The sequence below is a fragment of the Haliotis asinina genome, chromosome 3 (assembly GCF_037392515.1).
Source record: "Haliotis asinina isolate JCU_RB_2024 chromosome 3, JCU_Hal_asi_v2, whole genome shotgun sequence".
Taxonomy (NCBI): domain Eukaryota; kingdom Metazoa; phylum Mollusca; class Gastropoda; order Lepetellida; family Haliotidae; genus Haliotis; species Haliotis asinina.
In genome coordinates, this window is record NC_090282.1 from 86,789,611 (window position 1) to 86,933,789 (window position 144,179).

At 42.3% G+C, this 144,179-nt stretch overlaps 7 protein-coding genes across 9 annotated transcripts; 4 read left to right on the forward strand and 3 right to left on the reverse strand.

The window, feature by feature from the left end:
- Positions 1-10,206: 10,206 nt before the first annotated feature.
- LOC137278677 (N(4)-(beta-N-acetylglucosaminyl)-L-asparaginase-like) lies at positions 10,207-15,468 on the reverse strand. Its single transcript, XM_067811183.1, has 8 exons — positions 15,217-15,468; positions 13,979-14,117; positions 13,389-13,518; positions 12,625-12,709; positions 12,084-12,164; positions 11,627-11,718; positions 11,161-11,265; positions 10,207-10,565 (listed from the first exon to the last, which is right to left on the reverse strand). Exons 1-8 carry the CDS (start codon positions 15,353-15,355, stop codon positions 10,413-10,415), a joined length of 924 nt encoding a protein of 307 aa, XP_067667284.1. The 5' UTR covers positions 15,356-15,468; the 3' UTR covers positions 10,207-10,412.
- A 1,594-nt stretch (positions 15,469-17,062) lies between these two features.
- On the forward strand, positions 17,063-50,934 carry LOC137278680 (peptidyl-glycine alpha-amidating monooxygenase B-like). Its single transcript, XM_067811185.1, has 23 exons — positions 17,063-17,206; positions 21,435-21,725; positions 26,295-26,358; positions 26,594-26,684; positions 26,815-26,903; positions 32,717-32,794; positions 33,488-33,539; positions 33,829-33,896; positions 34,350-34,433; positions 35,590-35,663; positions 37,262-37,312; positions 39,373-39,425; positions 39,768-40,003; positions 45,498-45,645; positions 45,797-45,904; positions 46,088-46,160; positions 46,409-46,548; positions 47,205-47,287; positions 47,460-47,657; positions 48,166-48,281; positions 48,515-48,641; positions 49,567-49,797; positions 50,445-50,934. The coding sequence occupies exons 2-23, from the start codon at positions 21,525-21,527 to the stop codon at positions 50,621-50,623; spliced, it is 2,544 nt and encodes an 847-aa protein (XP_067667286.1). The 5' UTR covers positions 17,063-17,206; positions 21,435-21,524; the 3' UTR covers positions 50,624-50,934.
- A 5,824-nt stretch (positions 50,935-56,758) lies between these two features.
- Positions 56,759-70,502, forward strand: LOC137277174 (peptidyl-glycine alpha-amidating monooxygenase A-like). Of its 2 annotated transcripts, none has more exons than XM_067808848.1 (22): positions 56,759-57,042; positions 58,478-58,544; positions 58,735-58,825; positions 59,561-59,649; positions 59,942-60,019; positions 60,573-60,624; positions 61,134-61,201; positions 61,708-61,791; positions 61,958-62,031; positions 62,193-62,243; positions 62,473-62,525; positions 64,699-64,931; positions 65,609-65,756; positions 65,910-66,017; positions 66,275-66,347; positions 67,204-67,343; positions 68,184-68,281; positions 68,841-69,035; positions 69,419-69,534; positions 69,715-69,829; positions 69,980-70,084; positions 70,358-70,502. In XM_067808848.1, the coding sequence occupies exons 1-22, from the start codon at positions 56,890-56,892 to the stop codon at positions 70,465-70,467; spliced, it is 2,301 nt and encodes a 766-aa protein (XP_067664949.1). In that variant the 5' UTR covers positions 56,759-56,889; the 3' UTR covers positions 70,468-70,502. The 2 variants fall into 2 exon arrangements, with proteins under 2 accessions (XP_067664949.1, XP_067664948.1); XM_067808847.1 differs by having other exon boundaries at positions 56,885-57,042; positions 69,983-70,084.
- A 12,683-nt stretch (positions 70,503-83,185) lies between these two features.
- Positions 83,186-91,882, forward strand: LOC137277175 (calcium-activated chloride channel regulator 3A-1-like). The gene is made up of 14 exons (XM_067808849.1): positions 83,186-83,375; positions 83,730-83,966; positions 84,276-84,570; positions 85,263-85,528; positions 86,072-86,356; positions 86,622-86,852; positions 86,981-87,164; positions 87,303-87,412; positions 87,784-87,906; positions 88,020-88,124; positions 88,212-88,485; positions 89,832-89,996; positions 90,132-90,341; positions 91,030-91,882. Exons 2-14 carry the CDS (start codon positions 83,769-83,771, stop codon positions 91,569-91,571), a joined length of 2,988 nt encoding a protein of 995 aa, XP_067664950.1. The 5' UTR covers positions 83,186-83,375; positions 83,730-83,768; the 3' UTR covers positions 91,572-91,882.
- A 9,001-nt stretch (positions 91,883-100,883) lies between these two features.
- On the forward strand, positions 100,884-131,300 carry LOC137278681 (calcium-activated chloride channel regulator 3A-1-like). The gene is made up of 15 exons (XM_067811186.1): positions 100,884-100,962; positions 104,589-104,742; positions 106,796-106,953; positions 107,822-108,119; positions 108,372-108,640; positions 108,785-109,069; positions 109,250-109,480; positions 109,612-109,792; positions 110,498-110,607; positions 111,802-111,921; positions 121,512-121,616; positions 122,427-122,703; positions 123,524-123,685; positions 130,237-130,446; positions 130,639-131,300. The coding sequence occupies exons 3-15, from the start codon at positions 106,807-106,809 to the stop codon at positions 131,211-131,213; spliced, it is 2,970 nt and encodes a 989-aa protein (XP_067667287.1). The 5' UTR covers positions 100,884-100,962; positions 104,589-104,742; positions 106,796-106,806; the 3' UTR covers positions 131,214-131,300.
- Positions 131,301-132,244: 944 nt separating this feature from the next.
- On the reverse strand, positions 132,245-133,242 carry LOC137279113 (golgin subfamily A member 6-like protein 25). Its single transcript, XM_067811589.1, has 2 exons — positions 133,121-133,242; positions 132,245-132,929 (listed from the first exon to the last, which is right to left on the reverse strand). Exons 1-2 carry the CDS (start codon positions 133,240-133,242, stop codon positions 132,245-132,247), a joined length of 807 nt encoding a protein of 268 aa, XP_067667690.1.
- A 161-nt stretch (positions 133,243-133,403) lies between these two features.
- Positions 133,404-140,023, reverse strand: LOC137277177 (uncharacterized). 2 transcript variants are annotated; one of them, XM_067808851.1, is made up of 4 exons: positions 139,826-140,023; positions 136,697-137,082; positions 134,214-134,321; positions 133,404-133,782 (listed from the first exon to the last, which is right to left on the reverse strand). In XM_067808851.1, the coding sequence occupies exons 1-4, from the start codon at positions 139,826-139,828 to the stop codon at positions 133,602-133,604; spliced, it is 678 nt and encodes a 225-aa protein (XP_067664952.1). In that variant the 5' UTR covers positions 139,829-140,023; the 3' UTR covers positions 133,404-133,601. The 2 variants fall into 2 exon arrangements, with proteins under 2 accessions (XP_067664952.1, XP_067664951.1); XM_067808850.1 differs by lacking the exon at positions 139,826-140,023 and having other exon boundaries at positions 133,508-133,782; positions 136,697-137,165.
- Positions 140,024-144,179: the final 4,156 nt, after the last annotated feature.

Genomic DNA, 144,179 nt, shown 5'->3' on the forward strand with positions numbered 1-144,179 from the left:
GAGATTGATATTTGATGCGCTCTGTCGACAAAACCTGGTTTGGAATCATCTACAACACGCTAGTGTTATTAGCTTTGCTCTAATATTATATACTGCCTCTGTGATTGACATGACATGGTATGTCATACTTCAAGTCTTTTGTGTACTGGTATTGTAATTGTTTTACGTATGTCTGGGTTAACTTGTTTCAGTGTTTCTGTGATGTGTAACATCTGTCTTGACGTACGTACATGTAGGAGGTGAAACTCGGATGTTCTGTAGACCATACGGAGATGCAAACACGAGTCTGAGCCTTCAGGTAGGAAATTGCGTGTGTTGATAATACTGACATGTTGTGAAACATTTACAAGACAGCTATGCTTCCCGTCAGTCTATTATGGCATTCAAGGAAAGACGTCCCGTCTTGGTGGCATCCCGTTATGTTCCGACTTCATTCCCACTGTGTTTTGAGCGACAATTGCCCTGCCTGTGTTCGCCACAACTGTGTGTATTTTTCAGGGGTGATCCTGATTGACTCGGGATGGTGCTACAAACGATAAAACACGAGGAACTGATACTCTTCTTGCAACTCAGGCCAACTTGGAGTCCCGTGACTGATGAATGTCCACAAATCTGAAGTCAATAGTTCCTAGTATCTGCATTTTTATAGATAGAATGAGTTCCGTTTATTTTAGCCGCAAGTACGGTGAGCTAGCAGTGACATACATCATTCTTGATTGATCATTGGGTGTTTGTATTGATCCGATGTTGTATTTGAATGTTTCACTTCCTGTTTCCATAAACACAGCCTCGTTGTGATTTATCATAGTAGCTTCTTGCACTGGCATGATATGAGGAGCTTAAGACAGAAGGATTATGTTGTATTGTCTTCCAGTCACTGAGGCTGACACTGTTGTGAACATTATAGGACAATTTCTGGTATACACACGGGCACTGCAGTCGTCATTCTTGGAATCGTACAGTCGACGGAACATTTTCGCAAATATGTTCTGCATATAGATAGGATTTTGTCACTTTTATTGCAAAGCAAGGAATATTTAGGAACAAATTTGCAGATACTGTTTTCTGGTAATAGTCGATATGATTAAATTAGACTACAGAGCGCACATAGTAGTGCAGGAGACAATAGATGGCATAACCGCCCTCTTGAGGGGCGAGAACAATGAGATAGGACATTTCAAAGCGGGTGTTTTGGGCATCAGAAATGCATAAAATTCTCGCGACAAGACAAATAACGCATGGAGACGAAGGATTCTCTTCTGCCCCTCTTGAGTCCAGCCACGTTTACATAACGTGGTCACAAATATCCCTATCGTTTTCTAGTCTCACTGGTCACATTCTGGAGTATACCTGGTCCAGAAAGGCCTTGTCTTCATATGATCTGTCTGCGTGTACGATGATCACCTACCCGGTCCTTCATCTGTCATCGTTTACGTCAGTGAGGGACTTCTTAGGTGTGTCTTGCTGACACAGGAGCGTTATTTATGGATGTAGGTGATACATTTGGTACTTTGTTTATGTTTGTAGATAAGCACGTCAGCACTCAACTGGAAATAGATTTTATAGAAAACAAATCACTTTACATCTAGATACATGTATCATCTTTAGCAGTAGTCCTTTCTCAGCTCACACGGAAGGATGCCACAACGTAATTTTACGCTCGGTGTCAAGCTTCTTGCCGCATGTGACAACATAATGAGCGAGTTACTTGTATTTAACACCGCTTAAGCCATCACATCACGGCATATTATTGTCACCATTTCATGTGATTAGCGTGACATATAGATGAATTTTCCGACACATGTTCGATGTCGGTTGTAGTAAACGTCAGCCTCTAAGAAGCAGGGTGATGTGGTACCGCCGTTGTCAGCTTGTTATGAGGCCCTGCTATTCACTGTGGAACAGAGTTGTCTGACCCCCATGGTGAGGGAGGGACAGTTCCAAAGGTGCGTGCGTGCGTGCGTGCGTGCATGCGTGTGTTTATATAACACACACTATACATTCCACATGAAGAACATCAAATTGTGTTTTGGAAACGTATCCACTGTTAAAGCAAGGTCATTTTTATCCAGCTTTTGATGGAATCAGTTTTTTGTTTCATTTTGTTGTCGAGATTCTATTTGTACCTGTACTCTTCTACTGTCACTGTAATTCTTGAGATTCGTCCTGATTTCAGACTACGTTAGACTGTCAATTATATCACAATTTATGAGTTCTTTGTTTGTTCAACACACCAATATTGTACATACACATTTGGACACACTGGCCTTGGCTTTGACAAGACGTGAAGTCTGGCCTGGGTACCGACAAGACATGAAGTCTGGCCTGGGTACCGACAAGACATGAAGTCTGGCCTGGGTACCGACAAGACATGAAGTCTGGCCTGGGTACTGACCATACATGATGTCTGGCCTTGGTATTGACAAGACATGATGTCTGGCCTGGGTATTGACAAGACATGAAGTCTGGCCTGGATACTGACAAGACATGATGTCTGGCCTGGGTATTGACAAGACATGAAGTCTGGCTTTGGCATTAACAAGACGTGAAGTCTGGCCTGGGTACTGACAAGACATGAAGTCTGGCTTTGGCATTAACAAGACGTGAAGTCTGGCCTTGGTATTGACAAGACATGATGTCTGGCCTGGGTATTGACAAGACATGAAGTCTGGCCTGGGTATTGACAAGACATGATGTCTGGCCTGGGTACTGACAAGACATGAAGTCTGGCCTGGGTACTGACAAGACATGATGTCTGGCCTTGGTATTGACAAGACGTGAAGTCTGGCCTGGGTACTGACAAGACATGAAGTCTGGCCTGGGTATTGACAAGACATGATGTCTGGCCTGGGTATTGACAAGACATGATGTCTGGCCTGGGTACTGACAAGACATGAAGTCTGGCCTGGGTACTGACAAGACATGATGTCTGGCCTTGGTATTGACAAGACGTGAAGTCTGGCCTGGGTACTGACAAGACATGAAGTCTGGCCTGGGTATTGACAAGACATGATGTCTGGCCTGGGTACTGACAAGACGTGAAGTCTGGCCTGGGTACTGACAAGACATGATGTCTGGCCTGGGTACTGACAAGACATGATGTCTGGCCTGGGTATTGACAAGACATGATGTCTGGCCTGGGTACTGACAAGACATGAAGTCTGGCTTTGGCATTAACAAGACGTGAAGTCTGGCCTGGGTACTGACAAGACATGAAGTCTGGCCTGGGTACTGACAAGACGTGAAGTCTGGCCTGGGTATTGACAAGACATGATGTCTGGCCTGGGTACTGACAAGACGTGAAGTCTGGCCTGGGTATTGAGAAGACATGAAGTCTGGCGTTGGCATTAACAAGACGTGAAGTCTGGCCTGGGTACTGACAAGACATGAAGTCTGACCTGGGTATTGACAAGACATGAAGTCTGGCCTGGGTACCGACAAGACATGAAGTCTGACCTGGGTATTGACAAGACATGATGTCTGGCCTGGGTATTGACAAGACATGAAGTCTGGCGTTGGCATTAACAAGACGTGAAATCTGGCCTTGGTATTGACAAGATGTGAAGTCTGGCCTGGGTATTGACAAGACGTGAAGTCTGGCCTGGGTATTGACAAGACATGATGTCTGGCCTGGGTACTGACAAGACGTGAAGTCTGGCCTGGGTATTGACAAGACATGATGTCTGGCGTTGGCATTAACAAGACATGAAGTCTGGCGTTGGCATTAACAAGACGTGAAGTCTGGCCTTGGTATTGACAAGACGTGAAGTCTGGCCTTGGTATTGACAAGACATGATATCTGGCCTGGATACTGACAAGACGTGAAGTCTGGCCTGGGTATTGACAAGACATGATGTCTGGCCTGGGTATTGACAAGACATGAAGTCTGGCCTGGGTATTGACAAGACATGATGTCTGGCCTGGGTACTGACAAGACATGAAGTCTGGCCTGGGTATTGACAAGACATGATGTCTGGCCTGGGTACTGACAAGACATGAAGTCTGGTTTTGGCATTAACAAGACGTGAAGTCTGGCCTGGGTACTGACAAGACATGAAGTCTGGCTTTGGCATTAACAAGACGTGAAGTCTGGCCTGGGTACTGACAAGACATGATGTCTGGCCTGGGTACTGACAAGACATGAAGTCTGACCTGGGTATTGACAAGACATGAAGTCTGACCTTGGTATTGACAAGACGTGAAGTCTGGCCTGGGTATTGAGAAGACATGAAGTCTGGCATGGGTATTGACAAGACGTGAAGTCTGACATGGGTACTGACAAGACGTGAAGTCTGACCTGGGTACTGACAAGACATGAAGTCTGGCCTGGGTACTGACAAGACGTGAAGTCTGGCCTGGGTATTGACAAGACATGATGTCTGGCCTGGGTACTGACAAGACGTGAAGTCTGGCCTGGGTATTGAGAAGACATGAAGTCTGGCGTTGGCATTAACAAGACGTGAAGTCTGGCCTGGGTACTGACAAGACATGAAGTCTGACCTGGGTATTGACAAGACATGAAGTCTGGCCTGGGTACCGACAAGACATGAAGTCTGACCTGGGTATTGACAAGACATGATGTCTGGCCTGGGTATTGACAAGACATGAAGTCTGGCGTTGGCATTAACAAGACGTGAAATCTGGCCTTGGTATTGACAAGACGTGAAGTCTGGCCTGGGTACTGACAAGACGTGAAGTCTGGCCTGGGTATTGACAAGACATGATGTCTGGCCTGGGTACTGACAAGACGTGAAGTCTGGCCTGGGTATTGACAAGACATGATGTCTGGCGTTGGCATTAACAAGACATGAAGTCTGGCGTTGGCATTAACAAGACGTGAAGTCTGGCCTTGGTATTGACAAGACGTGAAGTCTGGCCTTGGTATTGACAAGACATGATATCTGGCCTGGATACTGACAAGACGTGAAGTCTGGCCTGGGTATTGACAAGACATGATGTCTGGCCTGGGTATTGACAAGACATGATGTCTGGCCTGGGTATTGACAAGACATGATGTCTGGCCTGGGTATTGACAAGACATGAAGTCTGGCCTGGGTATTGACAAGACATGATGTCTGGCCTGGGTACTGACAAGACATGAAGTCTGGCTTTGGCATTAACAAGACGTGAAGTCTGGCCTGGGTACTGACAAGACATGAAGTCTGGCTTTGGCATTAACAAGACGTGAAGTCTGGCCTGGGTACTGACAAGACATGAAGTCTGGCCTGGGTATTGACAAGACATGATGTCTGGCCTGGGTACTGACAAGACATGAAGTCTGACCTGGGTATTGACAAGACATGAAGTCTGACCTGGGTACTGACAAGACATGAAGTCTGACCTGGGTATTGACAAGACATGAAGTCTGACCTTGGTATTGACAAGACGTGAAGTCTGGCCTGGGTATTGAGAAGACATGAAGTCTGGCATGGGTATTGACGAGACATGATGTCTGGCCTGGGTACTGACAAGACATGAAGTCTGACCTGGGAATTGACGAGACGTGAAGTCTGGCCTTGGTATTGACAAGACATGAAGTCTGGCATGGGTATTGAGGTCGACCAGATGACAAACTGACGGAAGCACGTGCAGGAGACCGTTTTCAAGGTTTATCGCGTTTTTCAAGGTCAATATCACAACCATTGCAAAATACTGGTTTCGCCTTTGTAACAGAACGTTTGACAACCCATCGCTGATTTTGACCGACTCCACTTCAGCAAAATATAGACGTATATATAATAACTGTCTTACAAACAGAAGTCGTTTTCTAATAAATTTGATTGAAAGACGCTCTCTTCTACGTCTCAAAACTCGAAATCTGAACAAACTGAACCTACTTTCATCTGTAAATAGCACTTTCTCCCGGTCACGTCGCTTCTACTGACTTACAGTCTGTGTTGACAGTGTATAAGAATCATCGCCGTTCCACGGAATAGTATACCCGCCATACCAAGTCGTCCAAGGACTGTTCGTCTGTGATGGGTTGTCCTAGTGTTGTCGCCAACGTTGGCGTCGACGTCACAAATCTGTTCCCGAGGTGGATCTGCCGAATGTGGCGGTCTGCGACCGGTGACTGTTGGTCTTTCCGACCTTGGATGGTCTTGAGACGGCCATGTTTGCTGGGGGCTGATGGTGGCCTTCAGACACTACACTAACATTAATGCGATTGGTTGCTGCCTATGGCAGAGCGGGACATGTTTATCTTTCTAATGAAACCTTGGTGTCACAACTATGCTGCCTATATGGCCACTCGGTTTTAGCAAACAGTCGACAGTGACCAGTTTCTGCCGTTGTGTCTGCGTGTCTTCCACTGCTACATGTGTGTATACTTTCAGTATTCCTTGTAACGGGGAGAGGACTGAATACTCAGCCTGGCATCCGGTCATGTGCGTAAGTGGATTCTTAGCTCGTTTAATATACTCGAAGAACAACATGGCTGCACTTTCACTTAAATCTGGCTCACTTATGCAGATTAATTTCTGTTATAATTATCACGTGCACAGTAATGCTGGTGCATCCTTCTGCAAAATGATAGAAACCATCAATTTATTTTGGGTGGACACCCATGAGATGGTGCTGTATCGTAGCTCATTCAGTCAACTGCCGTTAGTCGACATGACAGCGGTGCATATTCTGAACTGACAAAACAATCAAGTCTGCGTGTGAGCGCGGTTTAATGTCGTTTTAGCAATATTACAGCAATATAGGTGTACACATGTAAGGAATCACACCTGACTTTGACCGAACACGGTACCAATCTACCTGCCGTGAGGGAGACAGTCAAGTGACGCAAAAAGCATCAACACTGCATACATACAGGTTCGAAATACCTGTGTGCACGAAGACGAGGTAAAAATCTGATCATCAGTTGCCAATGCCGATAGTTTGATCATTGACTTAGTAATTGACTGGGAAGTAGATAGTTGAACCTTCATCGTGTTCCATGTTTAACTGTGACAGTACTGACCATCTTGATTAATGCTTCGAGTTTATCATACTTGGCTTGAACGTCTTCTCATCACTATGTCACAACGCCCGATACCAAGTTCATGACCTAATGCTATTGCCACAATCAATACTGCAAACGCAAAAACTCAACGTGTGTAATTAACTTCTCTCACTGTGCTAGTTCCTCTTTGAACTTGAAGTTTTTGTCGCCATATATGTCACGTTGTTATCAAATAACCTCCGTGGTGCAGAATTGGACTGTCAGAAAGAGTTTGACGGTTCTGACAGATGAATTCACATCCGGTACGACTGATCAGTACATCTGATTGAAACACAACTACAAAAATTCAGTCATCAAACAGGTTTTTGCTAGCTCTGTTCCTCTTAGGTAATAACCTGTTCACGCAAAACGATGACTTTTTAGTTTATTTTTTAAAGACGTGTAGATCAAGAAAGATAATACTGTTCGGATTTACAACTTACTTATTCCGATAGGAGGCACGTATCTATGTCGGCCTTGACAATATTAGCATCACTTGCTTCAAAATGCCTCGCAAAGACGTAGACAACCTAGTTCCCTATCTGTACATACAAAACACATGAGCATACAGATGTCCTCAGCAAAGAAAAGTCAGTCTCGATAGTTGCCGATTCCATTAGATCTAGTACCTTTCACAGTGAAGAGTCCAGTTCATCGGTCAAGCACTAGTCTTCAGTATTATGAAGTCTCACGTGGCTAACTTTCAGCTGCTACACAAGAAATGAGAAAATAAAATATCTTCATGCGTGTTGTTTTATTTTATGTACGCTTCGCTAGCCCGGGATACCTGTTTGTGTTCTCAACACCTCAATATTTAGAACAACAGACTAGCAGAAGTTGCATTTCGGCGTCAGGAGTGCTATAGTACAGTATCAAATGTAGTTTAAGATATAAATCACTTTTCGAGAGCTATAATGTTATGCTACATAATCCACAATGCCACTGAGAATGCGGTCAAATGCAACACCTTCTATTTCAGTCTATGTACACTTAGCCTCAGAATTATTAGTTACACTCCTCTGCTGAGTCTAACAAACCCTAGTAGGAGGTCACGTCCGGTAACCTTAGAACAACCTATGACCGTCCAATCAAACCCGAGACTAAACGGATTTAACCAATCTGGCAACAGCTACTGTTTATGGTTTGGCGGAACTTACCCAGTCACTGACCCTGATCACCCAGTAAACGAAAATCCGCATAATACGCAGATTTATATCGGAGTTGCAATATATAGGCTTAGGGCTTTCTGATCACACGATTACCATTAGCCAATATTTCCGTTAGCTGATACCTTTGAGTATGATAAAAACTCTATTTTCAGCGACTGTTTACTCACTGTTGACAGTGTTCCAACGTGCTCTGTGTGCATTACCCGGCAGCGATCGTAAGGAATGTAGCATTCGGAATCGTTCGGGTACAAACCTTTCCGGGATAAAACTTCTAAATTTATGTGGGAATGTCCACTTTTGCGATTTGGTAATCTGTGTTCTGAATGGTCTCAAAGGTTACAGACCTCTTACAAGGGTTTGTTAAACTCACAGGAGTGTAACGAATAATACGGAGACTAAGCTTACATAGACTGGGTCTGTTTGGGACCACGCCCATCCAGCAATGTACAGACTCACGCACCCTTGCCGGGCCTTGCCCAGTCCTAGGACCCATACGTGCCCAGACAGCCTGGCAGCCACTCGTCCTCACACAGTCAGACGCCCACGCGTACACCAATATTCCACTCATAGATAATCGAGATCAACAACTTGAGACTCGATCTATGCAGTTGAGATATGATGATATGTATCAACCACGGCAGAAAGTCCGATCTCGTTACTGACCTTTCACATCATGGTTTGCTGAAGATCAAGTCTAACTCGGATCTTCAAGGGTGTCAATCCAGAGAAACCATAACGTGCTTTACAGATATAAACGGTCTTAACTGCCATTGAGCTTTTCCCAGGAGCTGGGACATAGCGAGTTAGATGTAAATGGACGCTTTCTATAAAGACAAGTCATTTATCTGCTAAATGGTCTGTGCTGAATATGTTCTTTGAATTTCCTTCAGATACCGCCAAGTTAAATACACATCAGTGGGAGGCGGTCGACAGGAATACGAGAAATGCGTCAGTTAAAAAGCCTGTAGCGACATGCTACACGCCTTTACTTGCGTGGCTTGAACGTCGAATCAAGCTAGCCCAGACGTTTGATTGTTAGGGTTGGTGTAATGGTGTGGGTGACGTTTAACGACCATCTCTACCACAAATTACACCAAAACAGTTGCGGCTTAAATCAAACGTAATTGATCGTTAAAAGAGCTGCGATTTTAATGCCCTGCTTTCATCGTCCTTGGGTGCATTACTAACAGGTTCCTGCTTAATTGAACGTTTCATTCTGACGGGCTAACTAAATTTCGATTTTACCATTGCTCCTTGCCTCTCATGCCAAACATAATATGAGCTTTTGAAGGCTACACCATCTTATTCATATCTGTGTGGATGTATTTTGTAGGAGTGCTAGTGGGTTTGAAACATATGGCGCCAAAACCGTTATCAGTCAGCTATCCATGTCATCATGAATCAAGATGATTGCGGGATTCCAACCGAGGATCACTGGATCCTGCCACGATCTTGGGACACAAATATAAAATTTCGGTCTCAGTCTCGTGGGAGAACATTCATCCATGTGATCGGTTCCCAGTTTTCACGTTGGAGGCTGACGACTTGAACTGTTGTTTTCTTCACATTCATGTCAGAATACATCAATGAAACACAACATATTAGACAATCGTGTTAATGCTTCTGGCCATACACCTCCTGCCACTTCAGTGTGGAACAGGCATGGGCATAATTTTAATATATGTAACTGCCACTTTCATATTCATGGATTGTCAGGCTATGTCAGGCCTACACAATCTGGTATGTCATCCCCAAGGGCTGGCGTGGTGTCTATAGGTGTACCTCAGTGGTAGTTGAGGTGTGTTTGGAGGAACAGGAAGCACCCTTGGTGCAGTTTAACGCAAGTGCATTATGATTTACTGTCCTTTCATGCTGGAAGAGACTTTTAAACCTCTGTGACAGAGGACTGTAATGCTCGTAAAGTCTGCAAGGTCACATGCTCACTTCTGGCTGAGAGTGACTGCAGTCCTGGTTCCATGTGCATGTTTCATCAGTTGCTGTCTGCAAGGTATCAAGGGTCACATCAGCAATGACTACTGACAAACAACGGAAAGCTAAGGGTGACATGTTACTCCAGGCCAGGTCGTAGCAAAAGGCTTAACATTGTATTGAAATGAACATCATACTGATTATGATTATTTGGTAATGACGTTTCACATGAATTTTAAACTGACTATTCTCCAATAGATTTGACTAAAATGTTTTAAGCCACGCGCGTCATATGGATGTAGAAGCAAAGCTGGCAACCAGGAGCATCACACGTTGGTTAAGAGTTGATCACATGACTGCACCCTCGTCTCTACCCCATGATCTCCACCTGTGTACACGGTATAGGGGAAACCCTCATACGTGACACCGGTCTTGGGGTCAGTGTAGCTCGGAACAGAGGTCGCAGCGCCAACGTTGCCCTGCAACATCATTAAACGAGTGACTATGAGTTACCGCGCCCTTAATAATATTACAGCAACATTAGGGCGGGGGGCACCAGAAACTGGTTTCAAACATGGTACCTATACAGGAAATTCCTTGGAGGAGCGAGCGCTTTCACTTACAGGATACCCTATCACGTAATGGCATCAGTAAGAGGGAATTATTTAGCCTCATTATATTATACTGGTCCGTCCAAATATATTACTTTCATATCCACACCTAACCTTCATCAGTGGTCCTATTACCTTCATATTTGCAAAGCCTCCTTCAATAGTGGCTGTATTACCCTCATGTTTACAGTACTACCTTCAATAGTGGCTGTATTACCCTCATGTTCACAGTACTACCTTCAATAGTGACTGTATTACCCTCATGTTTACAGTACTACCTTCAATAGTGGCTGTATTACCCTCATGTTCACAGTACTACCTTCAATAGTGACTGTATTACCCTTATGTTTACAGTACTACCTTCAATAGTGACTGTATTACTCTCATGTTTACAGTACTACCTTCAGTAGTGGCTGTATTACCTTCATAATCAAAACATTGCCGTCAATCAGTGCTTTCGTACCTTCATATCCACAGCAATCAAGGCGAACTCAAACATTCTCTTCTTGCCTAGTCTTCGTTGGATGTCTTTTATCACCTGGTCACATGCTACCTGGGCGCTGCTTCCCTAGCGGAATGATGGTAACTTTAAGCAATGGATGATGAGCAGAAACAATGAGATGCAAGGAAAGTCATAAACAAAAAAACAAAAATGCAGGCCTTATGGAATAATCGTTGATACGGATAGTAGAATAAAAGTACAGATTCTAGTACTTTTTTGGCTGAGTCTAACCCGCTCAGCCACCGTGACTTCAGGCACCGCGAAAATGAAAGTCGGACAACTGATAGTCCAGACTGCGGGCTTTGTGTTCTCCCCTGATAAGCATTAATCAACGTCTGCAATGTCTCTTGCAGTATCAACAATGTGGTTGTGGGTCATCTGGTCCAATATACGTAACGTTCACCACAACCCAATCAGTACCTCTCACCTGTTTCATGAGGTACACTGTGTGGAAACTTGGGCAGTACTTGAGAATCTGGTCCCCATCGCCGGAACAGCAGGCGGCACCGCCTTGGTTGTCTGGAATGAGTGGGTGATCCAGTGAGTGACTATCATTCAGTAGGACCTGCTTCACTCGGGATAAGCCTTAAGAGAGTATTGCACGAGAATCCTGTCTCACTCGCTGACCACAAGAATTCCCTCATCGCTTAATTCGCCATAACAGTTGCGTACCTGTGATCCAAGCAACCCAATGTTCGATAGCATGAGGCCTATTCCGTCAGGGCATGAAGACAACCAATACGCCATGTACATGTTACACACTACATCTTGATACTTGATAATAATGGGTAGGCACGGGGATCATTGTTATACCTCAGCTTCATCACAATATACATGTATATTGGGGAGCCCGGAGTGGGGGTGGGGGTGGGGGTAGGTCTCACCTGCATAAAGACCGCACCCCGGAAGAGCGCTGTCACCGACCCTGCCAGCACACTTGTTGCGTTTCCCGCTTGTTGTGACACCTACAAAAAGCAGCACAACGTTTCATCCCGTATAGATTTGATTTAAGATATCAAACAGTTTGAATACTGTGACGACATACTACAAGAATACAAAACATCCGATTACTTTATTAGGGCAGAAAGATTTAAGATTGTTACTGAATTACTGAACACAGCAATTAATTGTTGAGACTGGAACAAAGCTGAAGTCGTCTTTTCTAAGATACCAGTACCATCGATTAATTTAGCTTAATTTGAAAGATGAACTGCATCAACAGATCAAACGTGCACGAGTTTGTTCGGGCAGCATCAAGTATACAGAGGACTTGAGTGGTAACCATCCGTTTAAGAATGAAGGACTAGGTAGTTTGATGAGACAGGGCAGCTGAGAACTTCCTGATTTGTTCCCAGATGCCAGAAATGTACTGCTATGAAAGCCAGCTCACTGGGTAGTGTTGCTGGGAATAGCCGGGAGGAGTACCTGCACAGATGTTTCCATTGGATAAGGCTATGACACCCAGCGTATCGCTGCCCTGACCATCACCACCAGGCGGGGAGACGGGAGTCTGGAAGCATAGGAGAGAGTGGGTGAGTTTGGTTTAGTGCAGCAACGAGGGTGACTGAACCATGATTGTGTTATTGAGTGGTTCAGTTTGGTTTTAGGCTGCTTGGAACTGAATGACCTCAGATCCAAGTGCTTACTTGAACATAAGATGGCAGAATCAAGGCAAGGCTAGGAACTACCACACTGCATGACGAATTTAGTCGCCTGAAGCAAACAGCCTGTCTCATCCTGGTGTGTATTTTAAGGGGGCCATACAGAACAATGAAGCCTAATGGGTAGGGGTATTTATGACGCTCATATAGTCCATTCTTTTCATATATATATCATAATGGAATGTCGAACATCTTTCCAAGCCATAGTTATTTATTTCAGCACCAGTTGTATCGTCTTTTTTCTTGGAAAATCGTGTGTCAACTATGACCTTAGTATGCTGGTATCATACAAGTCAGGTCATACAGGTGCTTCTACTTTACAGATAATAGCAATGTCGCGATATCAAAACCTTATTGTCATGGCCGGGAATTGTGCTCCATGGGATTGACATGAACTACGGCAGCCGTGACCATTGTTACTGGTAAGAAACGGTAGTCGGATTGGGAATAAGAATTGCCATAGCCAACTCTGGAACCACTCAGTAATCCTCGCCAAAAGGGTTAATGAAAGGTGAGGATAATACAAACTGCCTGTATTAGTTGGGCTTCTATGTCGTGGCCTCTCTGGACAGCAAACGCCGTCGTTCCACCTCCCGTCAACATGCTGTGTTCGGAGTAGTTCATGACGTCCGTGGCAACTGAGATAGCTTTGGACACGCTGTAGAAGATGGTGGGAATGTTGAAAGAATGCACCTGTTCAAAGTTTACTGCGAACAAATTTCGTTACTAAGTCCAAGGTGTATTATTCAATGAGTAAACACGATATATGTTGTATGGATATATAACGCCCCAAATGCAGGTGAGATATGACGTAGATATTGCAAAGCGTCGTTAAGTTATAGAACTCTACCAGTCATGTCCTTGGTCAAAACAAGCAAAACAAACTGTTGCTTCGACGACACTTTGGTAAGATATTTGTTTGTCTTGGCTGGCAGGTCACGTTACAAATGAATTACGTAATATATGCAAACAGGTCTTTCCCTTCTCGAATTACAAATTTGTACATTACGTATTTCGCTACAACGTTTGTAAGCTACAGTTACCCTTCCCCAACACAGAGTGACAGGTACCTACTATGAGCATGGACTGGGAGAGTTTAACATGATGCGTGTGTTTACCCCTGCAGGCCGGTGACGGCGCCGAAATCCAAGTTGCATCCGTCCATGATGGCAGCGTCTTGCTCCAGGTAACCGTCCTTGTTCCGTGGTCCACCCCGTCCAACAAAATAGTCCCCGTAACCGGCATCCTCTTCAACCACTTCGATAAAGTACACACATCATCAAAGCTTTCAATGCATCAAATACAAGACTATTTATTCAACTGGAACCACTATCAAGGTCGGTTTCACATTAGTAGTAGTAGTAGTAGTAGTAGTAGTAGTAGTAGTAGTAGTAGTAGTAGTAGTAGTATCAACATCAGCAGTAGTAATGGTAGAATCGACAGTAGTAATAGAAGCAGAAGTAGTAACAGTAGCAGCAGTAGAAGTAAAGTAATAGCAGCAATTTAGTAAACAATGAAGAGCTATGTAAACGTCTTGTCAGAAATGTGGATGTTTTATGGGCGCTTCTGTCAATATGAATTACACTACAAATTATACATATAAAATATAACGAGCGTTCAAATTTCGACTTACATATTTTCTACACATTTATGACATGCACATCGTTACAGAGCTAAAGGTCATTATTCAAGCAACTGGGTTTTTACTCCCGTGTGTGTTTATGTATGAGTAACTGCATTTGCAAGGAGTAACTAGCATTTTGTACACTCCCACTAGTTAAAAGAATTGAGTACCTTTACACAGACTTTCTTATCCTCATTGGCTCTTAACTCCTCTAAATATATAAATATAAATGCATTTCCACAGACTAAACGTTCTTAGTAATTGTCATACTGCCAAACATTTGTCAACCATTTCTAAATACTCACATGGCAACCATATGATTATTAGAGTAAACCCCGGACTGTAGCTACGACTCCAGTTGTATCACACGTAACTACTCGTGTCATTACGGCAAGCCGGATGGCGTCTTCTTGTAGGTCACGAAAAGAGACGAGTAGCAGAGTTTGTGCGCCATGACGAATCATGTGCAAGCCAGTTTAGTTAATTGAGTAATGTGCGCAAGGTATTATAGACCTTTTCGGTTTCACGTGATGCTGACGCATTTTTGTACTCCCAGATTTTTATTGAATAAATGTACTATTTGGTTTAGTAAAATACGCAAATACACGCCTTATCTGCAGTTCTGTCGTTAACTATAACGGTATCAACGGTGTGCAAGGTAGTGCCAATAATAACGAGCAAGAAATCGCTTATAACCGCGAGCACAGATTGCAGAAGCATGTATAAAATCACCGTTTATTCCGCATTTCACTGCATCAACGCAACTGCCATCTCCGGTCGCGAGCTTGTTGCCAGCAATGAGCACCGGTTTACTACTGAAAGCCCATGTTCCAACAACTATTGGTTTGCTCATTGTGACACCAAACAGCATAAACCAGAGGAAGGTTTATAATATAAATAATCACATATGGTTATGACTTCATGCAGGAAGTTCGTCAAACGAAGCTCCCTCATTACTTGCCCTTGATTTGTCGCATGTATACTAGTTTCATACAACACCTTACAACCCTGTCGAAAAAGAGGTATCGTTTGGTTGAAAGCTTCGCACTTTGTTCTGTGTATGACACATGTACATTGTGAGTTCTAAAACTTTAGGGCTTGTAATTAATATATGCATAAAATGCAATCTATAGGAACCCCATTTTTTCATGGAATTTGCGGAAGATATGTTTGTCGCATTATTTTTCTTTCAAAATGCCTAAGTTTACATCTTGTGATCAGTTTATCAACAGTAAGTGTACAATATGGGATCACAGTCTGTATATACTTAATTTCAAACTTTTTTTCAGGTCCGCGAGTCTTCTCTGGTGGTTTGTCAAAAGTAGCTATAGCTGTCGGAGTGGGTTGCCCGTCTGGGGAAGAGACGAGATCGCCGAGCAGATCTACAGAAGTGCAGTGTTCCCGAAGCCATCTCTTAAATGGCCAGCTGATGTTTAAAGAGTCCAGTCGGCTCGTGATGTTATCAAATACTGTCCCCTCAAATGTATTCTTATTAAATGGGTTATACTTTCATCTATAAATAGTCATTTATCTCACATGAAAAGGTGAAGGCAGGTTTCGTATGTGTGTCTTTGTGTCAGTGTGTCTCCGTGTCTGGGTGGTAAAACAACTAGATGGTTATTGATAGTTTTGTACATCTGAGTGCAGTTAACGTCAGAATGCACAAATGTGCATGCACATATATTACATCACACATGCCACTAACTCGGCCTGAAGGGATATCAACACTGCCGGAAGTCATGTCTCCAGGAGACATGTCATGTCAACTCTGGATCTATATCACCTGTCTCCCTGTAAAAACAATGGTGGCACTCAGCCGTGTCTAATCTCTGCATTCACTTGTGATCGGTCTAATGTGAGTCTTCATCCATTGATAATTTCCTGCAATTAACAATATATCACGTGAGACTGTGCATATTGTTCTGCATACTGGCTTTCACGGATCAGATAACTCTTCGGGACAATTAGAACCTGTGGTGCGTTGGTGAGTGTTTTGATTTCTACTTTTTCAACATTGAGTATGCTTTCGACGTACGTCATATTCACTTCATGCATTTTTTCTGTTAGTGGAAATCGCTGAATACATTTTACTGATAATTCAAGTACATGCCACATTTTGCCAGGGAAAATAGAACATTAAATGATTATGTTGTAAATTATCAATGATTTCACCTTCATATTTCAGTGAAGAGTAACCATTATACTTTACCGTCTCAGCATTTTCATTAACCGCTATTTGTTACTAATACAAGACACTATTATGGATGACAACTTCTTTAATTCTTTTAACACGACGTTTCAAGGCTTGCCCCCTCGTCAGGTGCATTATCCATCCATAATAGTGTCTTGTATTACCTCACCAACTTCTAAATGCCTTTGAAGAATTTCGCTATTTGTTAATGTCACATATCACCTATTTTAAATGTGAAAGGTCACAGTACTGAGTTTTTTAAACATGAAAATCGCCAAACGCAGTCAGTGTATTGTAATGAATACGTGTTAGGTAAATACGACCGAGGTCAACATTCACGGAATTGTGGGAAGGCGGAAGTGTTTTCGTTTGATCGTGAGAATCCGTGATTTTTCTGGACGATCAATTCGACCTGAGGTAACAGCTGTCACCGTGTATGATATCATCTCATAAAGTTGATATGTGTTAAACGAGACACTTTGATAAGCATGACACTGCCATCTGCTATTCAAAGGAAACAACAATAACAAGGTAAAGTTGTAATATGCTTTTTCGTTTTAATAATATTTCCAGGCGACTGAGACTCGGTGCGAGATAGGAAAGTGTACTCGGCCGATTAGTTATTTGACGTCCATAAGAATTTGGATTTGTGTTGATTATAATGATGGCACTTTAACAAGTATTCGAGAAATTTTGAATTAATGCATTGGACAAGAACGTGCATTTCTTAACATCTTAAATGAATAAAGACATATGATACCTTTAGGTCTTGCTAAAACTAGTTAAAGCTTGTGGATACAGTGTACATCTTGTTTTTATTTTTTTTTTTGACTCGTGAGTGCTTTACGACATTTGTTGACTGCATTGACGGTGAAGCATGTTACTGTGTAACCATATTTTCTCACAAACGATGAACTTAACGCAAGTTAGAATGCCCTCGCATCAAAAACACTTGACAGGTATACTTCAACCACAGAAACATCAACATGCCCTTAACGACAACAGGTATTAGCTTTAACATATGTTATGTTTGGAATTACACTTTCTTAGTAAGTACAGATTCTAGTACTTTTATCAGTTGAGTCCGAAATTTGAACCCGCACCCTCAGAGATCAACATAAAACTCAACTTTTGAAGGTATGAATATGTACTAGAATATGTACATAAACTAAGAAAGTGTAATCCAAAATATACATATGTTACACCTGACCACTTTCTAAATGGCATTGTGTAGTCTTAGTACATGTAATAGGTTTACCACTAGAATTGAACGGTAAATAAATTCTAAGCATGGTGTATGATTTCCAGAAATCAGTTCAGTTGCCAGCTGCCATACTTATTGCATATTTCCAGTACATGTAACATTGTTGTGAAAAGTGAGACTGGCCAGTGTTACCAATGTCACACGATATATTTTTCAGACCATACCTATAGTCTGTTTGCAGTGAAAACGTATGGATGAATTTCACTTTAAACAGATAAGTAAATAAAAAAAGGTGAACTTATGACTGGAAGTCCCCATACTTTTACCTTGACAGTTGAACATTTAAATCTTAGAATTTTACTCAGCTTAGGATAAAAGTTGTTTAACAAAGGATGATAGTTTCAAATCGCATTATTTGTTTGTATTACAAGGGCGTATGCACATTAAATGTAACACTGGGAACACGTATTGTTTGTCTAGGGTAATGCTCATCAAATACTGCACACACATTTGACTGTCCCAACTACTGCGCTTACGTCATTGTAATACAAACCAATAATAACGATTCTATAATTGTTTGCCAAACAAACCAGTCTAAGTAAACTTAGTCTCAGTGTATTTCGTTACACTCTACCACTGAGTCTAATAAAACCTGGTAGAAGGTCGCATCAGGTAACCTTTGAGCGACCAATGACAGTCCAATCAAACGCGAGGCGGTTAAATAGATTTAACCAATCAGACAACAGCTACTATTGAGGAATCGGAGGGACATTCATAATATTCAGGTCGCTGACACAGATCTCTCCACAAACAAAAATCCGCTTATAACACAGTTATTTGACCTGCAGTATATACACTTTGGGGATTCTGTTGCCATGCTTACCATTAGCTAATATTTCCGCAAGATAACATCCTTGAAACACAATTTTCAGCGACTGTTTACTCACTGTTGTCATGGTTGTACATACACCGTGTACATTACCCAGAAGCGAGCATATGCTAAATAGCATTCGGAATCGTTCGTGTACGAACCTTTTCAAGATATGCAACCTCCCATGAGGTTTTGTTAGACTCAGTAGTGGAGTATAACGAAAAGTACTGAGGATAAGTTTACTTGGACTGCTTAACAAACTTTTATCATGAGTCAAGTATAATTCTGTGATTTACAGGCAGGGAAGGTAAAGTTATGAGAATTCACAATCTTAATGTTACTTTAATTGTTCACTTTTTGTTTTAATTGTTCACTTTTTGTTTTAATTGTTCACTTTTTGTTTGAAGTGAAATTCAATGGTACGTTTTCACTGCAGACTATATGGCAACATCTTTCAGTGTACTGGTTTAATGAGTATAAACATATTACAAGTTTCTTATTTTCATTTTGCTTTAGCAAAACTGTACACAGCACCTTGCCCACAACTGTTGTTTCCCAGGGAAAATATGCAAATGATTTTTCTTTCATGCTATGTCCTCACCAATAAGCCTACATAAGACATCAAAGAGTCTTACGATGCTGTCTCTGACTCTGATATTGGCTTTTGCTCTTGCGGTTCTGAATATCCAGTCTGCTCGGTAAAATGCAGCCACCCCAAAAACACTGGCAAAAACCATAATTGTATCTTCAGTAATCATGACTGAAAATAATTAGTTGAATGAGAAAGAGAAAGGTATTACAGGTTTCTTATTGATGTAAAATTACATGTTTTCAAGTGGTTCCTCAAATACTAGTTAAAATATTTCTGTGTTAATCTTTGTGTAGAAAGTGCTGACTGTGTAAAGGCTGATATGCAGACCTAAGGGCTGTTGAATTGGGTGTAAGGCTCCCAATGTGTATATTCCCAGTGTATATAAGATAATTGGGTTAAAGGACCCACAGGATAGAAATGCCTTATTGGTATTAATACATTTATACTAACATCTCCATAAATGTTTTGAAAAATTGGTTTCTAATCTATTTCAGAAAACAAACTAAATAATAAATCAATCAAACTGTGTCAAACACAGAACAAATTCCTGTAAAAGGTTGAGCTATTTGTAAGGTGTGAGACTTGATTCTGAAGTAGTCATGTATAAGATATCGCATGTTGAATAAAACCTTTCAGTTATGGAGGTGTTGAAAAAGAATAATGAGTTGTGTTAAAGTCAGTGAGCAAAGCAAACAAGGGACATGAACACAGAGTTGATCACTCAAGCAGAAGAAATAGTAAAACTTATGCACAGACAACAGTGACAAAACAGTTATAGTCTGAACAGTGAGGAGAGACTGACAGCTGGCCCAGAAACATAGTTGTCCGATTTAACTATAAATATATTGACAAAAAAATGTCAGTGGTCTGTTTTAGCAGGTTTGGTTGTTTAGAGCTTTTTGGGTTTTTTTTTCATGACTGTGTTTAAATTCAATATTTCCAACACTCTATGTGTGTGTGCGTGCGTGTGAGAGAGAGAGAGAAAGAGAGAGAGAGGATTGACTGCATAATCATAATGCCATTAACTCTGAAAAGCAGCAGGCCCTAAGGACCCCAAACAATAAAAACTTTTGGGTCCGCATGAGGATGTCTACCCTGTATGTTTTAATATAGAAATAATACTGTTAGGTATTTGAAATGGAGCAGCTGATCTCTCTGATTTGCATGTTAGAAGTTATACTTTTCTAAAGTTCTAGTATTCTTGATGGAAAAGCTGTCAGCCATAAGGACACGCAGAAAGAAAAGATGTAGGTCCAAGTGATTTTTGGTTGGCTTCGGGCCTTAAGACCCACATTAATTTCAAATGATGATGATGACAAACACTAGATATGTAGGACAGTTTAGGTGATGGTGTTGATATTCTCTCACAACTGATCTTCACAGGACAAGATGTCATTGCGACATTGCTATGAGGGAAAATCCTGTGTTTCTCAAGGCAATTTCAACCATGCGTTTTGTGGGTTCAGACTGCTGTATGCTCATCAGAAAACCACAAAACACTTTTCAGTGTACGATCAATGTGCAGTCAATGTACACAGTGTGTTTGAGCACATTTGTCTTCTAGTGATATGTTATGAGTAATGTTGGGCAGATCATATGAATGATAAATATGCAGATTATCTTCAGGCATATATCCCAAGGAGAGAATTGTTTTCCAGTGTAAATAATGTCAGTTATCATCTGTTCATATGAAATTGATCTCATTCTTTATGGTGTGTTGGCAAAATCTGAGGTCATGTTTCCATGCTTTTGTGTACCTTGCATTGCGTTGGTTGTTGATTACAATCAAGCCCTTTCGATCATTTGTGAGTGTTGCGTGGTGTTGATCATGTGAATGAAGGTTCCTGTGATAATGCTGAAATCAAGAACATACCCCATGTCCTTCACATTTCTTGAGTCTGTGCCTTCACTATTAGTTTACTAGCCCATCCATGGCTGTTGACTGTAGATTTAACTGTTACATGTATGATACTAGGGACGAAAATTAGCTTTACTTGTAAGGCCTGACACCAGTTTCTGCACATGAACTCTGGACTTGTACTACTGCTGGTGTAGTTAACTTGTATAATAGTATCTGTTGCCATGGTTACAGGTTCAGACAGCAGTGAGCAGAATCCACTGACAAACAGCTGAGAGGCAGTCAAGGACAGACCTCCATATTGTCAACTCCCCTTGAGAAGCCATGGCAATACACACATGTGTTATTTCTGCTGTGTTAGCCTGTGTTATAGCAGTGATTACAGGACACATCATCAGTACTGACAATGCAGGACATATGAGACATAGTATCAGTACTGCCGATGACAGCCTGAAGCCCACAGATGGAGTCCTGGGGGACACAAAGAAGATGGAAATCAAGATGAAGGGGGCACGCCCTGACATTGTAAGTAGTGCAAGAGTTTGTGCAAGACGTGTATATCGACACTTAGTAGTGTCATGTGTTTTGTGATACCTTTTGTGAAGATGGTTGTAACATACATTTTGTTGCAAGATCATTTACAATACAGTGGGTCAACTCTAAATCATTTTTTGCTGCTGACTTCGGTTAAAATCTGACCATAACACTATTAACAGAGTTTTGCATATTGCTGTCACTTGTCATTGGCTGCCACCTACATATGTATTCGCAATAGGGCTACAATGAATACAGTATGTGGTGAAAATGAAATGTATCACAAATGTTGGGTAGCAAATACAAATAATTCTTGAAAGCATTTAAATCATTGATGCACAATATGGACCCCCCATGTTGACTCTTAGTTTGCCGTAGTAATAACCTCTGATCTGACATGACATTTAAACTTGGTATGTTATGCACTAATAGTTGTAGTCCACAGTACCATGTGCAGCCATTGCAAAATAACCTTTCTTACCCTACTGGTAAGCTAGTACATATTGCATTCTTGCATATCTCACTTAAATAAAGGCTCAAGTAAGACATGCTCAGTGAAAAAATATTGTAAATATTCATTCATATTCAGTTCTGGTGACCACGAATAACAAATTGAATGCATGAAGGGCTACAGTTTGATTCACTGAATATGCAAGGGTATCATAAAATTCTTATTTTGCAACCTTGTCAGGTGTAAGTATTGCCGTTGACAAATACTTCTACATACATAAACCTGAATACAAATACTGATTTGATTGTTATGATTTTCCAAAATCAAAGTGCCTTTGAAGAAATACATGTTGAAATGTTTTGTCGTTCGCACACTGCTACATCTTCCACTTTCAAAATATCCCATTCATGCTGTTGTATAGTCGACGATATCACCATATTTAATAAGGCTGTTATGACGTATTCAGGGAATCAAACCGTAAACTTTCATGGATTCAGTTTATTATTCAAGATCACTAGATATTCATGTATTGTTTTTGTTCTTACATGAACAATGTTGGTTTTTATCTGAGCGAGATATGCAACATGGAACAACAGTAAACAGTCTTTAATGTGTGCTGTGATAGTAATATGGCTACTGGCCATTGGCTTCACTGTCAACATAGTCCATATGAGGCAGAGAATTTCTTTGGCTATTGTTTCCTTGAATATACTGATTAACACATCTACTTTTAATATGTTTGTTTCACAATATTCACACAAGTTACCCAATATTTATGATATCTGTCAAATTGAAGTCAGGGTGGATTTCCTGCATCCTCATGAATACATACTACTGATGTTGAAACATTACCTGGAGCCCTCTTTCACTTCCTATATAGGGAGCAGTCCCAGTGAAGGGGTCAGTCCAAGGTACTACCACAGCAAGACTTTGTAAAAAGGATTTGATGTTGATAGGGACAAATACTGTTCCTTCGAGATGAGCCTAGCACGTCTGATTTTAATGTATTATCCCAACTGCGAGGTTAGAAAAAGAGGGTTTTACATTCTGATGTTCCTGGTCATGATCTGAAGTGATTTGGAAAATTGCCCTCAATAATGAATATTTTACAAAGTTATGGCCCATGCTTCACACTTTCAGTGTAGCCCTTTTGCTGCACTTCATCAAGTTAGTGCATAGTGTATGCAGTCAAACCTTTCTTTAAAGGTTTGGATACTTTTCAGAACAGAGTTAGAAAGGTTTTGCCAGTATTGATTGTGTTCTACTTCTCTTGCTATATGTTTTGACAGTTTGAACCTGGAGAGATGTGGCTCTTGTTACTTTATCAAGTGTATAGTGACCGTGAAGGGAACAAATTTTATCGCACCTAATGAAGTTACCTGAATGAAACCTTTCTATCTGATATCTGTCTTAGCTGCTGATAGTGCTAATAGGCCTTGCCCAAAACTCTTCTTCACGTTCTTGACCTACCCTAAAAACGCATCCATCTGTTTCGCTTTTTCAGTGCTTATTAACTTGGTTTGACATTACAAGACTATTTTCTCAGTCTCCAGCTTCTTGACTCAATTTCAATATAATCCCATGCAGCATTGTGTGGATTTAGTGGAGCTGGAAAAAATAATGCGAAAAAAACAACATTTTTCCATCAAATATTTTCTTCTGATTTTAAGTAATACTGTAAGTATGTGTTCCATGACACAACAAGACTTGTTGTATACATGAATTCATACAGGTCCTATTTTCTTGCTTTTGATAATGAGCAAGAGAGACTGCTGATTGATCACAGGAGCTACATGCCATTATCCTAGTGCTGTTTGTGGTGTAAACATGTGGATATTTATTATAGTTAATAGTGAGATATTCAGCAAACTGCCGGCAACATGTGGCATAGTCACAGTGCATGACTGCAGTCTGTGTCCAAGAGATCTGTTGACTTTGATAACAGTGTGTGTCTCTAGATTGTTGGTAGAGATAGACATATTGTTGACATTAGTTGTGGATCAGTGTCAGTTAGTTTGTTTGATTCATATTAAAGTCAACATAAAGGACTGCCACTCTTCAACGTAAGAACGTAAGAAATCAGTAGTTCAGCCTATTGCCGTGTACTGTTTCAGTAGCAACAGTCTGTAGAAATCAGTAGTTCAGGCTATTGCTGCGTACTGTTACAATAGCAACAGTCTGTAGAAATCAGTAGTTCAGCCTATTGCCGCGTACTGTTACAATAGCAACAGTCTGTAGAAATCAGTAGCTCAGCCTATTGCCACGTACTGTTACAATAGCAACAGTCTGTAGAAATCAGTAGCTCAGCCTATTGCCGCGTACTGTTACAATAGCAACAGTCTGTAGAAATCAGTAGCTCAGCCTATTGCCGCGTACTGTTACAATAGCAACAGTCTGTAGAAATCAGTAGCTCAGCCTATTGCCGCGTACTGTTACAATAGCAACAGTCTGTAGAAATCAGTAGCTCAGCCTATTGCCGCGTACTGTTACAATAGCAACAGTCTGTAGAAATCAGTAGCTCAGCCTATTGCCGCGTACTGTTACAATAGCAACAGTCTGTAGAAATCAGTAGCTCAGGCTATTGCCGCGTACTGTTACAATAGCAACAGTCTGTAGAAATCAACTACTGCAATACTTTATTTTTATTCTTGAATTGATAGTTTGCGATATAAAAACAAACTTAAGAAGATTCATACTGTTTTAATAACTGACAAGAAATCCAGTTAAAGATTGTTAAGGTGCAAGAGTGGAGGATAACTCTAAATCAAAGTGAACGAATGTGTTACTTCATGTACTTTGCACTGCACATTTATCAAGTGAAGTCATTTACTGAACTATCGATAGTAACACATACTTATGATATATCGATAGGTTTTTGTTTCTACCATCGATTACTTGCTATTTGAGACTCAACATTTGCAATCCATCAATGGTTCGATGTATCGTTAAAGTTTCCACCTCATCAATTTGATTCTCTTCTTCGTATGAGGAAACACTTGCTTTTGTGTGCATACATCACGTTCCAGACTTTCTTACATGAAACGTTACTATCTAATATTTTGAGTGTACATGACAACGCCATACACATGAAAGATGATGCATTATGCTGTAATGATTTTGTTACCCATCTGAAATAGAAATGGCCTCGTTAAATACATTGATACATCCCAGCAGATGTCCCCATGCCTGGAGTAGGTATCACAGCAAGTATGCTGACAGTGTAACACATGCTGAACAGCTGTCACTAGTCTTTCAATAATCCATACTGTAACAAGCAGTAAATGGTGGTAATATTGATCATTTCACTACTTCTACAAGTCTGTATTTCATTTTCTAACATCATCATATTTCTTTTGAATTATCAGAATGATAAGAAAGAAGGGTGTATTAATTTGGACCTGGTCTGCCTTTGCAAATTCATCTTTTTCAGTGCAAAACATTAAGACTTACTTTGCACATAGATAGGTATGGTCGTGAACTGGTGCCTTTTGGTAGTTTTGGATTTCTGAATAGAATACTTTTATGTGCATTTCCATGGCAACAACTTTGACTTTGACCAAAATTGATGGTAGTGGGAATTTCGGTTGATAGTAGTGTCTTTTCCCAGAGCTGAACCTTAAAACTGTTAGATGTTTCCTCACCTTAGTTGGCACATAGAACATTTTTGGCATTTCCATGGCAGTTTCACTTATCAGAAGATGTTAGTTGTGCTCCTTTCCAGAGACCAGAACTTTAAAACCTCTCTAACTTTGTGGGAATTCAAGAATCTATTGACAAAAGTCAACAGTACCCCACTCTATTTTTCAGTATCCGCGTAACTGTAACCATGGAACCCGGCAGTGTGTCGTTGATGTGAGCTACGGTAGTTGTGTTAATAATGACTATTTTACTATGACAGAGAATATGTAACTCTGTCTTCTTGTTATCAACTAACAGATATTAAGTGAACTGATACCATGCTGTGATTGTCAATTGGGACATATGGTCCTTAGAAACCATGGTACCATCAAGGTTAATGCTTCACAAACTTGTCCGTGCCAGTAACACACCACTTGGTACACACTGTGTTATGTAGTACACATATCTAGATAATAATCTTTATGTTTCAGCCGGATTCCTACCTGTGTTCCAGTTACAGTTTGAAGGATTTGGAGCTGGATGAGTACTACATTGGTGAGTGTCCAGTTCTGTCTTGTGTTTGGAAAAGGTATTCTCATCACGTATTTCATCTTGAAGGAGATCCTCAGGACTGATCATCATTTAGACTCAATATCTCAGAAATACTTCCAACATTGTTAAATTTACTCACTTGCATATTGGAGGCCAGCGATGCACATGATGTGACCCGTCAACCAAGATATGATTTCTTTGTTACTAATTATATCTGCAACCTTTGATGGTTTTGCAGTTAAGTTTGAGGCTATGGCTGATGTGAAGACGGCTCACCACATCCTGCTGTATGGCTGTAATGGGGACCCCGCCAGAGATGCAGACAAATGGTAGGTGGGCTTGAACGTTCTACTCAAAGGTCAGTGGTATTATCACCGACTGTGTCATACCACTGGTATCTGTCTCTAAAACCCCTTTATCCTGAAAGTTTCTGTCACTAACTGACTGTTCTTGCTGCAGGAAGTGCCCAGCTGTGTGCAAGGACCGTTCCCAGGAGCAGATTCTGTTTGCCTGGGCCAAAGCTGCACCAGCCACTCGGCTACCGAAAGGTGACTTTATCATGCATTGTTTTCCTTTCACTCATTCTCTTTCAAAAAAGTCACAACTGGGTGGTCACGGTTGATTTAGTTAGTGTCATTGCCATCTAAGTCAGAAAAACAATCAAATTCAGAATCGATCTCAGTATCGTTGGCAAGAATGTTCTGTGCATGTTCTTCATGCAGTGAACACAGGAGATGTGTACCTGCTACTGTGGAAAGTAAACATGCTACAGCAAACTTCAAAAAGTACAACTTGGCAACTGAAAGCATTCTCTAGACCATTCACATTTAGTGTATAAGATAAATAGGTAGACTAATTCTTGGAAGTTTAGGTTTGATTGATCATGAACTATACAGATGTAGTCTAACTACCACAAATGTGATTAGTTTCGAAGTATTTCCAGTAGTCAATAACATGTTCAAATGTATACCCTTTGAAACTGTATTGGCCCATAGGGCTGGGTAGAAAATATAGTTGTAATTTGTAAGCTTGCCATGTAACTAGCAAGCAGCAGGCCGAGTGACTGATGCTATATCATACACAGCATTTATAATTTTTCCTTATCCTAACTTGTGCTAATTATACTTAGCTCCTCCCTCTATGGGAAGATAGTGGAACACTTGAAACCCCTGACGTTACCTTCTAATTGAAGTGGACGTACAATACATTCACTCACCGGAGGCTTCCCTGTCCCGCCAATACAGCCATATGTTTAACCATGCTTGTCACTCTCTCCTTCATTGTCCAACGAGGACAATGAAGGAGTTCAGCGATGCACTCACCTACAACATCTTGACCTTCTCTCTGATTACATCGATATCTACGCCACCAGACAATATCTACAGCCATCCATACTGCGACGAAGTATCAGCATCATACATCCTGTCCTTCTACGCTCAGAGATTCACTCTAGAACTGAGTCAGTAGCTGCACTAAAGCACCTTCAGAACTTCATCAAGAAGGGTTCCCTGCATGCTTTGTCAGGACACTACGGCTTGAGCTACGGGTCATCAACGTTCAACACAGGTCTACATCCTTCACAGAAGCATGTACACCTGCATGGGCAAATGCATTCAGGGAAAGCGAATTATTCTATAAGACCGATGCATGCGAAAGGAGCACTCCCACGTTCACTGCTTAAAGTCAGAAAATGTGATCTTTCAATAGGATAAGGTGATCTTATCTACTCTACTTAATTTGAAGAAGGATCAACATTTCATCTCCAAGCATCTTGCACTTACGAGGGGATGTCAATAAGTTTTGAGCCTTGCATAGAAAAACACAAAATATTGGTATGAACCACATTTATTTTTCTACATAGTCCCCTTGTGAGTCAAGACACTTGTTCCATCTTTTCTGCCAGGCGCTGATGCCATCTCTGTAGAAGGCGCCATTTTGGTCCTCAAACCAAGCCTTAGTAGCAGCAATAAGCTCATTATCATCCTGAAATCTACGACCACGCAAGTGTTTCTTGAGATTTGGGAACAGATGGTAAGCACATGGTGCCAGGTCTGGAGAGTAGGGGGGATGCGGCAAGATTTCGTATCCGCATTCCTGGACAGCAGCGACTGCAACGCGAGAGGTGTGTACTGGAGCCTTGTCTTGATGTAGAAGAATACCACGTCTGACCTTGCCCCGGTGCTTCTCCTTCATTGACTGTCGCACTTGCCTCAACAAGTTAGCGTAATATTCCCCATTCATTGTTCTTCCTTTAGGTAAGTAATCTATGTGGATGATGCCTTTGCTATCCCAGAAGACTGTCGCCATTACCTTCTGCACTGATCTGGAGGCTTTGAACTTTTTGGTACTGGGAGAAGTGACATGTTTCCATTCCATGGATTCTTGTTTGCTCTCAGGATCATAGTGGCGGATCCAGGTTTCATCACAGGTTACTAGCCTAAAGTGAAAATCTTCTGGATTCTTGTTGTATCTGGTTAGCATGGAGTTGCTTATGGTGACCCTTGTTTGCTTCATTTCATCTGTAAGCATTCTTGGCACCCATCTTGCGCACACCTTAGACATGACGAGATGTTCATGAAGAATTGTCTCAATGGATCCGTGTGAAATGCCTGTGGTCTCCTCTAGCTCGTGGAGTGTGATTCGACGATTTTCCAGCACAAGTCTATGCACTCTGTCAATGTTTTCCTGACTAGTGCTTGTTGTTGGGCAACCTGGACGGGGGTCATCTTCAAGACTCTCTCTACCATGCTTAAATTCATTGACCCATCGTTTGTGGTAGCAGATGAAGGGGAAGACTTCCCATAAATTGCAGAAAGTCTTTCTTCAATGTTCTTCGCCGAGTTTCTTTCTAAGAACTAAAAACTGCTCTATACTCAATTTTATTCATTTTCACTGCCATGAGGGGTTTCTCTTTCTGTCAATGTGAGCTATCCAATAACTTCTGAGAGTAGGATACCAAAACTTATATATCACATCAGCTACACCCCAAGGTTCAATGTTGTACCCTAGGCTGTGACACCTGGGTACGAAAAATGCTCAAGGCTCAAAACTTATTGACATCCCCTCGTACATCAGGTCATTGTTCATGAGCAGCAAGATATTCAACAAGATTATTTACAAAAATGCTTCATTGAACCTATTTTCTACTGTCAACCAGGAGCACTGACTGACTGAGTTGAATTTTACGCCAAAGTCGGCAGTATTCCAGCTATAAGGCTGCGGTCTGTAAACAATCGAGCCCGGACCAGACAATCTGGTGACCACAACATGAGCATCGATCTGCACAATTTGGGTGAGCAACAAAAGTACTCTGCAGATCAACCTCCTGGAGATGGAAGCTGTAATGAAAGCAGTATGACAGTGGCCAAGCACGTTGAGGAACAAACTACTGATGATCCAGACCTACAACTCCACAGTAGCATTCCGCGTAAACAAGCAGGAATCAACATGCTGCTACTGCTAACCTTCGAACTCTTAGACATCGTTGACGACCTGGATCTCTACACAAAGGCATACTACATCCAAGGTGCAAGCAACATCACAATAACTATGCTCGTTCAAGCTGGAAGACCAACAACACAGATTTAAGGCACCAGCTTGGGATTTGAATATCGTACTCTAACATCTCACCAATGACACTTACAGGCCTCTAGATCAGACATCCTTCAAACCGTTGACACAAGACACACTGTTTCTACTCGCCCTAGCAACGGCAGCACAGATGTCAGAAATACATTTGTACACAATTCGACACTGAATTATCACGCTACACTATCTCAGTATGGATGAGAGCCATTGTACTGAGGGCTCTCTGCGGAGTAGAATGTTTGAGAGTCCATGCACACAACGAATACTTCACAGGAAGACAAGTTTGACTGAATGTGATCCACCCCATGGTGTTTGCAGATGAATATTGGAGCAACAGGACTGAAATATTGCCGTAATAATTTGGAAGGGCAAGTACTGGATGAGCTTATATGTCAGCAGAATCCAGCATAGCCTGACCTGCCACATCCTCGCTATCTCCAGAGTATACGTTACCATAAGTCTTCACTATACCCAGGATGCATCTACACCTCAGCCGTATAAGTTTATTACCTCCCTTGGCTGGCTTTTTATCCAATCATGTGTCTGCGCTGGGAGGTTGAGCAACCCAAACACAACTCACTTTTGCTTTATAAATTATCTGACCGATTAAACTTGGCAAAATAAACCATGCAGAGGTTTTCTGAAAGAGGTCGAAGGAGTTCTTGTATATATTTTTTTAAAGTTTCAAACCTATTAATTTGTATGATTTCCACAAAATCTGAGTCGCACGACGAGCAAACCTTCGCAGTTGGGCCTGCTACCTTTGTTGACACTGGCATGCTCAATTATAACGGTGGCTTAGCTGATTGGCTAATGTGAGAAAACGGAGCCAGCAAAGGGTAATAAAATTATCAGGTTGAGCCGTTAATGCATCCAGGGTATAATGGAGACTTATCGAAACATACACTTAATCTGACTCATGGCATCAAGCCCTCCCAACCGCCACTCTCAGACAAGCTGAATTCACAGTAATTCTCATGTCGGGCTTATGAGATTTCGGAGAATGAGACAAACATGGTTGGTCACGTGACAGTATTGGTGAGAAAAGTTGGCTTCCGATGGGTGAGTGTATTGTACGTCCTTTTCAATTAGAACTTGGAAGGTTTTCCAGTGTTCCACTATCTTCACATAGAGGGAGGAAATAACCATGATAAGCATGAGTCAGGATAAGTGTAAAATATCAGTCATATTCAGAAAATTACATTTTTCCATTTTTGAAAAATTATCTGTTTCTACTTGACTGTTTACCATTGTTCTTCTACAAGCATTGTTGGCTCCAAATGAAGTAGAAAATAGATGTCTTTAGCAGTAGTGATATGTAGATACTTAGCACCATATTATTATATTCATACATGATGATCATCAGCTGGTCAGAAACTGACCTCTCATCCAATATTTATAAAAGCCATGTACAGTCAGGCCGCATTAATCCGGACACTTCTGTTTTTCATCAAAAACGTTCGGATAGTGAAACGTACAGACTACTGAAACGAACTTTTATGAACACAACTACAGTAGAGTTACTTCCCTTTGATATAGCAATACAAAAACATACGAATGTATACAAGTTTCAAAAGACTTTATTTCAGTTTGTAGACATAACAACTTGAATATTCATATAATATCCAATAAATGCATACGTCATGTCTGGATAAATTATACATGCACGTAACAAAACTCACTTGTGAAAGAAATCTACATGACGGTAGCAGTTCTGAATAGTGGAGCGTTTTACTTCAGACCAGGCAGTTTTCTCAGTGCTTCTCGGAGATTAAGCGTCGGCACACTGGATGAAATGCTTGGCAAGATATTTCTTATAGTGGGCCTTGAAAGTTCTCACGATGCCAGCATCCCCTTGCTGAATGTGCGATGTGGTGATTGGGGGCAAGAAATTAACTTTTACGTTGGTCAGTTTGACATTTGCACACTTTTGACTGGCAGCATTGTCACAAAGTAAGAACACGTGTCAACCACGTGATTGCATCTGTCTGTCAAATGATCATAGCCAATCACAAAACATATCCGATGTCCGAAATTTTGCTCTTGCCAATAGAATGTTCAAATTCTTGACCAAAATGTTAACACATAAGATCAAAACTGGCTTTAGGGTTTTCTCCTTTTTTTTTGTGCGGCAGTAATTTCACATTCGCCAAGGGACGTGACTTGCCATTATGACTGACAAGCGTCAGCTGATCTCATTTTGACACGATCATTATTTTATACAGGAAGTAAGCATGACAGGTATTACTGCAACTAACCAAAAGTGAGACCTACTATTTGATCAAAATCACAAACTAACGATATGTTCAACTCGGAAGTGTCAGTTAACAATTACCACTGAATGGGGCTCATGGTGTGAAGGGATTATCCAAACCTTTTTGATGTACCGCCGGATTAATGAAGCAAAACTATGTGTAATTAGCCAATCTGTTACCGCTGATCAACGTCCGGATACAGAGAGTGAAGCACTGGATTAATGAATCAACAGGTAATGAGTTTACATAGTAAACAAGATTGGTTACAGTTAGTTATTGTTCGGATATCACGGGAATCGGATTGTCAGGGTCCGGACTAACGCAGCCTGACCGTATTATGTATTGTCATTTACAGTTGCCTTTCTTCTTGCCTGAACCTGTCACGAGACATCATTGTCCATAGATATGACTGTTAATGCAGTGTTTCTGTTTATCGAAAATACACTGATACAAAATAACAATTATATACTGGTCCCTCATGCCATTTCTCTACCCATGTTCATATGCTGTGTTCACAGATGTTGGTTTTCGAGTCGGTAGAGCCTCATCCATCAAAACCATCGTGCTACAAGTACACTATAAGCACAAGTTCAGCGGTAAGTGTCATGTACATCACCTAAACAAGGATTGTGCTTGTAGGGTTGGGTGAACTGAATACCCAAATGTACGTCTCCTTGGCTGAATGTTTATGTGTGTGGAGGGATACATCCAGAATTGTGGGATGTGCACAGATGTCATTACTTTCTCAAACTGGATTTCATGTAAATAGGATTGTGTTTACACATTTTATTGATGTAATGGGAGATATGATCTAAACAAAAACAGTGTAAATAACACATTGGTATTACAATGTCAGTCGTATACTGTGACTTGTATTTTGAACCAAAGCAGTAATCAGTGTTAAACATTGTAAAATCTGAGGTACCTATGGTTAATGTCCACTATTCCACTAGTATTCCTAGAATTTGTGAACATGACCATGTGAGTGCCTCTCCTCCACTCCTCCTTATGGTTTCAAACTGCAAATAAACTTGGATTTTATTTGGTATCGGCTCAAAATGTAACCATGATATTTGCATTGATAATAGAGTAAAATTATCTTTCTTGGCTATTTATCACATTAATATCAAATACTATGTTTATTTATTCTTATATAATTCAATCATCATGATTAATGTCATAAAATCAGGCCAAGTGGAAAATTAGTCAGGACAAGTTTCTTTCTTTAAGAAAATATTGAACCTGTCCTCTCTTTGACTTATGTCCTGATGTAATATCTTGTCTTGCAGAAACTACACCACGTGACTACTCAGGAATACGTATCTATCTCACTCCTGAAAGGTGAGAATATTCAACATTATATCTCAGTTATGCTGCTGATAGTTTCATAGTACACACACACCTTTTGGGACTCTCAGTCCCATGCTTCCATGCTGGATATACACTTACAGCAGTGAAGAGTTACACAGACATGATGGCAGCCACTCTCTCTGCAGATCATCCAGCCAGTATAGCGTGATGAAAACCTGCACAGTAGTCCTTCATAGAAGTGAGATGTCTTTACAGAATGGGGAGAATGTCAGTATGTTTTATAAAGATGTGATTGACATTATCTGTTTCTCTGTTTCAGACAGAAGTATGTTGCAGGAATACATCTGATGGCATCATACAGAATCATGATCCCTCCAAATACCCCTGGTGAGTACATAGTTTTGACCTAACACATTCAGCAGTACCACTGTAGAAGCATTAAAAGTATTTAATGTGGTTAAAAGTTATTTGTTTCCAGTCCTGCTAGTCATGTGGGGAACCTACTTAGATTCCTTACATATGTATGATTGGTAAACCTGTGATGTTAGGCATAGAGAATTTGTCAATACACACAATTTCACCATCAGTCATTCAGTGTCTATTTCCGTGGTATCCCTAAAAGTAATTTGAAATGCTTTGGGGTATTTAAGAGTGCGGAAGACAAATATAATACACGAATGAAGGTATATGTCTGAATAAGGGACCATTCCTTATTAACTCTAGCGTGCGTGCATGCGCACGGTGCAGCAGGGTGGGGGTGGGGGAGATGTTGTCATATTTGTAGATGTGTTTGTATTAGGAACAGTTTTGTATTAGTCATACCAAATCTTTTGTTTGCAGTGACTCACTCTGACATCAGCTGCACATACAAGGGACCCAAACCTATGCATCCCTTTGCCTACAGGACACATGCACACAGTCTAGGTATGTTCTGGATAGCAGCTTGGACCAGTTACAGCTGGGGCCTGTTACAACTGTGGCCAGTACAGCTGGAGACTGTTATACCTGTGGCCAGTTACAGCTGGAGACTGTTATACCTCTGGCCAGTTACAGCTGGGGCCAGTTACAGCTGGGGCCTGTTACACCTGTGGCCAGTTAAGCTGGAGACTGTTATACCTGTGGCCAGTTACAGCTGGAAACTGTTATACCTGTGGCCAGTTACAGCTGGAGACTGTTATACCTTTGGCCAGTTACAGCTGGAGACTGTTACTTTTGAAGGCTGTCCACCTTGTTAATGAATTTAATTTTATTATCTAATAAGTGAAGTATAATAGTAAAAGACCTGTTCCTCTTTTCACCCTGATCAGAAGAAAGTATAAGAATTGCTTATTCTTATGTAAACAGACTGCCTCTGTAATGTGGAGGTTAAACTTAAACTAGAGCAGTAGGGTATGTCCCCTGACATCATCTTACCAAAGAACTTGAAGTATAGGAAAAAACATGACTCCGAGGTTTTGGTCCACAATGTAAAACCGGAGGGAGAGGTAAATGATGGATAATTACAATGTAGGTGATCATTTAATGAAGCTACATGACAATAACTGAAGTGTACATGATATCAAGTTAATACAGTAACTATAAATACATAATTCAACCCCATTCCTTCCTTTGGCCTGGTGGCTGTGTAGTAGAGCATCTGCCTACAGATCTGTTGCACTTCAAGTCTTGTAAGGGAAAACATTTGCACTTTGAACTTAATCTTGAACAATATTTTTCAGTTGATTTCAAACACTCATGTATCATTTGAGTGTTGATGTTCATACAGAGTTAGGAAAAGATGAGTAGGAAGAGGTCTTACTAGCGAAAAGTAAAACCTGTCCCTACAAAAAAAACCACCCTCAAATGCCGTTATTCTGGGAAAACAAGAGATGACCTAATATATAGTGAGAAGCACACTTCAGGTTTATATAGCATGGAACTTGTTTCCCTGCTTGTTTATCGACTCTGAAGGCTTTAAACGCAGACAGGTTTCCAGGGTGCATCACCTACCAAGTTAAACACACTGCACTACTCAGAACAGCATGTATTTGAATGTTAATTTCTGATTATGTACTGAATACTAGTTTGTGTCAATTTCCAGGAAAGGTGATATCTGGTTATCTCTTCAACGACACCTGGTATGAAATTGGCAAGGGCAATCCACAGTGGCCCCAGGTAGGTAGGAGATAGTAGAGGCAACTGGGATATTCACTTAGTATGTTGTTGAAATTCAATAGTTTTTACTTTGTATCTTCCTGTATCTGCATCTGGCCTATTTGATTGTATTCAGTGACTGATGACGTGATTGTCAGATAAATGCGCATCTGCTGGTCCAAACATTGTTGTGCAGTTACAACAGGGATACTCTACAACAGGGATAGGTCACTCGCTTGCTTTCTTTACCATTTGTACTTATTAACATGTGCCTCGTCATGCTCAAACACACAGTGACTTGGCTCGTTCCCAGCGCAACTTCAGTGTTTAACAGAACTTCAGCCAGTTTAATTTATCAATTTTACAATGAATTAATGAATGAATTATAGTAAGAATTTAGAGCAAGCAAGAATTATGTGAATGAATGAAAGAAATAAAGGAAAAGAATAAAAGAAAGCAGTACATATGTGAATGAATGAAAGAATAAATGATACACCGCAGCCTTCCCTCCCAGAACATGTTAAAGAATGCAAAAGTATCGCGAGAGCATGTGTTAACATCAGCTGTCCTTTTAAAAAATCTACTTTGAGACATTTTTGTTTTTTTAATTAACTCAGATATCTTATTGCATGTGGGGAATGGAATGGACATTAACAAAATGTTAACTGACACTGTCACACTGCCCTAAAATATAAAGTGTATAACTGTCACAAAGCAGTCTAGAACACCTTTCCAGTTTTTTTCAAATAATAAGATCAACCAAAAAGAAAGAAGTTATGGACATATAACCTTTAAGCATCAATGGTGAGTCAATATGTCATATTTTTCACACACCTCAAATACACCCTAACATTTTGTTTTAGATTAAGAAACTATCACTATTACTTGCAAACACATTTCACCTGATAGTAGATATTCCCTCATATGAATTAAGAGTGTATGTGAAAGATGTTTTTGAGGAAGTAACTAGGAATACTCAAACAACGGCATATAGCATTTCAATAGAGGATCAGAACGGATCGGCGAAATGTCATATTTTTCACACACCTCAATTACAGCCTAACAATTTTTTAAGTCATAAAACTGTCACAATTACTTGCAAATACCTTTCAACAAAATGCATGTTTTCCTTCTAAACATGAAACGAATATGTGAAAGAAGTTTTTACCAGCAAAATTTAGTCTGTCTTCATGGTGAATGGAGAATAGAAGCCAGTGAGCTATAACATACTGACTTGAAACTTTACTACAAATCTGCTGTCCTAATACAGACACTAATACCAATTATTTGACTTAAACTGAAGTGACAAAATAGTTAACCTATCTTCTACTTATAGGATTTCAGTTGTTACAACACTCAAGGAACTTAATCAGCTGTTGAAAATAAACCGGGCTTAAATACTATGCTGCCACTATATTGGCTACACTGGTTATGTAACGACCCAAGACATACGTTCAGCAGCTTTTCAAGGAGTCCCTTTTCCCCTTCTATATAGGCTCCCTGATTACGGTAATACTGACAAACAGAGCATGGAGGAGAGAGAGTGATGATGTGGATGACCTTTGTATCTATGTGTATACAGGGAATGTGATTTAAATAACTTGACTTTTGTTTTGCAGGCATTTTACCCAGTAAATGGCAGCTTCACTGTGAACCCAGGTGATAGACTGGTAAGCTAACCACATGATCCATGCACATGTTCTACCCTGTCATAACATATAATATGTTAATGAAAGAAGCCATATGATCTATCTTGCATTCACCCATGGAACAGTGTATCCTGTGTTCTGCCAAAACTGTACCTGAGGATCATCGCAAACCAGACAATGTTTTTTAAGTCAAACTTGTCATTGACAGCTTGACACTGCATGGTTTGTGACCCACTTTCACTTGGGACCACCGTGTTGTAAAGGTGCTGACACAGTGTGGACCATGTGCTCTATGGTGGGCAGGGCATTAGATGTGACAAGGACACCCTGCATCACACACAGTACAGTGTGGCAGGGCATTAGATGTGACAAGGACACCCTGCATCACACACACGGTACAGTGTGGCAGGGCATTAGATGTGACAAGGACACCCTGCATCACACACACGGTACAGTGTGGCAGGGCATTAGATGTGACAAGGACAACCTGCATCACACACACAGTACAGTGTGGCAGGGCATTAGATGTGACAAGGACACCCTGCATCACACACACGGTACAGTGTGGCAGGGCATTAGATGTGATGAGGACACCCTGCATCACACACACGGTACAGAGTGGCAGGGCATTAGATGTGACGAGGACACACTGTACGGTGTGGCAGAGCATTAGATGTGACAAGGACACCCTGCATCACACACACGATACAGTGTGGCAGGGCATTAGATGTGATGAGGACACCCTGCATCACACACACGGTACAGTGTGGCAGGGCATTAGATGTGACAAGGACACCCTGCATGACACACACGGTACAGTGTGGCAGAGCATTAGATGTGACAAGGACACCCTGCATCACACACACGGTACAGTGTGGCAGGGCATTAGATGTGACAAGGACACCCTGCATCACACACACGGTACAGTGTGGCAGGGCATTAGATGTGACAAGGACACCCTGCATGACACACACGGTACAGTGTGGCAGAGCATTAGATGTGACAAGGACACCCTGCATCACACACACGGTACAGTGTGGCAGGGCATTAGATGTGATGAGGACACCCTGCATCACACACACGGTACAGTGTGACAGGGCATTAAATGTGATGAGGACACACTGTATGGTGTGGCAGAGCATTAGATGTGATGAGGACACCCTGCATCACACACACGGTACAGTGTGGCAGGGCATTAGATGTGAGGAGGACACCCTGCATCACACACACGGTACAGTGTGGCTGGGCATTAAATGTGACGAGGACACACTGTATGGTGTGGCAGAGCATTAGATGTGATGAGGACACCCTGCATCACACACACGGTACAGTGTGGCAGGGCATTAGATGTGACAAGGACACCCTGCATCACACAGGGTACTGTGTGGCAGAGCATTAAATGTGACAAGGACAACCTGCATCACACACACAGTACAGTGTGGCTGGGCATTAAATGTGATGAGGACACCCTGCATCACACACACGGTACAGTGTGGCAGGGCATTAGATGTGATGAGGACACCCTGCATCACACACACGGTACTGTGTGGCAGGGCATTAAATGTGATGAGGACACCCTGCATCACACACACAGTACAGTGTGGCAGGGAATTAGATGTGATGAGGACACCCTGCATCACACACGGTACTGTGTGGCAGAGCATTAAATGTGACAAGGACAACCTGCATCACACACACAGTACAGTGTGGCAGGGCATTAGATGTGACGAGGATACACTGTATGGTGTGGCAGAGCATTAGATGTGATGAGGACACCCTGAATCACACACACGGTACAGCGTGGCAGGGCATTAGATGTGAGGAGGACACCCTGCATCACACACACGGTACAGTGTGGCAGGGCATTAGATGTGAGGAGGACACCCTGCATCACACAGGGTACTGTGTAGCAGAGCATTAAATGTGATGAGGACACCCTGCATCACACACACAGTACAGTGTGGCAGGGAATTAGATGTGATGAGGACACCCTGCATCACACACACGGTACAGTGTGGCAGGATATCCCAGAAGTTCTTGTATCTTCAACATATTGATCAAACACTGATTTATTCCAACAGGCTGCACGATGTACCTTTGATTCAACAGGCAGAAATAGAGTCACAAACATAGGGTAAGTTTGTGGAAAAGAAACTAAAATTGCATTCAAGTAGTCATTGATTTACTCATCTGATTTGCCAGGTGAGAATAGGTCCCAAGGTGCCTTACATGAGTGGTGGATGTGACCTGTCTGATTGTGTCATGGTGCCAATACAGCAGCCGTGCACCTTCTACTGGCTGGCCTTTACCTGGGACCTTCCACAGTCTAGTTAGACATGGAGTTTGCTACATAACAAGACATTGTGAATGTAATTATTCATGAACTGTTTTATGTCCTTCCTTTGGTAGTATTCATTGCAACTTATATTCCTGGTTTGAGTGTTAACTTGACAATGACTTTCTTATTTGCCAACAGAGCTACAGGAGAGGACGAGATGTGCAACTTTTACATCATGTACTACACAGACTCCAGTGTCAAGATGCCCTCGGGGCAATGTGGTGGAAACCAGCTACCCGATCTCATCGCCAACATCCCACAGGACTCGGATGTCCCACTACCTCCGAACCCAGAGCTGGAGGAGGAAGCAAAGGGACATCAACACCATCACTCTGGCATGCAGACCGAAGCCTCGCAGACTGTGGCCCAGACAGGTAATGACATGCCTTACTTCAGAGGCCAAGGCTACTCAATGCAAGAAGATTATCCCGACTATTCTTTGTATTCAGAATATTTGAAAAATCTAGGTCCTCTCAGAAATCAAAAAAGGTTCGGACAAGATTATTATGATGATCTTGAGCAGGCGCGTGATGATGACCATGACGCTTACTCTCAGAGTAGTTTCCGACGGAATCGAAACAGGAACAGGAATAAGGCTTTTGAAGAAATGAACCGGCAGCTTAGTGAGGTTCCACATGACAGACGACCTTCCCCAAAGAACACAGATTCTGAGTACAACTCCAGAGGATATGTGGCCAGACCGACTGACAGGCCAAGACAAGGGGGACGAACTCTGACCAGCTCCACTGTTCATGCCAGCCAGAGTGAAGCCAGTCGTAAGACAAGTTGTTGTGGCATGTTTCCAGATGCAGTGTTGTTGTGTCACATTGTTTCCAGATTGTCATGAATGTAGTAGTTGCTGATAGTTGCACAGTACTGATGCTGTTCCATTCAGTAGGCTTAGTGTCTGCTTTGTATTATTGTTGTTATTGATCCATGAATGTTTTTACTGTTTTGTGTGTATGTTGAGACAGGCTTCCCACTTCGCACAGCACTGACTTTACCACCAGCAGCCACCAAGTGAGAGTGTCGAGCTGGCAAAACCTGACATTTAACAGGGATAATCAGGATTCAAACCCACAATCAAATGTTACTGACATGTCAGTGACATGGAACAGAAATTGTCGCACCTGTCCTACTGGTCCCCCCCCCCCCTCTGCAATGACTGCTCATTATGTACAAATATCACTAGTATCAATATTTCAAACAGATTCTGGGACAAGGCAAGTCTGGTTTTTACGTAGTTTAATGCCTTCTTGTCTTTAATGTTTTTGCCCCCAGTTGCATGTGTTCTTCTTTATATTCCTCTTGATAGGCTATATGATTATTTCAAGGGTGTATTCTATTTACTGGTTTTGAAGATGGGCTAGATTTGCCATCTAATGTCCACACAAGTGATTCACACACCACTGTCACCTTACACATCTCACTAACAGCATGGACAGTTTTCTTTTGTGGGTGTTCCAGGATGGCAATCAGTGGCATGTTTTCACACAAGTGGAGATGTTGAATGTAGTAAGCAGAGAGCTGATCATCTGGCTGAAACTCTCACATACCAGTTAGATAGTCTAAGCACTGTGTGTATCAGCTGCCAATTGACCTAGCCTGTGTTCAGATTCTTTATTTAAAACATTGTCACCATGTAAAGTAAGCTGATATACAGCTTATCTATGTTTGAAACTGAATGGTATGTCCTTATAACAGTGAGATACCAGCAATTTTTGTATGTTTTAGGAGAAACCATATTCTGTGGACATTGGACAGAGAACTTCTTTATGACATTGAGAGTGGCGTTTCAATGTAGATACTAAAACTGTCATCAGCAAGTGTTAATACTTCATGAGTGTGTTTGTACGTACACTGAAATGTCACACTCATAAAGAAGTTCCCTAACCACAAAACTTGGTTTTCCTTCATCTTCACAACTTCTGAAATGCCTATAATAGAGGCATATATGTTGTATGTTTTCTGATATATATATTGTTTTACTCCTACAGTTTTGAGAATTTTTCCATATCCTGACTCGTGCTTATTATGCTTATCTCCTTCCTCTATGTGGAACGCTTCAAATCCCTTGAAGTTGCCTTCTAACTGAAGCGTACATGTAAATACACTCACCCACTGAAAGCCTCCCTTTCTTGCCAATATGATCACACGACCAACCATGCTTGCCAGTCTTTCTGAAATCTCAGAGTTGATGAAATCATGCTCCCAATGGAAGTTACAGCTGCCAGCAGTTGATCCACATATATTATGTCCTTCACTATTCACTGTGAAGGATTTATCTGATTCAGAATTTGCATTCTGCATTTGTATATACTGTACAAGGGTGTGCTAAGGACAAACAAAGTAGGCTCTCTCAAGTCATGTCTAATAAATCATTTGATCCTGTGTCTAGTAACCCTATGTTGACAACGGCTGATTTTAATGATCAACCAGATGTACCCTAGGGGGATGGTCGAGATGCTAGCGAGACTTCATCTAGATCACAGAAGAGGATGTCGTCAAAATCGGGATCATCTCAACCCAAGAAGTTGAGGTCATCTACGTCTTCCAAGACTAAATCTTCAACTACTAGATCAGTGCTGAAACTACATTCAACATCTTCTGGGAAGTCCTTCAGCAATGTGATCGTCCCTTCTGACAAACGTCACATCTGCAACCAACCTCCACTACCACTTCCTGAGGTACAGATCATCAGCACTCCTGATCAACATTCAGCGTCTGCTAGACTTTCATCAACAACATCGACAACAGTGCATCAACCTTCAGAGAGTCTACTTTCTTGCAGACTTCTATAACGTCTACAATCAGTACGTCAGATGCTTCTGCGAATCTGCGAACCGCCACTGCTTGCACCGCAGTCACTGGACACCAGCCTCTTCATGCAACAGTTCACCGCTCATAAGATGAATCTGATTGATCGCCGTTACACAGAGGAACGGAAACGTCAGTCATCAGCTACAACTACTGTCGTCTTACGTGATGGTTCATCGGCTGCACTAAATCAGTCAGATGAAGAGGATGCATCATATGCATGCACCCATTCACGGAAATCATCATTGTAGGCTGTATCACCTCGTTGTAATGTGGATGAAGCTCCTTCCATCAACATGCTGAGTGCTTGCACTCATGGATCCTGCTACAGCCACAAGCATTCACGTCTGCTTCCCATGTTTGTTGAAGATGCCATCATCGTTCATCTGCTTCTTTGGATGCAGATACATGCAGGCATGCACAAAGGCATTCGCAGAATGACAGTCGTTCCAGAAATACACACGCTCAGTTCACAGATACTTACATCCCTACTCACGAATGCATTCGTGGAAGGACAGAGAGGATTCAGTGGACAGGGATAGACATTGATCTCCATCAGCGGGGGAAGACCTCTTCTCCAACTCAGAGATCACATTGTGGATTACAAACAGGTTAGACCTCGTCTCACAGTCAAAGGACACCAACAAATCTCTCACTTGTAAGATGAGTAACTAGGACATCAAAAGATTGATGTTTCCACCAATTGCGGTGATGCCTACCATCCCAGAAACTTTGTCAGCAGCCTTCCAGACGGTGACCAAATACCAGCAACAACAAATTCTGGCCTTCAGCGCTTGTTGATTCCCACTATATTACATTGAGCTCTGTATGAAAGCACAGAAAGTATACAATCATACAAGCTCATCATTGAGACAATAGGTTCTACAAAGTGGAAGATAAGTAACTGACTGAACTGGATATAACCACTTGCATACCTTATTCAGACTCAACCATTCCAGGTCTCTTATCTCTAAATTCAGCAAACCGGAGATTGAAGGAGATGGGATGGTCCTCTCACAACTCAACAATTTATCTCGGAGCATTGAGCCTCTAGGTTTGTGAGATTGAATCTACTACTATTCCGACAAGAATTATCATCAGCATCATCTTGGGGCGACAGCCAGGACTCCAGGGAAGTAATGATGACAAAATCGATTAACACTTTCACTACTGTCCTCAAGCATACAACCGCAAAAGCTCTTTTCATCACTTGTTTGGAGGAAGCAAATGCCCCCATGGAACAAAACCCTGCCAGAGTCACTAAAGGTGGAAAGCTTCCACCTTGTCACCTGGACAACGAGGTGGCATCAGGAATCTGGATGAGCAACAAATGCATTCTACCAGCTGAAGATAAAAGTTGTGATCAGTGCAGTATGTCATTGGTCAACAGCATTGAGGAACGAACACACCAACAACACCACTGTAGCGTTCTACATAAACAAGCAAGGATCAACATGATCTCACACACTGCTACAGCTAACCTTTTAACTCTTCGACATCGCCAACGACTGGAACCACCACATAAAGTCATGTCACATCCCAGGTGCATGCACTGTCACTCCTCCTACAACTGTCTCCAATGGAATGGATGCTAAATCGAAATGCATTCCGACTCATGGGTCATTCAAATCTCCGCAAATAGATCTATTTGCCACAAGGTTCAACAAGCAGATACCAACATTACTATCTCCAGTGCCGGATCCATTAGCGTGCTCAACAGACACACTCAGTTTCTCGTGGGAAGGGCTGAATACTTATGCATGCCCCATTCAAGTACTCCAGAAAGTCACTGGACATATAAAACAGATGACACTGATACAACTGATTTTGATTGCACCTTCTTGGCCAGCGAGAGATTGGTTCCCAGTACTCATTGAAGAATTAGGACAACCCACACTGCCAGAGTGGAAGAACCAACTCATCCACATCCATACCAAACAAGCACACAGCAATCCCACATGGTTCCAGGTTGACGTCTGGGTCATATCAAAGCCTGATCCAGGGATCAAGACAACTAACGTACCAGAAGTATTCATCTCACAACGAAGACCACAACGCAGATTTAACTCTCCAGCTTGGGATTTGAATGTTGTACTACAACACCTCATGAGTGATGTCCACACACCACTAGACCAAACATTGTATATTCCCTGACCAAGACGCTTTGCGGAATATAATGGTTAAGAGTCTATGCGCAGTCTTGAACAGGCTAGCATGAGTGATTATGACCCTACACTCATAATGAAGATACTTGTAAATGAAGAAGGGTCGTGACTGGTCTTGACAGAAATCTTCAGTTGCATAAGACGCTAGTTGATGTATATATCACCACGTTCCAGTGAACGAATGCTTCACGAGAAGACAAGTTCAACTGGATATGATCCCCCCATCTTACAGATGAATGTTGGACGAACAGGACCGAACTTTCGCTGTTATTGTTCCCGAAAGTACTGGATGTATTTATGTGGTAGTCAACAGAATCCAGCTTGGCTTGTCCCGCCACTGTTTTCATCAGATACTGTAAGCATAAAAGCATGAGTCAGGATAAGGAAAGATATGTAATTTCCTGAATAAAATTTATGTTTTATACTTATCCTGACTCTGGCGTCATGCCTTCCCAACCGCCCCTTCACAATATTTCTTGTGCTAGTAAGAGTTTGGAGAGACTGACAAGCATGGCTGGTCATGTGACTGTCATGTGACTATATTTAAGACCATCCGCTTCAAATAGAAGGCAACGTCAAGGGGTTTTAAGTGTTCCAGTATAGAGGGAGGAGGTAAGCATATTAAGCATGAGTCAGGATAAGTATAAAATATCAATGTTATTCAGAAAATTACATTTGTTGAGTCATTCTGTATTGCCACTAATACATTCCTCCACTTGCAAAGTTGATGTCAAGCAATATGTGTTAAATGGCCATCTTTTGTTTACTTGATTTCTGCTTAAAGATCATTCCCTAGTTAGACAATAACATGATCTCGGGAACTACTGTTCTATGTGTGTGTGTAACACCATACATGACCAGTGACATGCCTGTGGATCTGTTGCAGACCAGCCAGTTAACCTCCCTGACCCCATGGTGTTTGACCCATCCTGGCCTGCAGAGAAGCTGACCCTGGGCCAGATTGGAGGCATGGCAACAGACAAGGATGGAAATGTGTACATCTTCCACAGGGGCAGTAGGCAGTGGGACAGTCGGTATGTTTCAGGTGTTATAGACTTTGCATCGTCCAAACTAGTGATACATATTGTTAATTGTTAACTACTTGTGTTCATTCACCTGGACAGTGCTGCTCATGTATAAAGTGGTTCTAACGGACTAAGTATTTTTTTTGTGTGTATTTTGCAGCACGTTTGACGTCAACAACAAGCTGATTCCCCAGGATGCCATACCTGAGAATGTGATTGTCATCCTTGACAATAAGGGCAAACTGGTCAGGCAGTTCGGCAGCGATCAGTGAGTATTTACCTCAGTCATCAGGGACACAGTGGGTTGTTACATTGACCAGTGTATGACCCAAGCGATATCATCTCATGTGAAACATTTTGTTGTTTCATTGTTTTTGTACATACTGACTCAATAAGAAGTGGCCTTGTTTCCATTCATCTCTGCAATAATGGTATTTGTGGTATGTTTCAGGTTCTATCTGCCGCATGGTATCGAGGTGGACTCCAAGGGCAACATCTGGGTCACAGACATTGGCCTGCACCAGGTACAGTAATTGAGGAGGGATTCTTGCCACAGGTTCTGATGTAAGCTGATCTGTATCACTCTCAGACAATGTCGATCCAGATCTGTTCTTGGCGTATTACATGGATATGTGCTTGGTTAAGATTCCAGGTAGCTGTGGCTCCCCAAGTCATGAAAGTGGGAATTAAGCCAATGATTAATCCCTTTGAGTGTGAAAGCAGGTGTCGCTCCTACCTCCAACTTTGTCCAGGGTTTCAGTGCATGTTCCAGGTGATGAGAATTCCCAAAGGTGCGTCAGCCCCAGACTTGGTCCTTGGTAAACCGTTCGAGCCGGACAGTGACAACGAACACTTCTGTAAACCAGCAGACATCGCTGTCATGGACTCTGGAGAGTTCTTTGTGGCAGATGGGTCAGTGATGTGTACATTTCAGTATGTGAAGGAACATGTTCTGTTCCTCTGAGCTATCGCCCTCACAGACTGGGCCACTATCAATCCTCATCATGCAGTCATGTTTCATGTGGGCAGCATGCATAGTGCTACATTTGTAATAATTCTTATGTACACAAAGCTACAATATCTGAGCTCCAAGTTCTCTTCATGAAAAGGCTGGGTTTGGATGGAAACTCCAGACATGAGTTCTCTTCAAGACTGTCATCTGTGATGTAGTAGGACAAATTACATGTTAACCAGCCTAAACATGAAACATGCTCACTCACACTCTTACATGCTGCTAGGTCTCCTGATCTGTACACAGCTCTACATTGTAGGGTATCAGGAAGAATTGACTGTTAATATCATTCACATCTAGTTACTTCTATTTTTTTTTCAAACACAGCAGTAGTCTTAGAGAATCTAGATGGTAACTACCTTCATATCCTTCTCAGTGGACTAGTTTTGATATTTTGGCCATCAGGGAAATTATTGGGTGTAATTAATGAAGGTACCAAACATCTTGAAAGTGTATTTCTAATAAATGTATAGCTTGATGCATGTGGTTTCTCTGTAACGGCTGCCAACTGCGATCTGAAATAATCCCGGTTGACCGTTTTATGTTTTTGTTGCAGCTACTGCAACAGTCGTGTTCTCAAGTACTCCAGCAACGGCACATTGTTGGATGAGTGGGGGCAAGCTGACTTCACAGACAATGGTACAAGATGTTCCCTTTCCTCTCACTGTGAATGTAATCAGTAACTGGTAACCTGTCATAATTGTGAGTGTTACTGCCTATTGTCAATAAGGAGGGACATACAATGTACTCATTCCTTCAGCATGTGAGAATACTGTGCCTCGTGACTGTTTGTTCATCTTCATCATTACAGGTGATGCTGAAGTTCCTCCAGCTGTGTTCAACATCGTACACAGTGTCACTGTAGCAGAAGACAAGAAGCTGGTTTGTGTGGCGGACCGGGAGAATGGACGGATACAGTGCTTTGATCTGGATGGAAACTTCCGATTTATCATCAAGAATGAACACATGGGTCCACGTGTGTTTGCCATCGAGTACTGCTCTCTGCATGGTCAGTAATCTCTCTGTCTTGCATTATAGGTTATTGGGAAAAAGTCAAATACAGATATACACCTTGTCAGGTAATGTTGTATTTCTGTCGTTGACTTTCTACTGGTCATGTCTACTGTTTGTGTACATGTGGGGCAGATGTATTACTATGGCTAGCTGAAAGCATTATTACCATCAACTCAAACCATCAACTGATCAATACATTGGTGAGAAAGGGTGAATGATATTTGCCCCACATTGAGGACAGTGATGATGGAGTGACGGAGTGTGGTTAGTAAGTGTGGGTTCACTTTATGAGAATGATTTTGTATTCATTCTGACTTAGGCAGATATCACAAGATCTTGTCCCTGTCAAAGTAGTCTTTCTGCTGCGACTTAATGTAAATTTGATGGTGACATATAGGAGACATGACAAATCTGACTGTTTCTCTCACACCTGTTTTCATTATGTAGTGCTGAGTATCTTTAGTGAGACCAGGAAGCAACTAAGCGATATTGTTCCCTTCCAGGAGGGATCCTGTTCGCTGTGAATGGACCCACCTATGATGACAAGCAGACCAAAGTCCAGGGGTTCACCATAGCCCTGAGCACAGGAGACCTGCTGCAGAAGTGGGACATACCTGATGTAAGCCTTGATCTCAGCTCAGTGACCTTCAGGCTTCTTATATTCAGATATTCCAATATGTAACAGTTGAACAAACCTAATGAGGAAGGATTTGTGGTAACAAAGAAGGATTTATGTAATTCTGACTAATTCCTTGACTCTGTTATAGCTACATAGACGTATATGCATCATTACAGTATGCAGCAATTATGAGGTGGAAATAGATGATGGCACTTAACAGAATTATTCTGCAGGGTCTTCGGAACCCCCATGATGTGACAGTGGATTCCACCAACCATGCTGTGTATGTGGGAGAACTCGATCCACACAAAGTGTGGCGTCTCAGTATGAATGTTCCCACGAAGACAGACACAGTGATTGGTAAGTACATCTAAACAGATATAATGTTCAGAAGGTTTGTTAGGTTAGGATTGTTAGAATTAGCATGCAGTGTTGTATCTGCATCCCCATACTCCATTATGTTAACAAAACTACTATTTCAGTCATTTGGGCATATTGACATATAGACTGTCATGACAGGTACTGTATTCTTCAACAAACAATCTCTGTGTTCTTCATAATGACCTGTATTCAGCCTATGCCAGAATTATAGACAGTGCACAGTCATTGAGTGTCCCATTGAGTGTCATTGAGTGTCAGTTCATCTACCTATTGATGCAGGTGAAGTTTGGCAGTTCCATGGTACAAGACCATGAAAGATTATGGCCACAGTGTGGGTGAAATAAGGGGCAGCCATTTTTCTTTTACTAACATTATCAACATGTCCAGAGTCTGTAGAACACAGCTTGACATCCGGTCCTCTCTATGGCTTCTTTCAGCCATCTTTGATTATGTCATTTGGAATTTGACTGATACTATCATGTTACACCTGTCTAACAATAGGTTTGCACCTGTATGTGTGTCTCAAAGTAATCTCACACCTGTCTGTGGGTCTCACAGCAGTTTGTCACATTGTTCACCCCAAGACTGGTTTTACTCCTGCCGCAAACAATTTTTCTCTTTTTCTTCTCAGGAGTAATATACCTGAGGCTCCTTTCGTGAAGCAACCTTAACTAAGGTTAACCTTAACTCCCATTCTTTACCATTGCACTAAGGTTACCTTAGTGACTCAGATCACTTTAATTCTCTGTGCAAGGAGGCCCAGAATGCAAGACTCTTGTCTCACTAAATAAAAAATACTAACATTTCAAGTTCATCTACTGACGTTTTGTACTCAACATTTTTGTTTATCTCCTATCATCAGTAGAGATCTGTTTTGCTAATTTAATGTCCCTGTTTATTATAGCTGTTCCTGATAAGAAAGGCTTTGTTGGGAAACCCAAGGACACAAGTGACACAACCGAGACACAGGTGCCACCTATTGCAGGCACAAGCAACAGTTCAGTGATGCAAGAGAAGAAGGACGTTCATGATAAAAAGTCTGACTACATGCCGTCTGTTATTATCGGCGTGTTGTTGATAGTTCCGGTGGTGTTGTTACTGGTAGTCACAGTCATCATCCGACTGCACCATTCAGGTAAGCCGGGGCTTGAAGGGACAAGAAATGTGTTACACCTAGATCAATTTCGAGAGAATAACTTCAACTGAAGTTGGTGGTATTGCTTTTATCTAGAGCATAATTTAACACATCTTTCAGTACACTCCTTCCACTTTGCTATATACACACCAAAACAATTGGCATAATCAGAACTTGTACACATATTCATTAAGAGTATTTTGCCATTGTGGGGAATATCGACAACTTTGTCTTCTTCTTGTCTCTGGAATTGGGACCAAAGATCTATTTCCCCAAACTCTTACTCATTCTACTTCAGTACTAACCTCACAAAGTCTTGGTACGGTTTGGTTTGTGGACTTGTCTTCTCATGGTACCAGTCTGTTGTCAGTCACAGTCTGCAATGTGTTTTTAAATGCAGTGTTTGAGATTGTGTGGTTTTCCTGATATTTTAGTGAGTTGCCCTAATGACACACAGCTTATGTTTGGAAGTTTTTGTTGGCGAATACTTTAATAGCAATGCCACATGTTGGAGTGCTGTAAACTTGACAAAGTGATCACAGCTGATAATCTTGATAGTTACAAGCAGCGAAGCTTCATACTAGTCCTACTTTTTATACTTTACGAATTAATTGTTAGAATTTTAATGAAGTCATTATTGTTTGCAGGTAAAATATCCTGTTTCTCAGGCAAGAAACAAAAAGTGTTTAGTCTCCAGAGTTTCCTGGGTAATTCTCACAAGGGCTTTGATCGACTGAGCACAGAAGAGAGTGACCATGAACTTGATCCACTTGATGACTCAGATCAGGAAGAGTATACTGCTCCCAGTAAGAAGCAGAGGGCGTGATTCTGCTCCTGTGTGATTGCCTCCTCTTACACAGAAAAACTATGCCTTCAATTATTAAGATACTTATTTTGGAGATAAACTGTGACTCAGTGTTTAAATTTGATCTTCTACTCAGATGTGATACCTATGGAGTGAAGATCCGTGGTCACCTCTAATTTTCAAATGTCTGTTCAGCCAATTAGACCCCTCCAAATTAGGTGTACAATGCCTGATTTACAGTGCTGATATTTTTAACTGAACTTTGTTTGATGTATTTAGTGTGGACATTTTGTACAGTCTGTGTTGGGGTCCATGGCTTTGTCATCCAAAAAGCTATCCATGGAAAGAATATCTGTGTTAATGGCTAGAAATTGCACATTTCTAGCTGACACTGAGCAGTCAAAGTGAGCTCAGGACTTAACTGACAGCCAGTGGAGGGATCATGAGATCTACACACATAGAGGTATCACAGAGAGTACAAGATCTGATTGTAATGAGAAGAAACTCAACCTTCACTTCAGGGAGAAGTCCATATATGCACAGTTCTTACTGGGATATTTTTTAAGTCTGCGTGTGGCTTCATCTAGAATTTCTAAGCTCCCTGATAAAAGCCCCTGTTACACCCAGGAAGTGCTGATTGGTTTGGACTCCAGTGGGTCAGGTGGCATCAGTTACAGTCAGGATCAGTTACAGTCAGCATTCACTGAAACAGATTGTGTTTGGATTATGACATGTGAAACACTTCTGTCACCTGACATTCATTTAGAAGCACTTCTGACCATGCACATTATATAGATATGTGAGAGGACAGGCCATCAAGTCGGTCAAGTCTTAGTTCAGGTTTTCAAAACATGTTTATTGATGTACCATCTTGCAGGAAGTTGCAGCCTCCAGTGTCACACGCACTCAGAGTTAGCCTTGTGGCACCAAGTTTTAGTGGTGTGCCAGAGTACTTAATGAGATATGGTTACTGCTTGTTACATCACAGGAACATGTGTAGTGTGGGGACTCAAGTGGCCATATTAACATGACAAACATGGTACTGGTGTGTCCACATTGTCGATAATCTCCAGGGCATATGCTCCAATATATCTCCACTAATACCCAGGATGCATCTAAGGCTTGGCGCGAAGAGGTAGAAGGAGTACTTGCAAATATACTTTGAAGGTTTCAGACACTATGTTTTTTCTTAAATCTGAGCCGCACAGCATTCAATCTGTCATGACTGTAGATGCCATGTTTGTGAAGACGGAGCTAGCAAAGGCAGGTAAAACAATTTACGGACAGTTCTGTAGGTACTTAGTGGAGATTTATCGGAAGGGTTATCCAGGATCAAGGATGACAGATTGTGAAATTACATGATAGTTGTATCTAAATGTTGCTGATGTAGATTTTCTTCAAGAGCCCCTCCCCCCAACATGTTCCCTGTTTAACAGTGGTTAGTCATGGACTGAGTGGTCACAATGAGATATTCTCTATGGGACACTACTCTATCTCTCCCTGTCAACCATGTTTACATGTTTATTCGTCTACATATATTTTCTTGAAACTCATTTGATATACAAGGTGACCGGTACATTATTAACTCTATTTTCCAGTCAGTTTATTTTTTTCATGAAACTTGTGTTTGGGACTTTTGGGTTTTTTTGGGTTTTTTTTAATTTTATGTTTGCAGCGTTCATCAGTATAGGTTTGCTGGTCTGTGGTTTATTTCCTTGCTTTCTACATTCCATGTTATATCAGCAACGAAGGGAAACATTCATGTAGACTTTGTACATATCAGTATGGATTGGCTGGATGTTGTTGAACAATGATGTTAAAGGATGCTGTTGTGTGATACAGAATGGTGATGAGGTAGAAGTTGATACAACAGCTGATAGGACAGTTACAACAGCTGATAGGACAGTTACAGCAGCTGATACGACAGTTGCAGCAGGTGATACGACAGTTACAGTTAGTGTACTGAGCATAATACAGTCCTTGATGCTAAGGTATGGTAAATTCTGGATTTTGTTTTTACTCCAAGCCATGTATCCTACACACTCATATGCACATTGCTTCGAGCTGTGTTGAGTTAATATCAGTGCTATCATTGCTTATGAAGAGTTTCATTGTTGTATAACATGGATCAACCACAGCATTTGTGTTGTAATACATACAGGAATGATCCATGTAGCTGCATTGTTTCAGTTGATGAGCCCTGTTGTTATGCCTGTACCGTTTGTCATTGTATGACAGTATTTAGTGTTTCACAAACAACACTTTGGAATGTACATATCTGCAGTGTCATCATTAGATACACGATGGCATGCATGCATCCTTCCATTTCCTACTGGTCACAGAATTTGTCTGTTAGAGAGGTAATCAGTGTACGTTATACACACTAGGTTTTATGTGTTTGCCTGTACGTGTTGTCATGTGTAAAGCATTAATTAGGTACCTATACAAGGTTTTGTTGAACAGCTCAGTGTGATAGTTTCAGCTGTACTGAAGGTTGTATGATAATGAGTGAAAACAAATATGACGTATCATATTTGTCGAAGATGTGAGACACTATGTTTATTTTGAAAGCCATCATGATGATGTTTGTTTTACTCCCACATTACTGCTCAGATTGTTCAAGGATGTAAACGTTACACCAGGCATAATGATCAGTAGCTTCACCATTCAGGTACATACTGTTTTGTTCATTGTTCACTATATCTGCCTGTTTTTATGCAATATTACCCAGTTAAATATGAATCCATTACAAAAGGTGTTTCTTGCCAAAATTTATATGTCGACTCTCCATACTTTTTGCCCTCTGGTGAAGTGTCAACATGGACTATATTTACTTAAGTCAAAGTGAATGATGTTAATGGCAGCTTCTTTGAAATCAAAGTGTGACAGTACAGAGAGTAGTTTGATGCATTTGCTGGACAACGTTCTTCATGAGTTGCTTCAACATCCTTGTTGATTTTAGTTAGTGGTTTATTTGTATTGTAGGTGAGTATGTGTTTTGTTTTTACGCTGTCTGTAGATATCTGTACACGGGGAGTGAACCCGAGTCTACCATGTGTGGGACCCTGTTGTATGTTACAGATATGGCTTTATCTACTGTTAGTAGAACGCATAATCCGTGATATATGATGTTTGGTATCCACATGAATGATTGTTATTACATGTGGTGAGTTCCAGTTTCTTCATTACGTGTTAAGTGTATTGACAGTTGGTTAGTTGCTCTGATGTGTCTTTACTCCAGGTTGACAAACCTACTGTAACAATTGCTAACAAGTGTAGCAGTAATTATGTCAAATATGTTGAAGAAAAAAATTCAACATTCTTTATCTGGTAATACAGTGAAAAAAACTGATGCACAAGATCTTTTATTAGTAGCAAACTGTTAGTGTAAACATTCCATTTTCTGTCAGTGAAAGGTTTATGTAATTTCATCATGTTGAACCAAATGCTTGGTTTTATGTATATTTTTGTTTATGAATGTCATGAAAGTTGTTTTTGAGCCAGCTGTGTAGTTTGGCAGGTTGTTGAGCTGTGTAGTTTGGCAGGTTGTTGAGCTGTGTAGTTTGGCAGGTTGTTGAGCTGTGGAGTTTAGCAGGTTGTTGAGCTGTGGAGTTTGGCAGGTTGTTGAGCTGTGTATATTATGATAGCATGTTCAGATATCCTATATCAACACTTGAGTTGTCTGCAACATATGCAAACACACAGTCATCTGCATATTGGTGGTTATGCCCTTTTGATGTGCATATCCACAGTCTTCAGTAGCAGGTGCAGACTGACGTCTGTTGTCACGCTGGGGATTAATTCATTCTGCAGCCTGTAAAGGGTAATGTTTACTTCCATGTGTTAATGAAGTACTTGCGATGTCACCCAACCTCAGTGTCTGCCTTGCTGACTGTTATACTGAGTGCCAGTACGCACATAGTTCTTCATTCATTACTTGACCAGCTGTGTCTAGTCAGCTTACCTTAGCATGTCAAAACATATGTAACTATACAATGCAGGTGCTGAGATTTCATTTCTGAACAAGTATATGTTAAAGAGGTAATCTACTTTGAATGTAGAAGGTTTTGCCAAATGTTAAAAACAACATCTTATATACAAGGTCTGTTCCTTTGAGGGAAAGGTAAGTTTTCTTTATTTTGTTTGGATTACTCAGAATGTGAAGACCATCAGCTTGTTGAAATGGCTTTACCTATCCTTCCTAGCCATGGCTGATTAGCCAGTCATAGGAAATACTGGGTATTCTATGGCATCTGTTGACTAGTGTACTTCATAGCATTACACAGCAAGCTGAGATCACCCATGACAGCTGAATAATGGCATTTGGTGTTCTTGGTTTGAAATAGGTAAAGTGTCCAGTGAGCAAGAAGCCATCTTGATGGTGAGATAACTACAAGCACAGGCTTGTGATTCTTCTCCTCTTGTTGTTTGAGAAATCGTGACTATCTTTAATGTATTGATATTGTATCAGTTTCTTAAAAATATTTTTTATGCCAAGAGGAGTCAGTGTTTTAGCGTTAAAGATATTTAATTGTTTACCAGTGTGATATATTATGTATACAACTTCTGTGTACAGTCTTAAGGAACAGTAGCCTGGTTGTATTATATAATATAGAAATCAAAATGTGCTGTTGTTTGTGAATATTAAAAAAAGATATTTTATTGTATGTTTTGTTTGTGTATATTGTATAAATATATGTCAAAATAAATTAATTTTATGAATATATACTCCACTCTTCTGATAATTTCACTTCAGTAGACCTATCTTATAGCAGTGAATTAATCTACTTTCAGGTCATGAAATCACTGTATATCTTCAGGGGCACTTGTTCACACTTACCCATTCAGTAATACCAAAGGGTCATTGATGTAAGGAAGACCCATGTACATGATAAATCCAGGCCATCATCATCCACGGTTCTCTTCTTCACAGCAAACAAACAGAAACCTTCCGTGTGGATCTTTGCTACAAGAATTACACATATGATGTGTCTGCAGTAAAACGAATGTTTAAAATGGTTCCAATCTGGATTAATTTTCAAACTGCTTATATAAACAAAGAATTGAAGGTAAATAAGTGTTCTTGCTTCGTAAAAGCGAGAAAAATACTATAAAAAGACCTAGAACTATACCCAAAATAACAAGTTAAGCGCCAGTCTATTTCAGAACTGAGGTGTGATGCTGTGGGATGTGATACTTTGGCTAAAATAATTGGGAATCCATATTTAGAGAAGGCTCATCTGGTAATTGGGGGATAGTTTAGTGATATCGTAATCACGTGTATTTCAAGTTAATGGAAATGTTAAAATATAGAGAATCTTGTGTCTACTGATATCAATTATATCAACACTCGTTGATAAAGTAACAAAAATCGGAGGCTTGCCGAGAATATATTACCTTTGTCAACGAGCGTTGATATAATTGATATCAGTAGACCCTAGGGTGAGATTCGAGTAATCATCCAAAACATCCAGAGGAGATATCTTTTGTGTGAGATTAGACGATAGATCTATCTCCTGGGAGTTCTCGCTTTGACAGTAGATTTTGCAGAATGGCCTGACAATGTTATGACGTCATGAACTGGATGACATCACGATGCACTTGCACTTCTAATCTAATGCCAGTGCTGTGTTCAAAGATGTACATTTTTCACTGGGAACTAATGAAAAAGATTTTGGATGATAGAATCTTACCCCCGTGTCTACTGATATCAATTATATCAACACGTCTAAAACACAGTACTGGCATTAGATTTGCAGTGCAGCAATGTCATAGCATTTGTGTAGTTACAGCTCCTAGGATCAAAGATATGACATTATTGATTGAGAAAGGTTAATGGCAAATATAACCACTGATCTGACCACTTTCCAAGGTATTGTGCATTCATGTGGCACCCTTCTTGAACTGATAGTATCCTGTCGTATTAGGCACCAACACCTACATTAAGTAAGGACTCTATCTGAACTAGCGCTCTATAAACCTAATGGCGATGTATTTCCAACATTAACTACAGGCATTCTTGTGCCATCTTGTGGAACTCCAGAGTTTCAATACTACTGACTACTTTATCTGCCGGTGCCTTTAATACGTGTACAGTGTTACGTATTTACGATGACTCGAGGCCAAGATGGAGTTTCTAGGGAGGCAAATTGAGCAATATGTCGTGTGCAGTAACTGGATATGAAGCACTGTCGAGCGACTCAGTACTTCCACCTGCTAAGTTCTTCCGCTCTGATACAACGCTTGTCTTGTGAGAGTTGTCTGCGCTAACTAGGGCAGCTCTCGTGATGGCGATGTATAGATGCTTGTTGTTTCTGACCATTATGGCACCAGGGATGACAATTTCGGGAGAAGGTACCGACACGACCACACCCAGACAAAGCTTGCCAGTGGATACCAGGGCGTATGATGTCAGGATGAAGGGAGCACACCCATCTACGGTAGGTTTGAAGTAAGATAATTGTTTGTGACAGTCACAGACAAACTATATCATCGATCTTACAAAATATTTTTAAATGATCTTTGAATATGAGATTGGATATCATATTGAGGAATACATAAAATTTGTCACCATTACCTGTTTATGGTCATGTACTGCACTACACAAAATTAATGTCATTTTTCATATTTGTTTTTCAGTTTAGGTTTCTGAAGATAGCATATACAGTATGTAATAACAATAGCATAAAGCTAAACAAGGGTAAAAACAAAAAAGCAAATATTCACATTTTCCCCAAATACAAGGCAAGAGGTTGTCCGGCAAGACTGCATTAACGACGTGCCATGGCGTTGTTTCTTTGTCTCAGTCCCTGACGTACATTACTTGCAATGCTAAAGCCACAAACGAAGCAAGTCTAGATTTCCTCAGGTTCAGGAATTCCTGTTCTCCCCAGAGCTTCAATTTAAATGGGTCTATTTGTTGCAGTCAAAATTATATATATTCAGAGACTAAGCTGTCTGCGCACATCCAGCGTCTGGAACCGGACACCCTCATTCTGACTCTGTTATCGGCAGTTAGCGACGGCCACTCTCGGGTCATGTTCTGTAATGGAGAACTAAGTCTCACACATTGAGGTTTATCTCGTCCATGCAGTCTGTGCCGTCACAAATATGTGGTTGGCCATCTCATTTGGTGTTCCGGTATTTGCACCAAGGTTAGAATTCCCAGATTTGCTCGATCCTGAAACTGTCAGTATCATCGTGCGTTAACATCAACAGTTAACTTTTCCATGAACCGCCCTTCAGTACTGAATTCACCATTCAGAATCCGATAGTGTTGAGTCCTCTGACTGAACCCTACAGTGTTGAGAGTAGAGACCAAATAACAGATCTATTAAATGGTCTCTACTGAGAGAATATAGTATTGATTCCCGACAGAATCCACGTACAGAGCTCTGCAGTGCTGAATCCCCCTGACAAAATTCTATATCGGAAATCCTCCTGACATTATCCTACAGTTTTGTCACGACACATTACGTCATGTCTTCGGTGTCGTTATTCAATGTGATCTTAGGTGACCGTAACTCCCATACCATAACATTGATGTACGGCTAGCATTAAGGTTGTTTTGTACGGCGTCACAAGGGTGCAGAGCATGTAGCGACGATTTGCGTGTTTCGAAAGTCTTTGTTTCCGATTCGTTAATTCGCCGTTAATTATCATATTGAATTACACTGATTGAAGACACATATTCCAACAACTGCCGTAGTTAATGCTATCTTTGTACAGTTACAGACTGCATTCAACTGTTAAATTAGTTGTAAAGTGGCCCACCATCCTGCTCCTTGGTGCGTCACCTCCAAGTCTGTGTCCTGTAGATGCAACATCGCCATCTACGGTGTACAGTCTTCACCTTTTCCTATCTGTCTGCTGCAGGCCGACGTCCACCTGTGCTCCAGCTACACCACACAGCAGTGGCTACTCGGGGAGACAGAATACATAGGTCAGCTCTATATTGAGGCACTTAAGTCATATGACAGTCATATCCTAGTTCACATATTACAAATGTATAATGTCTGTAACGTATAACGTAGTGTTTACTGTGATCATCTGTCAGTGTGATGATGCGAGTTCGGATCTTGGTTTCTTCACCGTTTGCACGACATGTACAAGAATGTTCTCGTGTGTTGCAGTGAAGTTTGAGGTTCTTGCCGACAACAGTTCAGCTCACCACATGACATTGTATGGCTGCGACGGAGAGCCAGCGAGGACCACTGATGTATGGTATGTTGTAGGACAGAATGCGTGTACCATGGACAGTTGGGGCATTTATCTTCCTTTTCTTCTGTTGTTTGATCTGTGAATTCATAAAGATAATCTCTTCACTCCACCCCACCCCCACAGAGAGAGAGAGAGAAAGAGACAGAGAGAGAGAGAGAGAACTACTCGGATTGTGTAGAATGCATCTCTGTTTATCTTGAATGACCACGTAGTCAAGTAGGTTCTGTCAAGGGCTTTGACAACATAATAGTTGGGTTGTGTATGTGCTATCAGCATGTTTATTTGCTTGTTCTTCAAAACTCATCATTTTATTGTTGAATCTCTCTGGATATGACACAAATAATGGGAAATTGCCCGTGCCTTTGTAAGAGGCGACGAACGGATTCGGGTGGTCAGGCTTGTTGACTTGGATGACACATGTCATCTTATATAACTGGATTTTCTGATCTAGATTTCGGGGTTAAACAACAGGCAAATCAAATGGGAGAGGTGAACCTTCAGTGCAGGTGTCTGCTGTGTCGGTATGACCTACCTGAGTTGTGTAAGTTGCTACCGTGTCGATATGACCTACCTATGTTATGTAAGTTGCTACTGTGTCAGTATGACCTACCTGAGTTGTGTAAGTTGATACTGTGTCGGTATGACCTACCTGAGTTGTAGAGGTTGCTACTGTGTCAGTATGACCTACCTGAGTTGTGTAAGTTGCTACTGTGTCAGTATGACCTATCTGTGTTGCAGGAAGTGTCCTGGTGTCTGTCAGCAGGGAGTATCAGAAGTGTTCCTGTTTACCTGGGCTCACGGTGTCCCATCTACATCTCTGCCAGATGGTACCCAGCTGCTTACACCTCACATAGCATTCCTTGTAGCTTAATATAACAAATAGCTACAGCACAGCACTCGGTTGACTATTTAGTTTAAGTTTCTTTTTACAGTGCACTTGATTGGTCGTAATGTATCATCAATATATTTCTTCACACTTACGTCAATACCTTAATACCCAGATTCCCAGACATTGTCACGAATTCATCCTCGTACCTGCACCCAGTCATCTCCTGTAGGTGTAAGTGAATTTGCATGCATATACACTTGTTTAATATGACGTAAATGCGTGTTTTACAGAGGTTGGCTTTAAAGTCGGGAGAGGATCCGAGATCCAAACTCTCGTGTTGCAGACTCACTACCAGCTTGCCTTTAACGGTAGGCCTTGCACTGACACAACTGTAATCAACTGATAATTTATCATATCTTGTACTATCTTTCTGAAAGTGACTGGAATAAAAAGAGCGTGACTAGCTACTTCAATGATACGCTGGTACCGGGATTAGCGATGTTTCAAACTGGTACCGGGGTTAGCGACGTTTCAAACTGAAACCTGGATTAGCGATATTTGAACCCGTGACCCGGATTAGCTATGTTTAAAGCTTTGACTGGGCTTAGCGATGTTTCAGACTGGTTCCGGGATTAGCGATGTTTCAAACTGGTACCGAGAAGTGTTGGACACATGGAGATGAGAACGGGACTATGCTCCCCTGTTTCATAGTGTGTCTGTTGTTATAGGGGACCAGCGTTATAACTATTTATCAGGCGAATGTTTATTTCCATGGTTTCAAGTCACAATGTGGGTGAAATATTGCCGAAGAAGCCTTTCCCCTACAAGCGAACATATAAACTCCCGTCCATCTAACAGATCATGGGCACTACATCACAGTAAAGTTTCTTCCCAGATGCTTAAAGTGTAATCTTATTTCAGAATCTGCACCCACAGACTTTTCCGGAATCCGCATCCATATAACATCGGAACGGTAAGGCCACGTCACCCGTCACAGTGCCTGTGTCAAAGTAGAATTGAATATTTGGCTTCTATGGAAACATATGCTTATCATTATCATTACTGATATTTACATTTTGTTTGTCTTTCGCAACTTGATCCCACGTTGTACAACCGTGTAATCATGCCAGGTTGCTTCCAACAAAACTACAGCTGTAGTCTTATATTGCTTGTTCTTCAACATATGGAAGAAATGAGCTACATCAAATACAAATGACAAGTCTTCATGGAATTACTAAACTGGTAGCCAATTCCAATCACGTTACACGTGAAAATAAAGATAGATAGGAAATCATTCACAGCTTCACAATAACCTCTCTAATGTTATACAAAAGGTTTGGAAACGATCCATACTGACTAACTGAATGTAGTTTGATAACTTGGTGATGTTGGTATGTATGTTCCAGTGGTATCCAGTCATAGTATATACATGTCATCAAACAGTTGTCTTCATTGTGACCTTTTCATTATGCACCTTTGCAGACAGAAATATGCAGCTGGGATATATTTATTGGAGAATATACGGTTTAGCATACCGCCGAATACAGCCAGTGAGTATGTAGGGTCACCCAATGCTTCAAGGCCATAATGTCACGTGGTAGCTTCAATTTCTAAACGGTTCTATCTCTATGAAAACACAACGTATTGTCTGTTTTGCAACACATTACCTGCACAAGCCTATCCACAAGCTTATCCCAAGACTATACTAGATACCCTATATCTGGTCATCAGAGGACCTCGATGACGGACTTTGTTCATGCTGTTAAACTCTGTTTTTCTAGTCCAGCTTTTATTATCTAGCAGTTTCTGCTGTTCCCAGGCGATATTACCAGAGTGAGTGAGTGACACTGTGTATCGGTCAGTGAGAAAAACAATAATGTTATGTGAACATCATACATTCAGTAATCATAGTATACGTTTGTTGTTTAAAGTCACACTCGACAATTTCCCAGCTAATGTCAGACAATCCAGCTACACGCTATCAAGCAAGACTCCTTCACGTGTATCTCGGGGCTGTCGATGCTGTTAAAGCTGAACCGGTTGTTCTACTCCACAGATGCGCATGTCGATGTGAGCTGTACATACCAGGAACCACAGCCACTGTACCCTTTCGCCTACAGAACCCACTCTCACAGTTTAGGTAGGTTGAAGATGAGGTAGGTGGCAGCGTTTATTCTATTCACATTGCCTCTGATGGCCTAAATAAAATTTGTCTACTCTCATGTAATGGTTGCATACTGGTCTTAGTAGTCACTGACATTAGAAGTAATATCAGTAGTTAGTGATTTGTACATATATGTTTGTAGGGAAGGTGATCACTGGCTACATGTTCAACCACACCTGGCTTGAGATCGGTAAAGGCAACCCACAGGGGCCTCAGGTAGGGCGTCCTGCCATTGTTGTGATGCCTTCACTATGGAGTGGTAGGGCCTATTCAGTGTGTTTTTGTATTGACTGTGACTATTCTTCTCGACAGAATTACTTGTGTCCTGTAATAGTCAGGACTGTTGCTCTGTTTAATAACTTCTCGTTATTTTTCAGATATTTTATCCTGTCCATGGCAGTTATATTGTTAGGTCTGGCGACGAACTGGTATAGTAAAACGTTTAATAAATTGATATAACGCTTACAAGAAGTGTATTTTATCAATGCAATTACATGTAACTTCCCGGAAGCTGCTTTTCTCGACATATTGTCAGCATTATTTGTCATTAATGGCAGAAAAGAGACAGTTTCATGTAATCTAGTTTATCATATCCACTCGCTGACACAAATGGCAATCGCCTGTTTACAATGGTCACCTGGTTAAACTACCCAACAGGTTGCCCGATGTACCTTCGACTCCAGAGGTCGCGACACTGTTGTAAACACTGGGTAAGTGTGAGTGTCGTCAACCTTCAGGGAATGAGCTGTGACACAGTTGTAAACACTGGGTAAGTGTGAGTGTCGTCAACCTTCAGGGAATGAGCTGTGACACAGTTGTAAACACTGGGTAAGTGTGAGTGTCGTCAACCTTCAGGGAATGAGCTGGGAAAATCCCAGCGGAATACGGACCGGATAGTTTCAGGGATATGTGACCCGGGTGTTGTAGATCTTGATGTCAACTATGCACGATTGTTACTGACTGCGGCATTTCACAACATTCACTCGTCTGCTGACTCCTGATGGTTGTGCCCGCCTTCACAAAGCACCGGGCAGGAAAGGCCGTAGTAGAGCTAACAGGAGACAATGGTTCGAACACCCGAGGGTGGTACTGGTGACACCCTTGTTGTCCAGGGGTTGATGTCTGACGCAGGAACTGACTACCTCCCATCTCTGTCTGTTGTTTGTATTGTGTAACCGTCCACGATATCGTATGATCTCCCATCTGTCTGTTGTTTGTATTGTGTAACCGTCCACCATATCGTATGATCTCCCATCTCTGTCTGTTTGTATTGTGTAATCGTCCACGATATCGTATGATCTCCCATCTCTTTCTGTTGTTTGTATTGTGTAACCGTCCATTACACTACGACTGCTTTGTTCTCGGGTGTAGTATAACCAACCAAAATATTGGTTATACTACGGGGACTACTTTCTTCTGTTTCGTCTGCTTCTTAAAGAGACACGGACAGTTCAAATTAACCTTAATTTCGGAAATTACAATTATGCAACCTTGACATTGACCGTACATACTAAAGACCCAGCGTCACACGTGGTCGTCGTGGACGTCGCCTTCGCACAGCCTTGATGACCCATTTACTTCCATTGCTCAGAATGTTGCTCACCAGCTCATCCTGTTGCTCGTCAACACTTTTATACTCCCCGATTGCATTGCTTAGAACTGTGCCCAATGGCCTGTGCGATCAACTGCTCATCCACCACGTTGTCTAGAGAAGAAAGAAAATACGGTTAGAAAATGTACGTTATCAACTACATATTAGCAGAAATATTGAAAGAATTAATTTCAACTTTATTTCGTATCGTACAAATCTAATAAATACTGTTGAAAATATTAGGACGAATTTTTCGCTACGCTTAAAATAACTGGATTACAGTGGTGATGGAGGTTGCTAGGGGCTCAGCAAATTTGTACATGAAAATATTAAAGATTAAAAACTTCCGCTAATATAGCGGTGGTGTCATCGCTTTTGAACATATCCTGCAGGATGGTCGCTTACACAATGTACATTGCTTCTGTATAAAACCCACCACCACCCCCACTAGCCATAAATGTATGAACGGTCCCTGTGGCTATTGTAGTACGGGGAAATGTTCCGGATAATTGTTGTCCATTATTATTAACATATTTCACATGTATTATTTACCTGGACATCTTTCGGGTTTGAGTGCAGTCTTCATAATCATTTTGTCATCTTCGCAGTCGTTAGAAGCGACAACATCGTCGCCATCTGATGAATATGCCAACGTGGTCGAATGCACACGAGTCACACGACTAATGTTGATGCTGACGCACGTGATAATTGTGCACGGGCGATAGGTTCGGCACGTGACTACGTGTCTGTGCCGTATTACCTCTGGTGTACCACCATGCAAAACACGAAACATAGCAGAAACTAAATCCCACACTGGCGCTGAATAACAAGGACACACTACATTATACACTGTTGTAATATGATGAGGACGAAACTCCTATACTTAGATTCTACTTTAAGTCAAAACAAAGAAATTCAGAGAAAACCTTGCGAGACATATTGTCATGTGTTTAATATAGATACTACGGTTCATTTAACACCCGCGCAAGCATTGTGACAAAAATGAGTACGTGTTAATATTAACTTTTATTGCTATTTTTCACCTTCACGGGGTGTTGTTTCTTCATTGTCGTAGTGTAAGTAAGTTATACGACTCGTATGTGCAGTTTAATCCAAGAACTGGTTGGTTGTACTACTCGCCACTCGTAGTATAACCAACCAGTTCGTGGATTAAACTGCTCATACGAGTCGTATAACCTATACTGATACCGTGTGAACTCTAATCTCTGTCTGTTGTTTGTGTCGAACAACAGTCCATGCTACCATTATCTCTCTCTGTTTTTGTGTTGAAGACGTAAAACATCGGAAGAGATGTGCAAGTTCTACATGATGTACTACACCAACTCCACTGTGGAGATGTCTCCGGGGCACTGTATGACGAACCAGCACCCTGAACGTCTGCAGAACCTACCTGGCGACGCCCCTCTGTCTCCAGCACCGCCAGTGGACGAGCTGACACACAAGGACAGTAACCAACAACAGCCATCCACGGAAACTGGGGCAGAGAAGAGCAAAGTGAAAACGGGTAGTTGTCAAATACATTGGAATAATGACCTCTATGATTTACGTGTGGGGTACAAGCCAACCTTCTGTAAGATACGAGGATATAGTATCGGATGGTTCATTTTGCAAACTAAGTTGACTGGTTCCCGATAGCCTGAGAGCTGTCGGTTTCAATCATGTGTTTGTGTGGTCCATATTCTTGTACAGCGACTAAGCCCTCGTGCAACCGGGATAGTGCTAACTGCTGCGTGTCCGAACAACAAGCAAACATTGGACCTTGAAGAGACTCTTGTGTCTAGCTGAAAGTGCAGTGAAGCGTATTGTGTATTACTGGTTCATACTCACCTTGGAGTTTTAACACAATCCGAGTTCAGTTAATTGCACATTGCTTGTTTGCTCATTTACGTTAAAATTGTATTTTCGAGCTGTGACATGGTTTTCCTCCTCTTGGAAACAAAGGTACCGTAGATAAACTGGACATGAACTAGTACATCATTTAGCAAGAATTGCAAGGCGTAAAAAGAACTTTTGAACAGTCTGTGTTTTTGACTTTCGTAATACACTTCGCTTATGTCTGCTGGTTTCCATTGACTTCTGAGGACTTATAAATACCCAAAGTCCGGACTAGTAGCGCCAGCTCTAGCGTGTTCAGAGATTCTGTTAAGAACGTTGCTGAGGTGGAGTTCGGCTTCATTCCAGTAACACCATTCGTTTCCCCTCATCCCTTGGTGCTTGATTCTTCCTGGCCATCACACAATCTGATCTTGGGGCATGTAGTGGGCGTAGCCACAGACAGGAACGGCAACGTATACATCTTCCACAGGGGATCAAGGACGTGGACAGCAAGGTGAGTCACTACACCACAACTCAAGTCAACTTTGTGAACATTCTTTGCGGATGATTGGTCTACAGATCGAGGAGTGAAATCACTGAACTATTTGGTCCATCACTGATTACCATTCATAAATAAAGTATGTTGATTGCAAACATATCATTGCAGAACGTTTGATAGAGACAACAGAATGCTGTCCCCCACGCCAATACCAGAGGACGTCATCTTGGTTCTAAACAGACAAGGGACGCTGCTGAGAAAGTTTGGCAGAAACCAGTGAGCATTGTACTGTCTGATGTACGATGAATTACGTGAGTCATACACAGGGCCCTTCTTCGTCCGCCGGGAACACGGTCTTGAGTTTCCGTCACTCTTCCCCAACACTGTAGTTAGTTAGGAAAACAATTTGAATCCAGATCCAGAGTACATGGATTTAATACAGGCATGCAGCCATTATGGTAACGGGGGCGTTAAAGGATTTGTCCTTTCTTTTATGTTATGGCATACTTTGAATACGTTGTTATATTTGTCAGGTTCTACCTGCCTCACGGTATCGAGGTGGACTCCCGGGGTAACATCTGGGTCACTGACACAGGACTGCACCAGGTGCGTCACTATGACCTTACGTTGTCCTCAGTAGTGTCCCTCCTGGAGCCTCTCCTTCTCACTGGAACTACCGCCAGTGCCGTGATACTCTATACTGGTCAGCTTAGCACATTGATGAATTGTTAATTACTGCCTAAGAGTATGGCGAGATTACTTTTATCTAGACTCACTTTAGTCCGTGCCCATTTAGCTAATAACAACACGGGTACAATAATGCCAAGTGTCTCCTCTGATGGTACCACCCAGATGTTCCTTGTAAATGGTATGGTGTAATGCCTGGTCTAGCGACACGAGTGATCCAGGCCCCATCTTATTATGGCCACGTGATTCAGAGTCCCTCAGTGGAGTTATAACTTCACTGTTGTAGACATCGTATTGGCTCCACCCATGTCTGCTACGACTGTACTTCTTACTGAATGTGGCACTCATCGTATTGGCTCCACCCATGTCTGCTACGACTGTACTTGGTACGGAATGTGCCACTCATCGTATTGGGTCAGTGACATGACAGACAGGATGTCCACACAAACTCAGATACATTGGCGACGCACATCATTCCAGTCTTGCCATGTGCTCTTTAAGTTTGATTCAGACACGCATGAGTGTCAAATCAAGTGTGGAAGTTTTCATGACGTGTTTGATATGATACATAGTGCAGCATAATGTGCAGCACTTCAGAGGACAGATGCGACCACTGTTCTGTCTTGAGTGGTGTTTCATCAACTTTGGTCAGTCATTGAACGGGTGACCTTACTGCGATTGTTCTGTAACCGGGGTTATGAATAAGTTCCATCAGCAGTTCTAAAACTTAGGTTGTTCATGTCCCCTGTTGATTTTAGTGTGCTGTGACCCCTAGGTGATGAGGATACCCCCGGGCGGCACCCTGCCCGACATGGTTCTGGGGGAGCGACTAGTGCCGGGCAATGACACGGGACACTTCTGTCAGCCTGCGGACGTCGCTGTTCTGCAGTCTGGGGACTTCTACGTGGCTGACGGGTCAGTGGCATGAAGACCGCAGGAAAAACGCATGCGTATACTCAAATTCTCTGTTATCGAGGATCGAGAATACATGGGGAAAACGAAATCGCCACGTCACGCATCGACTGTTTACATATGCAAATTACGTAAAATAATCATCACCTCTGTCAAAGTGATTTATTTCAGCAGAATGTCACGACAAATCGTAGGTATAGTAAAGTATTCATCTGAAACATTTTGAAACTAACTTGACCTATTCTGTCATTGTATCATGCTCGAATCATGGGTAATCCTGCTGACGACTGTCAGGTCATCTGCATATATCAGCCCTACAACGCTTTTGTTATTGTTGCCGTGTATCCACAATGAATAGAAGTTTCAATTGTTTTCGTTTACATTACTGACACTAACAACATTTCTATATATGCTTTTTGTTAATGTTAAAAGTATCAAGTTTCGTTACGTGTGGTAAGTAAATGTTTGATGGTGTCATATACTTGTGTCGCGTGTCATAGTAAGATATTAAACACCAGTCATCTGAAAATATATATAAAATACTAAATGCCAGTTGGTGTTCATTAACTACCTCGATATTAAAGGGTTTCGTGTTATATAGCTCTAGTTTTGTTTAAAAGAACCATTACCCTACACCTAAACACATAGCATAAAGTATGCAGTTATTAATGAGCTTTCTCCAAGATATCTCGCAGATTTGATAATCCTCACAAGATGAAACGTCATTTCATAATGCCGGTACTGTTCACAGTGAAAGCATCTGTTGATCCACAAGTCCAGCTGAATCAATGGTACTCAATGCAAAAAAAAGGAAGAGTTTCTAACAGATCAGCTTTGTTTCAGGTTTTGTAATGGTCGTATTGTGAAGTATTCCAGCAATGGCACCTTCATGACCCAGTGGGGCCGCCCGGCCGACAGTGACGATGGCGGAAGGTGTTGCTGTGAGTTCATTTACTGACACAGATAGACAGACAGACAGACAGACAGACTCACAGATAAACATAACGGTACCCACACAGACAGATGGAGATACAAGTAATATTACTATACGTCTTCATCATCATAACTTTGTCGATCTGTTCTGAGGAGGTTGCCTCTGTAAGGCTCAACTGGATGATGAGTGTTAACTGAAATATTGATCAATAGTTACTTTGATCATCAGCTTTGTATCTGTGTTGGTGTTTCACGGAAGTGGCATCTATATAGAAATTTCTCACACAGTGTTCGTCATAGCCGTGATATAACTGAAATAGGATGAGCATTCTTCCGATTAACTTCGAGCTGTTTGACTGTCATTTCAAAATCTCAATCAGAATCTATGATAGAAAGATTGTGTACAAGAATTGAATCCATGTCATGCTGGTGTCGTCAAGACCAGTCAGCAAACGAACTTAACGCAGTCTGAGTCTGTTGTGGGATGACAGTCTCTTTTGTCTAATCAGACTCTGCACACTGGTTGTTGCCAGTTGGTGATGGGGATATATCAATATTGTGTTGTAGGTGACCAGGAGTCGCCGGGAATATTCAACATTGTGCCAAGTATCACCGTGGCAGAGGACAGGGGACTGGTCTGTGCCGCCGACTGCATGCACGGCCGAATACAGTGCTTTCAGCTGGATGGGAGTTTCCGCTTCATCGTCAGCAGTAAACAGATGGGACCATATGTGTTGGCCACGGAATATTGTCCTCTCCATGGTGGGCATTAGTCAGAACTGTCCCCTAAACCACACGTTAACTCAGATGTATCTATCTGTGCAACACGTCTAACGGGGGCTGGAAGCCAAGCCAAGTGTTGGTTACAGTCGTTTCATTAAGAACTGAAATGTTCAGTTTAGAGATTAAGCATTTAGCCGTGAAGTGTTTAAGGGCTAAGAAAATAGTGAAATAGTTTATTAGTTGCCAGTATCTCCAAGATAGGCGTAAACATTACTGAAATCTACGATAGTGTCTGGTTGCACATCGGATTTTAAAGTGACCACGGACCGAGGGTGCAGGCAACTTAAAAAGTATGACTGATATTTAGAGACTGCCATCTAAGAAGTTTTAAACTATCATTGATATTGTGTTAATCGTTGTAGGTGGCATCCTGTTTGTCGTGAATGGCCATGACCCACATAAGAAAGAACCGGCAGTCTATGGCGTCACCGTTGCCATAGATACAGGAGAAGTGGTGCAGCAATGGGATACCTTTGATGTAAGCAGCAAACACCCCACCCCTCACCCACCCTTCACCGCTGCCTCACCCAACCGCACCCCCGTTGACAGTCGACAGTAACTCGATGTTACAGTAGACACCATGTTGTTAGATGTTACACAGGATCTACTAAGCCCTCACGATGTTATAGTTGACGCAATGTTGTCACATGTTACACAGGGTTTACAGAGCCCCCACGATGTTACAGTCGACTCCACGGACCACGACCTGTATGTGGGAGAACTCAGCCCGGCGAAAGTGTGGCGTCTCAGTATGAATACTCGTGAAGAAACAGGTACCCTCATTTCTCACATTTTTTGTGGATCATTCAGCTTTTACTCGGATTTTATCATGACATTCCCGTTTACACGTTCCTATAAAGCTCATATCAAAAGAACACTGCACGCGGTTACCTGATGCTAAAGGGTTGTTTTTCACGATACAGCAGCAAAGGGTAATCACGTGACACTTATCGTCGTTGCGGTGCTGATAACGTTGCCAGTCGTCAGTGTCATCATTGGGCTCGCTATCAGCAGCTTCATTGATTCAGGTAAAACATTGACATATTGCAAACATGTACTACCCATTGATGACTGTTCCTTTTGATAAGGTGATGATCTGACGGAATGATATGATTCGTGCATGTCATCGCATTGCACTGACAAGATTGATGTTTTTGAACTCAGTTACTGGATTGCCTCAATTATTTACATTGACGATAATGTCTTTACTGAAATGTTTCGATCATTCATATTTAGGTTCAGTATTCAGTTTGTTGTTTCCAATCCTCTTCAGTCATTTGGGCTTGTTTATATATCTTCAGGTCGTTTGCCCTGTTCCTGGTGCAGGAAGTCTTTCAGTGTTGTCAAGTCGCACCAAGGGTTCACACTGTTGGAGAGTGAAGATGATGAGTTCTGTGCATGTGACGAATAAAAGGCCTTACTTTGAAATAAACACACAGTAATCCACAGTATATTATGTTATTTGAAAAACTTATAAACGTCTCACGCAGGCCCACCCATGTCTGCCACTACTTGGTACTGAATGTGGCACTCATCGTATTGGCTCCACCCATGTCTGCTACGACTGTACTTCCTACTAAATGTGGCACTCATTGTATTGGCTCCACCCGTGTCTGCTACGACTGTACTTGTTACTGAATGTGGCACTCATCGTATTGGCTCCACCCATGTCTACTACGACTGTACTTGTTACTGAATGTGCCACTCATCGTATTGGCTCCACCCATGTCTACTACGACTATACTTGTTACTGAATGTGGCACTCATCGTATTGGCTCCACCCATGTCTGCTACGACTGTACTTCTTACTGAATGTGGCACTCATCGTATTGGCTCCACCCATGTCTGCTACGACTGCACTTGGTACGGAATGTGCCACTCATCGTATTGGCTCCACCCATGTCTGCTACGACTGTACTTCTTACTGAATGTGCCACTCATCGTATTGGCTCCACCCATGTCTGCTACGACTGTACCTGTTACTGAATGTGGCACTCATCGTATTGGCTCCACCCATGTCTGCTACGACTGTACTTCTTACTGAATGTGCCACTCATCGTATTGGCTCCACCCATGTCTGCTACGACTGTACTTGTTACTGAATGTGGCACTCATCGAATTGACTCCACCCATGTCTGCTACGACTGTACTTGGTACTCAATGTGGCACTCATCGTATTGGCTCCACCCATGTCTGCTACGACTGCACTTGTTTCTAAAAGTGGCACTCATCGTATTGGCTCCACCCATGTCTGCTACGACTGTACTTGGTACTGAATGTGGCACTCATCGTATTGGCTCCACCCATGTCTGCTACGACTGTACTTGGTACTGAATGTGGCACTCATCGTATTGGCTCCACCCATGTCTGCTACGACTGTACTTGGTACTGAATGTGGCACTCATCGTATTGGCTCCACCCATGTCTGCTACGACTGTACTTGGTACTCAATGTGGCACTCATCGTATTGGCTCCACCCATGTCTGCCACGACTGTACTTGGTACTGAATGTGCCACTCATCGTATTGGCTCCACCCATGTCTACTACGACTGTACTTGGTACTGAATGTGCCACTCATCGTATTGGCTCCACCCATGTCTGCTACGACTGTACTTGTTACTGAATGTGGCACTCATCGTATTGGCTCCACCCATGTCTGCTGCGACTGTACTTGGTACTGAAAGTGGCACTCATCGTATTGGCTCCACCCATGTCTGCTACGACTGTTCTTGGTACTGAATGTGGCACTCATCGCTTTGGCTCCACCCATGTCTGCTACGACTGTACTTGGTACTGAATGTGGCACTCATCGTATTGACTCCACCCATGTCTGCTACGACTGTACTTGGTACTAAATGTGGCACTCATCGTCTTGGGTCCACCCATGTCTACTACGACTGTACTTGTTACTGAATGTGGCACTCATCGTATTGGCTCCACCCATGTCTGCTACGACTGTACTTGTTACTGAATGTGCCACTCATCGTATTGGCTCCACCTATGTCTGCTACGACTGTACTTGTTACTGAATGTGGCACTCATCGTATTGGCTCCACCCATGTCTGCTACGACTGTACTTGGTACGGAATGTGCCACTCATCGTATTGGCTCCACCCATGTCTGCTACGACTGTACTTCTTACTGAATGTGCCACTCATCGTATTGGCTCCACCCATGTCTGCTACGACTGTACCTGTTACTGAATGTGGCACTCATCGTATTGGCTCCACCCATGTCTGCTACGACTGTACTTCTTACTGAATGTGCCACTCATCGTATTGGCTCCACCCATGTCTGCTACGACTGTACTTGTTACTGAATGTGGCACTCATCGAATTGACTCCACCCATGTCTGCTACGACTGTACTTGGTACTCAATGTGGCACTCATCGTATTGGCTCCACCCATGTCTGCTACGACTGCACTTGTTTCTAAAAGTGGCACTCATCGTATTGGCTCCACCCATGTCTGCTACGACTGTACTTGTTACTGAATGTGCCGCTCATCGTACTGTCTCCACCCATGTCTGCTACGACTGTACTTGTTACTGAATGTGCCACTCATCGTATTGGTTCCACCCATGTCTGCTACGACTGTACTTGGTACTAAATGTGCCACTCATCGTATTGGCTCCACCCATGTCTGCTACGACTGTACTTGGTACGGACTGTGCCACTCATCGTATTGGCTCCACCCATGTCTACTACGACTGTACTTGGTACTAAATGTGGCACTCATCGCATTTGCTCCACCCATGTCTGCTACGACGGTACTTGATACTAAATGTGGCACTCATCGTATTGGCTCCACCCATGTCTACTACGGCTGTACTTGGTACTGAATGTGCCACTCATCGTATTGGCTCCACCCATGTCTGCTACGACTGTACTTGGTGCGGAATGTGCCACTCATCGCATTGGCTCCACCCATGTCTGCTACGACTGTACTTGGTACTAAATGTGGCACTCATCGCATTTGCTCCACCCATGTCTGCTACGACTGTACTTGGTACTGAATGTGGCACTCATCGCATTGGCTCCACCCATGTCTGCTACGACTGTACTTGGTACTGAATGTGGCACTTATCCTATTGGCTCCACCCATGTCTGCTACGACTGTACTTCTTACTGAATGTGCCACTCATCGTATTGGCTCCACCCATGTCTGCTACGACTGTACTTGGTACTGAATGTGCCACTCATCGTATTGGCTCCACCCATGTCTACTACGACTGTACTTGGTACTAAATGTGGCACTCATCCTGTTGGCTCCACCCATGTCTGCTACGACTGTACTTGGTACTGAATGTGCCACTCATCGTATTGGCTCCACCCATGTCTGCTACGACTGTACTTGGTACTGAATGTCCCACTCATCATATTGGCTCCACCCATGTCTGCTACGACTGTACTTCTTACTGAATGTGCCACTCATCTCATTTGCTCCACCCATGTCTGCTACGACTGTACTTGGTACTGAATGTGGCACTCATCGTATTGGCTCCACCCATGTCTGCTACGACTGTACTTGGTACTGAATGTGGCACTCATCGTATTGGCTCCACCCATGTCTGCTACGACTGTACTTGGTACTATATATGCCACTCATCGTATTGGCTCCACCCATGTCTGCTACGACTGTACTTGGTACTGAATGTGCCACTCATCCTATTGGCTCCACCCATGTCTGCTGCGACTGAACTTGGTACTGAATGTGCCACTCATCGTATTGGCTCCACCCATGTCTGCTACGACTGTTCTTGGTACTGAATGTGCCACTCATCGTATTGGCTCCACCCATGTCTGCTACGACTGTACTTGGTACTAAATGTGCCACTCATCGTATTGGCTCCACCCATGTCTGCTACGACTGTACTTGGTACTGAATGTGCCACTCATCGTATTGGCTCCACCCATGTCTGCTACGACTGTACTTGGTATTGAATGTGCCACTCATCGTATTGGCTCCACCCATGTCTGCTACGACTGTACTTCTTACTGAATGTGCCACTCATCGTATTGGCTCCACCCATGTCTGCTACGACTGTACTTGGTACTGAATGTGCCACTCATCGTATTGGCTCCACCCATGTCTGCTACGACTGTACTTCTTACTGAATGTGCCACTCATCTCATTTGCTCCACCCATGTCTGCTACGACTGTACTTGGTACTGAATGTGCCACTCATCTCATTTGCTCCACCCATGTCTGCTACGACTGTACTTGATACTGAATGTGGCACTCATTGCATTGGCTCCACCCATGTCTAATACGACTGTACTTGGTACTAAATGTGCCACTCATTGTATTGGCTCCACCCATGTCTGCTACGACTGTACTTGTTACTGAATGTGCCACTCATCGTATTGGCTCCACCCATGTCTGGTACGACTGTACTTGGTACTGAATGTGGCACTCATTGCATTGGCTCCACCCATGTCTAATACGACTGTACTTGGTACTAAATGTGCCACTCATTGTATTGGCTCCACCCATGTCTGCTACGACGGTACTTGATACTAAATGTGGCACTCATCGTATTGGCTCCACCCATGTCTACTACGGCTGTACTTGGTACTGAATGTGCCACTCATCGTATTGGCTCCACCCATGTCTGCTACGACTGTACTTGGTGCGGAATGTGCCACTCATCGCATTGGCTCCACCCATGTCTGCTACGACTGTACTTGGTACTAAATGTGGCACTCATCGCATTTGCTCCACCCATGTCTGCTACGACTGTACTTGGTACGGAATGTGGCACTCATCGCATTGGCTCCACCCATGTCTGCTACGACTGTACTTGGTACTGAATGTGGCACTTATCCTATTGGCTCCACCCATGTCTGCTACGACTGTACTTCTTACTGAATGTGCCACTCATCGTATTGGCTCCACCCATGTCTGCTACGACTGTACTTGGTACTGAATGTGCCACTCATCGTATTGGCTCCACCCATGTCTACTACGACTGTACTTGGTACTAAATGTGGCACTCATCCTGTTGGCTCCACCCATGTCTGCTACGACTGTACTTGGTACTGAATGTGCCACTCATCGTATTGGCTCCACCCATGTCTGCTACGACTGTACTTGGTACTGAATGTCCCACTCATCATATTGGCTCCACCCATGTCTGCTACGACTGTACTTCTTACTGAATGTGCCACTCATCTCATTTGCTCCACCCATGTCTGCTACGACTGTACTTGGTACTGAATGTGGCACTCATCGTATTGGCTCCACCCATGTCTGCTACGACTGTACTTGGTACTGAATGTGGCACTCATCGTATTGGCTCCACCCATGTCTGCTACGACTGTACTTGGTACTATATATGCCACTCATCGTATTGGCTCCACCCATGTCTGCTACGACTGTACTTGGTACTGAATGTGCCACTCATCGTATTGGCTCCACCCATGTCTGCTGCGACTGTACTTGGTACTGAATGTGCCACTCATCGTATTGGCTCCACCCATGTCTGCTACGACTGTTCTTGGTACTGAATGTGCCACTCATCGTATTGGCTCCACCCATGTCTGCTACGACTGTACTTGTTACTGAATGTGCCACTCATCGTATTGGCTCCACCCATGTCTGCTACGACTGTACTTGGTACTGAATGTGCCACTCATCGTATTGGTTCCACCCATGTCTGCTACGACTGTACTTGGTACTGAATGTGCCACTCATCGTATTGGCTCCACCCATGTCTGCTACGACTGTACTTCTTACTGAATGTGCCACTCATCTCATTTGCTCCACCCATGTCTGCTACGACTGTACTTGGTACTGAATGTGCCACTCATCTCATTTGCTCCACCCATGTCTGCTACGACTGTACTTGATACTGAATGTGGCACTCATTGCATTGGCTCCACCCATGTCTAATACGACTGTACTTGGTACTAAATGTGCCACTCATTGTATTGGCTCCACCCATGTCTGCTACGACTGTACTTGTTACTGAATGTGCCACTCATCGTATTGGCTCCACCCATGTCTGGTACGACTGTACTTGGTACTGAATGTGCCACTCATCGTATTGGCTCCACCCATGTCTGCTACGACTGTACTTGGTACTGAATGTGGCACTCATCGTATTGGCTCCACCCATGTCTGCTACGACTGTACTTGGTACTATATATGCCACTCATCGTATTGGCTCCACCCATGTCTGCTACGACTGTACTTGGTACTGAATGTGCCACTCATCGTATTGGCTCCACCCATGTCTGCTACGACTGTACTTGGTACTGAATGTGGCAGTCATCGTATTGGCTCCACCCATGTCTGCTACGACTGTACTTGGTACTGAATGTGGCACTCATCGTATTGGCTCCACCCATGTCTGCTACGACTGTACTTGGTACTGAATGTGGCACACATCGTATTGGCTCCACCCATGTCTACTACGGCTGTACTTTGTACTGAATGTGGCACTCATCGTATTGGCTCCACCCATGTCTGCTACGACTGTTCTTGGTACTGAATGTGCCACTCATCGTATTGACTCCACCCATGTCTGCTACGACTGTACTTGGTACTAAATGTGGCACTCATCGTATTGGCTCCACCCATGTCTGCTACGACTGTACTTGGCACTGAATGTGCCACTCATCGTATTGGCTCCACCCATGTCTGCTGCGACTGTACTTGGTACTGAATGTGCCACTCATCGTATTGGCTCCACCCATGTCTGCTACGACTGTACTTCTTACTGAATGTGGCACTCATCGTATTGGCTCCACCCATGTCTACTACGACTGTACTTGGTACTGAATGTGGCACTCATCGTATTGGCTCCACCCATGTCTGCTACGACTGTACTTGTCACTGAATGTGGCACTCATCGTATTGGCTCCATCCATGTCTGCTACGACTGTACTTGGTACGGAATGTGGCACCCATCGTATTGGGTCCACCCATGTCTGCTACGACTGTACTTGGTACTGAATGTGGCACTCATCGTATTGGCTCCACCCATGTCTGCTACGACTGTACTTCTTACTGAATGTTGCACTCATCGTATTGGCTCCACCCATGTCTGCTACGACTGTACTTGGTACTGAATGTCCCACTCATCGTATTGGCTCCACCCATGTCTGCTACGACTGTACTTGGTACTGAATGTGGCACTCATTGTGTTGACTCCACCCACGTCTGCCTCGACTTTGTCGATGAAGGGGAACTGACTGAAACATACATAACGGACCTTACATATACCGAACCCATGCATGCTAATACACTTCAATACGAAACGCACAGTATTTTTAGAAGAATTTATTGCATTGGTTTATGAGCAATTATTTCATGTAATTTCAATGATAGGAAAGGTCAGAATTCACACGTCTACAGATCAAGAATTCACCAGCACCTTCTTCCCCACTCTTTCTGCAATGGCCAGTTGTAGGGGTGCCTGATGGGTGTTTTGTCGTTGACGTACACATCGACCGAGGTCATCCCATAGGTGTTTTATCGTGTTTAGATCTGGTCCTCGTGAAGACCATGAAGGCATTGACGCTAGAACTGGCAAGGAAGCTGACAGTGAAGCACGCTGTATATGAAGCAGCGTTGTCCTGCGGGAACAGCTCCCTCTATCGGTTCATAACCGGAAGCAAATGATGTGCATGGACTTCGTTAATGTACCAAAATGCCGTCAGATTCCGCTGAACCACCACTATATTAGATCCTTGTTTGCTGGATATCTCAAACCACATCGTAACACTGTCTTTCACCTAATATGTAGACCTGTCGAATGCAATTAGGGGCAAAAGGTTTATTTCTCCGACTGTATACACGCTGTTTTCCATCTCGCCGGTGGAAAAGAAATCGCGATAGATCACTGAACCAGACTTGCTTCCAGTTTCTAAGTTTCAGAACGATTGCACCGATGAAAGCCTTTCAAAAGGAGCGACAAGTGGCCTTCTTGGTCGAATCACCATTTCACGCAACCGGTTCCTGACAATTTGGTTCGAAATGCTTCTTAAACCAGGGATGTTTTGTGCAGTCTCCACGGCTGTGGCAAGACGATGACACAAGTAAGCAACACGGTTGCAATGGTCAGGGGTTTGGGTGGTAACTCTTGGACGACCGCTTCTTCTGCAATCTTGGACGGCATTGGCCTGCAGGAGACGATTCCATCTATTACCCCTAAACACTAATACCTCGAAAGAGATACTGCACGATACAACTCGTGTGTTCCGGAAAACGAATAGTGAGGGACAGTGAGTGAGTGTTAATATACTATCAATTAAAAAAAAACAAAAACGCATAAACATATTTTCAGATGTATTAATTACCTGTTGTGTTCACACAATAGCCAAAATATGTAACAAACGTGTTGACATCATGACAAACATTGCATTAGTAGAATCTGAAAATGTTGACGAGATTAAAAGGATTAAAAGGGCAACACCACAAAGCAACAGAAATCAGCTTCCAGTGGAAACTGTGCGGCAACGAGCATGCACTGCCTTGCTATAAAGCCTCAGATTACTTTCGGAAAGGAGTTTCAAGGTCAAATCACTACGCCCCGTCTTGACGTTGCGGCACCGGACGTCGCCATTGAAAGTATGCACGCTGGAGATTATAAGTTTTCTGTTGCCAGGCCTCTGAATGTTAGTAGGAGCACGATATCATGGCTTGCAGCTCGTTACAGACCTCGACTCACCACTGTAACCCAAGGTCGGTATACCCGGATGCTACATTTGCATGATCGTACTGTCACGAGTGAGAGCACAGCCAGGATGACTGCACTTCGGAGGATATCCGGTAAAAGTGTCGGGAACAGGTTGAGAGAGTTCACCGTGTCAATCACCATAGATTACCGACTATCACAGATCAGAAAATTACACAAATCACAGAATATCATAGAATGTCATAGAATGTCACAGAGTTGGAAAAATCATGTATGATACAAACATGATCTCACACAAGGAAGGAAAAGCGCAGATCAGATTTTTCAATGCCTTACAGACCACATGTAAAGAAACCATGTGTAACAATGTAACACAAAGTGTAACCGGTCATGTGTAAAACAGACCGTATGTAACAGACACGGTGTAACAGAGACATTGTGTGACAAGGTGTAAAACAGAGAGTGTGCAACATAGACAAGGCGTCCCCGGCCATTGGTAAAACATGCCATATGTAACAGACAAGGTGCAACAGAAACATTGTGTGACAAGGGGTAGAACAGAGAGTGCGCTTACCAAGACAAAGTGCCCCCGGTCATTGGTAAAAGACGCCATGTGTAGCAGACAAGTTGTAACAACGACAACGTGCTACATAGATAAGTTGCAGTACACTTGTGTTTGTACAAATGCTCGCATATGTTATAACACTCTGTAGGTGAAACACGTAACAATATTTCCTTGAGATGTACATACATATCACTGTATGATTATGCAATGTTATTTAGAAAGAGAACAAATAACATGCTGGAGGCCTCGATGAAATACCCGGATGTAGCGCAATTGTGCTGGAAACTGAGTCCACCACGTCTCTTGGGGTGAAAGGAAGCGGGTATACCGATCCCAGGAACGAGAAATGGTGCTCTGTGGCAGGTTGGAATGTCAGACAAGGATTGTGTAATGTCAAGACTTACTTTGCCGATGTTTTCATTCAGTCTTGGCATTACCCAACATCCACACAGTCGTTAGATACAATGTTTGACTTATGTTTACATGTACATCCCTCTCGTAATTCTACTGTTGTAAACTAACGGACAAAAGAAACGATACCAAATATGATTTGATAATTTGGACTCGAACTCGAATGTTGCAGTATGTTATGAGCTTAAAACAATCGCCTCTCTTCCCTAACATTTGTCATGAAAATTGTTGCTTTTGGGCGAACAGGTCGGGAAGCACCGACATCTCGTGAACGGATTACATGAAGCACGTTTGCATCTTTAGTGTATGAGAGTGCACACAAACATTCCTCGACATCAGACCTCCAAGTCAACTTCAGCGACCTTGACCCATATTACCACAGGAATCCAGAGAATGAAGCATTTGAAAGGTATAGATGGCTGCCACTCATGCACATGTTGCAGCGATTTGGGCACGACAATTCTAACCATCACGAGTCTGATGACCTACCTCATGCATGCAGGGCGTACAGTAGGCCTAGACGACGGGGAGACCTCGCATCACCATCACCAGCGATACACGCCTAGCCATCACGAGTCTGATGACCTACCTCATGCATGCAGGGCGTACAGTAGGCCTAGACGACGGGGAGACCTCGCATCACCATCACCAGCGACACACGCCTAACCATCACGAGTCTGATGACCTACCTCATGCATGCAGGGCGTACAGTAGAGAATGCTGCATCCACGCCACAAACCCTACAGTGGTGTACCGCTGACGCTTCAGCATCGACGTCAGTGTCTTCGATGGGCATGCACGGTACGCCAGTGTGAAAGACTGGTGGTGTGTGAAAGCAGCCTCCATCTGGAATGATGGCGTGTCAACAAACAACGTGCAGAACGTGACAGTGCTGAATGTAAAATGTGGAACCGTTTGGTGGCGATGGTGTCATGATTTAGGGTGGCATATGTGACGATATGAAGACAGATCTTTTTGTGGTGGATGGTAATCTCACTGCCCAACGATACATTGACCAAATGAAGGGTCAGACTGTGCTACAATTCCTACGTCAATGCCTTAACCTGATCATGTGGGGCGCGGTGGGCGAGCTATTGGGCCCGGTGGGCGAACATGGTAAGCGCCAGGCTAGTGATCCAGTGAGGGTGAGGTGTTGGGATCGAGCCCACCTGTGACTGGGTGTAAAACCTTCGAGTCAACTTTATGTGCAGACTCTTACTGTGTTGTCACAACCCCTAGAGCCCAGTACACAACCCTCTTGAAGAGGGCATTCCTAAGTTGGATAACTTGTGCCCAATCCATTTCATTTTCGAATAAAATGTGTTTAAAACAAAACACAACCCTGTGCACTTAAAGGAACCCACGAATCCGTTGGTATGTGGCCAGATGGTGGCCACATGAATACGTGCAAACACCTAGCAACGTGCAATAAACTTGGACAAAGTATTGTGACTATGTGTCCCAGTCCACCCAGTGAGTTTGTACCTCGATGGGATGATCAGCTACAAATAACTCGGTGCAAGTGCAGCAAGAGTTGTATACTCCACAGGGAGTTGAGACTAATAATACGATGGGCCGTTGATAGTGATATCCACTGATCGAATCACACACACGCACGCACGCACACACACGCACACACACACACACACATCAGCGCCTTGAGCAAGTACTAGTTGCCTGGTTATGTGCGCTACATAAATGTCCTGTAACGTAACAATCACATTCCAGCAGGACAATGCCGTCCTCACACAGCACATACTGTCATGAATGTTTTACAGAGAAAGAACGTCAGTGTGCTTACTTGTGCTTCATAAATGGGCTGTTTCTGGAAACCGACGTCAGCGAGGCACCCCTGTCCAATGTCCATACACAATGTCCATACACCTGTGATCAAAATTAATTGTCCATTGTTAACAATGATGGTTTGTCGTTATGTAATGTCTGTGATTTCCACTTGGTATCGTTTCTTTTACCCATTCTGCATTGTTACGCTTATGAAACCAAAGATGGTTAGTTTGTTTGAGGGTGCTTTGTGTCGGTAAAGTACATATTCTACAACTTAATCGACACACAAAGTCAGTCCCCAGCCATTGTGGCTTCAACATGGAAATCTGACGGCTAACTGTCTTGATCCCGTACTTTCTGTACACCTCTCACATATGTAAACTGGCACATCTCCCACGACGGAATGCTATTTATGGCCAAGGCAATTTGTAAAGTGACCATTTAGCACCATGTGCACTACAGTTTTTTTAACGTCTTAACAAATACACTATGGATGTTTTGAGGAATAGCGTGACCTCCGGTGAAGTAAACAATCGTGCAGCCCCTTAGGCCGAGGAAGACTAATAATACCGAAGAGCTGCCCCGGCAACTGAGTGTGGGAGCTCCAGCAGTGCCATTAGACAGATGCAACAGTACTATCAAACGCCTTTTCATCACAGACAGACGAAAGTTCACTGGTCTTATGAAAGTCGTTATCTTCAACGCCTCAACAACGGCCGCTGTAACAAGAGATGGTCCATGCAGATAGTAGTGGGCCAGTGATGTTGACATGTTTGGTATACGACCAACAGGAACCACTGGATACCGCAGTCGTGTCACATATAACCATTCCCTTGCCAGTCGCCCTGGCTTCAAGCTTGACGTCTTGATGGATCACAAAGCTTGGCCACTTGATGTTCTTGATGAGACATCATTGCCTACGTGCAGAACGACGCCATGGAAACCTTGGCTTACAGGACACTCCGATATGAACCACGTGGGTATCTCTGGGGCTGTCGTCGACGAGATCCTCTTGTTGAAAAATGTAGAGATTGACGTTAATACTTCTTGAGAAATAGTAGATGCTGAGAAATCGACGCTCGGTTGCCGGTCAGGGGTGGAAACTTGGAGATATTGCAGATTTGATCGCTAACAGCCACCAGAAACCTGTCACAGATTGGGGGGGGGGGGGCACTGAAGCACTGATTGCAGGGGATCAGCTACCTGGAAACCCTACCCAGACGATAGCTGTTGCAGTCACGTCTTATATTTATGCATGTTGTATGACCGATCATGGCACAAGCTGAGGCAAATGTTTGATAAATGTGACAATGAAGTTAACAACAAGTGAGTGCATTCCATAGTTACTCGTGAAATGAACCATAATTTCCATCACAACTTACAAACAATTTCCATCACAACTTACAAACAATTTCCATCACAACTTACAAACAATTTACATCGCAATTTACGGACTGTGAGATGTGTTGTTTTTTTCTGGACTAATATCCTGAATCAATCATGTTTTGTATTTACATTTACAGCTTAATTCATTACCCCTGGAGGACTGCTGATAGCATGGGGGCGTCAAATGAGTCGGGTTTACATAATCAGCTGAGTATTTATTTCTTTTTATCAGCTTATGTTGTTTGCCGTCATTGATTTATCTGTCCGTAAAGCGGGCATGCGTCCACCGACAAGCATTTGTTACTGTGTTACCAAAGCCCCTGCAATTTCGTTATCAGAAAGACTAACCTGGAAAAGGTAGATTCAAAGCTGTACCGTATCAAGAGGCATGAACATTTGTCCACACTGCACTCTGATGTGTACACAGGACTGAATAACCACCAGGGCAATCATAACGCTGGTAATACCTCAAGAACACTTGGTAGAAGAACGCCTCATGCTCCCCTAGGCGGTGGCCCCGATCATAAGGTACAGGGAAACAGCGGTTCTGTTTCAACATTTTATCATCCCGCTTTGTTGAAAAAACTACATGGTTTTTTTTGTCATTGGATAAATATGGAATGCCATTCAAAACTAATGGCCTTAAATAGTGGCTGAGTGGGTTGACCGATAAAGTGATATTGACTTTAGATGCTTGGCTCTGACAGTGTTTGGTCGAATCTGTACTTTACCGTGTAGTCACAAATATAATATCTGTTATGTTTTACCATTGTGTATTCGTAGCCATGAGATTTACTCGGACGTGCAGAAATGTCCATCAAAGCGACTGTATCAGATAAGCGGTGTCTTGACAACCAATGAGTGTGTCACTTTGTTAACCAGGTGCACAACGCCTCACGCCACTTCTGACTGTGATCGTTCATGGTCTTCCCAGACAGAGCACCTGTTCTGAGGTCCAGGACCATGTCTTCTCTTGTCCAGTTGATTGTACTTCTCTACCTCCAACTGTCCTCGACCAGAAGCACCCTCCTCACCATCAACAACAACAAATATGACAACCTCGTTGTTGCCATTCACGACAGCGTCCCCGAGAACCACACCATCATATCCGAGATGAAAGTGAGCAAGGTTTACAGTGCAGATACAAGTATCTATTCTAATATACCCGTGTCATAAGGCAACTGGTTTGTCTTTCGGACCACTGATAGTCTTGTTTCTCTCTCTCTCTCTCCTCTCTCTCTCTTATGTCTTGCTTATAGAGGGTGGTGGTGTAGCCTAGTTATTAAAACGTTCGCTCGTCACGCTGAAGATCCAGGTTAGATTCCACACATGTTTAAATTGTGAGAAACCCATTCCTGGTGTACCCCGCCGTGATGTTGCTGGAATACTGCTAGATGGAAAATATTATTTACTTTCACTTCCGTACAGAGTATCATCACTGATGCCTCCTGGGCGCTGTACATGGCAACCAGGAGAAGGTCCTACATAGGCGGCGTTACGTTCCTTGTCCCAGGTACATGGTCTAAACAGCCAGCTTGGGGCACTGCCACGGATGAGACATTTGAAGAAGCAGATATCAGAATCGATCAGCCATCTCCAGTATATGGGGACAATCCCTACACGGAGCAGCCTGCTGGGTGTCGTACGCCTGGGAAGTTCATCCACCTCACTCCGCAATACGTCCTCAACACTCAGTACAGGCAGACAAACTGGGGGCAGGGAGGTAGGTGGCCTTCATCTCGCCAACTTATCATGACACAGTACATCATCAGGACTGTTATAGAGTGGGCGGATGCTACTGCATGGATGTATACTGGTGGGCAGATGCTGGTGTGCGAGCAGGTCCTTTTGTGTGGGCAGATGCTGGTGTGCGAGCAGGTCCTTTTCTGTGGGCAGATGGTGGTGTGGGAGCGGGTCCTTTTGTGTGGGCAGATGGTGGTGTGCGAGCAAGTCCTGTTGTGTGGACAGATGTTGGTGTGCGAGCAGGCCCTGTTGTGTGGGCAGATGTTTAGGTGTTAGCAGGTCCTGTTGTGTGGACAGATGTTGGTGTGCGAGCAGGTCCTGTTGTGTGGACAGATGTTGGTGGGCGAGCAGGTCCTATTGAGTGGGCGGATGCGGGTTTGTGAATGTGTGCTGGTGTGTGACCAGTTCTTTTTGTATGGCTGGATGCTGGTGTGAATGTGTGTGCTGGTTTGTGAGCAGATCAAGAAGTTCTTTGAACCGAGTACTTACAGAAGCAAGTGTTATTGTATGTTGGTTAGTTGTAATCAGGCTGCTTTATGTCAAGAATCAGGTTTCCCATTAAGTATTTACATCTCTGTGCTTGTAAGGCTATGTATACGACGTGGTGAATTTGACAGGTTATGTAAGTGAAATTGTCAGTAACACAGAAAACACTTGAACTGCGACCTGCAGGTAGGACCCTCGTCCATGAGTTCGCGCATCTCCGTTACGGCGTGTTTGATGAGTATGGACTTGGCAGCGCCGACTTCCCCGACTTCTACCTGGATGACGACACCCTGATGCCCACCGGCTGCACTGACTCCATCAAGGGCCAGCTACAAGGTAACTGCAGACTCGACCCGTCCACACAGCTGCCAGGAAAGGACTGCTACTTTGTATCAGACGTGGACGGCAACACGGCTCGGGCGTCCATCATGAACGATGTCTTCGTCAAATCGGTAAAGTGTTTTCACTGACTCACTTTGTTCTCGTGACGGGTACAAAAGAGAGAAACAGACACAGTATGGACTTTTTGTAGCCTCATACAGATATATTTTGCAGTAGGAAACTCTGGAATGTATAGTAATATTCAGTCCAACACACATCCATTTAAACAAAGCCAACGGTTCACAATAATAATAGTAAGATGTTGCGGCTTGAACCAGTAACGATCTGTGTTAGAGCTGGTCAAGGGCAGCCAATAAAGATGAAATGTGATGGTCAAGGTCGTTGACTTGGATTATGCATGTCCTTGTGGCTTGTACAACGTAACGTTTCCTCCAGTGAGCATGACCGAAGACCTCATGTAGTGGATGCACATAGAATGTTTCAGGTGAATACTTGGACCTCGAAAGATCACTACCTGCATGTGTGAATATCCACTTCCAAGTCGGATTACACTAACCTTCAGGGTTTTGTGTCTTTCATGATGTGACCACTAGGTACTTTCAGCATTGCTTTCCAGAGCAAGTTCCCAGGGTACATCATACATTTTATTACAGGTGACGACGTTTTGCGAGAGCAATACAAATGATCCTGATTACCTTCACAACGACCTGGCCCCGAACCTGCATAACAAGATGTGTGGAGGCAAGGGCACCTGGGACATCATCTTGGAGAGCCCCGACTTCAGGGGAGGTGCCAACCCGCCCGTCAACAAGACCGAGGCTGAGATAAAGCCGACATTCAACGTACTGTTCAACGCTAAAACCACAACACACACCGGAGGGGAGGTCTGTGGTAGACCCGTCGTCCTTGTCCTAGATGTTTCTGGTTCAATGGTATCGGTAAGAGTTCACTTAAACCCAACACACAGGTGGATCGACTGTCTGAGACTCACAACGAAGGATATTCAGTATACACTTAACAGTGAGTGGTTATAAATACATTTCAAAATTACAGGAGGCATTTGAACCAATACGTTGACAATGAATATGCGATCCCATCAGTGAATTACATAGATAGGGATCAGTTCGATTCAGACACAACTGTTCTATTAGTCTTATATTTACCATGTTATGGAATGTGAATCGAAATTAAACTGTGTTTTAGAACGACCGCTACTTCAAACAAAGTCAGACAGCAGACAAGCTCATCAGAGATATCCTTCCCGTGGGAACCAAGGTCGGGGTGGTAACGTTTAGTTCCACTGCCTCTACGACAATACCACTGACGTTGTTGTCGACGACCGCTGACAGAGATCGTGTTTCTAAGCAACTGCCGTCACTGTATGATTATGGAGGTAGCACCGGGATTGGTAACGGACTCCTTCTTGCTAAACAGGTAGGAAGAACTTTATCTGTGTATGTATTTTTAAGAGATATCTTTTTAGTCGTATATGCTGATGAAAGACGACTGTTGGTACATTATACGTACTTTTACATACATTTACTATAAATTGTTGCTGACAGATGCTACAAGACGCAGGTGCGTTAAAGGGAGGCAGGATAGTGCTGATCACAGATGGAGAGGAGAATGTTTCACCTTTCGTGGATGGAATGAAAGGAGAGTTACTCCAGGCTGGAGTCCGGGTACACGCAGTGGCCTACAGTAGTGCCGCTGCCCGTGACATAGGGAAACTAGCAAATGAATCAGGTCAGTCAGTTCTATGTTCTATGTCATGCTTATATATATATATATGCTGAGTATGATTTATGTTCAGTTGTTCATACCCAACATTCATGGGATTCACGAGGGTGGAGATTATGTCATTGGCTCTCTGATGTTTGCCAGGTGGTCAATACGCCTACTACTCTGAGGGCGCCGCCTCCACCGTCCTGGACAGTGTCATCGAGACCTTGATGAAAGACATCTCCATCTGTACCAACAGGGTCCGTATAGAGGTACGTTCATGACATCTTTGCAAATCAAGTCGTAAATCGACTCCCCACATGGGTACAAAGCGTGAAGCCCATGTCTGATATCCTCTCGCCGGGATATTACCGAAATATTGCTAAAGATCGCGTAAAACTGAACTCTTCACACGTTTCCTAAAAGCCAGAATAACCAGATTTGGGTTTTACTATGAATGTCCTCCTTTCCTGTTCCCCTCCACTGTGGAGATGTATATTCCTGACAACCGGGATTCTATGGAGTTTTAGACTAATTTTTTATATAAGAACGTTGCTCTTTTAAACAACTGACACAAAACAGTCACATTTCCACGTTCAAAGTCATGTCCCTAGGCCAAGCGTAATTCCTGGTCTGTTTTCAGATATTGAGAGTAGCAAAGTTTCTCACTGGCGGTACAACTGTTGAAGACAGTGTTATTATGGACGCTACAGTGGGTAGTGATACTATCTTCGTCTTCACGCTCCCGCGTTCAGCATCAGTGACGGTAAGTGGGTTCATCCTTCAAGTCATTGAAGCCACCGTCCAAGACAAGCTTCATGTATATGGTTGTGTGCACGCAGCATGAATCTTCTATAGCAATGTCCTATTGTGTTTTAGGTCACCTTGACATCCCCTGATGGCCATAAGTTTTCTTTGGCTAGTAGAGAATGTCACGTCGACCACGCACTCAACATCGTCAGATTCAACTTCCAGAAAGCACAGGTATAACAGTTTATTACTAAAACAATCATGGGTCGTTTTAGTAAACACGAAGACATTTGTGTTTTATATCTTTGTTTCTGTATGCAGACAGGGGTATGGCGCTATTCACTCCTGAGCCCCACGTCTGGAACAGTCACCCTTGTGGTGAAGGCGCTCCCCGCGGACCACGCCCAGCCCTATCAGATCAACTCCTGGCTCTCCTCCACGGGTGCCGATCTTTCAGGGGCTAACCCAGATAAACCTATCGTCTATGTCAGTGTACGCAAAGGCTACTCCCCCGTTGTCGACGCTGATGTCACTGTGATTGTGGAACGGCCATCTGGGCCTCCCGTGACTTTAAAACCCAAGGATGATGGGACGTGTAAGTATAACGTGGGTTTATTTACAGAGTGTGGAACATATATATGTATATGTACTAAAGCATGAGGCACGGCGTGAAGACCGCTACAATCTTTGTTTCCAATTCGGTTCTCTTGTATGAAGCTCTGAAGGACAGCACAAGTATTCATGAAAGGATGATAAGTACTCCCGAATGCACATAGTGACCAAGTGGCTTCAGGAGGTTTGCCACGGTTAAGATACAGGGTCTTGGGGTGCCTGTATAACTCTGAATTTTGAATTGTAACTTTCTGCAGCGATGTCGATGAGAACGTTAGTACTTACCACTTGTATCAAGTTATCAGCCCCGTTCAGCTTATGTTCATGAACATATCAACACAAGGTCACTGAGAAAGTAAAATCCCAAATATGATATACATTACTTTAACCGCCTTCTAAATGACATTCTGAATTCAATGCTTTCCTCCGTGTAAGCAGTGTCAATCAGCTCTGGTAAAGGTGGTAAACAAAGTATACCACTTCCACTTATACCGTAGCCTCGGTGGCTAAGTGGGCTGGCTTTATGTGCTGGCTGGAGAGTGTGGGTTCGAATCCTGGATAGGAAATAGAGGATACTAAACGACCTTCCGTGTAATACCATTTTTAAAACGAATTAACTATTTGGTATCAAACGAGCGAAAGCGAGTTTGATACTAAATCTTTAACGAGTTTAATGAAAATGATGTTTAACGGAAGCGAGTTTAGTATTCTGTTTATTACTCGCCAACATAAACTGACAGAAACTGCCGCGAAATTCCCTACAGTGTGATCACTCTCAGCTTTCCGCGAATCAAGCTAGGGCTAGTAAAATTCCGACAGCGACGTCAGCATTGTGACGTTACAACTTTGATCCATTTTGACGTAATGCTTTAAGTGGTATTACACTAGTGTAATACAGCCGGGCGAGTAATAAATAGAGAATCTCACCCAAGTGTCTACTGACATCAAATACATCAACACGAGTTGATAAAGTAACAAATATCCATGGCTTGCCAAGTGTTGATACAACTGATATCAGTAGACACGAGGGGGAGATTCTGTTTATCATCCAAAATCATTCATAATTAGTTTTCATTGAAAAATTTACACAGCTCTGGCTTTAGATTTACAGTGCAACGATTTCATAGCATTGAGACGTCATCAACTTCATGACGTCATAGCATTGTCCGGGCATTGTGCAAAATCTACTGTCAAAGCGATGTCTCCTAGGAGATAGCGTCTGATATCCCACAAGCAATATCTCCTGTGGAATACAGTCTTGGATGATAAATGCACATTTTTCACTAACGTCTCTACCCCTACGTTAACAAGAGGCTATCCATGTTCCAGTGCCGGACAACATGGCCGACGACGGAGTGTATTCCACGTACTTCACTCAGTTCAGTGGAAACCAGAGATACTCCCTGGATGTGGATGTGAGGACCATCGCCCACAAAACACGCTACTTCCTGCAGGCAGGTCCGGCCTTCGGGAGGGCAAAGTCAAGATATGGCAGTATGTATTTATCTAAGTTCAAATGACGACATTACTTGTCAACACGTTACACCGGCAACTTAGCCTTACTATCCATGACATTCACATTTACCTCGTAGATCTGTGACCTGAGACCATATTGTGGTTTGTCTCCAGACACTACTTCCCATGTCACTACTGTACATGCCGAGAATTTCACCCGCACAACCTCTGCTGGTGCAATGGACGTCGGTGGCTTTGAGAAAGGAAAAGACTTGTATGCCCCTAGTAGAGTCACCGATCTGAAGATCATCTCTTTTAATACCAGAAATAACACAGTGACCTTGACCTGGACTGCTCCTGGGGACGATCTCAATGTCGGAACTGGTAAATATTTTATCGGTTGTGTGGTGGGCAACAAAAACTTATGGTTTGAATATTGTAAAATATATATTAATGGAATTAATCAAGCGTACCTTCTTTAAAATAACGGCTCAACTTCATCCGACTTAGATACGGAACAAAACATCTGTAAATCGTAAGGCTTGTTTAGATTGCATTTGCGGATCCACCCTTATCATGATACACTATGGATAAAGAACAACAGTTATCAACATATGCTGTCCTCATTTTGAAGGGAAATGTCTCCATAAATGATTTAATATGATGTTACTTCCACAATAGGTAAACGAAGACGACGAGTTTTGCAAAAATAGCTACAATAAAAGAAACCGAATTCAAATTATATTTTGGGAAGCAATAGGAACCCAGTCTTACCATAATCGACATGGGCTATATGAACCTGTGAAATATACATGTCTACTCTTGAACGGAACTCATTCGTTTAACGATGATCGTAGAGTTATGATATAGTTGCTCCAATTAAATGTTTCGAAATATACTTTGAACAGACCAATTAGCTGTTCGACGCACATTTTGGGGGCATGTACTTTAGATAAGGCACTCTTCTGACCACCTTCGGGCATCACCTATATTCCTGGACGTTTTATATCATATGTTCATTCTAGCAGATTGATTGCTGTCTTTAAATCAATTTTGTGAGTATATTTTGCAGCTTCCAGATATGAAATACGAATCGCAGAAACTGCTGCCGCACTGAGAAAAGAGTTCTCGTCTTGCAAAGTGGTGACACCACCTATGATCACTGCTGGACATTTGACGCCCAGCCCAGCCAACAGCAGGGAGGAGATGACAATCAAGACACCCGCTGGTTGGACGACGGTCGTTTTTGCCATGGTGACCTTTGATGAAGTCAATCACGACTCTGAAAAGTCCAACATAGCTGTAGCTACTTTCAAACAAGTAACGCTTCCAGGTCAAGTAACTGCCGATACAACGCTACCGATGCAGTCAACAACGTCACTACTCATGCAGTCGGCCACCTCAGTACCGATGCAGACGAACACGCCAAGCTCGGTTGTAATCGGCGCCATTGTCGGCTCCACATTAGGAGGTGTTATTGTTGGTGCTGGGGTTGCGGTTTTTATTGCCAAGATGTTCATCAAGAAAAAGGTTGTTCATTTGCCATCCAACCCGCTTGACACAGAAATGACAGAGCCATCTGTCCCACACGAAAAGTATTTTCTGAAGTTCTGAATGTATGTCCCATTAGTTGTTTGTTATTCCACTTTATCACACCGGATAGTGTCCTGTCACATGACTATCGCACTCAGACTGTACAGAGACCATCGTACATGCAGGACAAACCATCATACTACAATGATACTATGTTATACTTTGTGAATATTGATTAGAGGCGTGAGGTTGATCTGAATGAGTTATACAAGACATTTAATCGTACTTCTGTATGTACGATATTTGTAGTTACAGTAAAATGTATTTTCAGGAATTTACATTTCTGTGTGATTTTGCATAATTTATGAGCAATAAATACATTACAACTCAAAGATCCGCATCCTTTCTTGCCGATGATGATGATGACGATGATGATCATCAAGTAGTATAGACAATGGGGGCACGGGACTGCAAAGCAAAATCACCTGCAAATTTGGAGCTGCACCTCTGATACACATTAATTTATAACACAACTACTTTCCATCTGCAAAGCCAAATCACCTACAAATTTACAGATGTATAGCAACTTTATCATCCAGCAAAAGTGCACCCCAATTAGCTATATTGCTGGTACATGGTATAACAAAAATGCCAGGAACTATCACGTTAAGCCTATGCCGAGATCCAATCAGGCCATTTATCCCTTCGAGAAGCAAAGAGGAAATATCATATATCGCAAGTCAGATATACGAGAATCCAAGGTACTTCTGGCTTTGAAACCCTGCTGGATAATTCATATGTTTTCCTTTCTGACAGAGAGAAACAAATCCTGGAGTGATCGGGCTACACCTTCTATGAGCGATACCAGATTCCTCGACAATTTCTTTAACTCTATTTACTGCTCTTTCGCGAGCTCCTAGAAGAAGAGTCGATTTCATGTACCTCTACCCACCACACGAATTTCGACCTGCAGCAGGCAAACTACGAATTATACTCGCAGGCTGCCCAGAACCCAAGGACAGACACAACCAATGCACCGACTGTCTCGCCACCCTACCAAAACTCCCCGCCATCTTAGACAGTGACACCTCGACTTGCAAGTGCGGGGCTATCGACCACTGCGTCAGCAGCAAGAAATGTATTCTATGGAGAAACAAAGATATTGACTACACACCACAGGAACGCCTCCCACTCAAGGTTCCAGAGGAAATAGTGATTGATGACTGTTTTGTGTTTTAGAGAACCTGTACAACCGCAGCTGCCTCCAGTGGACTATTCGATACACACTCCTCCTCGACAAATTGGTGGAAAATTGTCCATGCAAGGAGAAAGATTCTTGTATCTTTCGACTGCTAGTGGGTAAAGAACCACCACAAGGATAACGGGAAATGTTCGGAACACACCATTAGCCAACTATGGCGGGCCCAAGGGCATGGAAGTTGCAGCCCCTCCATGCAGCGAACATCGAAAAACTGCCGAAGTTTCGGAAGGAGTCTACACGTGCAAAACGTTTGCCATGGCCTTAGACTGTTGCTGCTTCTCGATTCTCCAAGTGGAGGAACGTTTCCAGTCCACAGCTACAAGATACAGGATCGGAGGGTCAGGCCCGCTGACTTGGTTGACACATGACATCGCTTCTCCATTGCGCAGATTGATGTTCATGTTGTTGATCACTGGACAGTCTGGTCCAGACTCGATTATTTACAGACCGCCACCATATACCTGGAATATTGCTGAAACTCACTCACACATTGTAGCTTCCCCCAAAGCTCCTCAAACATGGCATGCAGCCGGTCGCGAAGGTCAGCTAAATTTTGAACTCTCCCTTGATCAATGAGTCTCACTTTGTACACCTTAGTTAATGCTGCATGTTTAGCAAAAGTACGTTGTTTATGAAAACTAAACTCATAGCGTTTGTCACCTAGTCCAATTTGATCAAACATTTTATCATCAAAGTCAAAGTCTAAATAGTCATGATGATTGAAATCATGTATGAAAAGACTGTCCAGCCGAGGTTGTTTACTAGACGGGCCAGGAAGATAGGCCCTCGTGTCATTGCGAGGATTAAAGATATTTTTTTCAAAAAAATATAAAAAATTGAGATGACCCCCCGACTTGAAACGCTTCCCAGTGCAATATATCTAACAAAGCCGGACACTTTGGTGTACCCCAACCGTCTGTCTTGTTACGCAAAAAATATTATATTAAAGAAAATATTGGCATTCTTTACATGTGACAAAAAGTATTTGCAGGGCAAACTTGGTTGTTGTCTCATGAACTATGGTCACTGAAAAAAAACAGTCTATAATTCTACAAGATAATGCTTTTTCAGTATTGTTAACCCCAGTCTGGCAGATTAACACTACACTAAGAGGAACTATACCGATGACATTTTTTTCAAAACCATGCTTGCCATTACTTGCAATATGACATTGCAAGATATATATTTACAACTCTGAAGTCAACAAATCACATGAAAATATTTGTCTAAATGCATTTTAGCTAAATCACGACGTAGAAGTGTCTTTAATGGAAAAACACTGATTTGGTGAAAAGAATCATGATCCATGTGCGATTCTTGGTATAAGGTATGACTCATGCGAAGATGAGCCTGCAGTCTACAAGAAAACACTTTTGAAGATGGCAAGATTGAGCAGTTCAAAGAGAAGAGCCATTGGAATGGTCAAGCTTGGTGCAAGTTACGCTCATGTTGGAACAGCCATTGGCTGTTCTAAAACGACAATCAGCAGACTCATGCAACGCTACAGGTAAACTGGCACTACAGCAGACTTGCCAAGGAATGTTAGACCGCGTGTGACCAATCTCAATGAAGTTCGTCATTTGAGGGTTCTTCACTTGTGAAACTGATTCCTCACGGTGATGGCACTAGGTCATCACCTCAGTTGTCACACAGCATGTCGTCGATTATGTAAGCATGGTATCAGAGCATATCGCCAAATGAGAGGGATGCTTTTGATCAGGCAACATCAACATCAACGTCTACGCTGGGCACGTCAAGTTCGGCACTGACAGGCTCAGAATTGGCAGCGTGTGATTTTCACAGATGGAAGTCGGTTCCAACAGTTCAGAGCTGATGGCAGAAGACATGTATCGACGTTTAGGTGAGACGCCAGCACAGTGTTGTATTCAGGAGACTGCACCTTTTGGTGGAGGACATATGATGGTATGAGGTGGGATATGTGGAAATAATACGACAGACCTGGTTATCACTGATGATAATTTGAATGGTCAACGTTACACTGAGCTAGTGCTCCGTCCAGTTGTCATACCCTTTCTGCAGCAGCATCACGGTACATTGATTACACAAAGCCGTTTAGAAAGTGGTCAAATGCAACATATGTCATATTTGGGGATTTCACTTTCTTAGTGAAGTACAAATTCTAGCACCAATTCCACTTACCAGGCTGGTGCACAAAGTAGGCGGTGGCTGAGCGGGCTTGGCGGCTGTCTTTGTGTGCTGGCAATTAGGTGCCTGACTCTGAGGGTGCGGTTTCGAATCCCGAGTGGGACTCAACCTCCTTCCAAAAACAAAAATTACTTTACTAAGAAAGTAAGTAAGAAAATGAAATTCCCATAAATAACATATGTTGCATGGTACATTGTTTCAGCATGTGGTTCGTGTTGTACACCAGTTTCTTATTGCCAACTATGTTAATGTTTTGCCATGGCCACCCTATTCACCTGATTTGTCCACTATCGAGCACTTGTGGGCTCACCTTAATCAACACATCTGCCGTTGACCTAATCCTCCAAGAAACATAAATCCGCTGGGACAAGCATTGAGAGAGGAATGGCGAGCGATTCCGAATGACTTCATCAGACGTCTGACACGTTCAGTACGATGTCGAGTGCGTGCCTGCATAAATGCCCATGGTGGACATACACGATACTGAATTTGTTAACTCGGTGTGTAACATTAATCGAAGTTATCCTTTGTTGAACAGTGTTACGAGTATGTATTTCCTGTATATTTTGTTATGAATTCAGTATTAATTATTATTGGGTCACAATGTTTAGTGTTTTGAATAGGAAATATTATGGGACACTGACACTGACATTCATTCATATTGGCTGGATATACTGCCAACACGCTTGAAATCCTGTCTACATTATCTGCTGTCGCACCGATCGCTTTGTTGACATTTTGCCATAGCTATTCTCTCTCACATCAAGACTTTGGTGGGTTTGATAAACTGTATTTTTGTGACCCATTGTCTTAGATTTTGTCTCTCTTGAAATGTATTTGTAATCAGCATTGTTATTTTGACTTGTGACTTTGTATACCTTGCTCTCGTCGTATAACAATATAGAATTTGAACGTAAACAACTTGTCTTTGTTCTGTTTTGCTGGTTTACAAGGGGATTTGTCACATAGTTTGTCACGGAAAATTCTCAACCGTAACAACAGTCATAACTGTTACATGACATTTAAGTTTTTACCCCACCTGACGTGTAATCAGCATAGTGGCTTACTTTTCCGCGTACTGTTGTTGTTCGTTGCAGACAATACCGAGGAAATGTTTGTGCTCCAAGAATGAACCAATTCTGTTCAGATCGTGCTTGTTATACCTTTCCTTACATCTGAAAAGAATCGTCGGAATAGCTTCTTCTGATCGTCAGTTTAGTAGCAAAATTGTAAGAAATGAAACCTGTATATACTTGGTTATGAAACGATGATATTCTTTCGGAATATTTGAGAAAATCCTATACGTTCTTTTAAATATTGATGCCAAGTGCGGGTGTGTGTGTGTGTACATGCGCATCTGTGTTCGTGTGTGTTTGTGTTTGTGTTATCCGTGATGTATTATCTGTTAGAAACATCGTTTATTTCTCTATCAAATTGTGAATGATTGCAAAATTGCTACTGATTGTAAATTTAATGTAGTTTCAGACCTATCTCACTAAAAATCGGCTGCACCATGTACATATATCATAATGCGTGTCAGGAAGGCATGAACAGTTTTACAGTTTGTGAAACTGTTCTGTTTTACAGTTTGTACAGTTTTACCTAGCTGAGCAAGAACAACAACAACAACATCAGCAGCAGCAGCAACAGCAGCAGCAGCAGCAGCAGAAAGGTCTTTTGTGAGTGGGACTTAATTGATGTGTTAAATAATACTTATGTTTGAAGGAAATATAATCAAATATGTGTTATTTTGTGAGATTGCTTTGTAATACACAGATTAATTCTAATGTTTTAGTATGTGTTATCTCATGATATATTTTACATATTTTTTCAGGGACATGCACTTGACACAGCCGATAACGTTTATTTCTGTACAACCAAGGTGTGCTCAAATCATGGACCTGCTTCCATATTAAGTAAGAACTGTTTTCCCTGACTTTCTTCTGGCTGTACCAAAATCCTTCATGTTGTCATAGCTAACTGACAGAATGACGATTTGAGTAATTAAAATCATACATGTTAAAATGGTATATATTTTGACAATCTTTCCACTAGACAGTTTGATGTCATTGAAAACGTACTGACTTATCTGTTCACACTATAATGGGGTTCAGCACGACCATGTGTAATGTAAAAAATTCTTCTTTTCTTTCAGAACATAGACACACGAAGACATACTCAATGTACCGGTGATATAACGTCATGAGCACTTTTCAACCATGACACATTTTCTGTTTTCGGGTGCTTGCGACCTAACTCTGTGTGTTTCAACCAAGCATTTGACGCGTGATTTCTGTTTATAACTCTTGGGTTATGTAGGTATCTGCGTATCTCTCTGGTACTTGGTGTGTGAAATATGTACATAGTGTGTTTTTTATAAAGATACATGCACTACATATAATATATAAACATGCATACATTTTCATATGTAGAATACGTACTCTTGACGTGAATTCGAAGTCACGCCAAAGGGCAGTCAGCAAGTGACGCGTGATGTTGAATGAAGCGCTTCATATTGGTAGGAAATGGAACCAATTCGTGGTGCTGGAAAATGAGTTCAAAAGTTGCTCTACGCTAAGTGTTCCAAAATGATGGTGCGATGTCATGGTGTGATACACAGAGTCCGCGGTCATTAAACTCCCAGTCAGCGTGAGTCACCCTGGATCGTTTCTTGAGGTCATCGACTCTTCAGACAGTATGAGTCAGACGCAAGGTCATTGTAAGGCCATGCTTCTATGTCTGATGAGGTCACACAGGTGTTCGATGACGTCATAAACAACATGGCGGATATTCTGCTTTACAAACCCCTATACAACAACAGGGTGCAACAGAAATCAGGTGGAAAAGCAGACTGTGTAAAACAGGACAGGTTATATATGCAAGATGTAACAGAGAAGAGATGCAACACAGATTAGGTGTACCGGTCACGTGTAAAGCAGACAAGGTGTAAAACAGAGAGTGAGCTACATAAACAAAATGCCCTCGGCCATTGGTAAAACAGGTCATATGTAACAGACAAAATGTAACAAGGACAACGTTCTACACAGACAAGGTGTAACACACTTGTGTTAATTCAAATGCTCCCTAAACAGTTCGCATTTGTTATAACAATCTCCACGTGAAACACTTAACAATATTTCCTTCAGATGTACATTCATATCAACTCTGGGAATATACAATGTCATTTAGAAAGAAGACAAAAACATGTTCATGGTATCGAAAGACCTGGATGTAGCGACGTTCTCCTGGGGTCTTGGTCTACCACCTGCTTTGATGCAGAATGGAATGCCATGCAACAGCAGACATGGACGTTCTTTGGCGATGTTTCCATTCGATCTCGGTCTTGTCACAACGTGCATGCGCACTCCTCTAGCACACAAAAGCTGTTTAACACACTCAAACACCGCGACTTTTACAAAATATGGAAATCTGACAACTGGTAGTCCGGATCCGTTCTTTGTGTATTTGCTCCCACCTCCACAAAGTACGAGTACACATTGCCATTTAAAGTGACAATTCAGTAGCATGTGCATCACAGTTTTCTGAACGTCCTAACAAATACACAATCGCAAGAATTGGTTATTATTGACCAGAGGCAGTACAATCACCTATGCCGAAGATCTGCCCTGGCAATGGATTGTGGGAGTATCTAAATATCATAGGTTTCTTACCAACAGTTATATTGTCATTTGTCCATATACATTGTTTTGCTGCACCTGCCATATCATGTTCTTGTAATTTTGCCCACACTTCATAGGCATCACGCCAAACAGGATTAGGTATTTTGTGAACAATACAATTGTGCAGATAGCTATTTCCCATCTTTCTCATGTGTTTATATCGAGGAGTGTTTTTATTTTTTTCTCAATTGTATTTGTTCTTCACAAGCAAGAGGCATTTTGAGAGTGTATTGTTTCCACAATGAGGTGTATATGAAGTCCACCATGTTCAGATATCTGTATTGTTCCACAATGAGGTGTATATGAAGTCCACCATGTTCAGATGTCTGTATTGTTCCACAATGAGGTGTATATGAAGTCCACCATGTTCAGATGTCTGTATTGTTTCCACAATGAGGTGTATATGAAGTCCACCATGTTCAGATGTCTGTATTGTTCCACAATGAGGTGTATATGAAGTCCACCATGTTCAGATGTCTGTATTGTTTCCACAATGAGGTGTATATGAAGTCCACCATGTTCAGATGTCTGTATTGTTCCACAATGAGGTGTATATGAAGTCCACCATGTTCAGATATCTGTATTGTTTCCACAATGAGGTGTATATGAAGTCCACCATGTTCAGATGTTGCAGTAGTACGTTTTATGTTATGGGATATATTCTTCCACGCTAACCTAAACATTTTTGAGGGGATAGATCATTTATTATATTCATTTTAGATTAGGGAGCAAGGTGATAAGATGGTTTAATGAAGATAAAATCAAACTCTTGAGTACTGTGAATGTGTCGAATGGTGTCCTGTCCCGTCGGGACCACACTGGCAATGTTTAGTATCAAATAAGGTAATTCCAAGTGATGTAAATCTTTTTTGGGTTGTTTTTTTTCTTCTTCTTCTTTTTCTTTCTCTCCTTTTTTTCTCTTTGTTTTGTTTTTGTTTTGTTTTTGTTTTGTTTTGCTTCTTTTTTGGCGACTATTGCACGGACATACCGTATTAGCGATAGTAGTTAGAGCCTATCAGTGTACTACTATTACTATGTATATTTTGAGTCCAGAAAAGGAAGCATATTTTGTAAGTACATCAACCGTTGCTTGAAAAAAACTTTTTGCTGATCCATCAAGTTTTCTGATCTATTCAGTAATTAGATGCCTAACAGCATGTCGTCATGGGAGTATCAAGAGTTGAGACCCTTTTCCTCCTGCCGTATCCTGGCGTATGCCTCAGGTAAAGTCGGAAATCTTACCCTCGTCGTCAAGACCCGGTGTCTGCACTTTCAATGACCCATAATTTCCACCAATTTACGAACTGTGATCATGTTTTATGCATCCATATGTTGTCAATGTCGATGTTTTCGAGCCTAATTTGTTACCTTTGGGTCAAAAGAGATAATATGATATACATAGTGTGTCAGGTTTAAGGAATTAGCTGTATATGTATTTGTCTTTATCGGTTTATGCTGTTTGCTGTCAGTGATTTAACTGTCCATATAGCATGCATGCGTCACCCGACACGCATTTGTTACTGTGTTAGCAAAGCCCCTGCAATTTCGTTATCAGAAACATTTACTCGGATAAGTTAGATTCAAAGCTGTACCGTATCAAGGTGCATGTACACTTGTCTACGCGGCACTCCGGTGTGTACACACGACTGAATAACCACCCGAACACACTAGTAAAGTTAGAGACCGTGATATACGTCTGTTGGGGTCAAAAGACATTTGGCTGTATTTTAGGAACATTGCCTGAGAATATATTCAAACAAGACCGATTCCTTAAGGATACTAGGTGGAAGAACGCTGCGGACCACATCATAAGGTACAAGCACACAGAGGGTCAGGTTGAAATAGTACTCAAATAACTACTGACGTGGAGGTCTTACAAAATCCCTTTTTGTATGACGCTTTGTGAAAAAAGTATATGTTTATAGGATGACATAACATACGATACCATTCTCAACGAATGGTCAGGTGCAGCGGAAGTATGTAACAAACGGTAATAAAATGGTTATTGGAGGCGTTCAAAACATTAAATCTACGACATCACAAACCATGAAATCAATGTGTGCATGTGTGTGTATGTATGTATGTGTGTGTGTATGTATACACACACACACACACACACACACACACACACACATTACAATTGAACATAATGGGAAAACTTTTCATACCATAACAACTAGCATAATCACATTTAAAGCTCACAGACAACAAACACATACATAACCACTCGTGCATTCATCATCCACAGACATGCACACATAAGGGAGATAACTCAATGGCACATCCGCCGCACCCCTTTCACCTCATACAGTACTGGCCACACGCTTCCTCCTGCTCGTCCCCTTTTCTCGTTCACTTCAAAGAGGTTCGTTTTAATATTAATTTGTACATCTAAAAGTGATTCGGTTAGTGTTTTGAAGTTTGTGTTGTTATTTTTGTCACTTTGTACCATGCGTTCAGGACTTAAGTGATCATTGTGATCATTAGTAAGTATTCTGAAACTGGAACTAGTCTGGAACTGGTGTGAGTACACATAGAACTTTGGAATTTTGACCTGAACAGCATTTTGGTACAGAGTGTCTCCAGAAATAGCATCTAGGAAGGAACTTTCAAAGAAGTGTTGTAGAAGTGCAAGGCTGACGGGGTGGTGATAAGTGATTTTGTCTGCCGAGTTGCGTTGGCAGGTGCCTAAATGTGCAGGCACGGTTAATATTTGTGTGCTGGGAGAACAAAGGCAGATACCTGAATGATACAAAATGTACATCCTCTTACTACCTTTTGTCCGGACGGACAGTTTAGTGTAACAAGAGGTGTGCTGTGAACAAGTATCCTAAGGGTTGAGAGTTTCGTTAGTTGGGGTTTCTGTTTGTTAATAAGTAAAACACGAAAGTCACAGTTGGAAAGAATATCGTTCTTGTTATTTTTGAAAAGATATAATTCACAGGATGAAAGTTCATTATATACTAAAGTAGGGTACAGACAACAGTGCAATTTGTTGTAGTCCTAACACTGAGATATTTGTTGAGAAGTGAGAGTTAAATACTGAGTAGTAGTGCTGTCCACAGCTATGTAATCTGCAATGCTAAGCAGTTGCGCAGCATGTGGAGCAGTTTCGTTAATGGGGACGGGAAGTGAAATAATCTTGTAGAAGTAAAAAGCTGTTTTGTAGGAAGCAGTGGGAAATTATATTGTAAATTGTATTTAGATGATTCGATTTTCTTGTGAACATAAATTTTTCATGGTTGTAATAAAAATCTGGGTCCTCTTAAACGAGACTATAGCCATAATACTTCGACAAAAAAAACCAGTTTGAATATGGTTAATAGTTAGTCTAAGAAGTTTGGAAGGAATAAGTAGTGGTGACAATCTACCCTTCAATATGTCCAGAATGCCAAGCCTAAATTCTACAGTTTTACGTTTCAAAGTTGAAGCATGTTCTATTTGATTGAACATGGTTGATGTTAGAGAAGCAAATGCCATTTGAAAGCTTTTGAAATTAGATGTAAGGCTTAATGTGGCTTATTTAATTGCTTCATGGTTAGGTTTGATACCCTTAATGGCGTTTGATAGCCTAGTATCCGTGTTTTTCATGAAAGATGAAGGTTTGTGTTCATGCTCTATTACCGTGTTAGCAATAGAAATGCCATGCTTTGTTAACGCGTTGATGTGTTTAGCAAGAACATTGACATCCTCAGGAGTAGCTTTGCCAAATGAGTTTTTTCAGAAGTCGAATATGACGCCTTAGTTGATACGTTGTTTAACTTCAGCAGTGAGTGAGGAGACAAATGCACTGGATATAAGCATGGGCCATGAGAATAAGAATGTCCAAAGGGAGAGAGTGGCGCTAAGATATCGAAACACAACATGCTTTAGGTTGAGAAAAGTCTGGAGAATATGAAAGTGTGTGGGCCCTACTCAACTTTCTATCACTAGGAATACCGTGTGTAGAGAGGCTTATCTCATCCTGTTGACATGTTATTGTTGAATGAAAAGATGGCCCATAAAAGAGTGATAAACAGTAGTGCAGTATAGGAATGAATATAGAGTGGTTCATGTGATGTGAGATTTTTTTTCTTAAGGCTTAAAAAGATCTCGAGTTCTTCTTGCGTCCATTTGCATTGAAGTTCTGTCGATGCTGTTCTGATGTTGTCTGATGGTTTCCGTGATGTTGACCCATCAGACTCTTTGATCTTGTACTGGGTTGTCTGGTTTCGTCTTCTTCGTTTGAGTATCCTGTCAAATTGGTAAGTGTCTTGTGTTGGAGCGTTGTGTTGGGTCGTGGGTTGTTGTGTGTTTGGAGGTGTGGTTATTTGAGGAGATGGTGCTTGTCTGAGATGGTATGGTTTCAGTCTGTTGTGATGGACAAGATTTTCCTCATAACCTGTGTTTCTATATTCCGAATCTTGTATGTGAAGTTTGGTCCAAGATCTTGGATGCTGAAGGATCCTGTGTACTTCTTAGTCAGTTTTGGCGAAAGGCCTTTCTAAACAGCAGTAGTGTGAAGAAGCACTGGGTCTCCAAACTGGAAGTTGGTAGCATTCAACTTATTATTATTGTTATGGAGTAACAATGTGAAATATGTGTTTTGTACAATTTTATACATTTTATACCGCTTCAAATAAAGACTATTCATACACTTCATTTATTGTATATTAAACATTACTTTACATTGTTACTCGATAACACTATGATTGGTGATCCACACGTAGACTGCTGACTGACATTTATTCCTAGTATATCTAATGATTGAAAGCAACAAAAGCGTCATTAATAATTTTAAAATCAGGTGTCCCTGTATGTGTTTGATCTGTTGATTGAATGCCCCTGATCAGCGGTTCTATCCGGTGATTACGTGTGACGTCTGATAAGAAGGAGATAAGAACCAGGAAGTCACGACATAAAAACTGGTGTACGCCATGAACGTAGTCTGACCAGCACATAGCAACCGATAGACTATACACACAACTTGTCACAAACACTGCACGCTGTATATAGATATTTACCCTTGGACATATGCATCTTACAGTGTGAATATACACCCTGTATTGTATATTTACACACTGCATTGTACACAGGTACACTACATCGTACATGGACACTCAGAATTGTACATCTGCACAATTCATTGTACATAACATCCTCCATGGGCGCAATATTGAATCCTACATTGTACATGAACACCCTGTATTGTACAAAGATGCCCTACATTCAACATGGACACCCTTTATTGTACAAAGGTACACTACATTGTACATGGACACCCTGTATAGTACGAAAGGTACCTTACATCGTAAATGAACATCTAGTATTGAACTGCGGCACATTACATTGTATATGTACACCCTGCATTGTACACACGTAACCTACACCGTGCATGGAAACTTAAATTGTACAAAGGTACCTTGTATTGTACATGGACACCCTGTATTGTACAAAGATACCTTACATTGTACATGAACACCCTGTATTGTACAAAGGTGCCCTACATTCCACATGGACACCCTGTATTGTACAAAGATACCTTACATTGTACATGAACACCCTGTATTGTACAAAGGTGCCCTACATTCCACATGGACACCCTGTATTGTACAAAGATACCTTACATTGTACATGAACACCCTGTATTGCACAACGGCACATTACATTGTACATGGACACCCTGTAGTGTACAAAGGTACCTTGCATTTTACATGAAGACCTAGTATTGTACATGGACACCCTGTATTCTACAAACGTACCCTACATGGACACCCAGTATTTTACACAGGTACCTTTGTACATGAACACCCCGTATTGTACAGCGGTTCATTACTTTGTACATGGACACCCTTTATTGTGCAAAGGTACCTTACATTGTTCATATACTTTGCATTGTACATTGACGACGTTAATGGCACATAAACACCTGCTATAATACATAAATCACCCATAAGAAGTTCCCCGTGTCATTAGAACCCAAAATGTTTCCATGTTTGAGATTGTTCCTAGGAATGCCTGAGCCAGCCCAGTGGTATTGGGTACACATCATAAAGAGCTGACGTTACACCAAGGTTATCACGATCTATCTTGATTACACTGGCACAAGACGGCCGAGTACAACTGTCGAGGTGGACCGTCGTCACTGAGCGCCTTATCAAGCCAGGTAAAGTAGAACTAATTTCGTTTTACCGAAATAAATTACTGTGGCCATTTGTCAAGGAATTGCTGCTTGTATTTCTACTACCTCCAACATCACCACTACTGCTTCTACTGCTGCTGCTTCAGTTACCACTTCTACAACTGTTGCTGCTACTGCTTGAGTAACTAGTTAGCCTCTTCTATTATGTATGGAAACTGCCTCATAACACATACACTTCTGTAGCGTCTTCTGCCGCTGCTATTCTTTCTACAGTTGCTGCCTGTACAGTACTGCCACTTCAGTTGCTACCGTCAACGATTACACCTCCAAGTACTACCTCCTCTAAGACCATTGGCCACTTTTTCACCTACGTCTAATACGACTGGAGTGGCGGTAGTAGTAGTAGTAGTCGTAGTCGTAGTCGTAGTCGTAGTCGTAGTCGTAGTCGTAGTCGTAGTCGTAGTCGTAGTCGTAGTCGTGCGTGAGTGAATGATCAAGTTATGTCCATTAAACCCGTGGGCTCACACTTTGTATACGAGTCAACGCCTTAAGGCAGAATTACTACTACTACTACTACTACTACTACTACTACTACTACTACTACTACTACTACTACTACTACTACTACTACTACTACTGTTATACGACAAAATTGTCTTCACAACGTTTCTGGGCTATTCCTTGCCCCTCCACCTGACGAAGAAAACAATAAAGAAGAAGTTGACTTCCATAACATTTTGTCGTACATTAGAATACCGACTTCTAAACGCCTGTCAAGAACCTCATACTACTACTGTTGTTGCTGCTGGCCCTTCTACACCTTCAACTGCTTCCACTGAGACTGAGCCAACGTGATTATGTTTGCAATATACATTATGTTTCTGTTCTGTGGTTGGAGACTTGAAAGTGAAAGGACATGAATACATGGCATTTTATTGATAGCATGTTGTCTTTACTCCCGACGTTTCAGATCAATACTTAACCTCTTAAAGATGTTACTTCTTGCTCCTTCACCAGGTGAGAGTTGATAGGATTGACGGTGTAGGTGGGATTGCCTTAATATGTACATATTGCACAGGAATCACGTAGGCAAAGAGATGGGAATGTGCTGACAAAGCCAATGCAATTTACAGACTGGACGTAGACTGGGTATTCAGTGACGTTGAATGAAGTGTAGTGGTTACAAAGGGCTGGCTGTTGTCACACAAGCGATATGAGTAACAACAAGTGCACAGTGGTGGATAACATGATTTACAGAACAGTGGAGTACACTGGCAAGATACACATCTCGGTTTCTGTTAATGGCTGCAATTCGATGCTTTCCAGGGCTGAGTTTCACAAAAGCCTCCTAAATTTAGGAGGTCATAGCCCATACGACCTTGTTCACGACCTTCTTCCGACCTCCTTTACGACCGTTTCACAAAGACATCGTATCCATGTCGTATCACGGGGTCCTAAATCCATGTCGTAGGTCGTTTAACAGGCACCTGTTATTCCCAAAGTATTTCAAAATAGAAACACAGTTTCAGTAACAATGCATATGCCATGTTTTTAATTGAAGATACAGGTTATCTTATCATAATATTCTAAATTCCATTGAAAATTACAAGATAAAATGTACAAATCATTTTTATTAATATAATCAATTTATTAATTGAATTGATCACTGTCCATTAACCTCTTCATTAAAAACTGAAATATTAGTCCCAATGCACTGAATATTGTATTGTATTGTATTGTATTACATGTCTATCATGTCATACTGAAACGGTTAACCAGACGAATCATGGTTTGCCGTGGACATCCCAATGTTCTTGCAACTGGGCTGTTGCCCTGATATTCCTGTGCGCCGACGTGAATCTTGGCATTTCTGTGTGAGAGTTTTGTCAGTCTTCACGACAAGCAGGGTTGACACCCTCTGTACGAAACCTGCACGGGCATAGGACAATAATCACAATTGTTTTTCGTTGCATTTAGGCAAATGAAACGTGATGGTTGCGTTTTCTACAATCACTGTTCTTTAATAATTTTACTACTAGGCAAATTTGGCAAATTCTCTGTGTGTTTGTTTAGCCAGGATCTACCGGGATGCAGCCTGCGAAGGAGACGGTGTTGTTAACACTGCTGCTGCACCATGTGTTCATGTTGACCATCACAAACAACAAGTATGACCACCTCACCATTGCCATCCACAAGAGTGTCCCACAAGATGACCGGATATTGACGGAAATACAAGTAAGGTTCGGCAGAGATTCTCCCTTTGTCTTGCGTCTGTATCAGCATCAGTGCTCTCCGCTGCCATATAGCTGGATACTGAATGATAGCGCATACAGTGACGAGAATGTACCAAGTCATTCTATGAGTGAGTTCAGGTTTACGCCGCACTCAGCAATATTCCAGCTATATGGCGGCGTTCTGTAAATAATCGAGTCTGGACAAGAAAATCCAGTAATCAGCGGCATCAGCATAGATCTTCGCAACTGGGAACCGATGACATGTGGGGTAAACCAAGTCAGCGAAGCTGACCACCCGATCCCGTTAGTGCCCTCTTACGACAAGCATAGTCGCCATTTGTTGCAACATTCTATGAACCATAATTAATAAAGACAACGGTGATCGTTGGACAAGCACTGTCGACAATCTCTATACACAGAAAGTTGACCGATGGTCCAGACAATGCTAAACTACTGAACATCTCTATGCAAAGATGGTCCATGGTTTACACATACGCTTAGCTGTACTATCGACCATATCACTGACCATCGCCATACAACGGGGAACGACGGTTCAGACCAGGATAAACTATCGCCCAGCTTCATACAAAGGCAACGATGGTTCACTCTAATATAAGCTTTACTGTCCACCTTGTCTATATATTGTCAACCGATTGTTCAAACCAAATTATTCTATCGACCATCACTATACAGAGAAAGGTTACCGATCGCTCTGACCAAGCTGTACTTTGGACAATCTCTCTCGCCTCATCTCTATACCAACACGGATAATAAAGTCAAAGGAATGGCGACTAGACTGTACAATTCCTATTGTATGATTCCTGAAAGTCATGCTGCTGCTGCCTGAATGATCCAATTTATTCCCTTAGGATCTGATAACTCAAGGTTCTTGGTCCCTATTCGTCGCTACTCGGAACAGAGCTTACCTTGGAACAGTTACCATCCTTGTACCTGACACTTGGCATTACGACCCTTCCTGGACAATCAACACATCTCAAACATTTCAAGACGCAGACATCCGAGTAGACTGGCCACATCCAGGTCATGGGAGTGACCCCTACACCTTCCAGTGGGGCCCTTGTGGACATTCCGGACAGTATATCCACTTGACACCGGGTTTTCTCACTGACCAGAACCACGACAGAGCGGCCAACTACGGGGATTTAGGTACGCTCTAATCAACAACACTTTACATGTACCTGTACCACAATTCTTGTAAAAGGTTTATGATATACCGTATAAGAGATTAAGAGATTATTAAAACGATCTTATATAGATTTATTTTAAATCTGGAAAACAATATTTTGCATAAAAGATGACTGAGTACATTATGTCGATGATAAATGTTATGTATTTACTGTTATATGAAACCAGCAATACATCTGTGAACACCTGGTCACTCATTATTTAATAATTCAGGTGCGACTTTTGTTCATGAGTTTGCTCACCTTCGTTATGGAGTGTTTGACGAGTATGGACTGGGAACGGAGACATTCCCGTTCCTGTACGTGGAGGACGACACATTGGTGCCCACTGGGTGTGCCAGTACGATCACCCTGGGAGCATACAGGGGGAACTGCACCATCAGCCCCCTGACCGGGACGCCAGGGCCCGACTGCTACCTGGTGCCGGACAGGACCCGGAACACAGCTGGGGCGTCTGTCATGTATGACCCGTCCCTACACAAGGTGAGGAAACCATATATTAAAAAAGGAACATGACATTTGAAAACCTTGAAACATGGAAGCAAAATGCCAGCCATACCCTTTGATGATAGACTGTAAACAGTCCCTACAATAATTGACACAAAATGGTATTCTTTTCTCATAAAGGTGACAACATTTTGCGAGAGCAATACCAATGACCCGGATTACCTTCACAACGACCTGGCCCCGAACCTGCATAACAAGATGTGTGGGGGCAAGGGCACCTGGGATGTGATTATGGAACATTCAGACTTCTTGGGAGGGGTCAACCCGCCCGTCAACATGACCGCGGATCAGACGAGACCAGACATCAGAATATTGTACAACGGCCGACAGAGGACACCATCAGGTGTAGAAAGATGTGGAAGAACAGTCGTCCTGGTTCTAGATCTGTCTCGTTCCATGCTTCAGGTGACCTGAATCATCGTGCTATCTGGTTCCAGGTTCTATCTTTCATAAACAATCAAACTATGTCACTGGATGGATACTTAAGATTGTGATCACTTCCCATCCATTTGGATCCTATTGTCTGAGACTGATGATCCATCCACAGGTGCTACAGTGCTACATATGTATCTGTCTTGTCTCCAGAATCATCGTTACTTCAAACTTTCCCAGACCGCGGACAAGCTGATCAGAGACATCCTCCCCACGGGTACCAGTGTCGGGATCGTCACGTTCTCCACCACCGCCATCACACGCACCAACCTCACCACGTTGTCCACAGCTGCAGACAGAAACACCCTGGCTCTATCACTGCCTAGCAAGGTGGATTATGGCGGCATCACTGCTATCGGGAAAGGCCTGCTGGAAGCTAAGCTGGTAATTGTAATATACCTTACACCTATGAGGAATCGACATGCAACCCTTTTGAACTAATGTGTGATTCTTTGGTGGTTAAAATTCATTTTATTTCTGCTGAGAATGAAAGGAAGTGATCGGTTTTGTTGTAGATGTTAGAGACAGCTGGAGAACACGATGGTCGTATCGTGCTCATCACCGATGGTAAGGAAAATGAGGAGCCACACGTTGATGCAGTGAGAGATGACATTGTGAGGTCTGGTCTGAGGATTCACTCCGTGGCCTACAGTCGGCAGGCCGAATCTTCCATCAGGCGTCTGTCCGAGGACACAGGTACTGGCTCACTACATCCACCTACCCCCATATAACTGCTAGACGAGGTGGATCCTGTTTGTCATTAGACGAAAGGTACTGACTTAGCACACCCACCTCCCCATACACCAGCCAGGCGAGGTGGATCTTGTCTGCCATCAGGAGTCAGGTACTGGCTCATTGCACCCACCTACCCCATATACCAGCCAGGCGAGGTGGATCTTGTCTGCCATCAGGACACATGTACTGGCTCATTGCACCCACCTACCCCATATACCAGCCATGAGAGGTGGATCTTGTTTGCCATCAGGAGACAGGGTGTAGATACGAGGTGGATCTTGTCTGCCATCAGGAGACAGGGTGTAGATACGAGGTGGATCTTGTCTGCCGTCAGGAGACAGGGTGTAGATACGAGGTGGATCTTGTCTGCCATCAGGAGACAGGGTGTAGATACGAGGTGGATCTTGTCTGCCGTCAGGAGACAGGGTGTAGATACGAGGTTCTATATTTTATGATTACACCATGCCGGCTAATCCAGACGGACATTCCCTGGTATCGTACTGACATAAGTCACAGGTGTGTCTTTACAACGTTACAGTCTAACACAGAGAAACAACAATGGCTGCATTTCTATGTCTGCTATGAAGTGCACTGTACCTATAGAGATATCATCTCAAATTATTTGCATTCGTGTCGACAAATCACATTTAAGTGTGTAATTTCTAGGAGGCCACTACGTGTTTTACTCGGAGAGCCCGACGTCGTCCGCCCTTGACAGCAGTATGGCCGCCTGGTTACATGATATAAATCTCTGTGATAGCAACCTACTGCTCGAGGTATGTCAAGTGTCGTCAATATCTGTTCTATGGGGAAGACGGCAACTCCAAATTCTGGAAATTTCCAGCTGATTCCAAATATAATGCTGGCTCCCGTCATAGTAAGACTTTACGATCGCATTAAAGACACGGTTGACAAGAGCACTGAGTGCCCGAGTTCACGCAAAACAGAGAGAACCGATGAGGTATTGGAGAGCTTGGGAGAGCTAATAAAAACAGTCGGAATCGGTCACGTGGGTACTGGGGATTGATAGAGTATTAACCAATCACACTGAGGTATTAAGACACGTGATCAGACTCGAACTCCTTATATAAACACCATTAACACTAAAAATGAAACCTACGCCTTCATGGAGGACTTCGTTTATTGTACAGAGCGACATTTCCATATACGTTCTTACGTTTACATCGAAAGACGAGAGAATCTATATCGAAACATCACTCTGTGCAATAAACAGGAAATTGTCACCCGTGAAGTTGTATGTTTCATATTTGACTCACCAACTTCTGGAATACCGAACAAACAATGCTATAAACACTAGCAGTATACATGGGGTATTAGCAATAAGAGGCCAATCTCTGTCACTTAGTTTCCTACTCTTGTACGAACCAATCCTGTCTTGTGTTGAATTTGTGACAGAGGGACCGAGGCAAAGTAAACCTGTGTGAGTATAGAACTTGGGGTCGCCTTAATCTTTGTATGAATGTAAGCCAGTACATGAATGTGATTTGACAGTTAGCAATCACGATCGTCCGAACCCTCACACTTTGAGTTAGCGAAGCCAGGATTAGAACTGGACTTCAGCACCCCATGCGAGTCAGACTCGCTCTGTTGTCATGCGTAGATCGATGTACATGATTTTGGTCACTGGATTGTCTGGCCCAAACTCGATTATTTACAGCCCGCCGTCATATAGCTTGAATATTGCTGAATGCGGCATTACACTAACAATTAATCACATATTGACTTAGTGACCCTCGAAAGGCCAGGTGAGTGGGGTGTCAAGACGGCCGTCAAGGCCTTACCTGATGGCACTAGAAGAAGGTGACTGTGTAAGGGTCCCCGGAGACCCCGAGTTACGACACATTAGAATGTGACAACATGCAGCTGACACTCTAGATGATGCTACTACTATCACAGAAAGATTCAGCTCTTTACTCACAATCAATTACAATATTACTGAAATGTACCAGGTGATGAGGACAAGCCGGGTTCTGACGAATCCACACATTGATGGCGACCTTCAGATCGACTCTACGATGAGGGAACATGTCTTGTTTGCCTTTGCTCTGCCAAATCATGTCCCTGTGTTGGTGAGTTGAAACGTTTTATTTTGTTTTGTTTTGTTTTTTTCAGGGAGATTTTTAACAACGTATTTCGTATATAGATACTTTTCAAAATACTTTGCAAAACCTTGACACGTATACCGTACGCGTGAGATCTTCAACTCAATACCGATTTTATTATTCACTTATTCGTCTGGTGCAACAGTGTACGTGGAAGTTTATTAGTGACCAGTCTGTAAATTTAACCTCATATCTTCAGTTATTATGAACTTCAGGCAACATTCATGTCCTCGTAAAATCGATATTACATCTTTATTATAGATTAAGGTAAATTATGAAACTCCCTGACCAGCCTCATGGTGACTGATAACAGGTTACATCTTTATTATAGATTAAGGTAAATTATGAAACTCCCTGAACAGCCTTATGGTGACTGGTGACAGGTTATATGTTTATTATAGATTAAGGGAAATTATGAAACTCCCTGAACAGCCTTATGGTGACTGATGACAGGTTGCATCTTTACTATCGATTAAGGTAAATTATGAAACTCCCTGGACAGCTTCATGGTGACTGATGACAGGTTACATCTTTATTATAGATTAAGGTAAATTATGAAACTCCCTGAACAGCCTTATGGTGACTGGTGACACGTTATATTTTTTTTATAGATTAAGGTAAATTATGAAACTCCCTGGACAGCCGTATGGTGACTGATGACAGGTTACATCTTTATGATACATTAAGGTAAATTATGAAACTCCCTGAACAGGCTTATGGTGACTGATCACAGGTTACATCTTTACTATAGATTAAGGTAAATTATGAAACTCCCTGAACAGCCTTATGGTGACTGGTGACAGGTTACATCTTTATTATACATTAAGGTAAATTATGAAACTCCCTGAACAGCCTTATGGTGACTGGTGACAGGTTACATCTTTATTATAGATTAAGGTAAATTATGAAACTCCCTGAACAGCCTTATGGTGACTGATGACAGGTTACATCTTTATTATAGATTAATGTAAATTATGAAACTCCCTGAACAGCCTTATGGTGACTGGTGACAGGTTACATCTTTATTATAGATTAAGGTAAATTATGAAACTCCCTGAACAGCCTCATGGTGACTGGTGACAGGTTGCATCTTTATTATAGATTAAGGTAAATTATGAAAGTCCCTGAACAGCCTTATGGTGACTGGTGACAGGTTACATCTTTATTATAGATTAAGGTAAATTATGAAACTCCCTGAACAGCCCTATGGTGACTGATGACAGGGTACATCTTTATTATAGATCAATGTAAATTATGAAACTCCCTGAACAGCCTTTTGGTAACTGATGACAGGTTACATCTTTATTATAGATTAATGTAAATTATGAAACTCCCTGAACAGCCTTATGGTGACTGATGACAGGTTACATCTTTATTATAGATTAAGGTAAATTATGAAAGTCCCTGAACAGCCTTATGGTGACTGGTGACAGGTTACATCTTTATTATAGATTAAGGTAAATTATGAAACTCCCTGAACAGCCCTATGGTGACTGATGACAGGGTACATCTTTATTATAGATTAATGTAAATTATGAAACTCACTGAACAGCCTTATGGTGACTGGTGACAGGTTATATGTTTATTATAGATTAAGGTAAATTATGAAACTCCCTGAACAGCCTCATGGTGACTGATGACAGGTTACATCTTTATTATAGATTAAGGTAAATTATGAAACTCCCTGAACAGCCGTATGGTGACTGGTGACAGGTTACATCTTTACTATAGATTAAGGTAAATTATGAAACTCCCTGAACAGCCTTGTGGTGACTGGTGACAGGTTGCATCTTTATTATAGATTAAGGTAAATTATGAAACTCCCTGAACAGCCTTGTGGTGACTGATGACAGGTTGCATCTTTATTAAAGATTAAGGTAAATTATGAAACTCCCTGAACAGCCTCATGGTGACTGGTGACAGGTTACATCTTTATTATAGATTAAGGTAAATTATGAAACTCCCTGAACAGCCTCATGGTGACTGGTGACAGGTTGCATCTTTATTAAAGATTAAGGTAAATTATGAAACTCCCTGAACAGCCTCATGGTGACTGGTGACAGGTTACATCTTTATTATAGATTAAGGTAAATTATGAAACTCCCTGAACAGCCTTATGGTGACTGGTGACAGGTTGCATCTTTATTAAAGATTAAGGTAAATTATGAAACTCCCTGAACAGCCTTATGGTGACTGGTGACAGGTTACATCTTTATTATAGATTAAGGTAAATTATGAAACTCCCTGAACAGCCTTATGGTGACTGGTGACAGGTTACATCTTTATTATAGATGAAGGTAAATTATGAAACTCCCTGAACAGCCTTATGGTGACTGATGACAGGTTACATCTTTATTATAGATTAAGGTAAATTATGAAACTCCCTGAACAGCCTTATGGTGACTGGTGACACGTTACATCTTTATTATAGATTAAGGTAAATTATGAAACTCCCTGAACAGCCTTATGGTGACTGGTGACAGGTTACATCTTTATTATAGATTAAGGTAAATTATGAAACTCCCTGAACAGCCTTATGGTGACTGGTGACAGGTTACATCTTTATTATAGATTAAGGTAAATTATGAAACTCCCTGAACAGCCTTATGGTGACTGGTGACAGGTTACATCTTTATTATAGATTAAGGTAAATCATGAAACTCCCTGAACAGCCGTATGGTGACTGGTGACAGGTTACATCTTTACTATAGATTAAGGTAAATTATGAAAGTCCCTGAACAGCCTTATGGTGACTGGTGACAGGTTGCATCTTTATTAAAGATTAAGGTAAATTATGAAACTCCCTGAACAGCCTCATGGTGACTGGTGACAGGTTACATCTTTATTATAGATTAAGGTAAATTATGAAACTCCCTGAACAGCCTTATGGTGACTGGTGACACGTTACATCTTTATTATAGATTAAGGTAAATCATGAAACTCCCTGAACAGCCTTATGGTGACTGATGACAGATTACATCTTTATTATAGACTAAGGTAAATTATGAAACTCCCTGAACAGCCTCATGGTGACTGATGACAGGTTACATCTTTATTATAGATCAAGGTAAATTATGAAACTCCCTGAACAGCCTTATGGTGACTGATGACAGGTTACATCTTTATTATAGATTAAGGTAAATTATGAAACTCCCTGAACAGCCTTATGGTGACTGATGACAGGTTGCATCTTTATTATAGATTAAGGTAAATTTTGAAACTCCCTGAACAGCCTTATGGTGACTGATGACAGGTTACATCTTTATTATAGATTAAGGTAAATTTTGAAACTCCCTGAACAGCCGTATGGTGACTGGTGACAGGTTACATCTTTACTATAGATTAAGGTAAATCATGAAACTCCCTGAACAGCCTTATGGTGACTGATGACAGGTTACATCTTTATTATAGATTAAGGTAAATTATGAAACTCCCTGAACAGCCTTATGGTGACTGGTGACAGGTTACATCTTTATTATAGATGAAGGTAAATTATGAAACTCCCTGAACAGCCTTATGGTGACTGGTGACAGGTTACATCTTTATTATAGATGAAGGTAAATCATGAAACTCCCTGAACAGCCTTATGGTGACTGATGACAGGTTACATCTTTATTATAGATTAAGGTAAATCATGAAACTCCCTGAACAGCCTTATGGTGACTGATGACAGGTTGCATCTTTATTATAGATTAAGGTAAATTTTGAAACTCCCTGAACAGCCTTGTGGTGACTGATGACAGGTTGCATCTTTATTATAGATCAAGGTAAATTATGAAACTACCTGAACAGCCTTATGGTGACTGATGACAGGTTGCATCTTTATTATAGATTAAGGTAAATTTTGAAACTCCCTGAACAGCCTTATGGTGACTGATGACAGGTTACATCTTTATTATAGATTAAGGTAAATTATGAAACTCCCTGAACAGCCGTATGGTGACTGGTGACAGGTTACATCTTTACTATAGATTAAGGTAAATCATGAAACTCCCTGAACAGCCTTATGGTGACTGATGACAGGTTACATCTTTATTATAGATTAAGGTAAATTATGAAACTCCCTGAACAGCCTTATGGTGACTGATGACAGGTTACATCTTTATTATAGATTAAGGTAAATCATGAAACTCCCTGAACAGCCTTATGGTGAGTGATGACAGGTTGCATCTTTATTATAGATTAAGGTAAATTTTGAAACTCCCTGAACAGCCTTATGGTGACTGATGACAGGTTACATCTTTATTATAGATCAAGGTAAATCATGAAACTCCCTGAACAGCCTTATGGTGACTGGTGACAGGGTACATCTTTTTTATAGATTAAGGTTTATTATGAAACTCCCTGAACAGCCTTATGGTGACTGATGACAGGTTACATCTTTATTATAGATTAAGGTAAATTATGAAACTCCCTGAACAGCCTTATGGTGACTGATGACAGGTTGCATCTTTATTATAGATTAAGGTAAATTTTGAAACTACCTGAACAGCCTTATGGTGACTGATGACAGGTTGCATCTTTATTATAGATTAAGGTAAATTTTGAAACTCCCTGAACAGCCGTATGGTGACTGATGACAGGTTACATCTTTATTATAGATCAAGGTAAATTATGAAACTCCCTGAACAGCCTTATGGTGACTGGTGACAGGGTACATCTTTATTATAGATTAAGGTAAATTATGAAACTCCCTGAACAGCCTTATGGTGACTGGTGACAGGTTACATCTTTATTATACATTAAGGTAAATTATGAAACTCCCTGAACAGCCTTATGGTGACTGATGACAGGTTACATATTTAATATAGATTAAGGTAAATTATGAAACTCCCTGAACAGCCTTATGGTGACTGGTGACAGGTTACATCTTTATTATAGATTAATGTAAATTATAGAACTCACTGAACAGCCTTATGGTGACTGGTGACAGGTTACATCTTTATTAAAGATTAAGGTAAATTATGAAACTCCCTGAACAGCCTCATGGTGACTGATGACAGGTTACATCTTTATTATAGATCAAGGTAAATTATGAAAATCCCTGAACAGCCTTATGGTGACTGATGACAGGTTACATCTTTATTATAGATTAAGGTAAATTATGAAACTCCCTGAACAGCCTCATGGTGACTGGTGACAGGTTGCATCTTTATTATAGATTAAGGTAAATTTTGAAACTCCCTGAACAGCCGTATGGTGACTGATGACAGGTTACATCTTTATTATAGATCAAGGTAAATTATGAAACTCCCTGAACAGCCTTATGGTGACTGGTGACAGGGTACATCTTTATTATAGATTAAGGTAAATTATGAAACTCCCTGAACAGCCTCATGGTGACTGGTGACAGGTTACATCTTTATTATACATTAAGGTAAATTATGAAACTCCCTGAACAGCCGTATGGTGACTGATGACAGGTTACATCTTTATTATAGATCAAGGTAAATTATGAAACTCCCTGAACAGCCTTATGGTGACTGGTGACAGGGTACATCTTTATTATAGATTAAGGTAAATTATGAAACTCCCTGAACAGCCTTATGGTGACTGGTGACAGGTTACATCTTTATTATACATTAAGGTAAATTATGAAACTCCCTGAACAGCCTTATGGTGACTGATGACAGGTTACATATTTAACATAGATTAAGGTAAATTATGAAACTCCCTGAACAGCCTTATGGTGACTGGTGACAGGTTACATCTTTATTATAGATTAATGTAAATTATAGAACTCACTGAACAGCCTTATGGTGACTGGTGACAGGTTACATCTTTATTAAAGATTAAGGTAAATTATGAAACTCCCTGAACAGCCTCATGGTGACTGATGACAGGTTACATCTTTATTATAGATCAAGGTAAATTATGAAAATCCCTGAACAGCCTTATGGTGACTGATGACAGGTTACATCTTTATTATAGATTAAGGTAAATTATGAAACTCCCTGAACAGCCTCATGGTGACTGGTGACAGGTTGCATCTTTATTATAGATTAAGGTAAATTTTGAAACTCCCTGAACAGCCGTATGGTGACTGATGACAGGTTACATCTTTATTATAGATCAAGGTAAATTATGAAACTCCCTGAACAGCCTTATGGTGACTGGTGACAGGGTACATCTTTATTATAGATTAAGGTAAATTATGAAACTCCCTGAACAGCCTTATGGTGACTGGTGACAGGTTACATCTTTATTATACATTAAGGTAAATTATGAAACTCCCTGAACAGCCTTATGGTGACTGATGACAGGTTACATATTTAATGTAGATTAAGGTAAATTATGAAACTCCCTGAACAGCCTCATGGTGACTGGTGACAGGTTACATCTTTATTATAGATTAATGTAAATTATAGAACTCACTGAACAGCCTTATGGTGACTGGTGACAGGTTACATCTTTATTATAGATTAATGTAAATTATGAAACTCCCTGAACAGCCTCATGGTGACTGATGACAGGTTACATCTTTATTATAGATCAAGGTAAATTATGAAACTCCCTGAACAGCCTTATGGTGACTGGTGACAGGGTACATCTTTATTATAGATTAAGGTAAATTATGAAACTCCCTGAACAGCCTTATGGTGACTGGTGACAGGTTACATCTTTATTATAGATTAAGGTAAATTATGAAACTCCCTGAACAGCCTTTTGGTGACTGGTGACAGGTTACATCTTTATTATAGATTAAGGTAAATTATGAAACTCCCTGAACAGCCTTATGGTGACTGATGACAGGTTACATCTTTATTATAGATTGAGGTAAATTATGAAACTCCCTGGACAGCCTTATGGTGACTGATGACAGGTTACATCTTTATTATAGATTAAGGTAAATTATGAAACTCCCTGAACAGCCTCATGGTGACTGGTGACAGGTTGCATCTTTATTTTAGATTAAAGTAAACTATGGAACTCCCTGAACAGCCTTATGGTGACTGGTGACAGGTTACATCTTTGTTTTAGATTAAGGTAAATTATGAAACTCCCTGAACAAAGGACAGTAAAATACTGAACTAATATAATTTAAAACTAGTAATGAACTCTGAAAAATGTACCTATGTATAACAACTGAATATTGAGGCAGGCTATATATTGCCAGCAGCTGATGGTAGATCACCACGCTTGGGACCATGGGGGCTTAGAGTACTTTTGCTTCATGCGTGGACCTTAGCTGGATTTAAACCATCCCTTCAGCTATTAGCAATTTCGATAATCTAGCCACAAATTTAAAGAACATATATACCACGATTAAAACTAGTAGCAGGTTTAAATTTACCTTGACTGCTTTGGGACTTACGTACCCTCTCTGGAGGACAATAATTTTACAATACTTCAACACCTTTTGATGGTACAGCCACTAACCATTTCAGTTATTCATCTAAACTACCAATGATAAAATATTTATCTTTTTACAAACGATTTATCAACATTATCTAGTACTTCTCTGTGTTTTAAAGGTCAGGTGCAACCACAAACTCAAACATAATTAAAATACAATTATCACTTGTTCATGACATATAATATACATTGCTGATTGTGAACGAAAAACAAATAACAAAATTATAAGCTCACAATCGCGAATCAAATGAGAAATATTTTGTAATTGGGTTTACTTCCCTCGAAACGAAACATCTGTGAGACCGAACCCCGTCAGAGTGGGTGGATGTGCACTCTAGTGTATCGAAGTCTTTTCATCGCCTTGTTCATTTGCCGATACACTGACGGTTCATTGTATGTGTATATAGAGACGAACTGATTGACTGGCATTTTAGAAGCGTGGTGAGTTATAAGATAGTATGATTCTTTATGGGTAACAAATTCTTTTATTTTATGCGATGAGACGTTTCGATGTGGAATCTTATACAGTTGTCAAGCAAGAGTTATATTAGGGTTTGTAAATACATGCTCTCTTCATTTGCGTTCAAACCAGTTAACAAATACCAAGATGGTGGACTACTGCGTGGCTGGAAATAGTCGTTCGTCCAGGTAAAAAGCAGGACTTGAAACGGACAATCTGAGTTTGCACCGGTTTCCACTTGATCAACAACATATTTTCTATCTTATGCATTGAAACATTTTAGTTTTCACATATGTCATATTTGGGATTCCACTTTGTTATTAAAGTACATATTCTAATACTTGTTTGGTTGAATCCCATCCGGGATTCGAACCCGCACCCTCAGAGTCAGGCACCTAATCGCCAGCACACAAGGTCGATGAGCTCATTGCATTGCATGTGAACTGTGTATTCTGTGAAAATACACGCCGATACTGTTAAATAAGCCGTCGGGTACTTTACGGATGGTGCGTTTTGTTGTGATGTTTCAAGACATAAACACGAAAGGACTCACAAACAGAGCAAACCTTTTGTAAAATGAATCACGTTTAATCATTGCTACATGACATTACAATTTTCATTGTGCGTGTCTTTTTGGGAGAGTATATATGTCATAACATGCACAGGCTGCAATGAACAGTATATTGCTCGATCCGAAGATTTGAGAGCGCGGATTCATGCCCATAGACAACAAATAAAGTGACCTGAAAGCCGATGTATCCCGCACAGCGAGCATCTAGATGTCTGTGCCAATGGAAATGTTGTTAAATTCACAACGTTTCCTTTTTTTCAAGTTCAAAATTCAGAAAAACTAAAACGAATTTTAAAATAACACTACTTCATAGATAGTTAAAATCATTGTAAGCTTTGATCTTGTCACTCTAGAACTTTGTCCCTACTGTGACGTCATAATGTATATGTAATGACGTCATATTGTTACTGCTACCTACCTACCTACCTACCTACCTAACACACACACACACACACACACACACACACACACACACACACACACACACACACACACACACACATACATACATACATACATACCGAAAGCTGAATCTACAAACGTTAAGGCTCGAATGTGAACAAATATTCAGATTCGGGATTCAAATGCCGAAACCCGAATATGAAGAAAAGGCTGAAATATGGAAAATGTAGGTTTGGGTGTTCATGTTTTTAAGATACCCAGGTTTACTAGGCGCCCCTACTACCTTAGAAGTGATGAGATAGTGTATTCAGATTCAGATTCGGGATTTGACGCACACGGACGGGCGCACGCGCACGCACGGGATTCGAATGTCCAATCCCCAATCCTCAATCCGTTTCTAACTTCATGTTCCCCGCCCCACATCGGATGAAATCACTTAAGACAAATAACGACATGAGATCTCTGAATAGCCTCAGCAAAATACAATAGAGACATCAATAGTGAACCTTAATACAATGAGCACCTTGGTAATGAAATAACCTCAATACAATAGGCACATTGGTAATGAAAGAACATCAATACAATGGACACCTTGGTAATGAAATAACCTCAATACAATGGACACCTCGGATCTCCCCGAGATAGGTTGTGAGATGCACTCATTCTATAGAGATACTTTTCTGTGGATGTCCCCATTTTTTTCGTGTACTTTGTTAATGGAATGTCCTCAAAACTATGGTAACTTTGGAAGTGTTTTTGCTTGTTCAGGTCAGTCTTGATGCACCAGACGGGAACGTCTACACGCCCGACTCCCAGGAATTCACGAATGATCCTTCTCTAAACCTCATACGTTACCACGTCCAGGGTGCACAGGTATGTTCCATTACATTCCATGCATGCACTCACGCACCACTTAAGAAATACGTTCATCCGTTCGGTGGGGGCTCTAAAAGCGGGCTGCAACCACAACCAGACTGATACCGACACAAACACCAATAGCGTAATCGAAACCAACACTATCACCGTCATCGCCATTGACATTAACGTCCAACAACGACAATGACGTATAACGTTACTGGGTGCAAAACTTGCACTTACACCATAGATTTTATCATGTTCATGGATTTTATCATGGGATTGTTTGGTCCATGTATTTACGTTCCAGTCGTACACACATCAAATAAGAGAATAGAAAATATTATGAAAACAATTTTTGCTGGAAACTATCTACAATAATCTCTTTTTGAAGATCATACAAGAAATAGATTATAGTCAGATGCTCATATTTTGATCACGACTGCCTCAGTAACAGTCACAAAGGACGTCAAAATGCCCGTCTCATGTCCACGAATTCCACCTCGTCAAAAGAGAATGACATGGCTGTGCTCGCACTGCACCCTGACACTCCTCCGTAGCTGCGTGAAATGTTACGTAGACATCGAAACATAGCGAGTTGATCCGAGCTGCCAATGAATGCGTTGCGGTGGTCATACTGCAAGAGGACAGTCTGTGAAACTGCGATAAGACAGTCTGTGAAACAGTCTGTGTATCGTATGGGACATAGTGATATTCCGGTGTGTTAAGACAATATGTCTCGAGTGCCTGACTTGGTAGATCGTCATTAGCACTAATCTCCTCCATCGCAGACTATCCACCCCATTTATCATGCACCTGTCACTTCAGGTCGGCACCTGGAGATACCGACTCACGGCGAACAGCTCAATGTCACTGACGGACTCCGTTGTGATCACGGTCAAGGGGCAGGCAGGAAACAACAGCTCTCCCTACGAGGTCAGCTCTTGGATAAATTCCATGTCTGTGGATGTTGGAGAGGAATGTACAGTGTATGTCTATGTTCACAAGGGATATGCACCCATCATTGACGCCGATGTTACAGTCACAGTGGAGAGACCAACACCGGCACCCCCGGTCACATTGACACCTCGTGATGATGGGATTTGTAAGCATAACGTTTTTTCCCTGCTGTATAAATCGCTTATCAAATAGAACTTACAAATGTGTAATTGATGTTTGTGCTTGGCGGACTTGTTTACCCTTTGTGCGCAAAACTGGAGTCTTCACTGCTTGTAAGTGATCCAATCCTGCACTTTGTATTGCTATATTTGAAAGCCAAATCAAATATTAAGACCCTCGAAGACTATGTAGCTATAGGTGACCAGACTGAGCGTAGCTGTAGCGCAGGGTGACCAGACTGGGCGACACCGTGGTCACAGGTGCCCACACTGAGAGATAACAAAGCAACGGGTGACAGTGGAAGACCATAGCTACAGGTGACTAAGCATTACAGCCGAGTTACATTTATACAGACTGAGCGACACCACACCTACAGATGACCAGACTGTTACAGACCACCTACAGGTGACCAGACTTTTACAGACTACCTACAGATGACCAGACTGTTACAGACCACCTACAGGTGACCAGACTTTTACAGTCTACCTACCGGTGACCAGACTGTTACAGAATATCTACAGGTGACCACACTGTTGCAGACCACCTACAGGTGACCTAACGGTTACAGACAATCTACAGGTGACCTGAGTGCCCTCTTGTATAGCATCAGGAGACAACAGCGTTACAGCAGGTATGCACGTGATATAACTGACCTACAACCCAGGTACAGGTTAGGTACAGCATACAAGTCTATGCAGCTGGGGTGGAAATGATGTTGGTGCCACTTTCATCTGTTTTTGACCCGGACAATACTGAGGTACATGAGTACGCAGTATTGTCAATTTTGACCCGTACTTGTGTTCCAGTGCCAGACAATGTGGCAGACGACGGGGTGTATTCTACGTTCTTCACACAGTTTGAGGGCAACTCGAGATACGCCCTGGACGTGTCTGTCCGATCTGTACTGGGGAAGACTCTGTACCATGCTCACACAGTGATCTATGGAGCTGCCAGATCCAGATTTCATAGTGAGGCTTCTTACATGTATTCACAGGGTGCTCTCTAGGTAGACACTATCTATCATTCTAGAAAAGCAATAACTACTTACATGTAGTAAGCAAACGTCACTTTAATGAACATCAACGGGTTCATCTGTTACGTTTTCACCTCCCCTAACTATTTCTGGCGTTACTCCATGAGTCATTTACATCCACACCATAATGTTTATCATAATTTGGCCCCCGCAACTGACAACAGTTCAGAGATAGTGAGTAATAATATGTGGAATGCTGGCATGTGATTAATAGCCATTACAATAACGATGGTTGTCAACCATCGCCTATCACCGGATTGGCCAGAACACATCAGTAAACTACTGGGGGTAAGGATTGTCAGCGTTCAGGTTGACCACGAGCGACTAGTGAGGATACAGTCCTCAGAATCACAAGACTTCATCCGTCCATGTCAAGTGGCATGCTAAGAACAGAGAATCACCAACACCGACAACTACTTTGTCCAGGGATACGGTCTCACATTGTATAAACAATGGGGGTTTGGGGCCAGGTCACATAAATGCCTTACACTTGTCAATAAAATAGATCTAGACTCCCTTTCAAAAAACTCCAAAACAAAAAGACACAACCCGTCTCCGTCACACAAAACCACAGTGAGCAGCCGACTGCTCTGTGGGCTGGCCTATTCACTAGCCTAAACAAATGTCTAAATGTGAAACCATCGATACTGCTGAGAGCTGGGTCAGACAACAATGCGCGGTCCCACCGGCTGACAGCCTTATAAGTTCTCACTTGCTATATTCAGAGTAACTATAGCGATTATAGGCTCAGTGTCGTATTCTTTCCTTATCATGCCGTTTAGGTAGCTGGATATGCACATATGAATACTATCAGCAATGAATTCAGTCATAAAATACTCTTTGAAGACATCTTTATTAATAACACTAGTCAACTGATAGATGCTGCGCTCTAAATCTTTGACTTTGTTAACAATCAGAGGCTCGGCATCAGTCAATGATATATTTTCAACACAGCATAAATACATTATCAATGTAGGTGTGAATAAATCTCTAATAGTGTGAGTCTAAAAATTACTCTCTATAATAAGGTGGTGGTGCAGAGGCTTGTAGTCGGCTGTCCTCAGGGGTGTGGTGATTTACACTTGCTTACACTCGGCTGTCCGCAAGACTCCACTTTATGGATTTCAGCGAAACAGTTTAATGTGTATCTTCTATTATGCGTCATAGTACCTGGTACGGCACGTTTGGTGTTTAACATCACTTTGACTTCAGGCAACAACAAAGTCGAGCTAGTGAATAATGTGGGTCATACTATAGTCAAGACGGTCATTATAAAAATTAGCGGCAACGTGGTGCTTAGCATAGACGACAGTGATCTATATTACTGTTACACAGACCTGTGGAAAAGTGAGGAAGAATGCGAAAACAGCGTATACCAGGGACGCGGCAGCAAAAGATCAAATAGGTTACGTATCGGGTACGCATTCACTCCAGATGAAACATCCAGACTGCCGAATAGTGAAAAAGCAATCGCCGAATGGTATAGGAATAGGTTTTGCATCCCACTTGACTTTGAGTTGCTAACCTCACATGTGCCGTTTTACCAAGCTGCATTGGGTGACAGGCAGATTCGAAATCAGTACTCTGGGAAAATGACCTTCCTGTATGATAGGATACTGCGACATAGTATGGTACCACGTGATAAGAGCGACACTATATGGAATATCAACATGAACGTGCCGGCGCGATCGATCAGACGAAACTCAGTAGTCAACAACGTGACCAGTGACCTTGATCTATACTCAGTAAATATCGGTGGTTACTTAACAACAAAGTATGCGTTATGGGTGGATATGAGGGTATAACTATTCAAATAACGAAGAGGGCTCAATCACGTGGGAAATTGAAATTGTATTTATATGTAATTATGTAATTATGGATGCACAACTTAATATAGGTTATGGGAGATTCATGCAAGCCATCTACTATTGGGGGGTTCTCCCACACACCTGGGGGTCAGCCGTCCGCAGGACTCACCACTCAGCCCCACGATCCACACTGCACTATAATATGTGGACAGACGGGTTGTGGGAAGACAGTTTTCATGCTGGATTTGTTGGGGGGATATTATGAGGAAGTATTTGAAAAAATCGTTATATTATGCCCTACTATAAACATTAATAAGCCAGCACATTCGTCTTTCATCTTTCCTACAGATTTCTTATTGGTTTGACTGTGCATGGGGTGGTCTCTCAGGTAATCACTGTTATCATACATGTGTATATTGTTTTTCATATTCTCATGCATGTCATCGGTTTGAATCTCCATTAACAGTGAATCTGTATCCCTGTACAGCACATCACACCTGTCACCATATTGTTTCTTTAGCTCGTTATAGTAGAAGTCATACATCAAGTGTTTACAAAGGTCTAGAATGCTCATGCTGACATAGAGTGGTCGATTAAGTTTAATGTGACTCTTTTCCAGGTCATCATCGAATATAGTAGTTCTATTCTATGCCTGGTTCGCTATCAGTTTCCTGAGCTTGTCTTCCTCATTCAACCTGACTAGCTTCACGTTGACACGTTTCCGTAAATTCTCCATCGTTTTGCAGAATACGGAGTTGTTCATGAGTTTATACAAGTTTTTCTTTAAGTCGTTAGTGGCCAAATTTCGCATGTGTGTGTTCATCCTGATGTACGACTCCATCCTAGGGCTTTGATTGAACTTCAGCATTCTATGTACTTTAGTCAGCTTCATACCTAGCAATAGATATAACTGTAAATTACGATAGTGAATAATATGCTTTGTTTTATTCATCAAATTCGGTACCAATTTTTCATTGGGGGACACCTCCATACCCTAAGGCCAGTTAGGTTGGTACTCAGACATCCGGACGGGATTACCCTCAACCATTCGGGTGCTTGTGGGTGCATATTGTGAGACTGATGCAATTCTACTGGGTATTCTAAGTCCACTTCGAGTATTGTTTGAATCTGGAGTGAGCTTGACCCATTCAGATCCCCCTGTTGGTAGATCTTGACGCATAGCCCAGCCATACAGGTTGTTAGCATCAAGGTTCGAAGTAGATGGTTCGAAGGCTTATTAGAGTTGTATCCTTCCACATACTTGGTGTTAGTGTTAGCATAACGTTTTGATACCATAGCAATGCTACCAGGTAGTCCTTTCTCAATTAACAGATGCATATCATAATCTGTGAATAATTCTCCACACCTGTTTTCTTCAGTAAGGCATCTAATGATAGCCCAGGACTTGAATAATACCATGCGGTGTCCAACCCATATTGCTTTGAACATGTCTTCCAGAATATCTCGAACACATCTGCCAGCAACAACACATCTGTTTTCAAATATAAATCATGGTAATCACCTAGATTCTTACAGCCTAGTTGTTCCCATACATTTTTCACCTGTTCGTAATCGTCTTGTGAGACAGAGGCATCTGACAGTTTGCTATAGAAGCGGTCAATGGGAGATAACTCTGTGTCATTAAGCTTAGACCAGTTGTCCATATATTCATATGGGTAAATACCCTTACGTAGCACTAAGGCTCTAGTTTTCTCATCTGTGTATCGATTAGTTATAGCCAAGTCGTCTTGGTTATTAGCCTTGACCAAACTGTCTAGAGATGACAACAGAAACTGAATTTTATCTATGAATCTCAACCCATTTAGCGAAAAGGATATATATCTCTCCATATTTTTCGGGATACAGGATATGGTGATTTCTACCTTTGAAATAGCTTGCATTATCAAATGTGAATCATACCCTCGTAAATTGTGAAACACCACCGGGACATGATTAAGCTTACAGTATATTCTCAACTTTAGATTACACTCATTGTGAGCCACACCTCTGTATTTCCCTGTCACGTGACAGTGGTCTCGCACTGAATCACCATTCAGAGGTTTACAGCATACATGACAATGTGTGCTTTTGATGTGAGCCACACGATCTGCTAGGGTCGTGTGCATTGGCGTTATGTTGTGTAATTTTCTCTTTATCTCTTCCTCCTCATGTTGTAAACATTGCAGAAATTTTTCAGCTGCATCTGGGCCTCTGTATATAATTGAAGGATTAGTTTGGCCATCACAATGGACGACCAAATACACAAACCCACACACCTCATGTTCTTGATTTTTCTGAGTGTAACTTTTATCAGGGGATGGAGTCACTGTATCAGTTGGTTTAATGATCAGGTCAAGGTAGGGTAGATAATGTATGGTACTGTCTTCTGATTTTTTTGGTTGATAAACTTCAAGATATTGTTGTTTTCTCTCAGCATGTCTACCCGTATTGCTGTCTCCCCTACACCATCATCGGCTCTAGAAAAGCCGTGAGGCACCTTTCACAAAAGTGTTTCTTTTCCTTGTGTTTCGACTGACTGTACACCAACTGACTGAAATGTTGTATAGTTGTATAATGCTATTTTTCACCCTCCTGCACTAGAAATAGATTAATTGTTTGATGACACTCCTGATTTAATAAAGGACTTAACCTGTGGATTATTAAGGCATTACCCTTATGCCCATACATATTTACAGCTAAGTCTGGGTTCTGTTTTTCTACTTTTGACCACTGAGAGATAGGGGTTGGTTCATCTATATCATCCCAAATAATACCATCATCTACTGGATAACTGGAAAGTCTGTTAGGGTGGTTTTTAGTTGGAAACTTAGCAACTCTTACCGATACCCTTGCACAATCATCACCATGATTTACAACATTAACTATAGAGTATTTGGCAGCGATATATTTGGGGGTACGTAAGTATGATCCATGTAGCAATGCTTTAAAGTTTGCAATATCCAGGTAGATCATATTTATCATCTCAACTACCCAACCAGACCCCCTATTAGTGTAACGTTCTAGTGCTTCTCTATTTTTTTTCGAATGACCTGTCAATAGAAGAGTTGATAGTGTATGGTTGTGTTGTAACTTTCTGATTACCTCTGAGGTAAACAATAGTGTATTCAGTAGCACCATTCTCTAGTGTCATCTTCCTAGGGTCATCTTTAATGTGAGTCGAAATTTAATACCTCTTAAATCATTCAGTTATCTTGAAATTCTATGTTTTTTTTAACTTCCCCATCTTCCACCATCTCAAATATTTTCCTATAGCACGCTCAGTAGGTGTGAATTGTAATTCTATAGGAGCTTGTTCCTTTAGTAATTCAATAAGCTCAGACTTCCTCATACATGAATAGCCTCTCATACCGCGCTTGCACTTGCCTTTTTAAATCTTTTGTAGTAGGAGGTTTTTGATATCTTATCCCTAATAAAGTTAGTAATTCAGACTTCCTCATACGAGAATACCCTCTCATATCATGCCCACCATATGTGAACCATTTCTCTAACTGTTTGTCACTCTATTGATCACACGCTCACTGTGGGACCCAACTCTCAGCCAGACAGTATCAATCGATTCACATTTAGACCTTTGTTTAGTCTAGTGGATAGGCCAGCCAAAAACGCAGTCGGCTGCTCACTGTGGGTTTGCGTGAAGGGAGACGGGTTGTGTCTTTTTTGTTTTGATGTTTTTAAAAGGGGGTCTAGATCTGTGATATTGATAAGTGTAATACTTACATTTGACCTGGCCCCAAACTCCCATTGTCTATACTACATCGCCTAATAAAGCCAAGTAATAGTGCCAAACGATCTTTAGACACTTTCTGCCCACAGCATCACGCAGCTGGGATGTTTAAGATATGAATGGTGGCAGAATACACCAGAGTGATCCTACAGAATCTTGGTGTTCTGTAACAAGCCCTCGCAATATGATGTCTTATGGAATAAGCATATACTCTGAAAAGTCGTGATCCTTACAATAAACAAGTTAACTTCTATAAACGATCTGCTGAATGTACAACACTTCTAAAGCCATCCAAAGTCTGATAGTCCGGGGGATGGGATAGCCTAAAGGTTGACGCGTTCGCTCGTCACATCGAAGACCCGGATTGTTCCCCACATGAGTACATTGTGTGAACCCTATTTTCAGTGTCACCAGCGTCATATTGCTGGAATACTGCTGAAAGTCACTCACTCAATGATAGTAACGGTATTCAACATTCAATTCTTCTATTATCGTCAGTGGTTGAACGTTGATATCTGACTTCTTAATATGATTATTCAATATGAAGGGTTTAATTTTGTGATCGCCTCTTCCTGGTCTTCATTGTGGTCGAGCTGGGCGGAGCTTGTTATATATCAACGCGAAAGTATGTATTGCACCTTATGCGTTCCTGTCACTACATAAAAGGAAATAGTGTCAGAAAGATTTCATCAGTGTTCACTGTCTATACACCTTTATAAAACTATACACTAATTCCAGGTCAATAGATTTACCTACAAAATGAGACTGAGGCCACAAAAGTCAGTGAGGGGTAGGTCACAGTCGTCACGGTTTTGTTGACCTCGTTACACGTCTTTCCTTTAAAATAGTGACTGCATAGGCCTCTTTGTTGGTGTGTTGTATTAACGTACCTTGTAGATATGGCGATGTCCTGTACTTGTGGCTCTGTTGCAGACACAACACCAAGTGTTGTCACGAAACTAGCTGAGAACTTCACACGTACAGATTCCCCGGGAGCAATGGACGTCACTGGTTACAGGAACGGCAAAGACAACTACCCCCCAAGTAGAGTGACTGATTTCAAGGTTACTGCTGTTGACAACAATAACAGAACCGTGACCTTGACCTGGACAGCCCCTGGAAGTGACCTGAACACTGGAACAGGTATGCGTTGTCAGACGAGTTTGACCTGGTCTCCGTTTGAATGGTATTCTAGTACATTCGTCACCCCTCTCATAAATAAACTAAACACGGAGTTATTGTGTGGCATGCAGGTGTTAATGTACATAAAAGGAAATGCATTCTATTGGTGACGATAGTAAGGCAGACAATGTGACAGAATCTCATATCTTTCAGCTACTCGGTATGATATAAGGATGTCCAACTCATCTCGGTTGATCAAAACTTCGTTCAAATCCTGCCCGAAGGTTGTGCCTGGGATGTTGCTGATGGGAACTCTAAGACCCAGTCCTGCAGGATCAAAGGAGACAATAGTTGTTCGCATTTCTAATAACTGGACAACAATGGTGTTCGCCCTTCAGACATCTGATATGACCCAGTCATCGGGGACTTCGAATATCGCTCCGGCATCTTTTAAGCCAGTCGAAGTCTACGGGATATCGACGACAACTACAGCAATACCGATAACTACTGTAAGACCAGTAACTACGCCGACATCTACTTCACCACCGACGGCCACTGAAACACCAACTACAACTGTAACATCGACAACTGCAATGCGTACTTCTAGCCCGAGGTCTAGTTTTGTTGCCATAGTTTCCACGGCATCTATTATGGGAGTACTTGTACTTGTTGCGATTGGTGTTAGTGTTGGCGTTTGTGGGAAGAAACTCTTGATACGTCGGAAGACAGATCCTGTGGCGATCAACATGCCAGATATTTGTTCTGAAAACATACACTTTAGGGCCTGATTTCCGCTGTATTTACAATCAGACTGGTGATAATTGCATGTTGTTTTATGTGATTGTATAATAAGTATAAAAAGAAGGCTCCCACTTTTTATATAGTAGTAATTTCCCCAACATATTCCACCGTCATCTCTACCACCAGTCTCCTCCACTGTCCTCTCTGCCACCAGTCTCCTCCATCGTCATCTCTACCACCAGTCTCCTCCATCGTCATCTCTACCACCAGTCTCCTCCATCGTCATCTCTACCACCAGTCTCCTCCACTGTCCTCTCTACCACCAATCTCCTCCACAGTCATTTCTACCACCAGTCTCCTCCACTGTCCTCTCTACCACCAATCTCCTCCACAGTCATTTCTACCACCTCTCTCCTCCACCATCATCTCTACCACCAGTCTCCTCCACCATCATCTCTACCACCAGCCTCCTCCACAGTCATCTCTACCACCAGCCTCCTCCACCGTCATCTCTACCACCAGCCTCCTCCACCGTCATCTCTACCACCAATCTCCTCCACCATCATCTCTACCACCAGCCTCCTCCACCGTCATCTCTATTCAACTGGAGAACTGCGGCAAGAAACAACAATCCAACCAGCATAGTTCACCTGCCTATATGTTTCTTTCCTTCTTGTGGTCACCACGCTGCTCTTTATGATTTCACGTCCATGAACACGTCCATCGGTGCAGGAATTTTGTTGTGTTCCTATGTATGTCGATGAATAATTACAGTTGCAAGCTAGTGATCTGTATTGAGTGTGGTCGCCAGATGCACATGATGGAAATAACGGATCTTGCAATCTGTCCCAGGCAGCAAAGCCACCTATACAGGCAGTGAAACATCAGACAAACAGGGGACGGTGGGGCGGGGTTTGATCTGACTACAGTACACCTAGTAGGGGGTCTGTCTGTGAGTGAGTGAGTTTTTATACAGCAATATTCCAGCTATGGTGGCTGGCTGTAAATAATCGAATCTGGACCAGACAATCCAGTGATCAACAACAGGAGCATTGGTCTAAGTAATTGGGATTAGACACTAGTCAACCAAGTCAGCGAGTCTGACCGTTCGATTTCTTTTGCCTCTCAAGGGTCTGTGGATGTAGTTGGTCTGTCTGTGGATATAGTGGGTCTGTCTGTGGAGGAAGTGTATCTGTCTGTGGATATAGTTGGTCTGTCTGTGGATGTAGTGGGTTTCTCTGTGGATATAGTGGGTCTGTCTGTGGATGTAGTGGGTCTGTCTGTGGATGTAGTGGGCTTCTCTGTGGATATAGTGGGTCTGTCTGTGGAAGTAGTGGGTCTGTCTGTGGATATAGTGGGTCTGTCTGTGGATGTAGTGGGTCTGTTTGTGGATGTAGTGGGTTTCTCTGTGGATATAGTGGGTCTGTCTGTGGATGTAGTTGGTCTGTCTGTGGATATAGTGGGTCTGTCTGTGGATGTAGTGGGTCTGTCTGTGGATGTAGTGGGTTTCTCTGTGGATATAGTGGGTCTTTCTGTGGATGTAGTTGGTCTGTCTGTGGATGTAGTGGGTCTGTCTGTGGATATAGTGGGTCTGTCTGTGGATGTAGTTGGTCTGTCTGTGGATGTAGTGGGTCTGTCTGTGGATGTAGTTGGTCTGTCTGTGGATGTAGTTGGTCTGTCTGTGGATGTAGTGGGTCTGTCTGTGGATATAGTGGGTCTGTCTGTGGATGTAGTTGGTCTTTCTGTGGATGTAGTGGGTCTGTCTGTGGATGTAGTTGGTCTATCTGTGGATGTAGTGGGTCTGTCTGTGGAGGAAGTGGGTCTGTCTGCGGATATAGTGGGTCTGTCTGTGTAGTGAGTGCGTCTACGTGCAGACTCAAGCAAATTTTCATAATGCCCGCCTCAAAACTTCAAAATCCGATACTTCACCAAATGTATTTGTTTATCATATGACCGAATTGTGCAGCAGATATCCAGACCGACGATTGTTATGACACAGTCCAGCATCTTTCCATCCACCTCTATACAACTGTAGGCCAACAGTAAACACAGCAGGTTACATGTTACAGTAGTCATGTTTATTACAAACAAACATGACATCGCTCACTCTCATATATTTACAACTATGGTCAAGACATAAATAGGTCGATTCATCAGTCAGTATCTGCATCATATTTACAACACATGGTGATCTGTCTCAAGATGGTCTTGTATATACACAACACACAAAGTAACGCATAGTGCAACCCTTTACTCCGGAAGGTTCTGATTGCAGCATAATTGTCCGGGCCAACACGTTTCAGTAGGGAATCATGATTACGTCCCCTTGTGCCCGTAAAGGTTCCTCAGCTGGATCAGTGAAATTCTACGAAAACGCTGATACCGGGAAGCTGTTTTGTGCCTACCACACCCGACTGCACCCACGTGGATGTGCTCTAGCCAGTGGTGTCGGGGCTACTTCCGGTTGTCCCAATATTGAGACATTGACAGTGGGAGGGTACTTCGTGTGCTACCAGCTGCGCCCCGATCCCCGGAGTCCACACCAGGCTCCAGTGAGCCCGGGTCACCTGCTTACAACGTGCTCGCCCCCCTCCGCCACATGGCGCGTCTTCATTCCTGAAAGATTCAAACAACGCAATGACCAAACACAACCAGTAACACCAGAAGTTTACCACGGTACTTCAGGGGATCCTGTGACCGAGTCCAGCCAGTCTGGTTAAAAGTCTAATCGATGTCATCAAGACACTACTAGCTAAACTAATACGTATATCATTGCTAAACATCATCCTAAAGTATGCTATATGAGCACTCCAATCAGATTCACTGTCATGAACTACATTATATAATAATTCCTGATACAATTGTACAGTACATACTACACTGAGTCACACATGCCTTCCGTGATAATTATGCCTTTGAGCTGCTTCTCGCTTCTCTACCACACATGCCATTGTTTAAACCTGGGGTATATTTCATACTAGTCTGGAGATACCATTCTGGAATCCTGTATGTGATATTTCGTCTAGTCGTTTCGTTAAAATACTCACGAGCATCTGCCTGTTGGGATGAACTGGAAGTTGTTATTGAAGTTGATAAGGGTGTGGTTCCTGCCCTGGAAGTCACTCACGGTCTCTATCACCTCGTAACCAATTTCACTGTCAACATAGGACATATAACCTCAACAATACTACACCATCTAAAATCTACAGAATAGACATGGTAAGTATAGAAAGCCGAAAGATACGGGTTAGATTGACATGTATAACAAGAAAAACACTTGGAAGTGTATTTCCGGTATACCATGGGTTATTTTGCTTGAATACTGTTGAACAACCTGATTCAACAGAGATTTCAGGTTCATCGGCCTCATGGGAAACCGAAGAGTATCGTATAAAGTCCTGTGAATCCGATTTGTGTTTGTGGACTATCAGATTAGTGTCTGACGTGTCGGGCGTGATCCGATGAGGCGAAATTGTCCGATGAACCTAGAGCTTAGTTCGCCATCGGTTGCAATGGAGTCAGTGTCGGGTGAATGTTGAGTCAGTCCGATGTGTGTCAGATTCGTGTTGTGCAGCTATCGGATGTGTCTAGCCGACGTCTGAGGGCTATCTGGCAAATGTCCGATGATTAACAGGTATCTGACGCTCATCTGATTTCAATCCGCGCTCAGGCCAACGCGCCTGATAGCCCCCTTTCATTAATTCGATTCTCATCGGAGGGTAACATGATATTTAGCATCGTCCATTATTGCTATCCGATGTGATGTCGGAGGGTAACCACTCATTAACTCAACTACCACCTGACACATAGCAAGCAAAAAGGAGGGTCACACGACATTCACTCCGTAGATTTTCACCGGACACAACAGCACCAACATCCTGAAGATGGGTCCAGGTTTAAAAAGAAATGTTGGAAGACAGAAGGCAAAGAAGCAACCTACCACTAACAACTGCCCCTTTTTTATGGAAATGTCTTACACACGCGAGTCTCCGGTCAGATTTTTAAGATATTGAGTACTTATAAACAATAAATCATGAACATTGCTCAGTATGAAAATTACTAATGTCAAGGCTCAGTATTCATTGAAGTCCACTTCATGTGGCAAAACACTCTGTAATCAGTTATCCCAAATCATCCTTTCCTGCCAGGGTACAGTTCCTCCAGGAGGTTCTAGAAATACCATGTAAGTGTTTCATGCGATGCTGTGTGATAGAAGGGTCCTCTGGGACCTGGTACTTCATGCATGAGAGCCATGTTCCTCCTTTCTTCAGGTAGGATGTTGTGGTTGGCATTTTCTGTATCCAGCTGACCACCGTTCATGGCTGGACGTCGCATTCGGATCAGGTTGTGGAGGCATACACAGGTTTCTATGATGTTACACACAACGTCAGGTTATTGCTGTAATGTTCCTAGAAGACACTGAAATCTGGCCGCCAGTATTCCGAAAGCGTTCTCCACGACTACTTATGTAATAGTTGTATTGCCTGTTCTGTACGAGTCCATATTTAAACAACGATATTTCACATCAACAAGTGACGTGAGGACCAGTGAGAAGAAATGTCTGTAATTTATGGTAAAGACTGTAGAGTTCATCGGTTCCCTGAGTGTTACGTGCTTGCCTTCAAGTGCCCCCATCATACGTGGAAGGTTCCAACAACCTCTCGCTTTCTTCAGCAATAGCGGTGGGACACTGGGTCACTTGATCAGCGTACTCAACCACTATCGCTTGACCGACTAACTTGCAAATGGTATCTCGAGGAACCCTAAAGCTGTATGACAGTGATGACTATCGATCGCCGGCTGCCAGGTACCTTAAGGTACAAGTTAACTTGAGACCAGATTCACGGATTCTCTTGGCATTGATATCACCCTTCGTAAGTCTTGGTGCGATTCTCAAAACTTTCTGGAGTAACTCTCAAGAGACTGAAGAAAGCTGCTGTGTCCTCCATTCTCAGTTCATTATTGAGTCTCGTGGTGTACCAAATAACAGCTTGAATGCACAGTCAAACCCAATAACGACGTCGTCTTCTATGCTTTGTTCTCAGGACCTAAAGGGTCATTGCATCTTGTTGCATGGTTTGTTGCTGTCATGTTAAAACAAATCCTGGAGCGTTGCGAGGAAGTGAATCCATGAAAAGTACCATTAGGAGGTCCAATCCACTTTTATACCCAACTGCCGAGTTTAACAACTAATCCGAACAGTGTTCGGTCAGGGTCCGATTCCCCTACGATCTGTCGGACTGGTGTCGGGAGAGTGTTGGAAAAGTCAGATTAGTGTTATGTCACCCTCGAATTACAATCCGACCGCAGTCGGATAAGTCGTACACCCCCAATGAATATGACGTATAGACATCGGGTCGTTACCAGTCTTTCATCCTAACTGCCCCGATCAATATTTGATCTCTATCGGATTTCATGGAGGAAGACGACCTAAATATGAATGTCGGGAGAACTTTCATCGGAATTCCAATGGTCAGTGGAATTGGGGTGTAAGTGAAGTTGAACTTACACTCACTCAGTGGGTACTTACGTCAGACAACAGCCGCAGAGTCCGTCGTTGATGTAGCTGACGTTGCCCGTCTTGAAAGGGGAGCTGGAACTGAATGATCCCACAATGACCCGTCTCCGAGCGGTGAATGTCGGCTTGTGACTCCGGGATAAGATATGCGGTTCAGGCACCATACTCAGCAGGTCATCGTCAGACAGGAAGCGACCTGGGAGCATGCGTAAAACATCACTTGGTCGCTGCATAGAGCACATGTTATTGAGGTTCATCATTGGTTGACTGAAAGGTTGAAATGGAGACCTGATGACTTGAGGTCGAAGAGGACGCCAGCTGTAGTACATGGAGGAAATTGTGGGAAGACGGGCGATGATAGTTAGGACAAGAGCGAGGAACGTGCTGACTGGAGGCATCTGCAATTGAAATCACACACACACATTTAACAATCACAGTGTCCTTGAAGATGGTGCTACGAGTGAAGGTCAAACCTAACCGATACCCATCGACTACGATCCTTTTTGTATGACGTCATGGTCACAGTTCGTTAGATATAGAGACCATAATATATTTGTTTCTAAAATATATGAACATGTTCGGCCCCATGACACGGAAGCAGCTACAATTCCACGCCGAGACACTTTATGGGCTGAACACTGACGTCATCCTGCTATTAACCAAACTGTCACATTGTTTCTTCCAGTGGACAGCATTAATCTAAACTGGGACATTTTATTTATGGACGTAGATGGTTTGTCTCGCCCGGGGCACCTGTCCAAAAGAATTGGCATTGTTGACGAAGTTGACAGTGTGACAGTTGACGTGGGAGTAGTTCCTGTCGTCTCACAGCCCTGGGGGTAGCTCTATTGACACACTCGGCCATCTGACGCGGGTCATGCAAGTGAGTCGTGAAAGGACATGTTTGCTATAACATGGCCAGTAAGTCATTCTTGTGGACATGTATGAAGCCACCTGACAAACAGTAGTCGCTACTGAAACTCTGCATGGTAGAACACTATGTGTACATCTTGACAATTAGCAGCAAAATACTCACTCAGCGTGGTATAGTTTCCGTGTGAGAGGTCTTCAGGTTTTCAGGTCGTTTATAAATGGAAGAATTTCTCATCTCCTTGATTAAATGTGGCATTTCTCAATCCACTATACATCCTGATGTTTGTGGTATCCAGGCTATTCAGACAAAGTTATAGCCATACGAAAACGTGAGGAGGTGTGTGTGTGTGTGTGTGTGTGTGTGTGTGTGTGTGTGTGTGTGTGTGTGTGTGTTTGCGTATGGAGTGTGTGCATGCAAGCATACATGTGTGTGTCGTAGTATGCCAATGTACAAACTACTATGTTGAGGACGCTGTTATGCAGGTTTAGCTATATATTACACGAAACATTATGATGCAGATTGCATAACACTGCTTGCGAGAAAGGAGCATCTAGCTCTGATTTTGCCTGCTGTAATTTCACGTATCATTGTAAGAATAAAATGCCGCGATCCGACTTCAAGTTACGTTATATTACAAGGTATTACAGAATATTAACGATTCACAAATATCGGAAGACAAGGGTGGGGTGTGTTTGATCATGGTTCCGTTTAAGTTATGGTTGGAAGTTCAATTGACATCACCAAGGGTTACCGACTGTATTAAAGTGGTCATGTCATTCTTAGAAACATGATTGATAAACCTCGAAAATTGTGCTGCTCGCGTTTCAAGTAGAGAGTTATTTGTCACCTACAGGTTTGTCAACTGTCGGGTCGACCGGCGGAGGGTTTGTTCTACACTCTTTCAGAGAGGCTCGGGTTACCTGAGCCGGCTGTCGACCAGAAACAAGCAGCGTGTGGTGGAAGATGGAAGGACAGGTTACGTTTGGTGTATGTGTGGTTATCTCATTTGATTACTCATGTTCAGTCATGCAAGGTTTGCACCTAGCAAGATGGTGACAAACTACCACGCATCGGCCTCGCAATGGTCACTAAGGCAACCAGGGCAAAGCAAATGACGAATGTTCCCGTCATTTCGTCTTCAATGAGAGTGCAGGTTTAGCAGTTTAATGTATCTCTGATGCGGCAGGACCAATCTGACATGGCCAGGGGGCTATGTGTGCTGGCGATTAGGTGCCGGAATCTGAGGTTGTGGGGTCAATTTCCGGGTGGAATTCAACCCAACAAATGTACTAGTATTTGCATTTTACTAAGAAATCGTAATATTACATGTGCTACATTTGACCACTTTCTAAATGACATTGTGTAATCAAGGCCAGGCGACGTTATCACGTCCGTTCTTCGGGGACATACAAAGGCTGGTATATGACAGGCGACTACGGCGATAATGTTCCTGTATGTATGGGGTTCAAAACAGTGTGGACGAAGGGAACTAATCACCTGTCACCGTATCAACAACAACAACATTCATCTAGTCATACTGACACGGAAGCGTTATAATAACGCCGCTCCAGGGCAACCCAGTTATAAGCGTGGCCCTTATCGAGGATCAAACTTTCAAATCAGAAAAGTGACGTGCATCCACCGACAGCTCAGCGCTACATGTCACGTGACGTTAGTATTAGTTTCTGTCCAAATACGACACAGAAATACATGTCAGTAATTCCAGACATATAACTGTCTCAGATACGGCGTTATCCATGTGTTGGGATTGTGGTGGTGTGTCTCTGTTAGTTGGGATCATGAGTCTGTATGGGGACATGTGCTACTACTGACACACTTCACACACAACCTTGTGGCCGTGTAATGATGGAGGCTGTCAGGTATAAGAAAAGAAGCAAATGTAATAATGTATCGTAACACACTCTCTTGTTTCTTGTGCTTCTTATTCATCGTACTCGGGGGCCTCATGCCAGTGTGGCAACACTCAGACAGACAGATTATTCGCCTCACATATAAAAATACAGCACATATATAAGCTATGATGTAGCATAAAAGTGAGCCACATGTTTATGAGAGACTACTAAATTTGTAAAGTCGGAGGGCACTCTGGGAATGGTCATTAACAATGCGTGAAAACTGAGTGGCCACTGTAAGGAGGGCCACTCTGGGGATAAATCCTTGTGACATAAGGTGTAAATGTACTGCGAATATAGATTATCAGATCTATGTTGTATGTCTCAGGCCTCCACCACCAACAAGCTACGTACCATTGTTCCAGCAGTCTTGTATGTTCCAGAGATACAGTCTCTCTTTGTGTCTTCTCTTCTGGAACTCTAAAAACCTGTACGACTGTGGACCTGGTTTTGTACTCCGGTGTGTCAGACGAGGACGTCCTTATAACCAAAGTGATTTGAAGCACCAGCTGACGCAAGTCGCAAGCTCTTTCGTCAACGAAACAATGCCATACTTCTTAGGTAACGGAAAGCTTTCTAAAGATGGTCAATGTTAGCTATGGTTCGGTTGTCAGATGAATGTGAGCTGGACGTGGCGGCAACGGTTTCCACAGGTTCGACTTGTTTCTTATGTAGATTGTGTTCCGCCTACTCTGTGTTGCCGGTTGACTGTGTTACCTGTCACAGGTGTGACTAGCTGAGACAAGTATACATCAATTCTGGGCCTCCTTCTACCTCGGAGGGGCATGACATGGCATGACAACTCGTCGCTCTGTCCGCTGATAGGTCGAGAAGATCTCTATATCGGACATGACGTCACGTCATCCTCAAATTCAAAAATATTGTTATATGACAGGTCGTATTACGTTTAAAGTTTTCTTTAGATACGACTACATCATAAATTTAGCATGTTGTGGTATCTAAGCATGTTTTTTTAACATATGGAAGCAAATGATGGATTCCCATGAGTTTGGTATTTGCCACTTCAACAGTATCTGACAGTGTCCGATGTATTGGAAGAGAGGAACTCTTCATGAGCACTCTAGTTTTAGTATGGAAATATGAAAGTGGTCTTTATGCGAATGGGAAGTCACTAATGCATTGGTATATTCATATACACAAGAGCAAAAATGGGAGTATACACCTGAGTATGATGGTGTTTAGAAATACACCAACGGTAAACGGTCACAACATCTGATGTAGAGTAGGTGTGTTTTAGGGCGGGCGTTTACGACGTGCAGTTGACAGCCCAATAACGTTTTGAGGACGGCTGTAATTTTGTGGTGAAATCTGTTTAAAGATTAGTCTCTCGTCGTACCAAAGACAAAAGGCAGAAACACGATACTCTTCAACGGATAGTGTTAGTAAGGTTATTTGAGATTATTGAAATGGTTTTCTTCGCTTTTTAATTCCTAATATGACTGATGTTTTTAACATCTAACGGTGCTTACAATAAAGTTACAGTTTGGTGGTAAAAAACAAACCAGGGTGCAAACGGTTATTCATTCTGCATAGCAACGTTCTTTAGTTATTTTCTGTGGTTTGTAGTTTACTACTCCTGCTCTTGTTTAATGGCACAAATCTGCTCACAATGAGTCACCTTCTCAGCGTTCATGTATGTAATGTTTCACTGTAGAGACAGTGTCTTACTTTATGGGACAGGCTTCTTCACAAAGGGTTTTCTGTAGACATGCTACTTTCTATACTTCACCAGAGGGAAAGATTGTTACCATGTTTTACAGAAGATGTTATGTGGGTAAAGAGTGGTAAATGAACACAGAGGGCATCACGTGGGCAGAGATTTGTCAATGAACACAGAAGACCATGTGTGGCTAGAGGGTGATCAGTGTGGGTAGAGAGTGGGCAATGAACACAGAGGGTCACGTGTGGTTAGAGAGCGGTAAATGAACACCGTGGGACACGTGTAGCTGGAGGGTGGGCGGTAAAAACAGAGGGACGTGTGGGTAGAGAGCGGTAAATAAACACAGAGGGCCATATGTAGGTAGAAATTGGACAATGAACACAGAGAGTCACGTGTGGGTAGAGAGTGGTAAGTGAACACAGAGAATGTGGTAGAGAGTGATAAGTGAACACAGACGGACAGGTGTAGGAAGAGTGCGGTAAATGAACACAAAGGGCCACGTGTGGGTAGATAGCGGCAAATGAATACAGGGGGGCGCATGTGACTGGAGAGCTGTAAATGAACACAGAGGGCCACATGTGGGTTGAGACTGGACGATGAAAACAGAAGACCACATGTGGCTGAAGAGTGGTAAATGAACACAGAGGACCACGTGATGGTAGAGAGAGGTAAATGAACACAGAGGGTCACGTGAGGTTAGAGAGAGGTTTTTGAACACAGAGGACCACGTGATGGTAGAGAGTGGTAAATGAACACAGAGGCCATATGTGACTGGAGAGTGGTAAATGAACACAGAGGCCGTATGTGACTGGAGAGGAAAATGAACACAGAGGCCATATGTGACTGGAGAGTGGTAAATAAACACAGGGTCACGTGAGGTTAGGGAGTGGTAAATGAACACAGAGGACCCCGTGATGGTAGAGAGTGGTAAATGAACACAAAGAGCCACATGCGGGTAGAGAGTGGTAAATGAACACAGAGGGCTACGTGATGGTAGAGAGTGGTAAATGAACACAGAGGGCTACGTGATGGTAGAGAGTGGTAAATGAACACAGAGGGCCACGTGATGGTAGAGAACGGTAAATGAACACAGAGGCCATATGTGACTGGAGATTGGTAAATGAACACAGAGGGTCACATATTAGTAGACAGCGGTAAATAAACACAGAGGGTCACGTGTGGATAGAGAGTGGTTTTTGAACACAGGTGGACACGTGTGGGTAGAGAGGGGTTTTTGAACACAGGTGGACACATGTGGATAGAGAGCGGTAAATGAACACAGGTGGACACATGTGGATAGAGAGCGGTAAATGAACACAGAAGGACACGTGTGGGTAGAGAGCGGTAAATGAACACAGAGGGCCACATGTGGGTAGGGAGCGGTAAATGAACACAGAAGGACACGTGTGGGTAGGGAGCGGTAAATGAACACAGAGGACCGTATGTGACTGGAGGGTGGTAAATGAACACAAAGGGACATATGTGATTGGAGAGTGGTAAATGAACACAGAGGGACATATGTGACTGGAGAGTGGTAAGTGAACACAGAGGGTCGCATGTAGGTAGAGAGCGTTAAATGACCAGGAAGTGTGTTATGTTTGTTTACTGGGCAAGTGAAGTGACGCCGAGACTGAACTGCTCTTAAAACGACAATAAACCCAGACAATCTACATGCATTGTTTTGAATCAGGACACTGAGCTGATAGGATGTCAGTGACAGGTTCTCTGGGTCTCTGGCTTCTCTGTTTCTTTCATACAAAGAGCAATCAAGTGTCAGAATTTTCAATTCATGAATGTCACATGCACTTACGATATCATGCGATGAAACATGTTGCCCCCACACGGGCGACCGTATTTCTTCGAAATGTGTTTTATGTGACCCATAAAAGTGACAAACCATGAATTCGTCACCTCAGCTGAAAAGTACATCGACCTTACCCTGAGTTGCATAGAGATACGATGAAGTCAGCATGCACTCACTAACTCTACTGGATATATTCGTCACTTGGCAATCATGACTACTGCATTAAAAATCAGAAGACGGTAGAATTAACGTGAAGCAAAGTGTGGCACCTGAATGGCAGACCTGAGGTATGTCTGTTATCTGCCGTTTCATCCCAACTTCCCGGGTTTGAGTATGACTGATTGTACATCACTTTCTGCCAGATTTGTACAAGGAATCCCCAAAACCGATGCATGAGCTAATCTTGCGTATGTCAACCGTATGTCAATCATAGAAATACCGATTTAGTACATTTACAGTGCACGTACACTGCTATACCTCACTCCTTAGAGACACTTATACCATTGCACATAATACGGGACCAGGTTACCTCTCAGACATTGCACACAACACGGAACCAGGTTACCTCTCAGACATTGCACACAACACGGGACCAGGTTACCTCTCAGACATTGCACACAACACGGGACCAGGTTACCTCTCAGACATTGTACACAACACGGAACCAGGTTACCTCTCAGACATTGCACACAACACGGAACCAGGTTACCTCTCAGACATTGCACACAACACGGGACCAGGTTACCTCTCAGACATTGCACACAACACGGGACCAGGTTACCTCTCAGACATTGCACACAACACGGGACCAGGTTACCTCTCAGACATTGCACACAACACGGGACCAGATTACCTCTCAGACATTGCACACAACACGGGACCAGGTTACCTCTCAGACATTGCACACAACACGGGACCAGGTTACCTCTCAGACATTGCACACAACACGGGACCAGGTTACCTCTCAGACATTGCCCAAGGATATCAACTGAGGTCATTACATCAATACATATACCAAATAGTAGTCAACCGGACCAAGACATTTGGTGAAAGATCTTTTCAGTTTATGAAGTTTTGTGGAACGAATCACCCCGATCAGTAGAGATGTTCAGAACATCCATATCCATATTTTTAAAAAATCATTGTTCAGCCTTACATACGGAGTTCAGCTGCTGCCTTGAGCCGCTTTTTTAGCATTGGATATTAGCACTATATAAGATGTA

Coding starts and splice junctions, on each gene's coding strand:
- LOC137278677 (XM_067811183.1), bottom strand. CDS start 15,355: ATGCTGTTTGGTGTCACAATGAGCAAACCAATAGTTGTTGGAACATGG. Junction 11,719..12,083: donor GGGGTGCGGTCTTTATGCAG/GTGAGACCTACC, acceptor CACTCATTCCAG/ACAACCAAGGCGGTGCCGCC. Junction 10,566..11,160: donor TGATTGCTGTGGATATGAAG/GTACGAAAGCAC, acceptor ATGATGTTGCAG/GGCAACGTTGGCGCTGCGAC.
- LOC137278680 (XM_067811185.1), top strand. CDS start 21,525: ATGGCAATACACACATGTGTTATTTCTGCTGTGTTAGCCTGTGTTATA. Junction 33,540..33,828: donor ATCTATCTCACTCCTGAAAG/GTGAGAATATTC, acceptor TCTCTGTTTCAG/ACAGAAGTATGTTGCAGGAA. Junction 46,161..46,408: donor CAGACATTGGCCTGCACCAG/GTACAGTAATTG, acceptor TGCATGTTCCAG/GTGATGAGAATTCCCAAAGG.
- LOC137277174 (XM_067808848.1), top strand. CDS start 56,890: ATGGCGATGTATAGATGCTTGTTGTTTCTGACCATTATGGCACCAGGG. Junction 62,526..64,698: donor GACACTGTTGTAAACACTGG/GTAAGTGTGAGT, acceptor TTTGTGTTGAAG/ACGTAAAACATCGGAAGAGA. Junction 67,344..68,183: donor GACTTCTACGTGGCTGACGG/GTCAGTGGCATG, acceptor GCTTTGTTTCAG/GTTTTGTAATGGTCGTATTG.
- LOC137277175 (XM_067808849.1), top strand. CDS start 83,769: ATGGTCTTCCCAGACAGAGCACCTGTTCTGAGGTCCAGGACCATGTCT. Junction 87,413..87,783: donor CCAACAGGGTCCGTATAGAG/GTACGTTCATGA, acceptor GTCTGTTTTCAG/ATATTGAGAGTAGCAAAGTT. Junction 87,907..88,019: donor CGCGTTCAGCATCAGTGACG/GTAAGTGGGTTC, acceptor ATTGTGTTTTAG/GTCACCTTGACATCCCCTGA.
- LOC137278681 (XM_067811186.1), top strand. CDS start 106,807: ATGCAGCCTGCGAAGGAGACGGTGTTGTTAACACTGCTGCTGCACCAT. Junction 108,641..108,784: donor ATGACCCGTCCCTACACAAG/GTGAGGAAACCA, acceptor TTTCTCATAAAG/GTGACAACATTTTGCGAGAG. Junction 110,608..111,801: donor ATAGCAACCTACTGCTCGAG/GTATGTCAAGTG, acceptor GAAATGTACCAG/GTGATGAGGACAAGCCGGGT.
- LOC137279113 (XM_067811589.1), bottom strand. CDS start 133,242: ATGACTACTGTAACATGTAACCTGCTGTGTTTACTGTTGGCCTACAGT. Junction 132,930..133,120: donor GATATCTGCTGCACAATTCG/GTCATATGATAA, acceptor CTACATCCACAG/ACAGACCCACTACATCCACA.
- LOC137277177 (XM_067808851.1), bottom strand. Junction 134,322..136,696: donor CTCTGCGGCTGTTGTCTGAC/GTAAGTACCCAC, acceptor CTATGTTGACAG/TGAAATTGGTTACGAGGTGA. Junction 133,783..134,213: donor ATCCCAACAGGCAGATGCTC/GTGAGTATTTTA, acceptor TGAATCTTTCAG/GAATGAAGACGCGCCATGTG.